At 38.5% G+C, this 144,179-nt stretch overlaps 2 protein-coding genes and 1 pseudogene across 4 annotated transcripts; all 3 read left to right on the top strand.

Annotated features, from left to right (window-relative positions):
- Window positions 1–32,601: 32,601 nt before the first annotated feature.
- LOC133046499 (cytochrome c oxidase subunit 7C, mitochondrial-like) lies at window positions 32,602–32,792 on the top strand (annotated as a pseudogene).
- Window positions 32,793–72,971: 40,179 nt separating this feature from the next.
- KIF2A (kinesin family member 2A) lies at window positions 72,972–143,623 on the top strand. Of its 3 annotated transcripts, none has more exons than XM_061129715.1 (20): window positions 72,972–73,128; window positions 113,886–113,980; window positions 114,400–114,519; window positions 116,289–116,343; window positions 117,374–117,439; window positions 118,062–118,162; window positions 119,909–120,004; window positions 121,985–122,039; window positions 122,408–122,570; window positions 124,731–124,821; window positions 124,919–124,982; window positions 125,544–125,635; window positions 125,994–126,136; window positions 126,445–126,649; window positions 127,951–128,061; window positions 129,137–129,204; window positions 133,415–133,565; window positions 137,375–137,476; window positions 139,662–139,797; window positions 141,913–143,623. In XM_061129715.1, exons 1-20 carry the CDS (start codon window positions 73,065–73,067, stop codon window positions 141,996–141,998), a joined length of 2,064 nt encoding a protein of 687 aa, XP_060985698.1. In that variant the 5' UTR covers window positions 72,972–73,064; the 3' UTR covers window positions 141,999–143,623. The 3 variants fall into 3 exon arrangements, with proteins under 3 accessions (XP_060985698.1, XP_060985696.1, XP_060985695.1); XM_061129713.1 differs by having other exon boundaries at window positions 117,374–117,496; XM_061129712.1 differs by having other exon boundaries at window positions 117,374–117,496; window positions 118,044–118,162.
- LOC133046749 (small ribosomal subunit protein uS12-like) lies at window positions 135,878–136,384 on the top strand. The gene has a single exon (XM_061129719.1). The coding sequence runs from the start codon at window positions 135,893–135,895 to the stop codon at window positions 136,322–136,324; it is 432 nt and encodes a 143-aa protein (XP_060985702.1). The 5' UTR covers window positions 135,878–135,892; the 3' UTR covers window positions 136,325–136,384.
- Window positions 143,624–144,179: the final 556 nt, after the last annotated feature.

The raw sequence follows: 144,179 nt of genomic DNA, 5'->3' as shown, positions 1-144,179 counted from the left end.
GAACAGGTATAAGGCAATAAGACTAGGCAGTACAATGTTGTAATGGGGACATATGACCTCATATATCTGTCAAGAGCCCATAGAATTGTACAATGCAAAGAATGAACCTCACATAAACTATGGACTTGGTTTACTAATACTGCTCCGATATTGGCTCATCAATTATAAGAGATAGACCACACTAATGAGAGACATTAATAATGGAAGAAACCATGCAGGGGAGAGGGAATGGGTATATGGCAACCCTTTGCACTTTCTGGGAAATTTTCCTGTAAACTGAAAACTTCTCTAAAAAAATGAAGTCTTACCATCTGATCTCATGTATATGTGGAATCCAGAAAAAAAACTCAAACTCATAGAGAACAGATTGGCAGTTGCCAAAGGCAGGGAGTTGGGGGTGGGCCAAATGGATTAAGGTGGTCAAAAGGTACAAACTTCCAGTTACAACCAGTCTGGTGCTCTGTGATGACGTGGAAGCATGGGATGGGGGAGGGGAGGGAGGCTCTCAAAAGCAGGGGATATATGAATAATTATGGCTGATTCACCTTGTTGTATAGCAGAAACCAACACAACATGGTAAAAATTAAAAAACAGAAAAGAAAAATAAATGAGCCACAGAGATATAATATACAGCATGGTGACTATAGTTAATAATACTATATTGTATATTTGAATCTTAAATGTTCTCATCACAAGAAAACAAAGTGAAACTATGTATGGTGATGGATGTTAATTAGACTTATTGTGGCGCTCATGCTGCAAAATATACAAATATCAAGTCATTATGTTGTACATTTTTGAGAGTCTCTTGGACAGCAAAGAGATCAAACCAGTCAATCCTAAAGGAAATCAACTCTAAATATTCATTGGAAGGACTGACGCTGAAGCCGAAGCCCCAATACTTTGGCCACCTGATGCAAAGAGCCAACTCATTGGAAAAGAAACCCTAATGCTGGGAAAGACTGTGACAGAGGGAGTGGGTGACAGAGAATGAGATGGTCGGATGGCATCATCAACTCAATGGACAAGAGTTTGAGCAAACTTTGGGAGATAGTGAAGGACAGGGAAGCCCGCAATGCTACAGTCCACGGGGTCACAAACAGTCAGACATGACTGAGGGAGCAGCAACAACAACACCTGAAACTAACATAATGTTATATGTCAATAAAATAAGTAATTAAAATTTGTTAATGTTTGAATAAAATAGTCTTTTCTAATCAGTTGAGAAAAGACATTTAAAAGTAAGCCCTTTATAAATTCTAAAGAGCTGTATTAACTAATAAGGCATAACACTCAAGCGATCTTCAGGAATTTATTGATAATTTTCAAAGTGCGTTCAGGGGAGGCCTGCTGAGAGGCTGTTCAGCCTCACAGGGCAGAGCCCCAAATTGCTTCTTAATCACCTGTCTCCCTGCCTACGGAGCTGCTCAAGATGCAGTGGAGAGTGGAGCAACCACGAGCAGCTTGCCTTCACTGCCCACTGGAAAGATTTCTACAAAATCCAAGTCATGCTATATTGATTCTGCCTTCATGTGGCTACTCCTGTGAGAGTTCTCGGCATCAAACACCTCTTTTAAATTGACCAGGAAATTTTAACACGAAATACCCTTCAGCACTTTTCCTTTTAATTCTCTGCCAGCCCACTCTCACTCTGCCCAATATTTAGCAGTCATGTTTGATTAGGGCCACATTTTTCAGAGGTGAAAAGCTCTGAGAAGATGTAGGTAGGGATTAAGTTCAATTAGGTTAGGAAGGAAAATCTTTCCTCCTTTTAAGCCAAAGAATGCCTAAGCTATACAAAGCTTCTTAGAGTGTTTTGCTGTGGGGACTTGGAGGGTGGAGGGTAGTTGTTTCTGGGGTCTTACAAACATGTGGGTCTGATGCCTACCCAAACCTTGTAAAGTGAGGATTGTAAATCATAGAGGACTTCCCTGGTAGTGCAGAGGCTAAGAATCCACCTGCCAATGCAAGAGGGCGCAGGTTCAATTTCTGGTTTGGGAAGGTTCCGTATACAGTGGGGCAGCTAAGGCTATGTGTCACAACTACTGAAGCCCACACACCTAGAGCCTGTGTTCCACAACAAGGGAAGCCACCGCAATGAGAAGCCTGTGCATCACAACTAGAAAGTAGCCCCCACTCACCATAACTAAGAAAGCCCACGCAGCAACAAAGACCCAGGGCAGCAACAAATAAATAAATAAAAATTATTAAAAAATAATCATAGAGGAGGAAGGAGCATCAGCCCTCAGTCACCTAGCAGTGATGGAACCCGGGATTCAAAATCATGGCAAAGGAAGCCATGCCAAATTACTTGCTAGCTAATTTCAGCCAACTTATTCTTGGATAATAGTGGTCAACTCCATTACTTCTCCTGGATAATACATGCAGTTTTGACATAAACCTTCAAAGCTTTGGACAAAGACATTCAGTGTTCGCCAGGCTATGATTGTTGGAATTTTGTTCTAGGAGCTATTAATAGGTCTGCTATGAAAAAAAGAGGTTCCATGATTGAATAACTGAGAAAGACTACACATGACAAACCCCTTTGTGAACAGTGATAATGCATATTCACATGGTAAGGGCTCTGGCAGCCCGCAGCTAAGAAAAGTACTGAGCTTCTTTAACCCCGTTTCCCAAATGTATTCCCGCACTGAGCACTTATTAGTATTTCCTCAAACACCAGCTTGGGGGAAACTGGCTTTTTTTAAAAAGTAACTAATGATGGAAGTTACAGGCACCCTAATGTGATTGTGAAGGAGCCATTTTGGCAACAGCATCTCATGTCGGTGGCTTTCCCACTTATCCATAGGTGAGGGTGGCGTACCCTCCATGTAGTGACCATGGCCTGTGGCCACATTCCCCCTATAACTTGATATAAATCAAGTCCTGCTGTCATCACTAGGTATTGAAAGTGTTCTCAGCCACGGAGCTCTTACTTAGAGGTTTGCTCTAGATTCTGAAGTAATATTTACTATTGTCAACTGGAAAATAAGGAGAAAGAATGTGTCTGAAGAGAGAATAAATCAGAGTCTGATGAGAGCAACAGAGGAAAACAAGCTGTATATCTGACAACTCTTGTCTCCCCACCCACTCACTATCTGAATATGGAGACAGAGCACCTACATATTTAGGGAACAACATTCCTAATGAGTGATACTGGAAATCTGAGCCACATTGAATACAAATAGGATGCATCACGTTTGCACAAAAAGGAGGAAAAGTAGACAAAAGGAAAGACTTTGCTACGTGGGGGTGGAAGCTTGGATCTTTGGAATCTCATCGTTGAGGTCACTTTTCAAAACCACTCCCAATTTCTGGGCACAGAAGGTCTTAGTCATCCCAAAAGGTTTAGCTAAAGAATGTGACTAAAGCAAGAAAGCAGTCATTAGGTTTTCAAAGGATGAGAACATGTCCTGTCTGGGGACATGCATGCATGCCCCTACACAGCATGGGCCCCACAGCTGTCCACTCTGGGTGCAAGCTTGTGGGGAGTGGAGCCAGGAAGGAAGCCTGCTATGGGCAGAATGAGGCGGGGCTGCACAGGAATGAGCCTCTCCCTCCAAGAGTCTAAAAGAAGATGAAGAATTTCTAACCCAACGAGAGACCAAAATCCATCCAAGAATAGAAGTGGAGGGGACAAGAGCTGTTTGAGTTACTTCCATAGCAATCCAGGTTAGAACACTGTTTCTAAGGAGCCTTTGGTTTCCCTCGGGACAGCTCTAGTTTCAAAGTGGCCTGTTTTGCACAAAGAGGCGTGCGAAAAAATTGGTCGAATGACTGAGCGTTAAGTTTGAATGCAGTGAAGAATATTAGACAAGCTCCCGAGCATGAGTTGTCACAGGAAAGAGAGATATCTCAGAAGCCAGAGGTGCCTCCTGGTAAGATTAGAAGCTGAGATGAGGACGGTGGCCATGCAGGAAGTTCATGTTGCACAAGGCCTATGAGTGAGACAGACTTGGGTTAGAATCTCAGCCTCACCACTGACTAGCTGTGTGATCTTAAGCAAGGTAATGAACTTTGCTGAGCCTTAGTTTTCTTACTGTAAAGTGAAATGAAAAATCCCTAACTGACATGAGGATTAAATGGAATAATAAATATAATATACTTAGCATTGTGCCTGACACAGAGTAAGTGCTCAATATATTGTACCCATTTTAAAGGTCATGGTTCTCTCCAGGAATGGGCTAGGAGATTTGAGGAGAATAGATAAGAAGATAGGAGAAGAGATGAGGAGAGAGAAAAAATGAAATTCTCCTATGACTTGATTAAATGTTCTGGAAAAAAAGGAAAAAAAAAAGACAACCTCAGCAGGATTCCATCAGGCAAATTGAGTGGGACCCCTGCCCATATTTGTGTTTATGGCCTCAGCAAGCATTACATTGAACTGATATGACCAGAAGGCTCTAGGGGAAAGGGAAGGATGAGGTGTGTCTGAATGGGATGGGAGGTTTGCTTTGAGGGAACTGCTTAGATTTTGGATTTTAAAATCACAGTGCTAAGCTGTGATTTTTTATCATGATATCAGCATTTTAATTTCATTATTTAATTTCGATTAGAGTTTTAGATAAGCTCCAGAAGTCTTCACTTTTTACATGATCTTGTTCCTTGGAAACAAGGTCAGAAAATAGAAAGCATGAAGCCAAGCCTCTCCCTCCATATGTCTACCATACTACTAGAGCGCCAGACTAGCAGTCCTTCTCCAAGCTTGCATGTGCATGTGCTGTCGCTCGGTCACATCTGACTCTTTGTGACCCCATGGACTGGAGCCCCCCAGCTCCTCTGTCCATGGGGTTTTCTAGGCAAGAATACTGGAGTGGGTTGCCACGTCCTCCTCCAGGGGATTTCCCCGACCCAGGGATTGAACTCATGTCTCCCTACATTGGCAGGGGGATTCTTTACCACTGACCCACCAAAGAACTCCATAGGTTGGCTAATCCTAATTTCCCAGTTCCTTTAGTCCCTATCTGCCATTCAGACAGCCCACTCCAGTACTTTCAGGCTACAGGACAAAAAGGAAAGCTTGAGGATATTTTCACAAAAGACAGTTATAGGATCAATGGGATGGTTTTGAATATATTTGTTTGCTAATGTTAATTTTAATGAGCAAAAATAGAAGATAAATGAGTTCAAATTTCCCTACACAGATGTTTTAAAGAAATCTGAGCCTTCCAGAATGCTACCAAAAATCTTTTCTATTCTGAGAAAGAAGCAAATTTTTCCTTCTTTTTCTTTTTCACATTTTTTCTTAGTTAAATGTTTATTATCACCAGTATATTAGTTTTGAGTAAATTTACACCATATTGAAGTTGCATTTTCATGTATTATTAGTACATTTTATACATCATTAGGGTCCTTGGTGTGAACAAGGTGACAACACAATAGGCCCGTTTTATAGAAGGTAGAGAACAATCTTACTATTTTTCTTGGTTTAGAAATTTATGTTTATGTTCTCATGTATATTATTTTTAAAATATTTTGGAGTATTTAGCCAAATATCTGTATCCAAGGAATGCAATCTGTTATTCTGTTATTCACTTAAGGATAAATACTGTCACTGGGTATGTTATGATTTCACTTCCAAGAGTATGTGATGGCCAGAAGCCTGTTGGCCTCAGTGATGATGTTCCCACATGTTCAGAAGGGTCAAAAGTAACTGTGTTACATCAACTTTGTGTTGAAAACATCCCACCAAAATCTGATATATGAGCAGGTTCCTAAGGCCAAAGAAAGAGTGTTTGCTTATGTATCTGTAGAGAGTAGTGTCAGATTATAGATCAAGACAAACTAGGGGCTGCCGTATTGTTCAAAGAAAAATTGTGTGGGAAAAGAAACTATTCCTGATAAATTAGACCCCTAACATGATAACATGACACTAGTGGTAAAGAACCCGACTGCCAATCAGGAGATGTAAGAGATGCGGGTTCAATCCCTGGGTTGGGAAGATCCCCTGGAGGAGGGCCTGGCAACCCACTCCAGTACTCTTGCCTGGAGAATCCCAAGGACAGAGGAGCCTGGAGGGTTGCACCACAGAGTCGCAAAGAATCAGACTTGACTGAAGCGACTTAGCAGGGCACAGCATAGCAGCCCTATAAGAAACGGGGTGAGAAAGGCACAAAATAACAAGTAACCTCGTGTGGTGTCAGAAGATTTAAAGAGGACTACTGACTTCCCAGGTGGCGCAGTGGTAAAGAATCTACCTGCCAATGCAGGAGACGGTTCAATCCCTGGGCCGGGAAGATCCCCTGGAGTAGGAAATGGCAACCCACTCTGGTATTCTTGCCTAGGAAATTCCATGGACAGAGAAACCTGGTGGGCTACAGTCCATGGGGTGGCAAAGAGTCCAACCCAACTGAGCATACACATGTGGTTTGCTATCTTTGCTAGTTTAACCACACGATCTATTCTTCAATTCAGGATCACGGCATTTTTACATTTACTTTAGGGAGATCACAGATCAAGAAACATTTTCTTGTATATCTCAAAATATTCAGACTTAGTAGTAAAAATCAACATACATCACATACATTTAGATAATAGGTACCTGACTTCCTCTTTCAAAAGAGTAAAATGTCACAAAGGCTGAGCTCTCCATCAGAAGATAACGTGATTGTAAGCAGTTCTGTAATCCCCAAGGGAAAGGATTACTTCACTTTCTGAGGAGGAATTTATTTATTCAACATGAATAACTATCTGCTGAATTTTAATTCTGTCCTTTCTCAAAAATAAGTTTGGGCTTTGCTTTTAAAAACAAGCCCAGGAAATAGCAGTCTGGTGGGGCCTGAAATAAGAAACCTTCTTCTCAGGCAGCTAGCAGGGAAGTTCAATATTAATATTTGTTCTACAATTGATCTCATACCCTTTGAGCCCTTGATTAGGGGGGTCTCTCTAAGGTTCTCTCTCAACACAAAATTCAGGAGGCCCCTTAAGTCTCAGCACATGTTTGCCTCAAGCATGACATGAACTCTCATCTTTTGACCAAAACAAAAGCTGTAGGTAAATCCTGAGGGACGGCTCAGCATCGATTCTGAGTTCTGTGGAGAAGCCCAGATGAACACACAAAAAATGAATGGGTACGGTGGCAGGATGCTAACAAATTATTTTTCTTTCTCATTTGTAAATTTTCTGTCACTGTTGTAATACATGTTTCATTCACAGGGCGTGTGACAATACAAAAGGGAGGACAACCCCACCCTTCACGGGACCTGCGTCTTAATGCGGAGGTCCAGAGCCCAGGCTGTTTACTTGGAACAGCTAGCAAAAATGGTATTGTTTAAATGTTAGGTCTCCTGGAGATGCGTCTTCTCTTCCATGATTTTCTTACATAATACATTCTCCTTTGGTGATCCATCCCCCCTGTGTAATCTTATCCACAGTGTCAATTATTAAGCATATTCAGTCAACACTTAAATTGTCAGATCTCCCCACTGAGCGCCAATGCTATCTTTCCAACTCCCTAATGGACCTCTTCACTGCTTATGCTATAGGCCCCTCATGCTCAACAACAACCTCCTCATCTCCCAATGGACAGCACCTCCACCCAGCAAAGCATCTAAACCGGACACCTGAATATCATCTTGGACTTTCTCTCCCTCATGTCCAAGTCATGACCCAATCCCATCAATTCTATCTTCAGTTTCTCTTAGTCTAGTCCATTCCTCTCCATCTCTATTGCCACCAATTCTATCATGGAAGCCACCATCAGTTCAAATCTGCATTACATCACAAGCTACCTAATTGGACTTCTAAGCATTTTTAAAAACGCAAATCTATTTTTTTCTTACCATCTGCTCAAAATCTGCTCCCCATTGCCCTCGGTCTATAGCCAAATTCTTGTGTGGCTTAAAAGGCATTTCTTGATACAGCACAAGTTATCTCTTATACTGTATAATCTAGCCATTTTGAGTTACTTGAATTTCTAGGTTCTCTCTTGCCTCCACAGTTTTCTGACAGTTTTTTTTTTTTTTTTGTCTCAGTCTAGAATGCCTGCTCCCTCCACTCTATATCCATGTTCCTGAATTTAGCTAAATCTATGCATATTCAGGCCACAATATGGATAGCTCCTCTTCAGGGAAAACCTCTCTTCTCTCCACACTGATTAGGTGACCCACAGTTTTACATGGCACTCAAATCAAAGCACTTAAAACCACTGTGTTTCAATTGCCTGTTTCCTCCTCCACCCCCTCATTAGATTATAAACCCCTTGAACATAACAATTTAGCCTCATTCACAACTGTAACCTAGCACCTACCTCAATACATGACATACGATCATGGAATAAAATTTTATTTCTCCCATATTTTTGCTTAGGTTTTGGCAGCTATAATTGATAGTTTAAAGACAACATGAAGAGGAGTTCCCTGGTGGCCTAGTATTTAGGATTCGGCACTTTCACTGCCATGACCTGGGTTCAATCACTGGTCAGGGAACTGAGATCCTACAAGCCAAGTGACAAAGCAAAGACAAATGAACAAAAGACAACATGAAGGAACAAAAAGCAAATACAAAAAGCAGATGTATGAGACCTGCCTGCGTGCATGCTAAGTCTCTTCAGTCGTGTCCAACTCCGTGTAATCCTACGGACTCCTCTTTTAGACTCCTCCATCCATGGGGGTTCTCTAGGCAAGAACACTGGAGTGGGTTGCCATGCCTTCCTCCAGGGGATCTTCCAAATGCAGGGATTGAAGCCATATAATAAAGTCATATTTTCTGCAAGTAAATTTTTTCCTATCTTACGTGAGGGAATCAAATATATAAGTGTTTTACACTGTTAGAAAGGAACACTTGAAGAAGTTTCATATCATCCGTGTTAAAACACATCACATTCCTGGGCTCCTTGAATACTCAGGATTCTTCTTCATCAGTTACTCTCTCATTGCAAGTGCCAGAAACCCAACTCAATTAACATAAACCAAAGAGGGAGAGGGAGGAGATAACTAATTCATGGGATCCAAGGAAAGATTGAATGTGACTAACACATAGAAAGGTCAACCATGCAGTTAAGCCTTAGAAAGGACTCAAAACCAACAATCAAGACTCTGACTCTTGCAACTCTTTCTGCAAAATACAGCATGCTCTCTCACTTGGTCTCTCCACATGATGGAAAACACCACTGCATTATTTCCTAGAGCTTCCATAACAACATGTCCCAAACCAGACGACTGAAAACAGTAGAAAGGTATGGTCTCACAGTCCTGGAGGTTAGAAGCTCAAAATCAAGGTGCTGGCAGGGTCATGCTGTATCTGACAGCTCTAGGAGACAATCCTTCCTTGCCCCATCTAGCTTCTGGGGTTTGCTGGCAGTCCTTGGTGTTCCTTGACTTGTAGATGCATCTCTCTAGTCGTATGGCCATCTTCTCCTTGTGTGTCTTCACACCGTCTTTCTTCTGTTCATGTCTTTCTCTGTGTCCAAATTTCCCTGTTTTAGGGACACCAATCGTATTGATTAGGGTCCACCCTAAGGAGCTTATTTTAAGTTGATTACCTCTGTAAAGACCCTATTTCCAAATAAGGTCACGTTCTGAGGTACTGGGGGTAAGGACCTCACCATATCTTTTTGCACAACCACCACCAACAGTTTCCAGTAATTGCATCTGAAGTTTTCTCCATCAGGAAAAAGGTCAGAAGTTTTTGACTCAGCTCATGTGGAGATCCCACCCCTGGATCAATTAACTGAGATAAGGCAGCAGCTATATAAGATTATGGCCATTTCTGCAGTAGCCATATAGATGGGGAAAGTCACTTCCTGGAAAGAGGTGGAACAATTATACCCATGTCTACTCCTCTTCTAGTTATAAGGAGACAGATCAATATAAAAGAATAAAGAAATACTGTCATCTCAGCAGAATGACTGGAAAACATTAATTTTTGAGGAAGAGGTGTTAGGAAGGAGATCAAGAAAGACGTCTATGCCATTATACATCAAATATTGTCTTTAATATCCTAGCTGGGAAACAAACCAAAGCTTTTGTTCTATTTATTGCTGTTGCAAATGGGAAATGTGTTATTCCTCTTTTTCTAAGTGTATAATCAACTAGTTTTTCTCCTTACAAACAGCATTTTGCTCCTAACCTCTTTTACATTCTTGAGGTAAAAACATATAAGAACAAATTAGTAAAAGCTGTGGTAACTTTGCAGCATCAGAAATATCAATCTTCTTAACGTTACTGTTGTATTAAGTAGTTTCAGTCACATCTTCAGTCATATGATACGAAAGAATCATATCATATCTGATTCTTTGCAACCCAATGGACTGTAGCCCGCCAGGCTCCTCTGTCCATGGGATTTCCCAGGCAAGAATGCTGGAGTGGGTAGCCTTGCCCTCCCCTAGGGGATCTTCCTGACCCAGAGATTGAATCTGCCCCTCCTGTATTGGCGTCCCAGGTGGCGCTAGTGATAGAGAATCCCCCTGCCAGTGCAGAAGATGTAAAAGATGTGGGTTCAATCCCTGGGCTGGGAAGATCCTCTGGAGGAGCGCCTGGCAACCCACTCCAGCTTTCTTGCCTGGGAAGTCCCATGGACAGAGGAGCCTGGCGAGCTGCAGTCCATAGCGTCGCAAAGAGTCAGATACGACTAAGCAGCATGCACTCCAGGGTTGGCAGGCAGATTCTTTACCACTGAGCCACCTGGGAAGCCCCCAAACATATATCGGGATTGTTCTAATGGCGAAATTTATTTTCTCTCAAATAAAATTGGGCAGGTTCATCACACTTCTGTTCTAGAGCTGCTAATCCAAGTTCTCTCAGGCAGTTTAACTAGGAATTACTTATATCCCTAGAAAGACACAGCCCGGCTGCTGCTAGAATCACCGAGTGCCATTTGTGAAACCAGCACAGGATTTACACTCATTGCACCTGGGTGCAAATCTGGACACTGGCACTTCTGAGATCACATCTTTGGGCAGCTCCATGTTTGTAAGTAAATTCACTTATCTCTAAAATAGAGGGACTTCCCTGGTGGCCCAGTGGCTAAGACTCTACGTTCCCGATGTAAGGGGCCCAAATTCGAACCCTGGTCAGGGAGCTAGATCTCACATGCTGCAACTAAAGATCCTAAATGCCGGAACCAAATAAATAAATAAAGACCCAGTACAGCCAAATAAATAAATACTTTTTAAAAAGATAAAATAGAAAAGGGGACAAGCTAACATTTGTTAAGTCCAGATGCTTTACATAAGCTATCTCATTTAATTATCTCTAACTGTCACTGAAAAATTATTTACCCCTTTTAGATATGAGAAAACAGGCTCAGATTGGTTAATAGCTCTGCTGGTAAAGAAGCAAGGTAGGGTATGATTTCAAGTCTGTTTAACCCCAAAGCTCATACTTTACCTGCCTGTAACATGTGACTTCCTGGATTCACTTGAACTGAGGGGAAATTAGCAGGATTTGGATGTCTCCTCCAGCACAGAGAGCAGGATGATGGTTCCCACGGCAGATCTGTATTATCGTTACTTGGGACTGAGGGTTGGAACCAAGGCCAGTCCTAGGGTGTAGCAACAAAATGCTCACCTAAAGCACAGAATTTACGGGGAAACCAAAACTCAGTAATTAAGATAAATGCTATTTTAATGCAAATATTTTAAAGTATCTAACATAATGCCAAAAAAATACATGGTGAACAAAATAACAAGGTTTTAAATAAAAACAAAATCTGAGAAGGTTACGCCAAGCTACACTGGGACACTAAGACAAGAGGGAAAATTGTGTACCCCAATATACATGATTTTATAACTGTTTTTCTGTTCAGTTGCCATCAGGGTTACATAACAATACCTTCCATACATGTAATTTTTTCCAGAACATTAAAATAGCCCACCAGGCTCCTCTGTCCATGGAATTCTCCAGGCAAGAATACTGGAGTGGGTAGCCATTCCCTTCTCCATGGGATCTTCCCGACCCAGGAATGGAATCCAGTTCTCCTGCATTGTAGGCAGATTCTTTACCCTCTGAGCCACCAGCGAAGCCCTTAAAGTAGTTTAAAAATTTTTTAAAATTGAAAGTAGCTGTAACTACTTACAACACATTATTTCAAGTTTAAATATTTTATATATACTGAAGCTAGAATTCATTTTCATTTTACTTTGTGAGCTTTAATGGAAGTGAACTCATTGATAACATTTTCACTAAAGCCATTAACCAGTTTGAAAAACTACATACAACCATGTAAGTAGTTATAGACAGTATGTAGTACACATTCTTTCTTTTGCCTCAGGCTCTCATGTGGCTCAGCACAGCACCAGCCAGGTCTATGACTTAAACATCCAGCATCAAACGTTGCAAGGGCTTTGTAAATGAGAGTGGAACATTCCATGACATGTTACTCCTCAGCTCTCCTATCTCAGCTCCTTCAGGTGGTAGCCTCTTTTTTCATAGAAAAATATCCCAGTCAGGCCCACTTTTAGGATAATGCTCCTCAAGGCCAATAAAGACAAGCTGTGTTCTCACAACACCCAGCATAAGTCAACCTCACACATCTGTTCACGCTCCAGGACTCACTTCTCCGTGGACTTCCAACTTATTCTCATGCTAATTATCTGAGTCCCAGTCTCCTAAAAACCTTAAAATTGAGATTTCACATAACTTTTCTAGAGCACCTACATTCTTTTAACAAACACTCATTGAGCACCAGATCCATACTAAATAAAACAAACCATACCCCAGTTTGCAGGTTGCATTATCCAGCCTTATGTTTTTAGAACCTTAATTAGTAGTTTGTTTCATGGTATGTTGTCATTTAAAAAGCATGTTTAAGCATTTTTTATTATACTCTGGGCTGTCTTATGATACCTACATGTTTATGATTTTCATTTACATTTGACCCAACAGTCCTGTGAAGCAAGGAAAGCAGATATCATTTTCACAGAAATTAATTTAGACATTTTTGTACAGCAGAAACCAACACAGCATTGTAAAGCAATTACCCTCCAATTAAAAACAAAAAAAGAAATTAATTTAGAAACTTGTAATTTTGAAGTTGTAGAGTATCTGGTGACCAGCTCTATTGTTTTCAGATGAGGAAATAGTTTCAGAGCATTGAAGGCTCTTGCCCTCTCTGTCAGCTAGTACATGACAGAACTGGAGTTAACACTCACATCTTCTGACTCCACGGCTGGTGTTCTTCCCATCATGCCCAAGTTGCCATAATCTAACTACTATGCAGCCTGACAAGATGTGATTTAAGATATGCAGGTATAAACAACAAAACAGGGATGTAAGGTTGCCTATAAAGAGGTCTAAAATAATCAAACCAATTGAAATAAAAAATAGAGACATCACTTTGCTGATAAAAGTCTGTATAGTCAAAGCTATGGTTTTTTCAGTAGTCATGTATGGATGTGAGTCTTGGACAATGAAGAAGGCTCTGCACCAAAGAATTGATGCTTTCGAAGTGTGGCACTGGAGAAGACTCTTGAGAGTCCCTTGGACTACAAGAAGATCAAACCAGTCAGTCCTTAAGGAAATCAACCCTGAATATTCATTGTAAGGACTGATGCTGAAGCTGAAGCTCCAATACTTTGGCCACCTGATGCAAACAGCCAACTCATTGGAAAAGACCCTGATGTTGGGAAAGATTGAGGGCAGAAGATAAAGGAAGTGAGAGAGAATGAGATGGTTGGATGGAATCATCAACTCAATGGACATGGGTCTGAGCAAACTCCAGGAGACAGTGAAGGACAGGGAAGCCTGGTGTGTTGGGTCACAAAGAGTCAGACACAACTTAGTGACTGAGCAACAACAAGGGAGAAGTGAATTTTCTAGGGTGGAGATTAATGAAGAATAATAGAGTTACTCAGTCTTAGACACAGCAGCCAAGCTCTGGAGACCACAGCCTGTGGGAGTGGGGGAGATATGGTTACCACAGGGTGGGGGTAGGCGTGTGGTCAGCACAGGCAGAGGTCAACACACGGCCAACTTGACAAAAACCGGAGTCACAAATCTGGTCTGATCAGAACCAAGAAAGAGACCAATGCCCAAGGTAGGCACTATTAGGAAGACCTAAAAAAAAAAGAAAGAAAACACTACATGATTCCTTTCAAAAAAGCAGGAGGAAATGTGAAAAATTATAAAGATGGATGCTGGTGATGGCTGTACAACAATGTAAATGTATTCAATATGACGACAGAGGATGAGATGGCTGGATGGCATCACTGACTTGATGGACATGAGTTTGAGTAAACTCCAGTTAGTGATGGACAGGGAGGCCTGGCGTGCTGCGATGCATGAGGTTGCAGAGTCGGACACGACTGAGCGACTGAACTGAACTGATACACTAAAAAGAGTTAAAATTGCAAATTGTATTATATGTATTTTTATCACAGTTTTTGAAAAATCATGACATAACTCAGGTTAACCTATTTCTCTCTACCTCATAGGGAAATCCTTCTGGGTCAAAAAGAGAATCTGTTAAAGCAGTGGTTGGGATGAAATAGGGGAAATATACCCTCCTAAGGGGACACTTTGTAATTTTGTGGGTGTTTCTGATACGCACAATAAAATGGGTATAACTGGTCAGGGTCCTGGGATTAGGGAAATCCAACAATCTGTGTCAGTCATGCAGACAAAGAACTGTCCATGTCAGAGACAGCTTTGAATGTCATTTGTAGGTGAAAAACACTGTTTACAATGATCTGAGCCTAAAACCTAGCTTCATTTTACATGTAAAACAGATTATTTTTTAATTGCTTTAAATACACTGAATTTTCTAGGAATGCAGCTACCACATAAATGCAAGGAAGACTGGACATTTTCTCACTCGTAACTTCACTCAGAATTGTTTGTTATTTTGGAAAATCACTTTCTCACTGATGATGCCACATGTGGTATTTGAGCCATTAATACATTATCTCAGTGTCAGTCTGCATTTGTAGCTGTCACAATCACAGTGATTCTGTAAGTGTCACCAACTGACTATAATACATATTTATTATAAATTGCTTTCTTTTAATTTCTCCTTTATCGTATACTTAGGGCTTCCTTTGTTGCTCAGATGGTAAAGAATTCGCCTGCAATGCAGGAGACCTGGGTCCAACCCATGGGTTGGGAAGATTCCCTGGAGGAGGGCATGGCTACCCACTCCAGTATTCTTGCCTGGAGAATCCCCATGAACAGAGGAGCCTGATGGGCTACAGTCCCTGGGGTTACAAAGAGTCAGACATGACTGAACGACTAAAACTTTCACTTTTCTTTGTTATACTTAAAAGGCTATCTTGTAAAATTATATATGGGACTAGGCTATATTATCTATTCATTTCATTTTAGAATAAAAGATATTTGCAATGGAAAATGGGAGCTGAGACTGGTGAGATGTATCTACATCTGGCCCAGATGTCTTGGTGATCAGAGTTATGAGTAATTTTCTAAACACTTTGGAGGAATCTGCTGTCTGAACAAGACCACCCCTTTATCATTGGCCTCCTACATTCCTTTTGTGCTGGATCAAGACTCTACCCTTGTTCAGACAGACCAGAAATAGTTCTTTCAGTAGTCTGTGACATCTTCACTGGGGAAGAGGAATATCAAATATTTGCCCACTAGTCTGACAATGGCACCTAGCACAGAGTGTAGTTAGAATTCTGAGGAAAAGGGTAATGATCAGCCAGAAAAAGAGAGTCTACAACATGTTGTCTGGCCCCAAAGATTGCTTCTAAATTAAGCAAAAACTTTAATAGATATATGCAAAAAATTTACACAATCAAAAGCAAGTTGAACTTAACTATGATTGCAATTATTTACAAGATTGGTCAACTCCTAAATCATTTTGAGGAGTTGATCACATTTTTATGTGCCTTGGGGAAAACACTGAAAAAGTTATTAAAGCAAAGGAATCTCACTGGGAAACATAGTCTCTGTCCTCACTAAAAACAGTTTCCACACTTTCTTTTTGATGGCCAAACCAATTTCCTTTATAATTATTTTCCTCTGATAAATAAACATCAGTTTATTTTCCTTTGCTACATTTAATTCCCTTGAAAATTAAAAAGAACATTATACATTTCTTTCAGAGCACTTTAAAAACAACTCTTCTTTGTATAACTATTTTATAAAAGCAAAGCATGCCCAAACTTAATTTCATAATCTAAATTGTAATTTGAAAAAGCCAATGGTCAATTATGAAATTTAAATTCTAATTACTTTATAGCTCTGTTGTTTATAATAGCAAAAAGTTGGAAAAAACTTTAATGTCCACAACAGGAATCCAGTACATTCATAAATGGAATACCATGCAGCCTCTAAAATAATCTTATGGAATTATTAACATTATTGAAAGATGTGCATGATATATTTAAATCATGAAAACACTACTCAAGTTTTTAGAAAAAAAATAGATATGCATTTAGAAAAAACTGAAAGTATATGCATCAAAATGTTACAAGTCATTGTTAGACTGTATTTGGGTAACAGCAACAATTTTTTGTGTGTCCATCTGTATTTTCTACATTTTCTGCATATATATCACTCCTGAAATTAAAAAAAAGCCTTATCAAAATAAATACATTTAACTTTTATTATATTTCATATATAATGCACATAGATTATATATGTTATATCTGGGAGATAGTGAAGGACAGAGAAGCCTGGCATGCTGCAGTCCATAGGGTCACAAAGATTCCGACATGACTTAGCAACTGAATAACAACAACTTTTATTGACTACCAATATTTTTTCTGGGGGTCTCACATTTTTTATAAGGCAACAGGAAACTAAGCAATTAGACAGAATGGGAAGGTAAAAAAGTTAAGCTCATTTTCTTTAACAGTTACTCTTGGCCATCATTATCCAACTTCATCACCCCCAAATTCCAAACTCTTCTCCAGGATCCCTTTCTCATAAATGGTATCACCCAGCTAACTGATCAACGAGACTTTGTTTCCTTTACCCCCAATCCAGGTGCCCACTTCTCTCTAGTGGTCTCTCCGTATTAGCTCCCAATTCGAATCCCCTCCTGCCCCTATCACCCTGCCCTATGACTGCAGCAAGCCTCCTAATTCCTCTCCCTTCACAAGGCCTGTCCTGACCCAGACTAGCCCACATTGCTGTCCTAGTGAGGTTTTTAAAATTCTGGGCTGGTCATATTACTCCCTGCTTAAACTCCTTCCACAACTTCCACCACCTTCAGGAAAAGGGATAAACAAAACCCTTCAGATTTGGTGCTTACTTATCCCTCCAGTCCCATCTCACTGCTCTTCTATTAATACTCTTCCTACCATCATGAGCTATTACTGTCCTTCCAACAAGCGATGCTCTCTCACACCTCTCTTCCTTTGAACACGTGAAATCCTCTGCTTGGGCCACCCTTCCCAGTCCCTTCTCTGGCTTAATCTTCATCCTTCAAAATGCACATCTGTTCTTTACTGCCCTGTGAAGCACCTTCCAGCCACAGGCTCTATGCAGGGGAGCTAAGCCACAAGTTCATCTCTTGTACTGGAAATCACAGACTCTAGGGTGAAACTAGCCTGGGTCTGTTCTGCCACTGTCTGTCAAGACTGTGCTTTGGGCAAGGTATTTTAAATATCAAGGCTTAAATTCCTCATCAATAAATAAGGATAAAATTAGAAGCTTGTAAGGGCTTCCCTGGTGACTCGGCAATAAAGAATCCACCTGCAATGCAGGAGCTTCAGGAGACATGAGTTCGATCCCTGAGTCAGGAAGATCCCCTGGAGGAAGGCATGGCAACCCACTCCAGTATTCTTGCCTGGAGAATTCCATGGACAGAGGAGCCTGGTGGGCTACAGCCCATAGGATCACAAAGAGTCAGACAGGCCTGAAGTGACTCAGCAAGCAGGCACACAAGGCTGTTCTCAGATCCAATGTGACAGTGTATATAAAGGTGAAATTAACTCATCCTATGTCTTATCTAATTTTCTTTATATTCTGCTGTGTGTTTTTATTTTTGTTTGCCTGTTTTGCTGTGCTACTCCACATGCAAGATCTTCCCAACAGGAAGCTCAGAGTCTTAACCACTGGCTCGCCAGTGAAACCCCTGCTGTGTGCATTTCTTACTTATGAATCCTCTTACTTCCTTTTATTAGAAAGTGGCAGCGTGGGTATAAATAAATGAATACACAACTGGAAACTCCTGCTCACCTTTCAGAACTCAGAATTGTGTTACCTCCTCCAGGAAGTCTTCCTTAACCACCTCCACTCTCCATGCCTGAGTCTCATTTAGATGATCTCCTACTTGCTCACATATCATCTCTGCACAGCTCTATAATTACAGGGCACAACCATGATTTGCTCCCTCGGCTAAGTTTTCCATCCTCTTTCCTTAAGGAAAAAGACAACATCTTACTTTTCTTGGCACCAGAAGATCCAGAGTAGTGTCTGACACATTCCAAGCCCTCAACAACTGTTTGTTGAAGACGTGAAGAAATGGCCATTCCCAATTACCTCTTACAACCCAATTAATTCCCTTTAGACTCTTTCATAGGTAATTCCCGGGACAGTTTTGAAATTTTTGAAAATCTCTGAAGGGTCTCCAGCTCTCCTAGCAGGAGAAGAGGTATTTCAAGTTGACACCTCTGTTCTTTTCATGCCATTTGCCCAAAGAAGGCCTGCCTCTCCTTCTTGCCAATCTCAAGGTGGCTTTGATGTCGGTACCACTGAAAACATTTCTCACCCATAAATCCTTTTTCAAATTCTTCCAGTAATAAACAATGAGTGATCTTTCATCCTTTGAATTCCTTTAACATATAAGGTCTATAATTATTAACCCGACAATCACCATGTACTGCTAAGCACCTCTTTTATATTGTTATGCTCAACTGCTACTTTCCTTCAGTCTGTAGTTTAACTTCCTTAAGTTTATTTCTTTTTCCCCCAACAGAGAGAGTGTATTCCTTGTAGTAGCTGCCAAGTCTTGCTCATCGTGGCCTTTCCTGCAGTGTTTTGCATGTGTGTGCCCACAGATGTTTTTTAATCGACTTGAAGACAAAGAGACTCTGTTTAAGGAGCCATAGTCTCTGTTTACCAGTTCTCACTGATCCCCAGCCCCTTGACTCCCTCAATCCATCCTCCGCCTTTTTGCCTTTTTTTGTCCTTTCTCTGAGGGCAGATAACACTACCTTCCGTCTTTCTCACCAGGGCTCCTTTGCCTTTTGGCTTCCATTTAGTTTCAGCCAATTCAATGCTATAAAGAGCAATATTGCATAGGAACCTGGATGTTAGGTCCATGAATCAAGGCAAATTGGAAGTGGTCAAACAGGAGATGACAAGACTGAACATTGACATTCTAGGAATCAGTGAACTAAGATGGACTAGAATGGGTGAGTTTAACTCAGATGACCATTATATCTACTATTGTGGGCAAGAATCCCTTAGAAGAAATGGAGTAGCCATCACGGTCAACAAAAGAGTCCGAAATGCAGTACTTGGGTGCAATCTCAAAAACGACAGAATGATCTCTGTATGTTTCCAAGGCAAACCATTCAACATCATGGTAATCCAAGTCTATGCCCCAACCAGTAACGCTGAAGAAGCTGAAGTTGAACAGTTCTATGAAGACCTACAAGACCTTCTAGAACTAACACCTAAAAAAGATGTCCTTTTCATTATAGGGGACTGGAATGCAAAACTAGGAAGTCAAGAAACACCTGGAGTAACAGGCAAATTTGGCCTTGGAGTACAGAATGAAGCAGGGCAAAGGCTAATAGAGTTCTGCCAAGAGAACGCACTGGTCAGAGCAAACACCCTCTTCCAACAGCACAAGAGAAGACTCTACACATGGACATCACCAGATGGTCAACACCGAAATTAGATTGAGTATATTCTTTGCAGCCAAAGACGGAGAAGCTCTATACAGTCAGCAAAAATAAGACCAGCAGCTGTGACTCAGATCATGACTCCTTATTGCCAAATTCAGACTGAAATTGAAGAAAGTGGAGAAAACCACTAGACCATTCAGGTATGACCTAAATCAAATCCCTTATGACTATACAGTGGAAGTGAGAAATAGATTTAAGGAACTAGATCTGATAGACAGAGTGCCTGATGAACTATAGATGGAGGTTCGTGACACTGTACAGGAGATAGGAATCAAGACCATCCCCAAGAAAAAGAAATGCAAAAAAGCAAAATGGCTGTCTGAGGAGGCCTTACAAATAGCTGGGGAAAGAAGGGAAGCAAAAAGCAAAGGAGAAAAGGAAAGATATTCCCATTTGAATGCAGAGTTCCAAAGAACAGCAAGGAGAGATAAGAAAGCCTTCTTCAGTGATCAATGCCAAGAAATAGAGGTAAACAATAGAAAGACTAGAGATCTCTTCAAGAAAACTAGAGATACCAAGGGAACATTTCATGCAAAGATGGATTCGATAAAGGACAAAAATGGTAGGGACCTAGCAGAAGCAGAAGATATTAGGAAGAGGTGACAAGAATATACAGAAAAACTGTACTAAAAAGATCTTCACGACCCAGATAATCACAATGGTGTGATCACTCACCTAGAGCCAGACATCCTGGAATGTGAAGTCAAATGGGCCTTAGGAAGCATCACTACGAACAAAGCTAGTGGAGGTGATAGAATTCCAGTTGAGCTATTTCAAATCCTGAAAGATGATGCTGTGAAAGTGCTGCACTCAATATGCCAGCAAATTTGGAAAACTCAGCAGAGGCCACAGGACTGGAAAAGGTCAGTTTTCATTCCAGTCCCAAGGAAAGGCAATGCCAAAGAATGCTCAAACTACCGCACAATTGCACTCATCTCACATGCTAATAAAGTGATGCTTAAAATTCTCCAAGCCAGGCTTCAGCAATACGTGAACCGAGAACTTCCAGATGTTCAAGCTGGATTTAGAAAAGTCAGAGAAACCAGAGATCAAATTGCCAACATCCCCTGGATCATTGCAAAAGCAGGAGAGTTCCAGAAAAACATCTATTTCTGCTTTATTGACTATGCCAAAACCTTTGACTGTGTGGATCACAATAAACTGTGGAAAATTCTGAAAGAGATGGGAATACCAGACCACCTGACCTGCCTCTTGAGAAACCTATATGCAGGTCAGGAAGCAACAGTTAGAACTGGACATGGACCAACAGACTGGTTCCACATAGGAAAAGGAGAACGTCAAGGCTGTATATTGTCACCCTGCTTATTTAACTTATATGCAGAGTACATCATGAGAAATGCTGGGCTGGAGGAAGCACAAGCTGAATCAAGATTGCCGGGAGAAATATCAATAACCTCAGATATGCAGATGACACCACCCTTATGGCAGAAACTGAAGAAGAACTAAAGAGCCTGTTATCAAAGTGAGAAAGGAGAGTGAAAAAGTTGGCTTAAAGCTCAACATTCAGAAAACAAAGATCATGGCATCCGGTCCCATCACTTCATGGCAAATAGAGGGGGAAACAGTGGAAACAGTGTCAGACTTTATTCTTCTGGGCTCCAAAATCACTGCAGATGGTGATTGCAGCCGTGAAATTAAAAGACGCTTACTCCTTGGAAGGCAAGTTAGACCAACCTAGAAAGTATATTAAAAAGCAGAGACATTACTTTGTCAACAAGGGTCCATCTAGTCAAGGTTATGGTTTTTCCAGTGGTCATGTATGGATGTGAGAGTTGGTCTATAAAGAAAGCTGAGCGCTGAAGAATTGATGCTTTTGAACTCTGGTGTTGGAGAAGACTCTTGAGAGTCTCTTGGACTGCAAGGAGATCCAACCAATCCATCCTAAAGGAGATCAGTCCTGGGTGTTCACTGGAAGGACTGATGTTGAAGCTGAAGCTCCAGTACCCTGGCCACCTGATGCGAAGAGCTGACTTATTGGAAAAAGACCCTGATGCTGGAGAAGATTGAGGGCAGGAGGAGAAGGGGACGACAGAGGATGAGATGGTTGGATGGCATCACCGACTCAATGGACATGGGTTTGGGTGAACTCTGGGAGTTGGTGATGGACAGGGAGGCCTGGCATGCTGCATTTCATGGGGTTGCAAAGAGTCGGACACCACTGAGCAATTGAATTGAATTGATTGAATAGAACACACAGCCAGGACACCAATGATGGGAAGACAGCATGGTAGGGAATTGCTTTTCTTTCTTGACCAGTTCTGCAGTGTTTGAGTCCTTCCAAAACTTGAGCTTCTCTAGGGCTGCCCCTCTTCTAAGGCTCTACCTCTCACTTGGGCTCCCATAACATCATTTGCTCCCTTTGTTTTAGGCCTGATGTCTTAACATCCTTACTTGATTCCCTTAACCCTGGACACACTTCAGTGAAAAATCTCATCATTGAGATCTCTTCAGAATCCTAGTAGAGTGTGCTATTTCCTGCACAGGAGACTCTGGAATAGGTAGGATAAGACTACGGTAACTTTATAGGTTATCATCCAAACCAGGAATATTTTTGAGACTGAAAGGGGCACTATTAATAATTAATTACACCATGGCAACAGGTATAAATCACAGCTGTCTCAGGCAACCTGGAATGAATGGAGATGCTCGGTAAATCAGCCATGTAAAAAGAGAACTGTCATAATGAAGAGCTAAAAATTTTCTAAAAGAGATAATATTACAGGAGAGTATAAGTGCCAAAGGGTGGATTAGACTCTCAGTGCTACAGACGTTACAGGAAAAGAGAGATCATTTCTCCTAGGGGAAGACATCTGAGTTCAGCATGATGCTCAGCATTCCTTCTCCAACTAAATGATATCACACAATCCATGTGTGCTTGGCCCATTTTGTAGGTTTTCTCCAAGAAACTTCATTCCCAGTTTAGGCCCCACCTCCACCCCCCCCCCACCCCCCACACATACCCAGCATAACTCTCACCATTTCTTTTTGTTGCAGAGCTCTGGGTATTTAGAGAAAGCAGATAATTTAAATTTTAGTCAATTATTCCTTTCCAAAAAAAACATCAAACACATTCCTGGCTCAGCTATAAATCACTGTAGAAATATGCTATTTTGATTCTTTAAAAATCATCTTTTAGCTTCATTTTGAAAAGATATCTGAGGGGTGGCTTATAAGCTTTACTCTCAAAACCAAGCATTCTCTTTAAAAATAGCATAAAGCTTAATAAGTAACCAAGGAATATTTTTAATGTATGTGTGTACATTTTGCCTCTCTAAACAAAGGTTTGGACAATTAACAAATGCTTTAAAGTCTTGTCATCCTTAGCAAAGGGCATCATTCCCTACCTTCTAGCTGATTCAAAGCCACTTGGCAAGGAAGTGATTCTAATCCTCATGTTGCTAGTAGAAGCAAGTTGCTATGAGCCCCAGTGTGTGACTTCAGGCTTGCCAAATCACTGCTTTGTTAGGCATTTCATAATAATGAGAATATTTCATAAAAACACACCCCTACCCAGGCCATGTGGATTAGTAGCAAGAATTTCTTTTCCCCTACTTCTTAACCAGCATAGCCTGGTTGGAATTAGACCAGTAAAAATGGGGCTTGGAAAGATCCCTCTTGCGAGATTCATCAAGGGTTCTATCAGACCAAGACAAACAGGAGAGGAAAGCAGTCACTGAAGAAAAGAGCAGGCACAGAAGCTGAAAGGAAATGGTATAGATGGATGCAGACAGGTGGGAGTAAGAGGGAAAGTCAGTGAAAGTGATGTGAGAGCTAGAACAGCCACAGGGCAGCCTCTTATTCCACACTGGCAAGCCATTAAGATCTGAAGGGAGCAGAGCATATAGAGCAATTTTAGCAGGATGCGAGGTTCAGGCAGGAGGCAAGAAGACGCTACAGTGTGCCTTTGATAGCAGAAAAATTAGAACTGACCTAAGTGGTTTTACAGATTCGTTCCATTTCAGGCCCCATCAGATTCTTCTGAGGCACTTTCAACCTCCTGCTCCACTTATCATCAGGGAAGATCTCCAGCTGCTGGGCTGATGGATGGAGTGCTTCTCTCTCCCCTGGTAGCCAGTAGATGTCATATTCTGTAGGAGGAAAGGGAATACTGGAAACTCCCTGATGAGAATATTCTGGGTCCATATGGGATGGAACATTCTATCAGCCTGTGAATTTTAAAAACCACCCCAAGGCCCAAAACTAATCCTTCAATTATGGGCCATTGCCTGCCATGCTTTGCATGCATTATGTGAAATGGATTATAGCTAATTTTTCTAAGTCAGCAGATTGTTATTTACCCCTATGTTGACAATCAGTTTGAAGAGGTGGAAACTGTGTGTCAGCTACTCTACAAAACACACTACACCTACTCAAAAGTCCTCATTAGCAACATGTAGATTAGTAGCCAGTGTAGATCATTAGCCAGTGTAGATGCTAATGTAGATTCTTTTCAGAACTATACTAAAATAATTTTTATTACATATAAAATTACTTATAATAAATACTTTTAAAATTATCCATATAATTTTATAGCATATTATATAGCTATAGAAATTTATATTAAAATGTATAAAAAATAATAAGGTATATAAGGTATACTTTATTATATATACATATCATAATATCTAGAAATAATTTATATTATATAATATATGCATCTAATAAGCATATAATATAAAGTTATATGAAAATAATTTTACATTATATATTATTTTTATATATCAATAATTTTGTTATAGATAATTTTTCAAGTGAAAACCAATGTAAATGTTGCTAATCAGTGTGTGTGTGTGTGTGTGTGATACATAATATTGATAAAAATTTTCTAAAATATGCTATGGCAAAATGTCCAAATAAGTGTATGCATTTTACAAATTTACCATTACAATGGTTCATTGAAAAGTAACTACATTTTTATATAATTCATTTCCATGCATCTCACAAACACACTATGAAGCTTACTACGTGACAGGCACTATGCTAAATATCCTGATATAAAGACAGCTGGTAAAGAATCTGCCTGCCATGTGGGAGACCTGGGTTCGATCCCTGGGTTGGGAAGATCCCCTGGAGAAGGGAATGGCTACCCACTCCATTATTCTGACCTGGAGAATTCCCATGGATTGTAGAGTCCATGGGGTCGCAAAGAATTGGACATGACTGAGAGACTTGGACTTTCACTTTTCATTAAGAACCATGTATATTAAGCTGGCCACCTGAGAAGAGTTTCCGCAGTGACATAGCTTGATCAGATGGTAGAGAAAGAAAGGATGAGTTTAAGGAACAAGGGTTAGAGGACAGTCTTGGAGACTTTAAGCCACCCATGGAAGAGGGGATGAAAGACAGTGGAAAGAAAGAGGTGAAATGACTCAAGCTGATTAGAAAGGAGAATCTAACATCTCAGGACTGCTTGGATTGAGAGCGTTTGTGGGAGGAAGTCTAGGCTGTTTCCCATATTCAAGCTAACATCACAGGGTGAGTGAGTAGTGGTACTATTCCTGGATACTGGACTTTTGGAGGATGAATATGTAATCATTGTTGGTTATTTACGTTTTGGGGTGTTTGGGAAGGAAGGATGTGGAGATAAAACATTCCATTTGGGGGTATTTTTGTTTGGGGAAGCTATATGGCTCTGGAGCTCAGCAACAAGGCCTGAATCATAAACTTGAAAATGGATACAACCATTGTCTAAGCAGATGCTGAAGTCATGTGTTCTGGGAGAAGTGAGCGAAGGGAGAAGAGCAAAGGTCAAGAACAGAAACTTGGGAGACAGCATTGTAAGGCAGGCAGCAAGCACAGATTATAGTGGGGCAGTCAGAATTATGTTTCTTCTTTTAAATGAAAGGGAAAAGTTTTAAGGAGAGAGAGGCTTAGAGTGTCAGATGCTCCACAGAAGTCAAGAAAGGTTTTTAAAAAAGAAAAAGGAATACTGTCTTGGCAATGCATTTCAGTGTATTCAGAAAAATTGAATTCTGATATATAATTGGTTGATAAATTTTAATGTGGCAATTTAATAATGAAAGTCATCGATGGACTTCAACGCAGCATGTAGCTACTCTCTAACAGTGGCTGAAAGATCATCCCCCCAGCCAGACATAGAACTGTTTTAAGGTGCTTCACTTTATACCATGTCACAGGCTGGGTTATCAAAAAACAGATGCTGAGAAATGTGGAGATGGAATCTAGGATGAGAGATGTTTATGAGAGATCAACACTGAAACGAAAGGGAAGGAGGAAGGTTGAGAGAGAGACTTGCCCCGAGTTCCCGTACCAGGCTGAGTGCCCGGCCCCTGAACCGCTGTTTCACTCAGACCATGAAACGGCACAGCATCAACCTTAGGTCTCTACTGCTGAGGTGGACCCTGAAGGAGCAAATGGGTCAAGTACTCTCCCACAGCAGGGCCGCAAGCCCCTCCGTGAAGGAAATTTGGGCACATTTGTTCCAGCCTCACATAGCTTGCAGCATCTTTGGCCAAACATGTAAAGCACGTTTGTAAGCCTCTTCCAGCTATGATTATGGGTATCTGTTAGCCAACTATTAGCTCTTTGTCCCTTACTGGTATTATAAAGCTGTTTCTCTGTCATTACAAAATACGAAAAAAATTTTGATAGCAAAAGACATTAAATTATGGTCCTATTACTATTACTTTGGTGACTTGGGTGTAAAAATCTGGACTAGACAAGAATGTCATAATTACATTTGCTTTTGAAATTAAGTGCTAGATGTGTTTTATATTTGAAGAAAATAAATTGAAGTATAAGACAATAAGGCAGTTGAGCTGTTACGATAATATTTAACACAAAGTTGGGTTATGCAAGTTGAGAGGAACATCATTTAATAAACACTTTCCCAAAAAGTGCTCTGTAATTGGACAGCCCTGAGAAAATAGAATGAGGCAATCATATTTGGTTATATATTGCATTTATACCATTTGACATCTCCCCGTTTGCAAAATAAATTTCCTCTGTGCCAGCTGTAATTAGGCGCTGAGATAAAGCTGCCTTAATATTCTGCATATTTGATCAGAGCTGCCAGCAGCTGTCGGATCACTGCTCTGTTCTCCTGTACAATGAAAACATCAAAGACATCTGTGGTTTGCCCTAAAATTAGTGCCAGAATTGGCTCTCTCCTTTATTGTGTAACCAGATTGACTGTTTGCATAACTAACAAGGGAACCTCCAGACATTGCTTCTGGGTCTGTGAGGGAAAACAGCCAAAGGAAGATTCTGGAAAGTGGCCAATATGTCCTTGTGCCCCATGTAAGACTTCAGTGTCTGGGGTTTGGAGTCACAGAGACCCCAGATTCAGACCTCAGTTTTTACTACTTACTTGTGAATTTAGGCAACTTACATACAGTCTCTCAGCCATAATGCCTTTCCTGGAAAAAATGAGAATGATAACAGAACCTACTTCATAGGTTTGTTTTGAAGAACAATGAAGGTAACTTACGTAAAGTATTTAGCATATGCCCAGGGCTTAGTGAGCACTCACTGACATTAGCTATCTTCATTCTTTCATCTAGTGCCCTTTCAAGAAATAATAACTTCAGTGGCTTTGAAACATTCACTTATACTGATAAAACAAAAGTAGGAAGAGAGCTCTCATTAGATTTAAAATCGTGAATACATAACACGCACATACAGTTGTCTTAAGAATTCTAAAATTTATGGAAACCTCTTGAAGCTTTCCCTAGCAAATAATCAAAGTCCTTTTCACTCATGTTTACAATTTTGTAGCAGGGCCCAAAGAAGACCTTTCATTTCTTTCATTTCACTTCCTATCAAGACACTGCCATCAAGTGATTTGTAAGGACTCTTCAGGAAAGTATATCAGATAGTTGGCCTTTAACTGCAGGTAACAGAAAGCTTGATTTGACTGCCTTAAATGATGAACATTTATTATCTCACATAATAAGAAATCAACAGACAGCTCCAGGGCTACTCCATTCAGTTGCTCAGTGTCCCATCAGGGATGTAGATATTTCCTAGCTCTGCAGTCTGCCGTTCCCTCATGTTGACTTTGTCTTCAGGTGAGCTGCCACGTGGTTGCAAGATGGCTGCCATATACGAACAATTATATCTGCTCTTCCTGTGTCTCTTTTTAAGAAGAAAGAAACCTGACTCAGAAACGTCCCAGCCAGTGTCTCCTCAGATCTCACGGCTCAGAACCAAATCACATAGATATTCCTAAACCAATCAGTAGCAACAGAAACAGAATTACCATGATTGGCTTCATGAAGCACAAGGTAGAGTGGAAAAAGATGAATTATCTACAGAAATTGGGGTTTTTATAATAAAAGAGGAAAGTGGTGGAATATGTGTTTATCTTCTATAGTATCTGTATGGTATATAACTGTGTATAGTTATTTCAAGGCTGAAAATCAAAATCCTGCTTTTCTCACAGTCTTCCAGAAAGTACTTCCAGCTCGCCATAAAATAAAATAAGCCACTAAGCATATTCCAGCAAGGCTCCTATACCTGAAGTCCTCCAACATTTAAAATTAGAGCTATTTAATGTCCTCCTTCCTCAACCTCTGGGTCCAATACTGTTATTAACCTGGGCAAGTAAGGTACCCCAAGTAGGTACATTAAAGTCAAATCAGCCTTTCCAATTATTCTTCCACCGTCTCAATGCACTAGCATTTTCCCCTGCACCATAGCCCTCTCTGGGCATCCCAGAATCCTCCCACTAACAAATTGATTTTATGTCTTTGAATTCCAGTCTGCCTCTGACTGGGCATTAACACTGCCACCAGGCCTTTTCAAAGCTGACAACCTATGGAAGAGGCCTGCCATTGACAGAAAGAAACATGTCTTATAAAGACACCACTTCCAAAGGCATGTGGTTGACCTCAAATGCCCAGACCTCCACTTGTCAGTTAGGATTGCTTGTGTTCCCACTCTCATAAGATTATCTGTGAGAATTAACTTGGGATTGTATAAAAGATAATATAGGATTAATTGAGAATCCAGAAAATAAGACCCATATCAGTTCAGTTCAGTTCAGTCGCTCAGTCGTGTCCGACTCTTTGTGGCCCCATGAATCGCAGCACGCCAGGGCTCCCTGTCCATCACCAATTCCTAGAGTTTACCCAAACCCATGTGCATTGAGTCAGTGATGCCATCCAGCCATCTCATCCTCTGTCATCCCCTTCTCCTCCTGCCCCCAATCTTTCCCAGCACTAGGGTCTTTTCCAATGAGTCAACTCTTCCAATGAGGTGGCCAAAGTATTGGAGTTTCAGCTTCAGCATTAGTCCTTCCAATGAACACCCAGGACTGATCTCCTTTAGGATGGACTGCTTGGATCTCCTTGCAGTCCAAGGGACTCTCAAGAGTCTTCTCCAACACCACAGTTCAAAAGCATCAATTCTTCGGTGCTCAGCTTTCTTCACAGTCCAACTCTCACATCCATACATGACCACTGGAAAAACCATAGCCTTGACTAGACGGACCTTTGTTGGCAGTGTAATGTCTCTGCTTTTAAATATGCTGTCCTGTTCATATATTTGCAATATAGTCAGTTTTAGGGGGAAAATATATGTGTGTGTGTGTGTATGTGTGTATATTTAGGATTCCAATTTAACTTCCATTTTTTTCTCACTAGGATTTAGTAAATCCTTTCAGCAGATGTTGAGTGGGGAATGGAATCTGCTCTGGTCTAGTTCTCTTTTCCTTTCTGCATTAGATGAGTCTCTGCTGATTATTTCTTCTTTGAAATGACTAGCTTCTTGAATTGTACTGGCAACGCCAACTGTAGAAAATAATTAATCAATCCCTGCTTTGGGTAGTCTATTTTTTCATCTGAATTTTGAACAAATTCAGACAAAGTCTTCATTAATGGATTTCTAAAATAACTTTGCTTTTCACCAAGACATTTCCTCAAAATGTCTGCTACTAGTGAGCTGTGATGTTGCAATTGTTTCTCTATTTGCTCAGTCCTACAATTCTTAGTGCTGTGAGGGCTCTTTGCTCCTGATTTACTCTTCTGTCTGTACGAAGATGATAGAGGGGAACCTGTGAAGTGCAGGCTGGCTGTGTTCTCTAGGGAAAAAGATATATGATGTGGTGAACACTGCCCCAGGAAATTAGAGGGAGATGTCCATCACACCATTGCTTATGAAAGCAAAAGACTGGAGAAAACTGAGTGCTCCTAAACAAAGGTATGGTTGGGTGAATTATGGCACATCCATATTATAAAATGTGAAAGCTGTGATTAAATAGAAAGTGGTAGTTCTGTGTGCACTAATATAGGTAAATGCCTACAATATATTGGTGGGTGAAAAAAAAAGTTGTATAATAGTAAGCCTGATATGGTATAATTTTTATTGCACATAATGTTAACTGGAATGCAAATAGTCTAGCCTCAAGATAAGGTCTTGTTCAAAAAAGCTTAAGCCTATTCACATAATGGAATGCTGCCTGCTTGCTAAGTAGCTTCAGTCATGTCCAACCCTATGGACTGTAGCCTGCCAGACTCCTCCATCCATGGGATTCTCCAGGCAAGAATACTGGGGTGGGTTGCCATGCCCTTCTCCAGGGGATCTTCCTGAGTCAGGGATCAAACCCACGTCTCTCAGGCCTCTTGCGTTGGCAAGTGGGCTCTTTACTGCTGGCACCACCTGGGAAGCCCATGGTGCTATGAAGGTATTAAAAAGAATGAACAGCTCTATCTATACTGGTAAAGAAATATCTCCAAGAGGGGTTATTAAGAGAAAATGTGAGATGTTGAGCAGTGGATAAAAAATGCTAACTATTATATAAAATTTTTAAATGTTTGTTCACATATATTTGTATGCATAGAGAAGATGAAAACCTCAATGTTTTAAGGGTGGAACACTGGATAGATAAGGAACAGAGAAAGAAAACCTGGGCTAAGACAGGCACAACTTTCATAACAATTAACCTTTTGTACCTTTTACATTTTGTACCATGTGGATTGACTATGTAAAATATAATTTTTAAACCTCTGGGCCTGAGGAAGTAGAGGTCAGGCAATTAGAGGGAGAAGGGGTAAGTCAAGTCCTCTGTTGCAGACAGGTTGACTTTGAGATTGTCTATTAGACAACCCAGGGGTGATGTCAGGGAGCAGCTGGCATATAAGTCTGCATCTCAGGAGAGAAACCAGGGCTAGAAATTTAAATAAGGGAGTTTTCAGCATATAGATGATATTTAGGCCCATGAGAATGGATAAGATCACCTAGGGCAAGTACAGATAAAGAAAACGAAAAGGACCTAGGCCCAAGTCTGAGCTACTGCAAAATAATGCATGTTCATGGCCAAAAGTTTGGAAAATGCTAGAACTCACAGAATAAGAAATAAAAATCAGCTATAACCCCACTCTCTAGAAATTAAATCAGTGAACATTTTTGTATAACGTCTCTTTCTAGTCTTTTCTCTCTGCACCTAAGAATATGCCATTATGAACCTCCTTGTAAAAAAAAATCTGTACATTTCTAAACAAGGAGAAAGGGAAAATGGAGAAAAATAAACCAGTATTCCAACAAATCCAGAAGATTTGAAAAAGAAACACACTCTTTAGGGAAGTGTCGTGTAACCATTTAAGAGCATTCAATTTCTTATCTACAGCAAGTTTCTTTAAAAATCTCTTTTACATCTCTTGGGCTTCCCTGATGGGTCAGCTGGTAAAGAATCTTCTAGCAATGTGGGAGACCTGGGTTCAATCCCTGGGTTGGGAAGATCCCCTGGAGAAGGGAAAGGCTACCCACTCCAATATTCTGGCCTGGAGAATTCCATGGACTGTATAGTCCATGGGATCCCAAAGAGTCCGACATGACTGAGCGATTCTCACTCTCACTCTCTCTCTCACACACACACACACACACACACACACACACACACACACACACACACACACACACACACACACAGCAGCAGCAACAGCATAGTCATCTGTCACTCAAGGATCTTCTGCTTTCTCTAAATACCCCAACCCCTCTTTTCCTTTGTCTGCAGGGCTCTGGCAGTATTTCCCACTCCTCTTCCTGCCTGCTAAGATATATATTTTCAGAAACATGTTGTGCTGGACAGCCCCCAATCGCCTCTCCTGCCTCCCCCGCTATCCGGCTTTGTGGCCTGCTCTGAGGCTGACCTAAACGGATGAGATCACCAGGCCCCTTTGTCTTCTGGCTTCCAACTGAGCGGGGCCAGTGGGGAGTCTTGGCAGGAAGTAGAAGGAAGGGAGGAGAGTGAGGTCAAGTTCTTTTCCCCGGGGGGCCCTTCCTGCTGAGATGTCAGCCCGGGTTCCAGCAGCAGCACCCCCCCACTCCTTGCCGCCGGAGGCTGGAGGAGGCAGCAGCTCACAGGTGTTATGAGCCCTGGGGTACTTCCGCACCTCTGGGTAGCTCCTTTAAACCCCGCCCGCCCCTCTGTAAACGATCCTCCAATTAAGCTTTTTTCAATGCCCCAGCCTGAGTGTGCCATCTGTTTCCCACCAGGATTCTGACTGATAGAATCATCTCAGGCTCCTTCCAGTTCTATTTCTTTTAGCTCATTTTCTTCACCTCCACAACCAAAAACCTGAGTTTCAAGTAGGCAAAGCTTCTCCTCTTCATGATGAGAGGAGTGGGAAATTCATAGAGAAACTTGGTGAATGAGGGCTAAGTCACTTCAGTCGTGTCCCACTCTGTGCGACCCTATGGACTGCAGCCTGCCAGGCTTCTCTGTCCATGGGGATTCTCCAGGCAAGAATACTGGAGTGGGAGTTGGGGGAACAAGGTCGTGAGGAAGCAGCTCGCGGCTCGCGGCCGCCATTACTTCCGCCTTCAGTCTCTGGATCTTTGGTAGAGCTTCCAACAGCGCTATGTTGGGACAGAGCATCCGGAGGTTCACAACCTCTGGTTCGTCGGAGCAACTACGAGGAGGGTCCTGGGAAGACTATACCATTTTCAGTGGAAAACAAGTGGAGGTTACTAGCAATGATGACTTTGTTCTTTTGAGTATGGATTTGCTGCACCTTTCTTTATAGTAAGACACCAACTGCTTAAAAAGTAATCCATGAGACAGATAGGAAGAGGAACATATTAAGAGGTGCAATCTCTTAATAGGATCAAACCCTTGAACTCAGCATCCTAAATATGTTTGTAAATAAACTTATGGCATAAATCCTTAAAAGAAAAAAGAATACTGGAGTGGTTTGCCATGCCTTCCTCCAACTTTGTGAATACTATTTAACAATTTTTTAAATCCCATATGAGACATTAACATAGATAACATGAATACATTTCTATATGCAGAAACAAAATCTATAAGGAGTGGCTAATCCTAGGGAGCTGGGAGTGGGGTAAAAGGGGAAGAAAGGAGAAGGTAAGCTTTCAGTTTTGTCTTCATGCATACTTTTATTTCATTTTGACTTCAATAGGCAGGTACTACTTTTGAAAAAAAAATACACTTTTTTTACATATATACACACATATATAATATATATGTATATATTAATATACAAATTTATATACAATTATATACATAATATAGATACATATATACACACATATATATATGTATATATTATACAAATTTATATACAATTATATACATAATTTATATATACATATATATATATATATACACACACACACACACATAATGCTTTTTTTACTTTAAGAAATAAAATACAGGTTCTAGGACCCTACCCCAGAAACTGAATCAGTGAGTATGCAATAGGGGCCCAGAATGAAAACCGGTGATGCAGTGGTACACTGATGTGATTGCTTTCAGAGAGCCACTGTGCACATTTGTGTAGCAGATCCCACATGTGGGCCCTGGTTGTTGGGAGCTGACATCAGCCTACAATTCACTCGCACCAGCCCTTGAGACTTAACATTGAGCAACACCTCCTGGGAGAAGGAGTGACTTTCACTAATTTGCACCAAAGCACCTTAAGACCAGAGGAGCCTGGAGGCCCGCAGTCCATAGGGTCACAAAGAGTTGGACACAACTGAAGTGACTCAGCACTCACACACCGAGGTGGCTCTCTCCTGCTTGTCTGCTTCTGTGCTGATTCTCTGCCACTTAGAACTTTGGGCTGTTGTCCTCACTGTCTTTAGTAGGACTGAAACCTGGACTTGGGGCTTGAATTGGAGTTATGCTTTTTATATGGTGAGCTCAGTCATGTCCGACTCTTTGCAACCCCATGAAGTGTAGGCTTCTCTGTCCATGGAATTTTCTAGGCAAGAATACTGGAGTGGGTTACCATTTCCTACTCCAGGGAGTCTTCCCGACATGGGGATAGAACACGTGTCTCTTGTGCCTCCTGCCTTGGCAAGCAAATTCTTTACCACTGCACCACCTAGGAATATATATATATAAACTACCGTGTGTAAAACAGCTAGTGGGAACCTGCTGTATAATAGAGGGAGCTCAGTGTTCTGTGATGATCTAGAGGGATGGGTGACCCTGCTTATTTAACTTATATGCATAGTACATTATGCGAAATGCCAGGCTGAATGAAGCGCAAGTTGGAATCAAGATTGCTGGGAGATATATCAATAAACTTAGATACGCAGATGACACCACCCTTATGGCAGAAAGCGAAGAAGAACTAAAGAGCCTCTTGATGAAAGTGAAAGAGGAGAGTCAAAAAGTTGGCCTAAAACTCAACATTCAGAAAACTAAGATGATAGCATCTGGTCCTATTACTTCACGGCAAGTAGATGGGGAAACAATGGAAACAGTGACAGACTTTATTTTCTTGGGCTCCAAAGTCACTGCAGATGGTGACTACAGCCATGAAATTAAGAGACGCTTGCTCCTTGGAAGAAAAGCTATGACCAAGCTAGACAGCATATTAAAAAGTACAGACATTACTTTGCCAACAATGGTCCATCTAGTCAAAGTTGTGGTTTTTCCAGTAGTCATGTATGGATGTGAGAGTTGGACTATAAAGAAAGCTGAGTGCCAAAGAATTGATGCTTTTGAACTGTGGGGATGGACAAGACTCCTGAGAATTGCTTGGACTGCAAGGAGATCCAACCAGTCCATCCTAAAGGAAATCAGTCCTGAATATTCATTGGGAGGACTGTTGCTGAAGCTGAAACTGCAACACTTTGGCCACCTGATGTGAAGAGCTGACTTATTGGAAAAGACCCTGATGCTGCAAGATTGAAGGCAGGAGGAGAAAGGGATGACAGAGGATGAGATGCTTGGATGGCATCACCAACTCGATGGACTTGAGTTTGAGCAAGCTCTGTGAGTTGGTGATGGACAGGGAAGCTTGGCATGCTGCAGTCCATGGGGTCACAACGAGTTGGACACAATTGAGCGACTGAACTGAACTGAACTGAGAGGGATGGAATGGGGAAGTAGGAGGGAGACTCAAGAGAGAGGGATGTGTGTATACTTACAGCTGATTCATGATGTACTGCAGAAACTAACACAGCATTGTAAAGCAATTATAGTCCAATTAAAAAATAATTTTAAAAAAGAATTCGTTGTCTCTCTTTTTTTTTTTTTTTGGCTGAACCCACTCTTAGTTGCAGCTCATGGGATCCAGTTTCCTTACCAGGGATCAAACCTGGGCCCCTAGCTGCTGCTCCTGGGAACATGGAGTCTTAACCACTGGACCACCAGGGAAATCCCTAGAGCTAAGCTCTTGATACTTAGATCTTGCCTGTCTTTTTTCCCCACTCCACCCAAAACCCTGCTTGGACTGCTGCTGCTAAGTCACATCAGTCATGTCCAACTCTGTGCGACCCCATAGACAGCAGCCCACCAGGCTCCTGTCCCTGGGATTCTCCAGGCAAGAACACTGGAGTGGGTTGCCATTGCCTTCTCCACTGCTTGGACTAAGGCTGCTTAAATCCCCTGTCCCTTGGCCTTATTATAGAGTTCTTTACTAGACTAAACTTCTGCCCTCTAATTTTTCTGACCTAGCCCAATCCATTATTCCTCGAGCCCCAGGTTAGAAACTGCAATGATTCTCTTGGAAATTTTCTCGAGTGTTTAAATAGCTGTTTACCACTTCTCCGCCACTAACCAAGTCACCAAGAGTTACATAATCTGAATCTGTGCTCAGTCACTCAGTTGTGTCTGACTCTTTGCAGCCCCATGGACTGTAGCCTGCCAGGCTCCTCTGCCCGTGGAATTTTCCAGGCAAGCAAACTGGAGTGATTTAACTTGATTTTCGATCTCTATTCATATCTGGTCTTTTTCTCCCCCATGAGTAACTTCCATTTGAAGATACATTGGAGTATTTCCTTATTTTCCTTACCTTAATGGCCATGACTTACAATGTCAGCACCGCAGCCATTTCTAAAACAGTCCCATCTGCCCCAACCCTGACTCAACAACCTTTTTAATAAGCCATTCTATTCTGAACTATATGTTATAATTTCAAAGTAGTCATTAAAATATACATTTAAAAATGAGGGAGTACTCTTTAAGATCTCTCTACAATGACATTTTTTAATGATGAATACAATATCCATGGCTGTCTCCAATTTTCTAAAGGGTTCCAGAGTGAGCTGAGGTTCTGTTTACATTAATACTCCCTGGCACAGTTCCATTTGACTCTCCCTGAAACAAAGGGGGTGGTTTAGGGCCAACCACATCTCCTCCTAGTCTTTGAATCACCTACAGAAGTTGCTTCACTACTTCCGGAAGCTCAGACATCAAATAACAAACTGAGGCTCCATTCACTTTTGGTTCAGCAGACTCCTATACCATTATCTTTCCCTCCCACTCAGGAGCAAGATTTAGTTACTCATTAATTTTCAGGGGATTTCCTAAGAGACACCAGGAAAGATTTATTGGTGATGTGGGCTGACAGCTATGAAAGCACTAACAAGGGAAGTCATAAAATCTCTTCCCTGGGAGTCTTATGAAAAGCAAAATCAAATGAGTCTTGTTGAGAAGCTGTATTAGAAGGATGTGGGTAACTTGAAACAGGTGAAATGTCAGCTGATTCTATGATTTGGTAGTAACAAATGGACTACTAATTCAAAATAAGCAACCATCAAGTGACAGAGTTCATGATTCCCATATTCCATGAGTCTCTTAACCACAGATTTATGCTAACTACATTCTCTACCTTCTTCAGACTTAATAAAATGTCTACCTGAGTTACAGTGCAGTATTAACCATTACACAAATAGCAGGTTTAATTTGTTCTTTGATATCTGATAGCAACCTATCTCCCTCCTCCCATGTCGTTTCAATTTCTAGTAGAACAAAGATTTTCTGATGTGGGTAGAATGTAGGATGTGGCTATTTATTATTCAAGTTCCCTGTTAATTCTCTTTACCCTTCTTGTATAGGAAAGGATGAACCAAGAATACAGCTTGTCTGTTGTTGTTTAGTTGCTAAGTCGTGTCTGACTCCTTGTGGCCCTATGGGCTAGAGCCCTCCAGGCTCCTCTGTCCATGAAATTATCCAAGGAAAAATACTGGGGTGGGTAGCCATTCCTTTCTCCAGGGATCTTGCCTACCCAGGGATTGAACACATGTGTCCTCCATTGCAGACTTCCCTAGCGGCTCAGACAGTAAAGAATCTGCCTCCAGTGCAGGAGACCCAAGTACAATCACTGGGTCAGGAAGATTCCCTGGAGAAGGGAATGGCTACCCACTTCAGTATTCTTGCCTGGAGAATTCCATGGACAGAGGAGCCTGGTGGGCTCCAGGTCCATAGGATAGCAAAGAGTCGGACATGACTGAGTGACTAACTCTTTCACCCCTCCATTGCAGTCAGATTCTTTACCACTGAGCCACCAGGGAAGCCCTTATAGTAGCTTTAATCATTATCAAAACTGGAAGCAACCAAGATTTCCTTAGGTGAATGGATAAACTGCAATACATCCACAGGAAAAAAAAAAAAGATATTACTCAGCAAAGAAAAGAAATGAGCTGTCACGCTATGAAAAGACATGGATGAATCTTAAAAGCTCACTGATAAACCAAGGAAGCCAGTCTGGAGAAAAGGCTACACACGACATGATTCTAAATACACAATATTCAGGAAAAGCAAAACTATAGCGATGGTGTGATTGCCTCTTGCTAAATCAAAACGGAATTCAGCTTTGACATAAGTTCCCACACCTGATTTCGCCACACAATTTACAATAGTAATCACATGCTTTAACCAAACTGTTGGCATCCAGTGAACATAGCAGCAATCCTTAACTTTACCTATGATATCAAATATTTATATCATTCGTACAGCAGAGGTCTCCAACCCCTGTTAGGAGCTGGGCCACACCGCAGGAGATGAGGCCTGGGTGCTTGAGCTAAGCTCCATCGGCCACTCCCCATTGCTTGCATTACTGCCTGAACAACTACCGCCATCCGTGGAGAAGTAGTCTCCCACTAAACTGGTCCCTGGCACCAAAATGTTAGGGACTGCTATTTTACAAGTTTGCTATGGTGACCCTATCACCATCAAGTACAAATCCCCTACAGAGACATGTATCTGTGTTTTTCTTTTAAGGACTTTGTTACTACAATACAAATGCTTTTGAACTATTCAAGTAAAAGAATGTTATAATAGTTGAGTCTCAAAAGCCAAGCACCTGAGGAGAAGAATCAGAACAGAGATGTGGAGCTATATTTATTTATTGTACACTGAGATTTTTTAATTCTAACATTCACAGTAATAGAATAATATTCAATTATTGAGCCCACAGTATACACCAAACATTGTTCTAAGGTCTTTCTTATATACCTCATTTGAGTCTCTTAATGACCCTGCGAAATACTCCTACTATTATCTCTGTATTAAAGACAGGAAAAAGGAGAAGGTAATGGCAACCCACTCCAGTATTCTTGCCTGGAGAATCCCATGGACTGAGGAGCCTGGCAGACTACAGTCTATGGGATCCCAAAGAGTCGGACGTGACTAAGCGACTAAGAATGTATGCATGCATATATGTATATGTATACATATAAAATATATTACGAAGGAAAAAAAAAATATTTAAAGACAGGAAAAAGAAACAATGAGGTTGAGTAACTTGCTCAAAGTCACAAGCAAGGGAGTAGTAGAGCCATGATGAGCCACTTGAGGTTCAAATAAGCTTTTATTATCCAAAAGGGCTTTTGCATCCAGAAAAGCATATTTACAATGCTTATATTTTGAGTAATATTCAGTTTAATAAAATACATATTTTAAAATCAATTTTTGTTATGAATTTTTATACCAAAATAAGAACAATCATTTATACTTCTTCTTTGATTGATCCTCATTTATTGTGTTTGACAGCTCTCATAAATATTCAGCTACTTACACATTTAATTAATCAGATTCTCTCAAACATTCTAAATTAGAATGACAAAAATTCACCTGACAAGTCAGTATTAAAACCTAGAAAAATCTTTCTCATAGGCAATTTTATGTACCTAATAAACACAGATCTTTACATTTAGGAGCTCAAATCCTCTTAAGCCTAAGACACAAACAGAATATACAAAAGTGGCTTGATTACAAACCTAGTTATTAAATATGTTCTTAGATTTAATATAAAAATATTAAACTACAAGCTTCTGATTTAGCAATTCATTATTTCTTCCTGAAGTTACAAATTTATTTACCCAAACAAAGAGAACGGTTACCCCTCCAAAACTAGTTGTTGTAGGGGCAACGAGTATGGGCACCTCTTTCAAGACTAAGCCAGTAAATATCGGAAAGTGCCTCAGTTTGTGGTTGGATTTTATCTCCATATCTTCTGGCATTCCTAAACCTGTCCTTCCAGCTTGAAAACTATATTTACAATCCCCCATCCCTTAAAATACTGGGGGCTTTCCAGGCCCTCGGTCTTTAATTTCCTCTTGATTAACTATAGACTGTTTCATTAAGGCCTGGTTAATAATAAATGTTTGAAAAAATAATAATAATAATAATAAATGTTTGAACCTGCTACTCAGACTTCAATTCCCCACCTTTCACTTTCATCTTTCTTATCAACCACTATTTTATGGCAATATTTCCCCTGTTCTACATACCCTAAAAAACCTTCCTGTGCTTTCTGTAGCATCTCTACCTCTGGGAATGAGTTTCTAACCACTACTATCTTCAACAGCAAAGCACGCTGTTGGAACACTTCTTTTTCACTGTGGAAGTCTTACTGCAGTGTCAGGCTGTGCCTCCAGGAAGTGCAGAACTGAATTGTCCTGTTCAGAGTTCCACATGAAACCAGCATAAAGTATTTTTCCCATAGGAGTATGTCAGAACATAAGAATACCAAGAAACATTCAAGTGAGTGAAAGTCGCTCAGTCATGGCCATTTTTTTTTTTTGACCATGGCACACGGCATGTGGGATTTTAGTTTCCCAACCAGGGATCAAACCCACAGCCCCTGTACTGGAAGCATGGAGTCTTAACCAGTGGACCACCACGGAATTCCCCAACAGCGCTTCTTTAAGCTCTGTCCATGTACCCTCAGGCCTAAAAGCCTTCTCAAGAAGTCATACACAGTAAAGCAGCCCAGGAAACAGGGTCAGGTATGTCTGAGCAGGAAATTAAGGGGCTCCTTGATACCCAGAATGTGGTCAAACATGGGTAAACAGCTTCCAAGTGGGCATGTCCCACTGGCCCTGTGGACTCCTCACCCTATGCAGAGTGATAGGCCCAAAGGTGGTCAGCATGGAGGCCTACAGCCCATTTCTAAGGAAAATATCGGTGGTAGAGACATGGGTTTCCTGAAAAGTATACCCAGTTTATTTTACTAAACACAGCTGCTCTGTTGGATGCATCTGTTCCTGAATAACTCCTTTGCATTAAAAATTTTCCCCAAGAACAATGGGAAAGAACTTACTTTACTTTTCAGTACAGCTTTCCCCAAAATAAAGAAACTGTCTGTTCCACAGGCAAGTTTAAGTATCAAGCTTAGAAAGTAAAAAATGCTTACAACTATGAAATGGCAAGTTTTGAAAAAAGCTGCCACACCCATGAAGTTTTCCCCCAGAATTAATGTTTTGAGTACCCTAGCACACCACAGCACCCTATTCCCTGAACTTCTAACTTCCTGGAGTCAATCTAGATTTAAGAGGGGACAATGTAGAATGTGATGCTGAAGCTGAAACTCCAGTACTTTGGCCACTTCATGCGAAGAGTTGACTCATTGGAAAAGACCCTGATGCTGGGAGGGATTGGGGGGCAGGAGGAGAAGGGGACGACAGAGGATGAGATGGCTGGATGGCATCACTGACTCGATGGGCATGGGTTTGGGTAGACTCCAGGAGTTGGTGATGGACAGGGAGGCCTGGCGTGCTGGGATTCATGGGGTCGCAAAGAGTCGGACACGGCTGAGCGACTGAACTAAACTGAACTGAACTGAATGTAGAATGGATATTATCTTATCTTTGATGATATACAGAGTTGATACATTTGATACCCAGGAACAGATATTGGGCTCTGTACCAAATGATGTCTCTAAGACAGAAAGTCTTAAAACATAAAGCTATTTCCAGCTAACCATTAATGCAAACTTTTCACCATCCTTAAGGTAAACGTTCCTGGAATAAAGACAACAGCTCACTGCCTCCTTGATATCACCACTGCCTAGGACCCTGGACATTCCTCTTCATGAATGCCACTTTGGTGGCCGCACATGAAGCTGTCACCTAGACCTCTTCTCTGGGGACTGCTCCTAGGCCTGGATTGTTTCCCAGAGGTCAAGTCTGTGTTATAAAACTCTGCAGCCTTGGCAACAGTTTCTTGGTCTGGGGGCACCTGACTCCAACTGGGTCAGCTTGATTCCCTTTGAATTAGGAGAGAAAAAGAGAATGTTTCTCTATATAGCTGAACCCGAAGTAGGCAAATTTGGGCGCTGAGGACCAGTGATGAATTGTCCCATGCAGGTAGGGCACCAAGGAAGCCTATCTGCAGAGACATAAGTGAACCAGATGTTCAGAGAAGAGAAAGGAATACTCCCCGTGTTCCTACAAGCAGCTGCATTCCTGGCTTTGTGGTCTGTGGGTCATCACTGGAACCTGATGGCAAATTCTTTGGAGGAGCTTAAGTTAACTCGTAAGGGTTTCTGTTACTTGCAACTGTTCTACCCAGAAAGGTACCACAAGTGGTGCACTGATTTGACTCCACTCCCTCCTTGAGGCCACCATGCAAACCTTCAGGAATTCCAATTCATTTCAGCTCTTAATACCCTATGTTCACTGCCACACCTTCATTTAGGCACACAACTTGAAGTGATAGAGACCTAAATTCAAGTCCCAGTCTTGGCACTTACTAATTGTGTGACCTTGAGCAAGTTACTGAACCTTCCTCAAATAGGGATGATAGTAGTATTTGCCTCATGAGATTGTTATAATAATTGAACAATACTTCATGTAGCAAAACACAGACCCATAATGCCCAATAAATATCTATTATTACGGCTATACCTCTACTGGTTTTACTTATATTATACTATTATTAGGGCTTCCCTGGTGGCTCAGATGATAAAGACTCTGCCTGCAATGCAGGAGACCAGGGTTCGATCCCTGGGTCAGGAAGATCCCCTGGAAGAGGAAATGGCAACCCACTCTATTATTCTTGCCTGGAGAATCCTCTGGACAGAGGAGCCTGGCAGACTATGGTCCATAGGGTCATATAGGGTTGTGACTTACTGACTGAACACACATACTATTATTAAAGGAGAGAGTTTAAGTTACTGAGAGTTCCCAACTCAATTGCTAATAGACTCAATCATAATTTTTTTAGGAATCTATTTTAATGATTGTAATAATGTATATAAAGGACTTTGCTTTATTACAGTATACTAAAGTTATTTTAATTTAATTCAGCTTTCTAAAAGGTAGGATATATTGATATTTATAGAAGATTTGATATATCAGATACTCTAATAAGCATTTTACATACATTTTCTAGTTTAATTTATAAAGATGATACTATCTCTATTTTAAAGATGGCAGAACAGAGGCTTACAAACATTAACTTACCAAGGGACAGATCTGGGGTCCAAATCCATGTCTGTCTGACTCCGAAGTCCATACTCTTTGCACAGTACTATTTAATCTCCTGATTCCTGGGTATATTTTTTAAATATTCATTTCGCTGTGTCAAGTCTTAATTGAGGCACGCGGGATCTTCCCATCGCAGCACACGTACTGCGGCTGCGGTGCTCGGGCTCAGTAGTCACTGCGCGCAGGCTTCGGCAGTTGTGGCACCTGGGCTTAGTAGCTTCGCAGCATCTGGGATCTTAGTTCCCTGACCAGGAATCGAACCCAAGTCCCCTGCATTGCAAGGTGGAGTCTTAAACACTGGGCCATCCTGGATATATTTTTACACTGGACAGAGATTTAGGAAGATTCATGGCAACAATTTTGGTATATGCTCTTGTAACCATATCATTTCAACCTCGTGTGATAGCTGCCAAGAATCTATTTTTAAGGAAATAATCATCTGAGCATGCTGAGTACCCTGAAACTCTGCTATCCCTAAGTCGAACCCCTTCATTCCACCTTGCACAGCAAACTGAAATGACAGTACTAGCCGCTTAGATGGCATTCTGGGCAGCTTTAAAATAGCAGAAATTTGAATTGCTGATGTAACAGATATAAAGAGTCTGTCAATATACCAAATGCTATAGAGGTATAGATATAGGTATAGACGGAAATACATACTGAATTCACAAGATATTTGGCATCTAAGGCTTTAATAATAGGTAATTAACATGAATTTGGAATACATACAATTTTTCTTCCTGGTAAGAAAATTCAGAACACTGCAACTTTTCCAGAACTTTCTCTTTTTTGATGGGAACCATTAATGCAGACATGTTTATAACTCTTCTTGTCTGAGGGTACGTATTACTTTCAGATAAATTTAAGAAAAAGGAAACAAATTCAAAGGACTTTTGATGCATCAAAAATTAAAAATAAAAACTAAAAAAGGTATTTGCTTTTATCATTTCAAAGACTTTTGATGTTCTGAAGGTTATAAAAACAAGTTACACTGTAAGAAAATATGCTTTCCTTAAATACAAATTCAGATGAAATAAAAATACTTTAAAAATGTGTGCTCGATGTTTAAAAACATCGTCCTGTTTAAGAACAAAGTTTAATTTGCTTCAATACAAAAAGCAAAACATATAGTTCATCTCATTCTTTAAAAATCTGACTGGTAGGTAAGTCACTTGGCCTAATGCGAAGTGAATATAATTTCTCCTACACAGTGTTTTATGTTGAGTCCTCAGAATGTGAGAATACCTTGCAACACAGACCACTGTTTGTATCTTCCTGAAACCAAAATATGTTTGAGAGTGCACTTTTACTGTGGTGTTTAAAAAAAAAACACTCAGGGATATTTTAAAATAGGAAAATATCTTTAGTCGAGAATGTTGATTATATTGCCACTACTACAATGGTATTTTCCTAATCCTATTTTCCCCTCCATAAGCTTCTTCAGTGTGTATTCTCTGCTAAAATTGAGGGTCAGAAGAGAATCACATTTCTGGTTCCTGCTGATAGTGTGAACCCAGAATAGCAGCCAATGAAAGCAATCATCTGTCAAAGTTTAGTCAGAGCAGTTACTCACTAGTAACATCTCTTGAAGTGCCCCTGCTTTTACTCTCAGAAAAAAAGTCTGATGTGCTTGTTCAGTGTTTAGACCAGCACCCTCTAATCACCAAAGCTATCGTCTAGGGAAACGATGTGTACAGAAAAATAGCTTTCCCACCAAAATTGAAGTGGGAGATAATGCACACCACCAAAAGTACTGAGAACTCAGTAGTACAGACATCAATCAATACAAATGGGATATAGACATCAGATTTTCCAAATTCAAAATATTTTATGGCAAAGCCATACCCGTCATTGAATAAGATCATACATATTGATACAATTGGTGCTTTTCACTAAGTAAATATCATTAGTTAAGGGTGACATGTTAGTATTCAAATTCATCAACAATCCACTGAACAAAAAATTTATTTCTCAGTTTTAAGGATACTGATGGAAGGCTTGGATGCAAATGGAATGACACTGATTCTCCCTTGTAGATGACTCATCCAGGGAAAAATACCTCGGAAAAGCAAAGCTATCTACACATGGTGTATATATTTATGATCTATGTAGCTTTCCTAACATAGATTCCTAACGGTATGGCAAAATTCCTTCTTAAAACATTTTTGCTGACCATCCTTAACAGCAAGGAAAAGCACAGAATGCCCCACCACAGACTCGAGCAATATCACGATGCCCAGGAAATCCATTCATTCATCCAGCAGTTCTTTATTGAATGAATTATTGGGACTTCCCTAGTGGTTCCATGGTTAAGACTCCAAGCTATCATCGCGAGGGACACAGGTTTGATCCCTGGTCGGGGAACAGATCCTGCATGCCTTATGGTGTGACCCAAAAAAGTATTAAAAAAAAAAACACTTCACTGATTATTAAGATATGATTAAGCAAAATGTTATAGAAAGTCTCTTTGCCAATTATTCATACATCACAACTGGATCTGACTGATTTCTTGCACTTCTAGCCAATGTATTAGTAGTGTTGAAGTGAAGTGAAGTGAAAGTCGCTCAGTTGTGTCCAACTCTTTGTGATCCCATGGACTATACAGTCCATGGAATTCTCCAGGCCAGAAAACTGCAGTGGGTAGCCTTTCTCCTCTGAGATCTTCCCAACCCAGGGATCGAACCCAAGTCTCCCGCGTTGCAGGCAGAATCTTTACCAGCTGAGCCACAAACATCCATTTTACTAGAACAACTATCTTATCCTGAATCTGAAATTATACATTTGGATTTCATTATTTTATGAGTAATTAGGGTCACCAGAAGTCAAACGATGGACACTCTTTGTCCCTGGCCTTATTTTGATGCATTTTGCATGGCCAGCCCTATCAAGGTCAGTTTCTTAGACTGCCTCATATCATTGACTCTACAGAGAAATCTGCTAAAAATGTGGATATGACATTCTTGATTTGCTCTCCCATCCCTATTCTGTAGACTCTAATTTGCACATTATGTTGACCCATTTCAAAGTGGCACTAGTGGTAAAGAACCTGCCTGACAGTGCAGGAGACATAAGAGACCTGGGTTTGATCCCTGGGTCAGGAAGATCCCCTTGGAAAAGGACATGGCAACCCACTCTAGTATTCATGCCTAGTATTCAGGCTCCCATGAACAGAGGAGCCTGGTGGGCTATGATCCGTAGGGTCACAAAGAGTCAGATATGACTGATCAATTAACACTTTCACGTGCATGGTTTGAAATTGAGAGAAGTCAAAGAGGAATCTGGCTGTTGCAAAAGGATACTGTGGTAGGTTAAAAAGATGGCTCCCTGAAGATCTGTCCACATGCTAATCTCCAGAACCTGTGAATGTCATCTTTAGGTGAGATTGCCCTAGATTCTCTGGGTGGCCTTAATGCCAACATAAGTGTCCTTATAAGAAAAAAACAGAGGACAGTTTAACATAGATACATAGAGGAGAAGATGATATGAAAATGGAGGCAAAGACTGGAGTGATGGGACCACAGACCAAGGAAACTGAGGAATGCTGACAGCCACCAGAACTTGGAAGAAGCAAAGAAGAAATTGTCCTTAAAGTCTCTAGAGAGAAGTCCTTTATTTTTGAGCTTCTGGCTTCTAGAATTGGAGGAGAATAAATTTCTTTTGTTTTAAGCCACAAAATCTGAGGCAATTTGTTACAGAAAACCTAGGAAGCTAACACAAGTACCTTTACTCAATTCATCAACTTGACTTTTCTGGTCCTGAAAATTCAGTTTCATTAGTTCAATCATACATGCTCTGATGCTACATGCCTACATCCCACTAATCAAATTCACAAAAAATGAAATAAAAACCAGATTATGAATCTATTCATTTACCAAGGAAAACATCCATGCTTTAGTAACTGAAGCTAATGATATACTTAGAACTTGTTCTATGTTTAGAAAGAACAAGATTCCTCAGACTCAGGCACTAGTTTCTGGGACCTCATTAGCTTAGTCTGGGGAGAAGAGAGACAAGACCTAGGGACAGTGGGAGAGGTTAGGAGAAAAGTGATCCTGCTGTAGAACCGGTGTTGGCAGAAGTGAAAGTGTTAGTTGCTCAGTCGTGTCTGACTCTTGGCAACCCCATGGACTGTAGCCCGCCAGGCTCCTCTGTCTGTGGAATTCTCCAGGCAAGACTACTGGACTGGGTAGCCATTCCCTTCTCCAGGGGATCTTCCCAACCCTGGGATCAAATCCAGTTCTCCTGCATTGCAGGCAGACTCTTTACTGTTTGAGCCAGCAGGGAAGCCTGCTAAAGACCACTGGAAAATAAAATGTCCAGTACTCTAAGAAATGGAAAAAATCATGTTTGGGACAGGCAGGTAATAGCATTGGTGAGAACAGATACAAATAAAGTGACAATGGGAGAAGAACCAGCAAAGAACAAAGAACAAATCTCAAAGTCAAGGGGTAAAGTCATCAAGGTTCAGAACAATGAATCATTATCATTAGTAGGCTCTCCAGAGAAACAGAACCATTAGGATGGAAAAAGAAAGAGATTTTAAGGAAGATGCTCACTTAACTGTGAGGGCTGGCAAGTATGGGATGGGCAGGGGGGCCAGCAGCCTAAAGACCCAAAGGCAGACTAGGGCCAGAACTCCATCTTCCTCAGTCTTTTCTCTTAAGGACTTCAATCAGTTGGATGAGGCCCACCCACACATAATTTAAGGTAATCTACTCAAACTGTGCTGATGTAAATGTTAATCACACCTTAAAAATACCTTCACAACAACATCTGGCCTGATATTTGACCAAACAACTGGGTGACATAGCCTAGCCAAGTCAACACATAAAGTTGACCATCACTCTGCCTATTCATGACAGGACTCCAACCAAGAGACAGAGAGCAGAAAATGCAGGCTCTCGCTCTCCAGAGAAGAAGCTAAGGGAGTGGAGTGAAGGACCCAGAGAAACCAAGCCTGGGAATTATTGAAGATTATGAAGAGGAGTAAAGAGCGCTAAGGATTGAAGCCTTATCTATGGCAACGTTAGTACAAGATACTATCACCAATAGAAAGGGAACATCTATCATATTTAAAGTGGGGTCAGGTCTTAGATAAAAGGGTTCGCTTTGCGTTTTACCTTAAAATATAGTTGCAACCTACTGACCTCTCTACATTTTGTATTAAGATGTAGGTGGCTGCCCAGTAAGTCTAGAAGCAACTGGAATCATCATTCCAGCCAGCTGGGTGACCACACAACTTCTGGGCTGTGATGTCAGTAGGCACAGGGAGACACAATCAAAATCAATTCCAAAATCTACAACCAGAATGACTGGAAACCAATCCAAAACAAACAAGGTGATGCTGCCATCCAAAGAATTAAAGCCACACAGGGTGAAAAACAAAATCAGAACCATGTCTTTAAGATTTTGTTGATTAGAGGGCAGCGAGGGTGTGGTAAATAAATACCTGTCTGAAGTATCATTTATCCCTCTGGAAAGAGTGGGAATAGGGGAACTTCTGAGGGTTGCCTGCAGGAGATGAAAGGCAAAGAGCGAAAGTCTGAAGGTCAACTTTCGTGAGAGACTTTCGGAAACTCTGGGCACAGTAGGGTTACTTTGGATCCTGAGATGAAAAGAACTCCATGACCCAGAGTCATGGAGCAGATGCCAACATCAGAAGATGGCAGCCTTAGGACAAGACACTGTCATCAATAGAAATTTCAGATATTTTTATACCTCATTATAGTTGTTGCAGATGTCTCAAAAAATCATTATAATCAGGACTGTAGCCCATAGGGCTCCTCTGTCCATGGAATTCTCCAGGCAAGAAAATTGGAGCTGGTAGGCATTTCCTTCTCCAGGGGATCTTCCCAACCCAGGGATCAGACCCAGGTCTCCTGCATTGCTGGCAGATTCTTTACCATTTGAGCCACCAGGGAAGCCTGTATTCATCACCATGTACTTCAAAATTATGGTAGTTATTGGACACAATCACTTGATTTAATGGATTGATAAAGAAATCCATGCATTATTTTAATCTCAATTTTCAGAAATACTTTATTTCTTCAATATATTTGATTTCCTTTGTAATTTTGCATGTTTTATTTTGTGTATTAAAAGCTTTATTCTGAAGTGGCTTCATTAGACTGCCAAAGAAATCCAGACACAGAAAGTTAAGAAGCCAGAATAAAATAATCTATTATTATGTCCCTATTTATATTTATTCATTTAACAAATATTTATTGGAACTTACTTTGTTTCATGCATGAATTCCTAAGTCAAAAGTGTTTGGGAGGAATTTGGGAGAAGGTTTTTAAAAAGAAAATATAGAAGATAGTAAAGTATTAATTTAAACCACAGCATAAATGCTACAAAAATAATGACACAACAAAAGCCATGAATTTAGAGACAAATCCATTTGAAGGATTTCTTAGCACTGTGTAATTTGTTACTGCTAAGCTTCTGATTACTATATAATCAGGCTGACAGATGACTAATACTGGGCAGGTCCAAACAAGTGAATTCTAGCTTTGTTTGGGACTCTGTCTCCCCATCTCTGTGCAGAGTCTTACAGAATGTAATGGCCCTACCTCCCTTTGAGCTGTCTATCTCTCTGTAGGACTGACAAAAGTTTTATAATTTTTCTTATCTAGACCACAGACAGATTGATTACCCAGAAGCCTAGAACACATTAACTGTACTTATTATTCATTTTTAAAAATTATATTCAGAAGTGGAGAGAATATACAGATTTTTCCAAAATGTGAAACATTTTGGTAATAAAATACTTGAAAAGAAATAGAAGACAGAAAAAAGTGTAAATCTGCCAAAATGCATAGAATTCACTTTTAGGAGTTGACCATTGATTATTTAAAGGAAACAGAATTATAATAATAATGAGCAGTAGATGCTGGCCTTGATGAGTCTGAGAAGAACATTGCATCGAAATTTGAACCTCAAAGTAGGTAAAAAAATCAATGAATGAGAAGACTCTAGATGAAGGCTAAAGTTTAATGGAAAAGCTAGTGGCATTAAACATAGTCCCAGAAATGTGAAAAAGCCCAAAGTCAGGAAACATGGAAGGCCAGGGAAAAATGAGCACGGTAACTTAACAGGCAGTGGGGGAGGCTGGCATATGCTTCCTCCTCTTTCAGCCCACACATAGGCAGAAATGAGTGGGGAACACTGGTGTTGTGGCAATCATGCTTCCCTGGTTCTAATGCTGACTTCAGTGGTACCACTAAAAACATGGTGAGCGTAGTCTATGATAAACAATAAAATGGATAGTTTTGGTTGGGGGGCATTGAAGAAAGGATCTAATAGGCTTCATTCTTCCTAATCCCTCCCCTCATAACACACACACACACACACACACACACACACACACACACACACACACACTATCTTATCCTTGCTGACTTGAAGCCATTTACTTGATAGTAAACTACTGGGGCTTAAATACTTTTGTGCCCCCCAAATTCATATGTTGGAATCCTAACCTCCAAGGTATTCGGAGGTAGAGTCTTCAGAAAGTAATTATGTCTTGCAAGCAAAGCCCATGGAATTCCATCCATGGAATTAGTGCCTTTTTAAAAGAGACCCTGGGACTTGCCTGGTGCTTTAGTGGTAAAGAGTCTCCTGCCAGTGCAGGAAACAAGGTTCGATACTTGATCCTGAAGATTCCACATGCTGCAGAGCAACTAAGCCTGCGTGTCCCGGCTATTGAGCCTGTGCTTGAGAGCTGGGGAACCACGACTACTAAGCCCACGGGCCACAGCTACTGAAGCTTGTGCGCCCTAGAACCTGCACTCCACCAGAAAAGAAGCCACGGCAAAGCCTGTGCACCGCAACTAGAGAGTGGCCCCCACTCACCTCAACTAGAGAAAAGCCGGTGAAGCAACAAAGAGCCCGCACAGATAAAATAAATTAATTAATAAAATTATTTTAAGAGACCCTGAAAGTTTCCTTGCCTGTTCTGCCATGTGAAGTTATGACAAAAAGAGAGCCATCAAAGAGGCCAGCTCTCACCAGATACTGAATCTGCTAGTGCCTTGATCTTGGACTTCCCAGCCTTCAGAACTGTGAGAAATGAATATCTGTTGATTATAAGCTACCAGTATTTTGTTATAGCAGTCCAAAACAGACTAAGAAAGGAATGTTGTAAAGAAATAACTTTACCGTGATCATAATTTCTCTCCCTTTAAAAACTAGATCAAGAACATATTCTTCTATACATTCACATTCAGTAGTCTTATATTTTCTATTTTTACTGTAATAACATTTGTAATGGAGGTCTTAAAACCTTTTAGAGACACTTTCTTTTTTGCCAAAGTACATGAAACAAAAAAGAGTAGGTAGCATCAAAAAACATTTGTGTTTAAACATAGGCATTAAACTCCCAGATGCTGAAGTCAGTTATTAGCAAATCTACCGCTGTTGTCACCAAAATTTTAGAAGGAGGTAGGTGTTATAAAAGTCATCTGGATCCTCCTTTACAGCTAAATAATGTAGTTAATGCTGTAATCTACAGTTAATCTCTTCTGACACCTCAACACATCAGGAAAGGAAATTAAAATCTTAATTAAACCCTTTTCATTACATGGAGCAATACAGACAGTGATTTCACCCCAGCCAGGATAATGTTGTAATTATGACAAGAACATGAGAAATGTTACCCTGCCTCAGACCAAGACTCCAGCCAATCATTTCTCACAGTGACATAGAGACTATCTTGGGACTTCACATCAAGCTCCAGAGACTGTGTTGGACCTTGGACAAACTTCATGTTTTATAATGAATATGTCATCCTTTAACTTATCTAAATCTTCATGGAAGAGATGCCTATTATTTTGTCTACCCAGCAGCTCTTTTCCAGGAATTGCCTCCACCCCATGGTCCAATCTCTAGGGTTGCAGCAGCTTTTGCAATATTTTTTACAATGTGACACTGCCCCCCAAACATGATCAGTTTGTTTTGGGAAGGGAGACTTGACCTTAAAGGAGTCTATCAGTCATTTCCTAAGAATTTTACAACTGGAACTGAGAGGAACAGATCATCTCTCTCTAATCTACTCTACTATAAATACTAACTTGAGAACCGTTCCTACTGACATGTGGTTTGAAAACAAGAAAGCTGGTCAACACTGAAAAAGTGAAAGCAGATGTGAGAAGAGAGTAGAGATAAGGGTCACGAAGAGAAGAATTTCTGGGTTTCCTTTTGTGCTACAGTTAGTGGTTCTAGTCTTGAGGACCTGGAGCCTCTTGGATTCCATTAATTACCCCAGTTTACCCTCTTATTATTGTTAAGCTAATTTGAGCTGGGCTTCTGTTCCTGGCACCAACAAATAAGTCTTATCAAATTTTCATTTATTCAATAAATGTTATTTATTTAATGTTGAACATAAATTATTCATACTTTAGCCTATTCTAACTTTTGCAGATACAAATTCCATAAACTTCTAACTCATTTCATCTATAGAGCATGTCTTTCAAGTGTCAAGAAATTTAATCTGAGATCTGATGTTGATTCTATATACTAACCATACCTTGAATTAGTTAAGAACTCTGCTCATGTCCTCCTCTGTTTGGTTTCATTCAATTCATGTATATTTGGCTGTCTACTTTGTGCCAGATAACGTACTTGGTGATATAGACTCAAAGATGAAAAAAGAGATCTCATAATCTAGTAGAAAAGAGATAATTGTAAATTGATGACTGGGATATAGAATGCCAAGAGGTAACAGAGATTCACTCAAAGCATGAATAATAGTGTTTTTAACACTGTGACTAGTATCAACATTTATCTTTCCCCCATCATTCTTCCCCTGATTTTTCCAGATATTTCTTTTTCATCTACTCTGTCCATATAGTGCCTCTTCCCTTCACTCAAGGGAGTGGAATGTTTTCCTGTGATATCATATTTTATCCTCACTCTGCCTACATAGACCAAGAACCTAATGCAAGCTGTGCAAATTACAAACACCTTGGCATCCATTGCCTCAAATTACCCCAGTGAATCTCACCTCCTGTCATTCACACATGCGTGTAGTCTCCTCCCACACTGAATGAGGCTGACCTATGAGGACATGGAAGGAACCTAGATGCCCATGTATTGTAGATGCCTTAGTATTAGGATACTAAGGAAAAACAGAGTATGACTTCTATGTCTAGGTCACAGAAAATATTATAGCTTCATAATATATTATTATATGTGTTATACCTCAATAAAAAAATAAAAATAAATTTTAATAAAAAGTAAATTAAAAATGATATTACAGCATCTTTCTTGCTCCTTTAGATCACTCACTTTGGGGGGGAGCCAGATGTCATGTCATGAGAACATTCAAACCATTCAAGCAGCTATGAATATTTCCACATGGCATGGAACTGAGGCCTCCAGCATTAACTTAGCAGGTGTGTTTATTTTTGCTTTTATTTCCAATATTCTGGGAGGTGGGTCATAGAGGATCTTGCTGTGATTTATGTCGGAGAGTGTTTTGCCTATGTTCTCCTCTAGGAGTTTTATAGTTTCTGGATCTTTAATCCATTTTGAGTTTATTTTTGTGTATAGTGTTAGAAAGTGTTCTAATTAAACTTAAAAGCTTTTGCACAACGAAAGAAACTATAAGCAAGGTGAAAAGACAGCCTTCAGAATGGGAGAAAATAATAGCAAATGAAGAAACAGACAAAGGGTTAATCTCAAAAATATACAAGCAACTCCTGCAGCTCAATTCCAGAAAAATAAATGACCCAATCAAAAAATGGGCCAAAGATCTAAACAGACGTTTCTCCAAAGAAGACATACAGATGGCTAACAAACACATGGAAAGATGCTCAACATCACTCATTATCAGAGAAATGCAAATCAAAACCTCAATGAGGTACCATTACACGCCAGTCAGAATGGCTGCTATCCAAAAGTCTATAAGCAATAAATGCTGGAGAGGGTGTGGAGAAAAGGGAACCCTCTTACACTGCTGGTGGGAATGCAAACTAGTACAGCCACTATGGAGAACAGTGTGGAGATTCCTTACAAAACTGGAAATAGAGCTGCCATATGACCCAGCAATCCCACTCCTGGGCATACACACCGAGGAAACCAGATCTGAAAGAGACACGTGCACCCTAATGTTCATCAAAGCACTGTTTATAATAGCCAGGACATGGAAGCAACCTAGATGCCCATCAGCAGACGAATGGATAAGAAAGCTGTGGTACATATACACAATGGAATATTACTCAGCCATTAAAAAGAATACATTTGAATCAGTACTAATGAGATGGATAAAACTGGAGCGCATTATACAGAATGAAGTAAGCCAGAAAGATAAAGCCCAATACAGTATACTAACGCATACATATGGAATTTAGAAAGATGGTAACGATAACCCTATATGCAAGACAGAAAAAGAGACACAGGTATATAGAACAGATTTTGGGACTCTGTGGGAGAAGGGGAGAGTGGGATGATCTGAGAGAACAGCATTGAAACATATATATTATCAAGTGTGAAACAGACCGTCAGCCCAGGTTGGATGCATGAGACAAGTGCTCAGGGCTGGTGCACTGGGATGACCCAGAGGGATGGGATGGGGAGGGAGGCGGGAGGGGGGATCAGGATGGGGAACACATGTAAATCCATGGCTGATTCATGTCAATGTATGGCAGAAACCACTACAATATTGTAAAGTAATTAGCCTCCAACTAATAAAAATAAATGGAAAAAAAACAAAAAAAAAAACTTAGCAGGTGTGTAAATGAGTCCCCTTGGAAGTGAATCCTTCAGCCTGGTCAAGCCTTCAGGTCATTGCAGCTCCAACTGACATCTTGACTGCAACTTCATCAGAGATGCCTTCTACTTCTGCCCAAGACAGAAACCTAGCAAAGCTGCTCCTAAATTCCTGGTGAACAGAAACTGTGAGATAACAGATAGCCATTGCTTTCTAAAGCTTCTAAATGTGGGAGTAGTTTATTATACAAGAATAGATCATTAATATCTTACTCCATCCTTTGATACTACATAATTTATCCAAGGATGGAAAACTAACCCAAGTAAAACCGTTGAGTAATTTCCCCCAGATTTTTTTTGATGGACTATCACAGAAAGTACAAAGACAGTTTAATGATTCAAGTGACCACATTTCTACCAGGTGAAGGAAAGCGGTTTTAAGTGAAAAAGGATGAAGTTGACACAGACAAACAGAATAGCAGGAAGAAAGCCATGGTGGTTTAAGATGTTAGTTCCAACTATTCCTGACACTCAGCTGAAACTTGCCTTTCCTTTGGCTTAGGTATTTGACTCTTCTCCAGAGTTCCCCATCCTGATATTATTGCTTTAAGACCTTTGCATATCTTGGTCATCTTATTCTGTTGGCCCAATCTGTCACTTTAGTAGCTGTGGAAATGTCATCTCACCAATGAGACCACCCTGCCCAAACTAGATTATTCAATGTGTGCCGTGTTTCTTAATTTATCAACTGGGCTGAGTGGAACATTTCCTAGAATTCACTTTCTTTTATGTGTCCAGTTACAGTGAATCACAAGGAAGATTCTTGAAAGATTTAGAGGATATTAGGGAAACAGCAACTGCTCTATCTTCCCCTGGATCATCCTTCAGCTCCTCCAACTCCTGGTCCAAGTGTGTATTTTTTGTCTCCATGCTGAAGAGCCCTAGCTTCTGCAATATACACTTATCATCATCAGGTATCATCATCAGAGGCAACAGAACACAAATACAGGTTACTGTTTGTCCTTGTGGGATTGCACCTCAGGGTTATTGGATCCCTGCCTGTCCTTAGTCATCTTTCCCACTTTACATCCTTCTTCCTTCCCAGTATCAGCAGAGATAGAGATAATAGTTCTACACGGAGAGCACTCAACTAGCTCCAACAGTTGTATAAGGCCAAATATAGATGATAGATAAGATGTGTGTGTATGTGTGTGTATCTACATTAGAGAGAGAGAGAGAAAGTAATAAGATTTTGAAGGCTAAAATGGTTTTCATGAGCTTAAAGAGAGTTGAGGGAGAAAAATGCTCCAAACCAAGGAACTAGCATATTCAAAGACAAAGAAATATGAGATGGCTTATTAGGAAACATGTTTCCCAAAACAAAGATGGCAGTGATAGTGGTAGCACAACAAAATTAAGAGGTGATAGAAGTCAAATGCTATAGAGCCTTATACACTCTGAAAAGTTCAGATTTATCTTACAGATTAGCATTCACACCTAAATTTGTGTATAAAAACCACTTTCTAAATATACAAGTCAAAAATGCAAACTTCAGGGTTATGTCCCCAGAGATCCTAAGTCTTCTGTAGGGCCTAGGAATTTGTATTTGTAATATCCCATCCAAGTGATTCTAGCCAAAGGTGTTCTAAGGACCGCAGTTTGATAAACAACATAGTAGAGGCTTCCCTAGTGGCTCAGACTGTAAAGAGTCTGCCTGCAATGCAGGATCGGGAAGATCCCCTGGAGAAGGGAATGGCTAGCCACTCCAGTATTCTTGCCTGAGAAATCACATGGACAGAGGAGCATGGCAGGCTACCGTCCATGGGGTGGCATAGAGGCAGGCACGATTGAGCAACTAACAAACAAACATAGTACAGTAGTGACCTGCTGGAGGGTTTTATTTTTTTATTTTTTATTTTTTGCTGGAGGGTTTTAGACAGGAGCATCACTTCATGAGATCTGAATTTTAGAAAGACTGCACTAGAGCAGTATGGGAAAATTTGAAGGTAAATCTGGATGTAGAGACATTGATTAGAAGGTTGTTGCAATAATTCAAATGGGAAGTAGTCATAGCCTCAACTAAAGCAAGAGAAACAGTGATGAGATTCTAGAGAGATGTAAAATATAAAATCTGTTGATTGACTGGGATGATGGGGAAGCTAAGGAGAATCCAGGATGATTTTCTATATTTTTTTCCATGAATAAGTAGGTGGGCAATTAGATAAAAATACAGTTGAAAATACAGATTACAAGATTGGAATGTATTTGAAAATAATGAGTTCAGTATGAAAGACTTTATGTTCAATATACCTATGTGACATATCTTAGTGTAGTTGTATATTAGATAGTTACATGTGAACTATTAATCAGGAATATTTCTCCCCCCACCTGATGTTACCACGTCATGGTACTTCCGTTAGAATAACACTTCAGTCCTCCTTTTTCCTCATCACCCACTGACCTCCACAGAGCAGAGAGGCATCTGATTGATGAATTTGGAGGAAGAAATTAAGGCAAATTCAATTCAGCCCCTTCTTTCCTCTTCCTCTGAGATTTGCCTGCCTGTAGAATGCAAATATTGTATGTATGTACAATTACATATAGAAAATGTATTAATTAAGGGGACTTGAGGACAGACATTGTAAGGCTGTCTGGGAAACCACCAGCTGAAAGAGGTGATGTTCTTTCAGAGAAGGTCTTTGGAGTTGTCCTAGTCTACTCAAGAGTGCTGCAATAGAATACTATGGACTGGGTGGCTTATTTCTTAAACTTTATTTCCCACAGTTCTTTAGGCTGGGAGATTTTAGGAAGTCCAAGATCAAGGCACTGGCAGATTCTTTGTCTGGTGAGGACTTGCTTCCTGGTCCATAGCTGGCACCTTCATGTTACATCCTCACATGGTGGAAGGGGTGAGGGACCTCTCTGGATTGTCGTTTATAAGGGCATCAATTCCACTCATGAGGGCCCCTTCAAGAGCTAATCACTTCTCAAAACCCCAAGCTCCTAAAGCCATCACACTGGAGGTTAGGATTTCAACATATAAATTGGGGGGGGGGGGGGGGGGGGGGCGGGGCGGGCTGGAGAACATAAACTTATTTAGCCCATAACAGGAGTAAAGGATGAAAGAGATCCTTAGCATGAGAGACAGCCAAGATGACTCTGAGAAGTACCCAGAGAAAGTCTCACTTGCCATCTACAAGGTAACCAGAGAAAGTCTCACTCGCCATCTACAAGGTAGAAGCCATCACCTGGCAGAGTCCAGCTACTGAGAACAGGTCTGGACAGAGTCAGAGGAAGACCAGTTATACAAGGCAATCCTACCTCTCCTCCTAGAGAATTCTTACCCAGTGAATGAGAAGAGAGGGGTCGGGGGAAGAGCCAAAGAGCTGACTTTGAAGGTCCTTAGACCACCGATCAAGTCTCAGTTGGTGGAAAAGTGGAAATGTGGTTAGAGTTTAAAGTGGAGTCCACCGCTGTTTTTAGTCTAGAAAGCTGTGGGCTCTTCCTAACCTATCATGAAGGACCTATTTTAAGGAAGAGTTGATATAATATTGTTAGAGATGGGAGAAAAGTAAAATCTTTAATGTTGGTATTCTATTAAGTTATTCTACTAAATAAATTGGTGATGTTTATATGGACAGTTTTCTGGGGTTGAAGGTCATCATATTCTCAAAGAGTTGTAAGAACCAATAAAGGAAAGGAATGCACAATGATTCACTGTGAGGAGAGGAGACGACTAAGGGCAGAACCTAGGAAGCATCCCAGCTTTAAAGAGTCAAGAATGGGAAGAAGAGACAATAAAGAAGACTGGGAAGTCAGACGAGGCAAGCCAAGTGCGGAGGTCAAGAAGGAAGTTGTTCTGTAGTCATTTATGTTGCATTAATGCCACCTGACTGGCCCCAAGTGCCACCAGTCTATGAATACAAATCTCCTTGCATTCATTCCCAGACTTCACAGGCCTGACCCCTTATCTGTATAAGTGGTAATAGCCTTCCCCCATAAAGTCTTCTCTTCTGTGAGTTCTTCAAGGTAATATTGTCTCTTTGCTGCCTTTCAATTCTGCAATATCTGAAATCATGAAATCCTGAATAAGCTAAAAGGACTGCCTTTCATTTATTCCTCTGTGCAGCAAAACCACATTCTCTTCCCTACAAAAATGGGGAGCATGATAGTAGCAGCTATTGTATTCGATGTCCTTTCTGTCTGTTTGCTGTCCTAGGCCACCAAAAATAAAGGCTACGTAATCCAGATTTCCTTGAAGCTAAGTATGGCAATGTGATTAGATTCTAGCAACAGACTGAGCAGAAGTAGCACATGCAACTTACGGGATATTTGCTTTTCCTTCTCTCCCTCCTTCTAGCTGGGTGAATACTGGAGTTACAGCAGCCATCATGAACCACAGGTGACCTTGGGAATGAAGAAGCCACAGGAACTGATACTGAGATGTACCTCCCAGCATTTCTTCAATGATGCTGCTAGGAGTGATGGCAGTAGATAGCCCAGAGCTCTTAGTCCCCTCAGCTGCAGAGAGCCACCTTGCTCAAGGTCACAGCCATTCCAGGGTGGCCCACATCCAATAACAGATCACTGTGGGAGTATAAAGGCCTGACTATTTAGACCTGACTCAAGACAACTCCGAGGGATTGGCCGTGGCTGCATCACAGCTTGCATCATCACCTCTGTTCACTCCTGCTCTTCCTCAGACCAACCAGATAGGACTTTCTGTGACTGCTTCCTCAGGCTGTGGTGCTCTTTGCCCATGTAATCATGTAGTCAGCGAGTTAAATTCCTTCAGATCCCTCTGATCTGTGTTCACAACCCACTATCTCAATGAATCTTGCCCAGATTCTCTTCCTTCATCCTGCAGACTATTCGCCCCACCTACACTTCTCGTCCTTTTTATCCTGCTCTACTTTTTTTCCCCATATACCTATCACCCTCTAATATATCACTTAGTCACTTATTTATTATGTTTTTATTTACTTTCTTTACAATAGGATGTCAGGTTCCAAGAACATGTGGACAAGGATCTTGGTTTTGTACACTGATGTGTCCCATGCACCTACAATAATGCCTGGCACATAGCAGGTATTCAGTAGATATTTGTTGAATGAGTGAACAAGTGAATTATTTTCAAGGAGAATTTGGCAAAATTCACTCTTCAGGATCTCCATCTCAGAAACAGTTCAGGAAGGATTCTTTGGCAGCAGATTCACAAATATAATATATTCTACACAATCTAATAAGACAAAATTGGTCATGTATTTTTATGGAGTATCCTAAATCATTCCTTTTATAGTTTACATTCATTAGTATTTCATACACTGACTCACACATACACACACACGTAAGTATTATGAGGCTTTATTTCCTAGGTAAGGCCTATGACTTTTGTTCCAATGAGATAACCATCAAAAAGATTGATTGTCTCTAGAATAGGAAACTTAGAAAAAGCAAACCTGAATTTCTCAAATGTGGTAATCCAGGGCAGTTTGCTGGGCTACATGATAGGGTACAGTTACATTTAACAGGAACTGTCTGTTCCCAAGTACAATTCATTGCAACTGAGTTTGGAAACTTTGTTTTGCTTCATATTACCAGCTTCTGAAAGAGGTCAGTATTTGTAAGGTAACAGGAAGTTTCCTTTGAAGTCAGCACTCCAGTAGAAACATGAACTAGATCAACTGAGCACCCTTGGAATTGGCCTGAGGATTTATTTCTGTAGCTCTGAACTCTTAGGGGGATTTCCTCTCCTGGGCAAGTTCCCACTTTTTCCATTTGTCTTAAGAGTTAGTAAAGGTTATCTAAATGTCACTGTGTGAATTAGAAAGTCATGGGGTTATGAATGAATATAATTCAAACCAGTCATTTTTATAAAAAATAAAGAATATAATTTTAAAATATTTACAAGCATAAAACATCTTTAACTATGAATAAAATAATTATTATTTAGTAACAAATTATTAGCTATTAAAAGTACTGGTGCCAAGATATGGAATTGACCCAAGAGTCCATCAAAAGATTAATGGATAAAAAATGTTGCATACATATATGCAAACTTATATAAGCAATAGAACAGTACTCAGTCACAAAAAAAGATGAACCTTGCCATTCACAACAACATGAATGGACCTAGAGAATATTACGCTAAGTGAAATATCATAGGAAGACAAACACTATATAATTTCACTTATTTGTGAAATCTAGAAAAAAACAAATAAACAAACATAAGAAAACAGAAATAGACTCATAGGTACAGAGAACAAGTTGGGGGTTGCCAGAGGAGAGGGATGAATGCAATAGATGAGAGAGATTAAGAAATATAAACTTCCAGTTATAAAATAATAAGTCATGATACATAATGTACAGCATAAGGAATGTAGGCATTAATATTGTAATACTTTTGTATGGTGACAGTTGGTAACTAGATTTATAGTGGTGATCATTTTGCAATGTATAAACACATCAAATTATTATGTCCTACATTTGAAACTAACATAATATTGTAAATCAATTATACTTCAATAAAAAATAAAGAGAAAGATTATATAACAATAAAAAAGTACTGGTGAGTATACAAATGTTAATTATATTCTTTTTTGGGGGGACGGTAATAATATCTTTGAGGAAAAAAGGTAGATACTCCATCATTGCAGTTCTTTTGTTACCCCCTGGAATATTATTGCCCTCAATCTACAAGCTCGGTCATTCAGAGTCTATGAAGCAATCAGAGTTTGGGATGTAATTTTAAAACATTAGACTATGCTCCAAATGTGGTTTATCTTTGGGCAACTTTTCTACCCGTTCAAGACATTATTCTGAAGCAAATACTGAAGATTCATTAAGAGAAAGATTGCCTTCTTTAAAAATGTATTAAGAATCAAGTTTTAAAGACCTACTGAACATTTGTTTTGATCATTTTAATAGTCTCCAACTGGTTTTCAATGAAATATTATCAACAAATGGGTAATCAGAAAGTCAGTGAAGGGTAACAATTAGAAGCTGTGCTTTATTTCAAGCAGTTATCTTTAACCGGGTCTTTTGGTTAAAACCTCCAGGAAGATTCCCCTACTTCCCCCATCTACCCATCTTCTGCTGTCTTAATATTATTTTCTCAAACTCCTTGGCATTCAATACAGACTTTACTAATCCCTTGGCCTTAGTAGGCAGTCTCCTTCGTAAACAATAAATAGCTCCTTGGCTTAGTCATTAAAAGTATATTGTCACTCACAACCCAGCTTCTGGAATATTTCTGAAGTGGATATGTATTGCACTGCCCAGACCCATCTTTAAGGCATTAATTTCCCATTACAGGAGTGTTGGCTACTGAGGACTCCCAGCCAAATTCCCCTTCAGGGGCTGCCCACTGCCAAAGGAAACTGCCTCATCCAACATCTTCTCCCCTCCTCCAGGAAAACCCATATGCAGAAACTGGCCCATATGCAGAAACTGGCCCACATTCAGGGATACAACTGCTCCCTCATTTCAACTTGAGAATCTTTGAAAGAATATCCTAGCTCTAAAGCTCTCCATGCAATTGCAGCGCCCTTTGTTGCCACGGCATCGCAATACAACTTCTCCTTCCGCCCAGTCCTACTTCTTATGTTCTCCCAAAGGTGTTGATCCTTAAGCCACTTCCTAGTAAATTTCCTACATATGTGTAATCTCTATTTCAGAGTCGGTTTCCTAGGAAACCTGTGCCCTGTGAGAATTCTCTGGTCATAATCAAACCACCACTTTTAGTTATCATTTAATAATCTAAGATGCTGATGGTGACTTGTGTATTAATCGTAACAGACTAACTTCTGTAATAAACAATATCAAACTATTAGTGACTTAATCCGATAAAAATTTGCTTCTTATCCAACACGTGGTGCACTGTAGTTCAGTGGGGAGAGGGACAGTCATTCAGGATTCAAACTCCTTCCAGTTTTGGGCTTCACCCATTTCTGGGAGTTCTGTCCTCCAACTGAAAGGTGAGGGAAAAAAATGAGAACAACGTAGGAAGTTTTGATGGCTTGAAAGAGTGCATATCAATTCTATTAACCTTCCATTAGCCAGAACTCTATCATATGGCCGCTCTAAGACAAGGGAGACTGAGGATCACCAGCAGTTTCTGCTATTCCTTTATAGAACTCTTGTGATTTTCATATCTTCCATTTTCCATGACATGTGACATTCTTTTATCAATCTTCAACTTGTAAGGACTGAAAATTTCATCTTTATCAAAGAGTTTAAAAGATTCATGGTGTCTCCCCTTTGATAAAAGTCTCTGTATGGTGTGGGTGTGCATGTGCACACGTGCATGCATGTATGTGTTTATCTTTAACAAATAAGGGATATTTTTAAATACAATTTTTTTAAAAGAGAGAACAATGATATCACTTTCACACCCAATAAAATTAAAGATGATTCTTTAATATTTACAACATTCAGTATGTGTACACATTCTGATTGTTCCTCAAAAGTCTCCTTCTGAAGTTCTTTTAATTCCTGGACAGGTACTGATGGTTCTGTCAGAGTTGAGCAAAATCTTCCCAAAACTTCTGCAGGATCCACTTATTCCTTCTCTTTGAACTGCTCTGAAGGCTTTGTCACAATCAGAGCCATGCCTATTTAAAAACCATAAACTAAACCAGCCTGGATTCTCTAACATCAACTGATATTTTACTTATATTTTCTTTTCCTTCTTCAGATAGTCTTCATCCATTTCCTTAGTTATCACTCTTTTAAACATGGCTCCGGCTAGCCCTTCAACAGCAACTCTTAAAATGCAAGTCTTGGGACCACTCCTGCTACATTCTTTCCAGGTCTAACATGATTTATAGGGAACTGCTTCTACATTCTGAGAAAAATCACTTTTAAAAAAAGGATTAAATCTTTAAGTTCAATAATAAGGGCATATGTTTACTCAATGACTTGTTTCAAATAGCACCTTAAATCTTCAGATTGTATTTGGGATCTTACATAAAGCCAAGTTTGAACTGATTTCAAAATGAAATCTTAAATTTCTCATTTTTTTAAACAGCTGTTAATGTAGTACAAAGACTTCTCATCAAGAGGTTAGAAAATAAACTAAAATGACTCACCCAAGCTACTTTACATCTTTAGCCCCATTTCTTCCAGTACTTGGCTAAAGGTAAAATGAAGCTTGATAGGAGATTGCTAAAAATAATTTCTAGAAGCCAATTGATAATAAATCTACTAGTGAGACTATTTTAAATTCTGTATCCCTGTGGGAATTTGAACCTTAGGGACTTCAGCTTCTGCTATAAACTCTGTCAAAACACAAATTCAAACCCTAACCTTTGATCCATTTTCTGCACATGAAAACGTCCTACAGAGTTCAAGACAGTACTAAGTGTCTGACACACAAGTGCCATGTCACCTGTATTTACTGGGATTTTTGGCTGCAGAAAGGAGAAAATTCAGCTTCAACTAGCTGAAACATTGAAGTGAATTTATGGATTATGTTGTAGGAAAACTCGGAAATAGATAGGACTTCAGGTAAGCTTTCACTCAGCCCAGCAGGTTAAGAATCAGGACAAGCACCCAGTTTCTCTCCCTCAAAATTTTGGCTCTGCTTTGTCAATGTTGAGTCCATTTTTTTCACCAGGCTCTCACTTTGTGGTCACAAAGATGGTTGCTAACAACTCTGGAGCTACTTTCTTCAGGTTCATTTTCTAGCAGAAAAGTGGGAGTTTGTTTACCTAATTACTCAAACCAGTTCTGAGAACAGAGACTATTTGCACCTATTGGAATATTTTCATCTATACAACAATCATTGGGTCAGGGGGATGAAATCTACTGACTGGCTTATACTAATCAGGGCCTACCCTTGGAGCTGTTGGAGGAGGGGTCAGTCCCACTCAAACTGTATAATTGAGAAATTCAAGTTATTACTAGGAAAAAAGAAGAAATTAATGAGAAGGAAGCAACACATGTTCACTACAATACCAAATCTAAATTGACTGACTTGGGCATTCTATCAAAATAAAATACAAAGTAAATTATAGCTTTTTAAATAAATTGGGTTTTTGCTTTGTCATACCTGTCCTCAAAGGAATTCCCCACTGATGTCTCTACCAAGGGTGAACATCTCTGCACAATGTTCAAAGCCCATCACAATAATATCCATCTTCAAGGTGTCTCTTATCAGCTGTGTCTCTTCAATCTCCCTCCTGTAAACACTGGTGATTATATACTTTTGTGAAAAAAAATCTGATTATAAGAAAAATACATGCTAACTTAAAGGTCAAGCAATACAAAAGTGACTAAAGTAGAACGCAGAAGTCCACCATATTTAGCATGAGCGTTAGAGACAATACGGATGTCTGGTTGTACACACCCACATTGATGTAAGGCAGAAATCATGACTCTTACATTTTAACTGGGCTGTCCTACCTATCATCAAAATGGCTTCATTAAGTGGTTGCATGAAAAATATCCTACTTCTGTTTATGGGTTTGTTTTTTTTTTTTTTGCGTCTTTTGCTTTCTTCTCTGCTATTTAGATCTCTGTCTGTATGGATCTCAGTCATCTTTCCGGGCCTAGCTGAAATCGTACCTCTTGATCCCTACCCTTTTTAAAACTGAACTTCTTCAATGGTCATAAACAAAAATAAAAACATGAAGAGTATTTTAAAAATTCTTTCCTGACTTCTCTAGGTCAGATGGACTTTCTTCTCTACTTAGAGCCTACACTACACAATCAGCATGTGACTACAAATTATTTACATAGTTTGTTATTGTTCCATGTGTGTAGGAGTAGGTGAGAAGGATGTGGGCGGAACTGTTTTATGGAGTCCTGGGCTGGGGTGTGGACTGACAGAATCATGACATAGCAATGAGTACAAGGGAGGTGTGGAAACAGCTAGCCCTGGGAAATTACAGAAAATTGGGCCATAAATTTAGAGCAGGGGTCTGAATCAACTCCTGAGGCAGGCTTTGTACACAAGCTAGAAGTCAGAACAAGGCAGTATGTCAAGGCCAAGAATTTGGTTAGATATCTGGAAATCTATAGGAATGGAAGAGGGTATATCAGGGCATAGATTAACATGATGATATATTATGCTTAGTTCAAATAATGTGTGAAACATAATTGATGTATAACATCAAAAATATCAAAACAACATAAAAATTGCTCAATTTTACCCAAAATTGTAAACGTGACTATCCTTTGGCTCAGCAATTCTACTTCTAGGACATTATCCTACAGAATGATTCACACAACTGGACAAAGTGAATGTATTCAACACTGTTGATAAGAGCAAGAGATAAAATGGAAACAATCCAAATAATTATCTAAATGCTTATTTGCCTATACTCTACTATTCAAACATACAGTGGAATAATAACCAGCTATTAAAACAGAGATAGATCTGTGAACATTGTCATGGAAAGGGGTCCAAAATATATTTTAAAAGAAACTTTCAGAACAATATATAAAGCATGATTTCTTTAAAATATAAATTATAGGCATTACTACATATGTTAAATGATTTTTAAAAAAATTTTTGAAAGCATCATCATATATTTGTATGAAAATCACCTAAAGTACCTAGAGTACATGTTAAAAATACATATTCTTGGACTTCATACAAGATCTTCTGATCTATTAGATCATACAAGATCTTCTACTGAACTAGCATACTAGACCTACTGAATCAAAGTCTCTGGTGACTGAACCCTAGACTCTGCATAACAATCAACCCACATGAATCTTATGCCCAATACAGTTTGAGGATTACTGGGTTGATATAGTATTAACAGGGGTTCCACCCAGTCCAAGGAACTTGGAGGGCAAACGAGGGTGAGGGAGTATGTGAGAGGTCAAGGGGGGTGGGGTGGAGGGCTAAGAGTTTTCCCTTTTGTTTTACTTTATACTCTTTCACATTTAAAAATTCTTTATGAGAATTCATTACTTAGTAATTATCTGTATCTACTAGAGGTTTTTGAGGTTTAGAAGACAAAAACATTAAATATGGATTTTCCAGGTCTTGTAAATAACAAAATACATTACCAGTTTAGCCAATTCAAGAAAAGACTATCACTTCAAGAGTTAAACTTTCATTTATTCAACAAATATTTGCTGAGCATCTGTGTTTCAGGTACTATTGCATGAGTCGAATATGTAAGAAAGAACATTAGACAAAGTTCTTACCCATGGGTAAGGTTACTTTAGAGTCGAGTAGTTGGGGGAGGCAGATAAATCAAAAAGTAAATAATGGAGCAAGATAATTGCAGGTCATTTCACATAACAGAATGATGTGATAGAGAGTGAAGTGGGGTTAAGTTCAGGGGTAAGGGAAGACTTTTTTTTTTTTGTAAGGGAAGACTTTTATCAGCAGGTATTTTTTTTACTCAGATCTGAAAGGTAACAGAAAAAGTCGTATGAAAAGTTGAGCAAAAGCCACTATCTTGATCTGGGGAAGAGCTTGAAATATTTAAGGGAAAGTAAATAACTCAGTGAAGCTAGAGCAGAATGAGCAGGAGTGTGTGGTACCAGACTAGGGTGGAGAGATCACCAAAGCTAGATCATGTGTTGTTTTGTAAAGAATTTAGATTTTATTCTAGGAAGCTGGTGATTGGTTCTAAGAAGGAAGTGATGTTATCTCCTTTGCAATTTAAGTGATAACTTTCATATCCTTTGATGCGATATTTTCATTTAGAGGAATTTTCCCACAAAAATTTTTTTTTCAAAGATGTTCCTAATTAGAATTTTATATTGAAGATAACCCAACAATACAGTGAATGTGTAAGCAAAAAATGATTTAAAAATACATGGAATAGCAAGGGAATTCCCTGGCAGTCCAGTGGTTAGGACTCTGCTTTTCTACAGTAGGGGTCATGGGTTGGATCCCTGATTGAGAACTAAGATCCCATATGCCCCAAGGTGTGACCAAAAAAAGAAAAAGAAGAAGAAATATATGGAATAGATATGGCTGTTAAAAATTATAAATATATGGGACTTCCCTGGTGGCACAGTAGATAAGAATCCACCTGCCAATGCAGAGGACAGGTGTTCAATCCCTAGTCCAGAAGATTCCACATGCCACAGAGCAAGTAAGCCCATGTACAACTACTGAGACCAGGCTTAAAGCCTGCATGCCTCAACAAGAGAAGTCACCACAATAAGTCCGTGCAACTAGCCCCACTCTCTGCAACTAGAGAAAGCCCGTGCGTGGCAACGAAGACCCAGCACAGTAAAAAAAAAAAAAAAGAAAATTATAAGTATAGGGACTATAAAAAAACACTGAAATAGTCATAAGAAGTGAAGTCAAGCAAAACAAATATTTTAAGAGATTAAATCTACAATGAAAAAAATGTCTTTGTTTCCACTGTTATGTGCTTACTTTGTCTTAGCTAGGTTCCGATCATGGTACATAACATGTATGTTTGATTTAAAGAATGAATTCAAACAGCCACAAAAGTAAGTATGTATATTAACAAAGATTAGGGAAATAAGGTATGTTTGGGGTCTTAATATTTATTGGAAACTTTGCTTTCTGTAAAGTTTTTTATGATTACATCATAACAGCAACCAAAAAATCAGATGGTATCCTTTAACGACGAGAAATATTTCAGGGAACCCTATTATCTCTAGCTAAACTTGACTTACACTGAATATATTGAACAAACTAACACCGGTCATAGTTTCTTAAAATAATAAGTATGGGTAGCACAACATCAATCATTCTATTTTACTTCATTGATGCTCCACAACAACTCTATACAAGAGTTTACTAAGCTCTCGAATTAATAACTATTGTCAGTTCAGTTCAGTTCAGTACAGTCACTCAGTTGTGTCCGACTCTTTGTGACCCCATGGACTGCAGCACACCAGGCCTCCCTGTCCATCACCAACTCCCGGAGTTCACTCAAACTCATGTCCATTGAGCTAGTGATGCCATCCAACCATCTCATCCTCTGTCGTCCCCTTCTCCTCCCGCCTTCAATCTTTCCCATTATCAGGGTCTTTTCAAATGAGTCAGTTTTTCGCATCAGGTGGCCAAAGTATTGGAGTTTCAGCTTCAATAACTATTGTAATAATATACAAAATAACTATTGTAAGGATATATAAATGATTTTCACTTTGAATATATTACTCCAAATGGTGAAAAGACCATTTCTTGTTATTTATGAGTTATACTCATCAAATACTGAAAATCTGGTGTAAGGGAAAACCTCTACACTTCCTATATTTGAGAGGAATCAGTAGTGTAAATGAAAAGGCAAACACTTCATGACAAATATAAGGATTAGGAATACTTCAATGCAGACAATAATTGAATATGATATCACACTATTGATATTTCTGTACAGATCTAAGTCCGATATGGACCTTAAAAGGCCTTAAAATTAGCTCTCTACCAAAAGTTTACTGTTAACATAATCCAATACACTATCAAAAGGTATAGATGAAAGTATACTATCAAAACAAGTTTGATAAGTAGACTATCAAAAAGTATACATGAAAGAATTATAACAAAGAAGGTGGACTAGATAAATAACCAATCAATGTCTATTCAGTACCTAGTCTCTAAGTGGCCAGTGTATAGAAAATACCAAATTATGGAAATTCAGGGATAGTCAATAGTTCTCAACCAGCTATACATACATTTCAGAATCTTCCTGATGAGTTTTTTAAAAACAGACCACATTAAGTTCCCCTCTGGAAATTTTAAACTGTTAGGCCTGGAGTAAAGTTTGTGCTTATGTATTTTTATTAAAATATTTCTTTAGTGTGTCTGATGATCATGGCTGGGGGAGAATCACTCAGACAGAGCAGTCATTATAGATTAGATTGAGTGGACAAAACATCATAAAGAAAGCCCGCGTGCCTACAGCTGTGCTTTGCACATGGAAAAGGTTTAAACAGAGAATACGGGAATTCCCTGGCAGTCCAGTGGTTAGGACTCTGTGCTTTCACTGCGGGGGTCATAGGTTCGATCCATGGTCGGGGAAATAAGATCCCACAAGCCATGCAGCATAGACTAAAAAAGAGGAGAGTAAACCATTTACTCTGTGAGCATAAACTGAGGTGGGAATGGGCAAGGTATCGTTTGTGAGAGAGCAGGTCGGCCATTCTCCAGAGAATTCAAGGTAAATAAAGATGGTAGTGTATACTGAATGAGGTAATTACAAGGTAATTGCTGACTTAAAAAAAAATAATACAGTAGAGGACTGAATCCAGGTTTAGGGGTTAGAAAATGAATGAGTGATGCGGAATCAAGGTAGTGAGTATTTAAAGCAGTCATTTGAGAATTTGGCAGGGGAGGGCAAGAAAAAAAGAGAATGGAATTTGAATAGGAAGAGAAGGATCAAGAAAATTTTTTTCTGAGACAAAGGAGTCTGAAAATGTTTGCAGGCAGGAAGAGAAATCCAACAGAGAAAAAGTGCAGATATTATAGAGTGGGTACAATTGGGATTCATATCTCCCAAGTGTTTTTAATGTATTCATTTAAGGACTAAAATATATTACAGTAAAATTACAACAGTTTAATTAGAATTAAAATCTGAGTAAATTTAATGGGAATGGGAATCACTGACAAACAGAATCTCCCAAACAGCCTAGGACAGAAAGTAGACAATAAAGTCAAAGAAACTTTCTATCAACTCTATTATCCTTCCATTCGATCCTAGATTCACAAACTTTGTGGAAGTAACTGAGAGCAGATGCAAACATTGAATGGAAAATTTCAAATAAGATGTAGACAAGTACATCTAATTTGAGCTAGAACTGAAGCCAGACCCTTCCTCTGCTCTTTGCCAGAGGAGCAGTAACTGGTTCCGGTGAGTGCTGGCCTCTGCTTCAAATCTTGCTCACTGACTTAATAGCCTCTTTCTTGGAATAATCTCTTAATGTTTATGTACTCATGACTCCAAAGCAGAGAAAAAAAAATTTTAATCTAGGCTTTATAAGGAGATTGGCTTGACTTTATTACAGAAACGATGATTTTTTTGAAATGGTTTATCAATTTAGGATAGGGAAGAACAACAGCAGCCACTATTAATAGGATATGACTTGATGGAAATTATCCTTGAGCAAAATTATTCTTTAAGTTAAGGTAGGAAGGACTCAAGTGGGTAGAAGAATACAGACAGGTCTGTTAAGCTCTTTCTATCCTCTCAGATATGAGGTGTCGAGGGTCAGAGCCAAACTGCAAAGTGTGTTTAATTTTATATCTCTGGATATAAAATTTGAACTAATGATTTGAAGATTACAGTAAAGTATTAGGCTCTGTTTTATAGGGTGGTTTACTCTCTTTTTAACTTGATTATACTTATAAATACAAAATACTATCACATTTTATTATTTCATTTGATCCGCATGAAAATTTTCTGCATTTGAGAGAATAGAAGTTATTTTTCCAGGCTGTTCAAGAAAGTAACAGAGATTTGGAGCAATTTAACAAGTTAATTCATTGAACAAATGTCTGAGTGCCTACTATATGCCAGTCACTGTTCTAGTCAGGGTTACGTAGTTTGCTAACGCTGGAGCCAGAGTCAGAATTCTTGATACAGGATGTTGATGGAAACGCAGCCGCACTGCATTTATTTACCGGTGCTCTTCAGAAGGCCATTGGCACAAAGCCCAAGATGTGAGTCTAGGGAAATATAAATGCTGGGTGGGGTATAGGGAAAAACATACGCCTTTTGGGTATGACCTATAAAGGAAAGGTTTTTATGTTTGACAAGTAGCACATCTCATACATTTTTTATAGAGCAGGATAATGTAAATATTTTTTAAATACCTTTGACTATGGATTAAAGGTTTAGGCTTCTTAATTATATAGCCCACGGAGGACAAGGTGTGTGTCAGCAACCATGATAAAACACATTTTATGAAGCAATTTTAAATTTAATAGATGTATAGCTTGATTTCTTTGTATTCTTTAAAGAATTTGCAAGCAAATACATAGATACTTTATACGTCAGTCATAGAGACATCAGAGGCATTCTACTAAACAGAAGCTCAGAGTTCAGATAAAACGCTCAAGATAATAAAAAAATTAAAACTGAATCCTGATTTGGTCGAATCTTACTTTGAAAGAGGTCCTAAATTGAGATTTACAGTAATGTCATTTCTGATATGTAAAAGCTGGTTATTTTCAAAGTTGTCTACCTAGTGTTTTTCTCACAGACGTTATTTTTACTTTAGACTGGATCTAAGAAACTTTGTTCTTAGATTGAAGACAAAGTATGCCTTCAATACATTTAAGTTACAAACAGAGTCCAAATCTTTCTCAACAAAATGTTCAGGGTCTACTTGACTTGATTACATTAGGATAAAAACTCTAGCCATTTGTATATACTCCTACACACACTTAACACACATATGTCCAGTGTCCAATTTTTAAATTTTAAAACCGTATGTTTTATTTTTATTTTATTTTTTTAAACAGTATGTTTTAAATTATCATTACAGGGAGATTAACAATGATTAGAGAAAGTAGGGCACGATAAGTGTGTTTCCTCCATATCAAGTCCTAAAACTAGAAGCAAATGTCACACGTTTGGAGGTTTGTACACAGTGCTGTAAACAGTTTCCACGGTCCCTGTCCACAAGGCCTTCCTGTTCTGCTAGGATGAAGAATCCTGCTCTCCACACGCTGGTGTGGTCAGACTCATCAACTGACTACCGAAAAGGCACATTCCTTAGTCAACTTTATTCGGCCCTCCGTTCTTGAATCATAGTTACTGGTTTTATGGTCCAGGACAAATAGTCTTGAACTCCACAGCAGAGCCAAGACATCTGCATCGGATGCCTCATAAATCCAGCAGTCAAATCCCCCAGTCCCCGCCCACGCCGTTTCTTTTTGAATGGCGATGAGCTGTAAGTCAAGGCCATGAAAAGCGGATCTTCATTCCGACTAAGCGTGGGTGACACCTCAAAGGTGTTTCTTCTTCTACCACTGGATGGGAAGCCTTGGGACGTCTCCTCGCACAGGCCACCTCTAAGAAGCAATGGAGGTGGCAGTGTCAGATGAGACCCTGAACCCATGCTGTCAATGGCCGCCCCTAAATGCACATCCCCCAGCCTCGCGCTCCGGCCGGAAAGCCCAGAAACCGCAGGGCGCTTAATCTATTCCAGCAACAGTGCAAATTCTTGGAAGCGCGGATTCCCGCCTCTTCCAGGCCGCGCGCAGAAATCAAACTAGACGCAGGCTCCCTGGGGGCCGTGCCGCGCGCGCTCTGCTCCCTCCGCCGGCCTAGCCTCGGCCGCCGCCCGCCCAGCCGCGGAGCTGGGCGGGGCCGCCTCCAGGCAGCGGGGCAAGGCGGGCTGACCAGGAAAAGACGCGGGAGGCACGCTCTGCGCAGGCGCGCGGCGCCCCGCCCCCCCAGCGTCGGCTCTTGGGCGGGCGGCGCGGGCCCTCCCACTCTCCCCCGCGCCGCCGCACCGCCCCGGCCCTCGCTTCACCCCGACGCCCCGGCGTGCGCGTCCTCCCGCCGGCCTGCAGGCCCGGGGCCTCTGCCTGCCAGCCCGCCGCTGCTCCTCGCGGCCCCGGCTCGCGTCCACGCTGTCGCCCGGGCCGGCGCGGCCGCGGGCAACCGCTCCCCCTCCCACACCTACCCCGCCCCCTCCCCGCCTTTTCCGCCCTCCGGTCCCCCTCCCTCGGCCCGCCGCCGCTGCTCCAGATGAGGTGATGGCAACGGCCAACTTCGGCAAGATCCAGATCGGGATTTACGTGGAGATCAAGCGGAGCGATGGTGAGCCTCGCCGCCGGCCCTGCCGTCCGGCCCCGCTGTCGGCTGTGCGCGGCGGAGACGCGGGCGCCGGCCGCCTCATTGATTGCTCCGCCGGGCTGTGGGGGCGGGAAGGCGGCGGCCGCGGCGCTTTTGTGTGTGGCGTGTGTGCGAGTGAGGCCAGCTTGGGGTCCGCCCCGGGTGCCGCTGCAGTGCCGGGCCGGGGAGGGGCCCTGCGGGGGACTGGGCCGGGGAGGAGGCCGACGGGGAAGGACCCGGGGGTCTTCGGATGGGTGCGCCGGGGGGTCCCGGGTCGGGGGGCCCCCCGCTCCTCCCCCGCGCTCTCCATTCTCCCCGGGGACCCCCGCCGCGGGGACAGCAGGCTCCGATAGGATTGACCCAGCCTCGCGGCTCACCCCGGCCTGTTCATTTTCCGGCCTCATCTCTGAGGGGATGGGGGGTGGGGAGAGCGTGAAGAACAGAGATTTCAGCCTTTAGGGAACCGACTACTGGTCCGAGGCCAAGGTGGGAGAGAAAGGCCAGCCCCACTCGTGTAAACTGTTCGGTTGTCAGGTTTCTTCGTCTTTCATTTCTCGAGCACGCCTCTTTCTTTTTTGCCAGTCCCTTCCTTGGAAGAAGGATGGGGAGCCTGTGGTGCTCAGCCATGAATAAGGGTGGGGGAGCGAAGGGAAGAAGTATTCGATAAGCTTCTCAAAGGTGATGAGACAGGAAGGGAAGGAGCAGGATGATCCTTTGCTGTGCGAGGCACTCCTGAGAGGGTGGGGGCGGACGACCGGATGTTGATATTCTCACACCCTCCTGAGAGGTAACAGAAGTGTAAGTCGAGGTGGAGGCACATGCCTAATTAAAATTATAAAGAGGGAAAAAGCCCTAGGCTTGTGTCTCTTTCTGTAGGTTTCTCTTGGGGAAAATGTTTTACGCCCCTAGCCAGCCAGGTTTCGAAATAATTTATATTAAAGGGAAAACGCATGGAGGCGGGTAAAATCATGTTTCAGTCCAAACATTGAGCGAAGTAGAGGTTGTAATACCGAGAGGCGTGCGGTCTTACCATAACCTTTAGGTTATGACTTATTAGCGTTTAGCCTAGTCAGTGGTAACTGTCGCTGTCTCATCGGTTTCTACCAGGTTTGATCAAGTTACGTGAAGCTTAGATTGACTGTCAGGTTTATCTGTGATAACATACATTGGAAGACCCTGTGCAGCTAATGATTTTTTTCACTTTCCCTATATCTGGCATAATTTGTGTCAACAGCTGGAAGCATTATTATCCTATATGTGAAAAGAATAATTATACCACATAGAGCTTTAGAAGTTACCCATAACACCAGCGGGAAAGAGATGTCTCTTTTACTTTGGTTGGGGTTTCTTCGTATTTTCTCTTCAAATTGCTTTCCTTAAGCTGTGCTGTTACTGTAATTTCAATTTTACTTAAATGCAGGTTCACTGTGTACTAGGAAAAGTAGGGTTTATATATATTATTTAAAATTTGGGGGAGAGGCAATAAAATGTGTGAGGTTTTTACATTCTAAGACTTTTAACTGTGATTGTAGGTTTAACTATAGAATTTATCAGAAAAAGTATCATGATACTTGAAAGGTTTGGTTAATTTTATGTTTTCTGGGCTGACATCTTTTTAAATGTGTCAGACTGGAGACAATTTTGGTTTGGGGAGGATTCTAGGATATTCTTTATTTAGTACTTTATTTAGTACTCTTTCTGCCTTCATCTTCTGCCTATGTCAGAAACCCAGACATCTAAGAACTCTGTGTTTTTACATAAGTGCTAGTAACCTAAAATCGCATTTCAAAACAGTTTGCCCTTGAGAAATAATGGAAATCATTACAGTGTATCCCATCTCCACTTACAGTCATGTATGTATTTATGCTCCTCAGGTGCATAGTAGAGTTGAAGGTAACGGATAGTAGAGAACTTAAGGGAATGATCATTTGCATTGGGTAGTGGTGTTTCACAGTGGAAATTGACATCTGGGAGACTCACCTAAAGCTTTCCCTTTTTCACTTTAAAGAAGCTGTTTCCTCCCATTTCTATGGTGTATCTCTTTCGATAAAACAATAGTGATCATTGTAACAGAAATAAACTTGGTAGTTGGATGAGCACTAATGTAATGCCTGAGACAATGGAGACCAAATGAATGAAGAAGGTCTGTTCTAGACTGCTGTTCACTGGTGATTTGATGTTTCTCTGCATGCTTGATAAGTGGTGATCCTTGTCCTTGTTTCTGAGCATCCCATCCGTGATGCTCATGTATTAAAAAAAAAATATTTCCAGGCAATTAATGTGAACTTGTTAGTATCTTTCAACACCCTGCTGGAAACTAATTCCCAATGTGTTTTCATTGATTACTAAAACTGGATGGCCAGTCAGTCACTGAATTCCTAAGTCACTAGGAGACTCATGAGACAGCATATTTCCTTAAGTATTAATGTTTGGGTACATTTTTCTTAATATTATGTTTTCAGACTGCACTAGAGAAGGGGTGGTGTGGAGAATGCTGTTGATGGATGGCAGACTGCCCACTCCCACTTCAGCCACAGCCGGGCATTACAGGATTTTAAATTTCCAGAATTCATCTGCTCCTCGATGAGTTCCTTGCATATAGTTTTTGAGTGAATCATTATTGGACTTAGTTTTCTAACATTATTTTGATTAATCATTATGACAAAATCTTACCTGGAAGGAAAAACAGTTCCATCTATGCACGTCCTGTGCTGCCACTTCCTTATTCTGCTCCCCCACCCCCACCCCAATGCCTCATACAGGCCTCTTAGTTCTAGATGCCCAGTGTTGATTGAAATTGAGTGATCTAGCAAGGCTAATTGGACTGGTTTCTGGAAATGAACACTCAATGTTTGTTTTCTTGCATGTGTCTTTCGATTATCTTTCTGATTCAGTTTCTTTTTGAAATCTAATGACTCTAAAAACTGCAATCTTAACTGTTGTGTGGCTAGGTAGTCTTCATTAGGAGACCTCACACAAACCTCACACACACACGCGCATGCAAAACTTACACTGTTAAATTATTTCTTGTTTGTTCTACAGTAGCTTTGACTATCCTTTGGAGGCTGGGGGAGTGATGAGAAATGTTTTGCATATTTGGAAGCTGCAGCCACGATGGAATTCGAGGTGTCTTAGTCACAGAATTGATAGATGTGATCTGAAGAGAATCATACACTATTTCAACCAGACAGATCCTTGGAGATAATCAAGTTCTCATTTTTAAAGATGTGGAAACTGAGTCCCAAGTCACTGTAAGTGACTTGTCTAGATTCATACAGTGGAAGCCAAGAACCTGACTTATGTAGCATAGAAACCAGACTATCAACAACTGTGACAGAAAAGGAAGAATTCTGTTAATTTGGTAACCATATACAGCTTTCTCTAGCCCAGTTAAGAAGTAGGAAATTGTTTCTCACTCATGGGAAAGTCACTGGAGAGCAATGTTATAGAGCCCAGTTGGACTGATCCCGGTAAAAAGTGTTGTGGTATGTTTACTAGGTTACAAAACTCAAAAATTGTGAGAGGAAAAAATACATCTGTTTCTTAATTAAACGTGAAAAGAGTGCTTTAATTAAGCATCTGAAATCCAGAGGAAAGAAGATTTCAAAGGACCCATCAGGAATCTTGGAGTTTAGGGGAGGCCATCTTTAGAAAAGATTTTAGTGACCTAATTCTCTACCTATTTTGCCACATTTATTCTTCTGCTTTTTCATTTTTCCATGTCATTAGACAGGGTTTTAGAGAATGGACTGTGAATTTAGTTAATAAAAATGAACCACATAGCAGTATAGTTCCTTTTGGTACAATTATGTGATTCTGATTATGGAGTGGGTAGAATGGAGGGAATTGTGGATTCGGTTCAGGTCAGTTCAGTTGCTCAGTTGTGTCTCTTTGCGACCCCATGGACTGCAGCATGCCAGGCTTCCCTGTCCATCACCAACTCCTGGAGCTTATCCAACTCAATGTCCATCGAGTCGGTGATGCCATCCAACCATCTCATCCTCTGTCATCCCCTTCTCCTGCCTTCAATCTTTCCCAGCATCAGGGTCTTTTAGTGAGTCAGTTCTTTACATCAGGTAGCCAGAGTATTGGAGTTTCAGCTTCAGCACCAGTCCTTCCAGTGAATATTCAGGACTGATTTCCTTTAGGATGGCCTGGGGGCTCTTGCAGTCCAAGGGGCTCTCAAGAGTCTTCTCCAACATCACAGTTCAAAAGCATCAATTCTTTGGCGCTCAGCTTTCCTTATAGTCCATCTCTCATATCCATACATGACCACTGAAAAAACCATAGCTTTGACTAGACACATCTTTGTTGGCAAAGTAATGTCTCTGCTTTTTAATATGCTGTCTAGATTGATCATAACTTTCCTTCGAAGGAGCAAGCATCTTTTAATTTCATGGGTGCAGTCGCCATCTGCAGTGATTTTGGAGCCCCCAGAATTAAAGTCTCTCACTGTTTCCATTGTTTCCCCATCTATTTGCCATGAAGTAATGGGACCAGATGCCATGATCTTGGTTTTCTGAATGTTGAGTTTTAAGCCAACTTTCTCATTCTCCTCTTTCACTTTCATCAAGAGGCTCTTTCGTTCTTCTTCGCTTTCTGCCATAAGGGTGGTGTCATCTGCATATCTGAGGTTATTATTATTTCTCCTGGCAATCTTGATTGCAGCTTGTGCTTCATCCAGACCGACATTTCACATGATGTACTGCATAGAAGTTAAATAAGCAGGGTGACAATATACAGCCTTGACATACTCCTTTCCCTGTTTGGAACCAGTCTGTTGTTCCATGTCCAGTTCTAACTGTTGCTTCTTGACCTGCGTACAGATTTCTCGGGAGGCAGGTCAGGTGGTCTGGTATTCCCATCTCTTTAAGAATTTTCCATAATTTATTGTGATCCACACAAAGGCGTTGACATAGTCAATAAAGCAGAATTGTGGATTAATGATTTCTTTTTACATGGTGATTAGCATGATGTTGGTTATATATTTTAGGTCTTCATAATTTTTCAAATAGGTTATGTACTTGGATCCTCCTAGAAACCCTGTGAGGTAAGTAGGGTAATTGGGTGGCAGATTCGTTGCTTTATAGGTGAAGAATCTGAGGTTGGAGAACTTGCCAAGATCATATGGTTAATAAAGAGGCATGACTTGGACCAAAACCTGAGTCCTTTTGCTCCCAGCTCTCTTCAGATGCTGGCAGATGTTTGCTGATGGTAGAATGAAGTTTATCACTTTGTGTACTTTGATTTTTTTTTTTTTTCTTTTTTGAGATATAAAAGCCTCTTTAGCTTTAGATAACCTACAATTAGTAATGTTGCTTAAATTTGCCTAACCGGTGAGATCAAATTGATTTCTCATATTGTATTAACTGTAAGTGTTAAGATTCATGAATCTAAGGCTCTAAAGCCCCTTTCAATAGTCTGTCACATGTTGCCTCCAGAACTACCACAGAAAGAAATCTATATTCTTTGCCTAGTCACTTGAATTTTGTGACATAAATTTTGGAACTGTGGGAAAAGGCTATTTGTTGTTTTGTGTGTAATAATTTTTTAAATATCTAGAGAAAAGAGCAAAGAGCCAATTAAGCTTGTGTCCCTTCAAATAGGAAGAAGGTACAAATATGGAAAATCCAGACCAAGATTCTTTGGAAGATCATCCAGACCCATTCTTTCTAGTCACAAGTATACTTGTCATTAATATTGCACTTACCTTTGGCAAAGCTTAATTCTTAGAATTAACCACCCACTTTGCTTTTAACACCTCTATCCTGTAACTTGAAGTAATCTTTTAAGGTGTTTGTTTGTTTTAAGATTGTAGTTTTGAGCTTGAGAATAGATACAGCTTTTAAATCCTGGGTAAAACTAGTTTTTCACTCTTATGGTCCAATTGTGGAGCAAATATAGGAGGGTTGCCCTTCTGTCACATACTAACTCTTATAATTAAAATAGTACTAATGTTATTATAGTGTCTAAGTGAAAATAGATGTTAGAACCTCACCATATTAAGCATTTAAGTCCCTGATTACACATAGTGGATGCTGTGCCATATACTATGTGTATGAGAACTAAATACAAGTTACTGATCATGGGATATGTCTAGTGAAAGCTTACACAAACTGAAATGGAGTATCACTTCATTGTAGGTTAACCTTTCATTTAACTTTTTGCTACTATATCCCAAGGGTAAAGGCTTCCCAAATGGTACTAGTGGTAAAGAATCCGCCTGCCAATGCAGGAGATGAAAGAGATGTGGGTTTGATCCCTGTGTTGGGAAGATCCTGTGGAGGAGGAAATGGCAACCCACTCCAGTATTCTTGTCTGAAAAATTCCATGGACAGAGGAGCCTGGCTCGCTACAGTCCATGGGGCAGCAGAGTCAGACACAACTGAGCAACTGAGCACACACAGTCTAGAGTGAAATAAGGGGGGGAGTGTCCCTTCTGAAAGTGGTGCTTCTAAATCTAGTCCTGGGCTTTCCCGTTTGGGCCATTGCTGATTTTTCTCTGTACCTACTGCAATCAGTTCAAATGGGCATTTACTAGAGTGTGAGAGTATTTTTGTGTGTAGACCTTAAGTGATTATGCCCATATCACAAAATAATGTGATCTCATAATTCTTTGTTTCCTTATTACAGAGTTAATAAATACACCTTAAAAAAACTTTATTTTTGGCTGCGCTGGGTCTCCGTTGCTACTCGGGCTTTTCTCTAGTTGTGGCGAATGGGAGTTACTCTAGTTGTGGTGCCTTCTCTTGTTGCGGAGCACAGGCTCTAGGGCACACGGACTTCAGTAGTTGTAGCAGGTGGGCTGAGTTAATTGGCAACTCGTGGACTCTAGAGCGCAGACTCAGTAGTTGTGGCACTTAGTTGTTCTGTGGCGTGCGGGATCTTCCTGAATCAGGGATCAAACCTGTGTTTCCTGCATTGGCAGGCAGTTTCTTTACCACTGACCCGTCAGGGAAGCCCGAAGTATGCTTTTATTAATAGTTACATATGAGGCATTCTGATAGGTGTTGAAGTTCCTGCCCTCAGAAACAAATAAATGATTTTTATGTAGTATGATTAGTACTGCTAGGACTATGCCATTCTGTGTGTACATCATTACCACTTACCTTTTTTGATGTAGATTCTTAGATTACACTCTCTAAGGTATGAGTCTTCTGGATGGAAAATATATGTCTGGATGGAAAATATACATGCTGCCCCCTTCATGTCCTCTGCCCATGACAGTATCCATTATCTCTCATGGCATGCTTTCCTGATGAACTGATAAATTCAGTCTCAGAATTCTTAAAATACAGCGCCACCAGTCCTGGTAGCTCTTGTCAGTCAGTTGAAATTGGCATTATTTGTCATTCCTAGCCTATTTTCTATTCTCTAATAATCATTTGAAATTTTTACTTTATACCTTTTAATCTTTGTTTTGATACCTAAAGGAGCAAGGTTTACTCCATTTTAAATTTCTGGCAGACCAGACCCTGGCAGCAGGTTCCTCTCTTGATATCCTATGTTGGGATGCTTGTAAACACAGGGACCAAGGAAGCAGATAGAGCCAGCTGCTGGCGCTTCTGTGTAATTTGAGAACAGCCTCCTCACACGGTGTGGCCAGGGGACTGTAAGAATCAGGCATGTCCCTGGGCTGTGTTTTACTTACTTTCAAAGACTTTTTCTCTAGGTTTTTTTTGTTTGGTTTGGTTTGGTTTTTGGCATTAATTTTAACCAGATTTCACCTAAATAGGATTTTTTAAAGGAAAGTTTGCATCAGGATGAGACATTCTTGTGGTAAAAATTTGTCAAGTGTTTATACTGTGAATGAATCCTTTGATGAGAGGTCTTGGCCAGGAGCTATCTACTCAGCCTCATCCAGATAGCTGTGTCTTCCATACTGCCACTTAAGTTTTGTTTCTTAAAAAGTGAGTCCACGTGTTATTCTTGATACCTGAAGGGGTTTAACGTTTGTGCCTTTTATAATTCAGTTGTTTTGCTAAATGTATGATAATCTTATTTGACTTTTGTGACATCCCTATAAACTACTGTAAAGTGTTTAAGCCTAATGATGGACTATTTTAGATATTCACATTATGTGTGTTGGTCAAGGCTATGTAGTAAGTGTATTTTAGGGATGTGGATATGTCTAGGGAACATAAATGTTATGGGAGTTCTGTTTCTAGCCTGGGTAGAGTTAATGTAGTGGTTCATGGCCCTGATTGATTAAAATCACATGTAGGGCTTTGGAAAAAACAACCAAATATGAACAGCTCCCCACCTGTCACCACCAATATCTGGGTACTTTGCCCAGAGATTCTGTTTTAATTGATCTGATATAAAGCCAGGGCCTCAGTATTTATGACAACTCCACTGGGGAAACAACTTCATACACACTGATGATTCTAGTATATACCCAGAGTTATGATCCATTATGTTAGAAAAAGTAGCATTTTCTAACAGTGATCTGACAAGACCTCATGGCAAGTGAAGTTAAAATGATGGAAGATGACCAGTAGATGGTCTTGGGGGAAATGAGGGATTCCAGGCACATGGCACCACATGTGAGCTGGAAATAGAGGACTGTCAGCTAAAGGGCGTTTAAACCTGGCCTAGCAGGGCTTCCCCGGTGGCTCAGTGGTAAAGAATCTGCCTGCCAGTGCAGGAGACATGGGTTCGATCCCTGGTCCGGGAAGATACCCTGGAGAAGAAAATGGCAGCCCACTCCAGTATACTTGCCTGGAAATCACCACGGACAGAGGAGCCTGGCAAGCTACCGTCCATGGGGGTCACAAAGAGTTGGACGTGACTTAGCAACTGAACTGCTGAACAACAAGAAGGTGATAGATGAGGAAGGGAAGAAAGGAGTAATCTGGGGCACCTTATTAAAAAGACTTGGCAACAAAGGTAAGGTAATGCATCTTGGAATTAATTTCTAGGACACTTGGAAACTGCTGTAGGACTTAATCTCCTAAGAGCAGTAATAGGAGTTAGCTAGTGATTAGTGATAGATTAGAGGGAGAGAAGTACTGAAAATGAGAACTAGCAAGGATCAGATTGCATCAGTTGAGGAGGGTAAGCAATGATTAAGAAACAGATGAGATACAGAATACTGAAAAAAGAATTGATGCTATATGCATATATCACTTGTGCTGAATAAAGGGCAGATGTGTTGAAAAGAATGGACTTAGCATTTGAAAAGTCTGAGTGTGGGTTATAAAATCTCTTCAGTCTGTTTAATCAAGCTAATCCTATTCATGAGTACAGCATAGAGAACTGTAGAGCCAGTGTACAGTGAGCTGTCAAAAAGCATCCAGCTCAAGAGTGTTCGTAGTTTTGCCACTAGTATCTTAAAAGTGAGTCTAAGATATGAGTCACTTCCAGTAAATGTTTATATGGAGATCAGGAATTTACTTAAGCTATAACTGCTTTGCCTACTTAAGAAGACTCAGTTATAGTGTATTAGCCAAGACCCTCTTAAAATTCCTAGAAGGGAAAGGAAAAACCGTACTTAAAGGATCTGGCTTTGGCTCTTTAAGGGGTGGAGTGTTTTGATTCTTAAAATGCAGCTGCTCTCCTTTACTTTTCCTCTGCTCTTATTTTTGGCCTACTTTTTTCTGCCCTGACTTTTGCCTTCCCTTTTCATCCTCAAAATTCTGAATGTCATTTCAGCATTTAGAATCTCTTAGCTACTATTTGCAGTTTAGGAGTTAAAAATCGTTTTTTTCAATAGTCATGTACGGATGTCAAAGTTGGACCGTAAAGAAGGATGAGTGCCGAAGAATTGATGCTTTTGAGCTGTGGTGCTGGAGAAGACTCTTGAGAGTCCCTTGGACAGCAATATCAAACCAGTCAATCCTAAAGGAAATCACCCCTGAATATTCGTTAGAAGGACTGATGCTGAAGCTGAAACTCCAATAGTTAGACCCCCTGATGCGAAGAGCTGACTCATTGGAAAAGACCCTGATGCTGGGAAAGTTTGAGGGCATGAGGAGAGGGGGGCAACAGAGGATGAGATGGCTGGATGGCATCACTGACTTAATGGAGACAGTGATGGACAGGGAATCCTGGCGTGCTGCAGTCCATGGGGTGGCAGAGAGTTGGACACAACTCAGCAACTGAACAACAACAAAGTAAAGGATGAGTAGACAGAACCCAGTGGGTTTTTAGGGCAGTGAAATTATTCCTTGTGATACTGAAGTGGTGGTTTACATGTTGTAAATTTGTCAAAACTCAAAGAAGATACAAGACCAAGAGTGAACTCTAATGTAAAATATGTACTTTGAATAACAGTGATGTGCCAGTCTAGGTTCATTGGTTGTAACAAGTGTTCCCAGTGTGGGATGTTGACATTATGGGAGGCTATGGGTATGTGGGGACAAGGGATATATGGAAGATTTCTGTACCTTCTGCCCAGTTTTGAAAACTACTGCTCTTAAAACTACTTTTAAGGGAGGGAGGTGGATGCAAGCTTTAGGGGTTAAGTCAGAGCTATTCCTGAAATAATTGACCCATTAATGACAAGAATTTATACATTTTAAGAATAAGAACCCAATAGTGTTGCAGTTACGGTAAATTTTTGCTCTTCATTTTTGTTATGTTTAGTCTGTTGGCCAATATGAGAGACTTGGGGTTTGCTGACAGAATTTTTAAGTGAGCTGTAGTGAGAGGATTCAGATAATGCTTACCAGCTTTGGCTCCATCTCTTTACTTTGGCCCACAGACATTTTGAGTTATAATTCAAATACTATAACAAATGTCCAAGTAGTGTACTAGAAGCTTCATCCTTGAAATTGGCCAAGGTTTAATTTAAATAAGAGTTTACCTGTTCTAGTTAAACTTTAGGTAATTCGTGCTCTTAAGATACGCGTATGAAATCAAATTACGTGTCATCCTATGAAAAGTTAGTTAGGAGTGCAAACAGCATTAAGTTTTGGAAGGTGAGGAACGCGGTATTTTTAAGCCTGAAGTTTACTGTGGACAGCCTAAAGAGAAATGGATATAGTGATTTACCTAAATGGTTCTTAGGAAATTGGAACAAATTTGAAGCCATGATTAATGAGGTAAGTCTTAAAATTTAAGCACAGACAGTTCTCTAATGAAATACTGCTACTGGTCAAAACTTGGTTATTTTTCTACAGTGAAGAAATTGACTTGTCCACAGTCATACATAAAGTAGCAGAAATGGCAACCCACTCCAGTATTCTTGCCTGGAATATCACATGGACGGAGCCTGGTAGGCAACACCCCATGGGGTCGCAAAGAGTCGGACACGACTGAGCGACTAACACACATGAGATTGGAACATAGATGATCTGCCTATAGTTCCTCTACACTCGTAATTCCTTCAGAGTTCTTTGTGTACTATGAATGTACCAGGCAGTGGAAGTCAGATCATTAATTGAATAATGCTTTTACTTTTCTTTCTATAGTTGAGATTGCCTTCAGGTGTTTTCATTAATCCAGCTAGCATTTGCAGCATGACTTATGATGAGTCCCTTCGTCTGATTCCTTTGGGGAAATAAAAGACTTCCCCCTAGAAAAGACTACTTACTTTGTTAGTTACAACAGAATATTAAATAGCTATTGTACTCAATGAAAGTACTCTGGCTATATAATTTCTTCTGAAAAAAGTTCTAGGGGCTTCCCTGGTGGTCCAGTGGTTAGGATGTCCTTTCAGTGCAGAGGATGTAGGTTCTGTCCCTGGTCAGGGAGCCAAGATCCCACATTCCATGACAAAAAAAAAATAGACTGTCTGCATTGCCTAAGTTTAGGCTCTCGTTCACAAACTTCCAAAAGTTGGACAAGTACATATGCTGGCCTGTGGAAGAATGCTTCTTACTAGATGAGCAACTATATTGTCAGGGAAATATAACTACTTGCTAGGAGTCCACTGGTAAACTTGATTAATTTGGGGGCCTATCTAAGATTCAGTGATCTGTATTTTTATGAAACTGTTATTTGAAATTATTTGGGGATAATATGTGTTGCATTTTTACAAATTGTTTTCCGCCAGTTATAACTGATGTTGAGAGTTGACTAAAACATGGTCCTAGAAGTTGGGATGCAGTTTTATTAAGACTGATACTCATCAGAAAGTCTACAAATAATAAATACTGGAGAGAGTGTGGAGAAAAGGGAACCCTCCTACACTGTTGGTGGGAATGTACACTGGTGCAGCCACTATGGAAAACAGTATGGAAGTTCCTTAAAAAATGGAAATTAACACATTATGGCTTCCCAGGTGGTGCTAATATTAAGGAATCTGTCTGCCTCTGCAGGAGACATAAGAGACGCAGGTTTGATCCCTGGGTTGTGAAGATCCCATGGAGCAGGGCATGACAACACACTCCAGTACTCTTGCCTGGAAAATTCCATGGACAGAGGAGCCTGCCAGGCTACAGTCCACGGGGTCACAAAGAGTCGGACACAACTGAAACAACTTAGCACATATTTCATTTAAAAAAAAACTAACAATAGAGTTACTGTATGATCCAGCAGTCTCATTCCTGTGCATATATCCAGAAAAGATGAAAACTAATTCAAAAAGATAGATGCACCCCAATATTCATAGCACTGTTTATAATAGCCAAGATGTGGATAAGTGTCCATCAACAGGTGAATGGTTAAAGGTGTGTGTGTGTGTGTGTGCGTACCTGTACACACATAAAGAATATTACTCAGCCATTAAAAAAGAATGACATATTGCCACTTGTAGCAACTTGGATGAACCTAGAAATTACCGTAGTGGGGAATTCCTGGCGATCCAGTGGTTAGGACTTGGCGCTTTCACAGTGGTCCAGGTTCAATCCATGGTCAGGGAACTAAGATTACACAAGCCATGAGTTGAGGCCAAAAAGAAAGAAAGAAATTATCACACTAAGCAAAGTAAATCAGAGAAAGACATATTATATTACTATATGTGGACTTTAAAAAATAATACAAATGAACTTATTTACAGGACAGAAACAGACTCACAGACAAAGGAAAAACTTGTTACCCAAGAGGAAGTTAGGGGAGAGATAAATTAGGAGTATGGTATTAACAGATACACACCACTGCATATAAAATAGATAAACAAGGGTTTGCTGTATAGCACAGGAAACTATATTCAGTGTCTTGTAATAACCTAAAAATGGAGAAGAATCTGAAAAAGAAGATGTGTGTCTGTGTAACTGAATCACTGTGCTGTACCCCTGGAGCTAACGCAGTATTGTAAATCAGCTGTAGTGCAACCGAAGAACTCTTGGTGTAAAACTAAAAACCTTACCTGGTCTTTTGGATCTATGAAAATGCATCTTTCACTCTCCATTTTCTAAACGTTGGTGTTCTTCAGGGCTTGGTCCTGACCCTGCAGTACTTGCACAGTATTCTCTCTGGGTGAACTTAATGCCTCTCTTCACCTCAGACTAGTTGAAGACCTGTACTATTTGTATGTCTAGTGAATTACTGATTATTTCCACTTGGATAGCTCATATATACCTCAAATTCAGCATGTCCAAAATTGAACCTAGTACCCATTCCCCAGATCTATTTTTTCAGTATCTCTCATCACTTTCATTCACCCTGTTGCCCCAGTAAGAGACCTAGATATCTTTCTTGACTCCTTGTTCTCTCTTAACCTCCTGTCCTAACATCAGGTTCTCTTAATTTAACTGCTTAAGTACTTCTTCAGTCCATGCACTTTTTCCCCCAACTCTCTACTATGCTTTGGTCAGGCTAGCATCATGTCTCATCTGCCACAAATTCATAACCCTAAGGTCTCTCTACCTATAGTTTGGTTACTCTTAAACCGGCTTAAAACTTTTTAATAATGTCCTCTGTCTCGATTATGCTTTGGATCAAGCCCAGGCCTGTAACACAGGTTACTGACCACGCAGAACCGCCTGCCTTTGTCTCCCCTGTCATCCCTCGCCGCTGACCTGCGGCTCTCCAGACGTGCTGAACTCAGGCTTGTACCTGACCTGTCTGACAGCTGCTGCTCCTTTTTGTCTCTGTTAATCGTCTCGTCCTTCTTTGATTCCTAGACCACGGTGTGTCCCCTGCTTTATGTTCTCTGAATCCATCTGTTTACTCTGTCAGAACAATCGGGATGGTGTTATGTGTTTTATTGTCTCTGGTCATACTCGTTTTGTCATATCCACAGTGCCTGGCACAGGACCTCTATATACTTAATAAATGATCTATTTGCTAATTAAAGGAATAAATATCTAGCTGTGCTATTCTGTCACTATTCAGATTTTGACATTCTGGTAAAAGCTGATTTGTGTTCATTCTCCAGGTATCAAGAATATGACTTAATTCAGTACATGTCATTGCTTTTCTTGTCTATTTACTTGGCTGCGCTAGGTCTTCATTGCAGCATGCAGCCTCTTTGTTGCTCGGAAGGCTTCTCTAGGTGGGGTGAGAGGGGTTCTCTAGACCAGTACAGTGACTTAGAACAACGCACAGGCTTAGTTGCAATATGTAGGATCTTAGTTCCCCGAACAGGGATCAAACCTCGGTCCCCTGCGTTGGGAGTTGTTAGTCTTAGCCATTGGACCGCTAGTGAAGACCCAAATGTCATTGCTTTTTTAAAAAATTGATTTACTTAATTTTGGTTGTGCTGGGGCTTGCTGCACGGGTTTTCTCTAGTTGGGACAAGTTGTAGTGCGTAGGCTTCTCATTGCAGTGGCTTCTCTTGTTAGAGAGCACAGGATCTAGGGAAAGTGGGCGTCAGTAGTTGGAGCGAGTGGATTTGATAGTTGAGGCTCTCACGTCCTCCAGAGTGCGGGCTCAGTAATTATGGCACGTGGGCTTAGTGGCCTCACAGCAGGTGGGATCTTCCTGGAGCAGGGATTGGACCTTTGTCCCCTGCATTGTCGAGTGGATCCTTAACCACTGGACCACCAGCGAAGCCCTGCTTTGTGATTTTATTTTCGTTTAATAATAACAATCTCTTGGAGAACCTTTGAGTATGTAAATAACAATTATTTTTCTTTCTTTAATTTTTATTTTATATTGGAGTATAATTGTGTTAGTTTCAGGTGTATTATTCTTTTTCAAATTCTTTCTGCATTTAGATTATCACAGAATATTAAGCAGAGTTCCCTGTGCTATGCAGTAGGTCCTTGTTGGTTATCTATTTTAAATATAGTATGTGTACATGTCAATCCCAAACCCCCATTCTGCACTGTCCCCCCTTTCCTCCTTGGTAACCGTAAGTTCCTTCTCTAAGTCTTTGTAAAGTTTCTTTTTTGTAAATAAGTTCATTTGTATCATTTTTTTTAGATTCCTATAAGCAGTAGCATATGATATTTGTCTTCCTCTGACTTACCTCACTTATTATCTTTCATAGCTGTATTTTATTAGTGATTTAATATACCACTAAAGGTTATGCCCATTCTGTAGCTATTGTAGAGCTAGTACTATACTGAATAACCTTGAACTTACGTCATTTTTTACATGCATGATTATGTCTGTAAGATAAAGTCCTAGAAGGATGATTGCTGGGTCAGAAAATTGTACGTTTTAAAAGTTGATAGGAAAAAAAAAAAAAGTTGATAGATCTTGCCAGTTTGCTTTCATAAAGAGTATGTGAATTTACCTTGTTTGCAGAAGTGCCTGTTTCCTCATACCTGTGTCCATACAGGATACAGAAACACATTTTTGAGGTTTGCTAGCTTGGATCATGGAATTCATACTGGACCTAGAGAATGTTTTTTTCTGAACTTACATGGCCCATAGAAGGTAACAGGTTTAATTTTTAAAGTGTTTATGATTTCTGGACATGTAATGAAAAACACTCAAGTTCTTGTGTTGTGAAAGCCAGTATGAAAAAATAAGATTTCGTGTATTGTGTCTGATTATGAGCAGAAAGTGATTTTTTTAATTAAAAATTTTGAAAAATGGACATTATTATTTTTAACCTAATAAACTTGAACAGCCTTACTAAATAATTGATTGGGATTTTTCAAACTCTGAACACAGTTATACTGATTATACTAATGAATTATTTGCCTATATTTCTATCAGTTTGTACTTGGTTAACTCACTTAATTGTCTGATTATTTTAGACCAGAATCAATTAACTTTATAGAGACAAAAAGATTAGTGATTGCTTATGATTATTAGTGATTATTGGAGGAATGGGGAGGTAATGGCTAAGGATAAAAGGGTACTGTTTTGAGGATAAAAGGGTATCCTTTTGAGGTAATTAAAATGTTATAAAATTGACTGTGGGAATTGGGTTTAAAGTCAAATCTCAGACCCACCAGAGACGCTTGGAGGGTGCAAACAAAACCTTGTGCACACCAGGACGCAGGGAAAGGAGCAGTGACCTCCACAGGATACTGAACCAGACATACCTTTGAGTGTTTAGTGTCTCCTGCGGAGGCACAGGTCAGCAGTGACCTCCCGCGGGGACAGGGGCTCTGGCTGCAGCAGCCCTGGGTGGCACGGCCTGTGGCGTGAAGTCCTCTTGGAGGAGGTCGCTGTTAGTGCCACTATAAAGCCGTCGAGCAGACGACCCACAAACTGGATAATAATTATACCAAAGAAGTTCTCACATTATTGTAAAAGTTCTAGGACCCACAACAGATTTCTCAACCTGGGGATCCTGCAGAGAGACTGAGGATCCCCAGGGAATTTGACTTGGAAGGCCAGTGGGATTTGATTACAAAACTTCCAGAGGACTGGGGAAATAGACTCTTGGAGGGCACAATAAAACCTTGTGCACACCGTGACCCAGGAGAAAGGAGCAGTGACTCCACAAGAGACTGAGCCAGACTTGCTATTTCAAATCCTAAAAGATGATGCTGTTAAAGTGCTGCATTCAATATGCCAGCAAATTGGGAAAACTCAGCAGTGGCCACAGGACTGGAAAAGGTCAGTTTTCATTCCAATCCCAAAGAAAGGAAGTGTCAAAGAATGTTCAAACTATTGCACAATTGCACTCATTTTGCATGCTAGCTAAGTAAGGCTCAAAAATCTCCAAGCTAGCCTTCAACAGTACGTGAACTGAGAACTCCCAGAAGTTCAAGCTGGATTTAGAAAAGTCAGAGGAACCAGCGATCGAATTGCCAACATCTTTTGGATCATAGAAAAAGCAAGAGAATACCAGAAAAACATCTCCTTCATTGACTACACTACAGCCTTTAACTGTGTGGAACACAACGAACTGGAAAATTCTTAAAGAAGTGGGTATACTAGACCACCTTACCTGCCTCCTGAGAAACCTGTATGCAGGTCCAGAAGCAGCAGTTAGAATAGGACATGGAACAATGGACTGGTTCCAAACTGGGAAAGGAGTACATCATGGCTGTATAGTGTCACCCTTCTTATTTAACTTACATGCAGAGTACATCATACAAAATGCTGAGCTGGATGAAACACGAGCTGGAATCAAGATTGCCAGGAGAAATATCAGTAACCTCAGATATGCAGATGACACTACTCTTAAAAGCAAAGAGGAACTAAAGAGCCTCTTAATGAAGGTGAAAGAGGAGAGTGAAAAGGATGGCTTAAAACTCAACATTCAAAAAACTTGATCATGGCATCTGGTCCCATCACTTCATGGTAAATAGATGGGGAAACAATGGAAACAGTGAGAGACGTTATTCTCTTGGGCTCCAAAATCACTGCAGGTGGTGACTGCAGCCATGAAATTAAGAGATGCTTGCTGCTTGGAAAAAAAGCTATGACAGATCTATAGACAGCATATTAAAAAGCAGAAACATCACTTTGCAGACAAAGGTCCATCTAGTCAAAGCTATGATTTTTCCAGTAGTCATGTATGGATGTGAGAGTTGAACCACAAAGAAGACTGAACACTGAAGAATTGTTGCTTTTGATCTGTGGTGTTGGAGAAGACTCTTGAGAGTCCCCTGGGCTGCAAGGAGAGCAAACCAGTCCTACAGAAAGTCAGTCCTGAATATTCATTGGAAGGACGGATGCTGAAGCTGAAGCTCCAATACGTTGGCCACCTGATGCAAAGAATTGACTCATTGGAAAGACCCTGATGCTGGGAAAGATTGAGGGCAGGAGGAGAAGGGGCTGACAGAGGACAAGAGGTTGGATGGCATCACTGACTTGATGGACATGAGTTTGAGCAAGCTCCAGGAGATGGTAAAGGACAGGGAAGTCTGAGGTGCTGCATTCCATGGGATCATAAAGAGTCAGACACAACTGAGCAAGTGAAGAACAACAAAATTGGTGTGGCCACTGTGACTACCATATAATCCAACAATTCTATTTCTGGGTGTTTTGTGGAAACAAAGGTCTGTCTCGGAAAAATATCTGCATTTCCATGTTCATTGCAACATTATTTATAATAGCCAAGGCATGAATTTGACTTACGTGTCCATCAGTGGATGGATGGATAAAGAAGATGCAAGGGTGTGTGTGTGTGTACGTGTGTGTGTGTGTGTCTTCATATATGCAGCAGAATATTTCGCTGTAAAAAAGAATGAAATCTTAACTTTTGCAACAGCATGGATAGTCTTTGAGGGGATTATGTGAAGTGAAGTAAGAAAGAAAGACAAACACCGTATGATCTCACCTATATGTGAAATCTCAAAACAAAAAATTCAACTCATGTGCCTGAAATAGATTGATAGTTGTTTGAAGTGGGAGGTGGAGGGGTTTGAGGGTTAGGAAAATGGGAGAAGGGGATCAAAAGGTACAAACTTCCAATTATTAAATAAGTAAATCATAGGATATAATATGCGGTATGGTGACTAGTTAAAACTTTATTGTGTATTTGAAAATTGCTTTCAGCAATATGTGAACCGTGAACTTCCAGATGGTTTTAGAAAAGGCAGAGGAACCAGAGATCAAATTGCCAACATCCACTGGATTATCGAGAAAGCAAGAGAGTTCCAGAAAAAATATCTATTTCTGCTTCATTGACTATGCCAAAGCCTTTGACTGTGTGGATCACAATAAACTGTGGAAAATTCTGGAAGAGATGGGAATACCAGGCCATCTGAGCTGCCTCTTGAGAAACCTATATGCAGGTCAGGAAGCAACAGTTAGAACTGGACATGGAACAACAGACTGGTTACAAATAGGAAAAGGAGTACGTCAAGGCTGTATATTGTCACCCTGCTTATTTAACTTATATGCAGAGTACATCATGAGAAACGCTGGTCTGGAAGAAGCACAAGCCGGAATCAAGATTGCTGGGAGATATGCAGATGACACCATCCTTATGGCAGAAAGTGAAGAAGAACGAAAGAGCCTCTTGATGAAAGTGAAAGAGGAGAGTGAAAAAGTTGGCTTAAAGCTCAGCATTCAGAAAACTAAGATCATGGCATCTGGTCCCATCACTTCATGGCAAATAGATGGGGAAACAGTGGCTGACTTTATTTTTTTGGGTTCCAAAATCACAGCAGATGGTGATTGTAGCCATTAAATTAAAAGATGGTTACTCCTTGGAAGGAAAGTTATGACCAACCTAGACAGCATATTAAAAAGCAGAGACATTACTTTGCCAACAAAGGTCCATCTGGTCAAGGCTATGGTTTTTCCAGTGGTCGTGTATGGATGTGAGAGTTGGACTGTGAAGAAAGCTGAGCGCCGAAAAATTGATGCTTTTGAACTGTGGTGTTGGAGAAGACTTGAGAGTCCCTTGGACTGCAAGGAGATCCAACCAGTCCATCCTGAAGGAGATCAGTCCTGGGTGTTCATTGGAAGGACTGATGCTGAAGCTGAAACTCCAATACTTTGGCCACCTCATGCGAAGAGTTGACTCATTGGAAAAGACCCTGATGCTGGGAGGGACTGAGGGCAGGAGGAGAAGGGGACAACAGAGGATGAGATGGCTGGATAGCATCACCGACTTGATGGACATGAGTTTGAGTAAACTCCAGGAGTTTGTGACGGACAGGGAGGCCTGGCGTGCTGCAATTCATGGGGTTGCAAAGAGTCTGACACGACTGAACAACTGAACTGAACTGAAGACTATTTGCATCACTAGAAAAAAAATTGTAGCCGTGTGTGGTGATGGATGTCAACTTATTGTGCTGATCATATCACAGTATATACAGATCATTATGTTGTACACCTGAAACTAATATAATGTTATATGTCAATTATATCTCTGTAAATAAAAGGAAAAATATAAAATTCCAGGTGAAGGGGAAAAATTTGCCATTTAAAAGTGTATAGTTCAGTGATTTTAAGTATATTCCAACGTTGCGTGATTGTTATCACTGTCTGATTTCAGAACATTTGCATCACCCCAGAAAAGAAACCTATACTCTGTAGTAGTCCATTAGTGGTCACTAGATTCTCCTTCACTTCAGCCCCCAACATCTATTAATCAGCTTTCTGTCTTTATGGATTTGCCTGTTCTGGACATTACATATAAATGTGTTAGTGTTAGTCACTTAGTCGTGTCTGATTCTTTGCAACCCCATGGACCGTAGCCCACCAGTATCCTCTGTCCCTGGAATTTTCCAGGCAAGAGTACTGGAGTAGGGAACCATTCTCCAAGGGATCGAACCTGGGTCTCCTGCATTACAGGCAAATTCTTTATCATCTCAGCCACCAAGGAGGCCCCAAAAAGTAAAACTGTTAGTCACGTCTGTCTCGGTGACCCTATGGACTGTAGCCTGCCAGACTTTTCTTGTTCATGGAATTCTCCAAGCACGAATATTGGAGTGGGTAGCCATTCCTTTCTCCATTGTATCTTCCTGACCCATGGATTGAACCTGGGTCTCCTGCATTGCAGGGAGATTCTTTACCATCTGAGCCACCAGGGAAGCCCCTACATATAGGTGGAACTGTTTAATATGTAACCTTTAATGTCTAACTTCTTTCACTTGGCATAATCCATGCTCAGAGTTTATCCATATTATAGCATGTTTCAGCACTTTATTCTTATCTGTGTCTGAATAATAATTCATTTTACTTATTCAATCATCAATTGATATTTGAATTGCTTGTTTGTGTTTTTTTTTTCTTTGCTATTGTGAGTAGCATTTACCTAGAAGTTATTGTGTGGACATAATATTTTTAGTTTTTTTGAGTATATACATTTATACCTATGAGTGGAATTGCTGAGTCACGGGGTAACTAATGTTTAACATTTAGAGGAACTGCCATGCTATTTTCCATTGCTACACCATGTTTCTCCACATCCTTGCCAAAAGTTGTACATCTTCTTTGGAGAAATCCCTTCAGATTCTTTGCCACTTAAAAAATTAGGTTATTTATCTTTTTATTGTTGAGTTGTAAAAGTTGTGTAAATATTCTAGATAATGTTTTCTTCCCACATATATGCTTTGCAGAAATTTTCACCCATTACATGGGTTGTCTTTTCTCTTTCTTGATTAGTATCCTTTGAAGCACCAACAGTTTTGAATTTTGATGAAGTCCAATCTGTCTTTCTTTCGTTGCTCTTTTTTTTTTCTAAGAAGCCATTGCCTAATTCAAAATCTGATCTGCTTTTGTGTACTTTTACTTCTGTAGTCCTTTTCTTGCCCTGTATCACCTAAAATATTTACATATGTTCTTCTTTGATCCTAATACTCATTCTTTATCTTGTAACAGAGAGCAGATTAATTTAGCATTGTCAGCAAGTACACTGCAGTTTTTTTGATATGGGATGAATAAGGTTTTGAGATATATTGGAATCCTAATTGTGAAGTCAGCTGTCTTTGTTACCAGAGTTGAAAGATTCCTATAATATGTGTAGATATGCATATGTGATATAGCATGTCTAAGGTTTAGAGGAACCTTAAGAAGCACAAAATCAAGCATAGAGAGATGTGGGAAGTAGAATTTAAACTTGAACTGTGGTAAAGGTGATTTATTTTGGTTTGGTTTCTTTCATGATCACATACTTAATATTATTTTTAAACAGATCAATGGCATGTAGTTCGATTTATTTAAAACCCTTCTAGCTGTACTAAATCATCTGGGAGGAGAGAGAAAAATAAACTCATAAGAAGGAATTTCCTTTTAAAAAGAGAATGTGAAAACCCCATAAACTATATCTCCATACGTAGTGAAGTAAATATGGATAAATTGATATGATATCTGGGATTTGCTTCAAAATTGGTGGTGGGAGGAATGGCAATAGAATTGGTCGTTTGGTAAGATTAATGGAACTGGATGAATGGTGTTTGTATGCTTGTAATTTTCATAATGGCTTCCCTGGTGACTCTGGTAGAGCCTCCACCTGGCAGTGCAGGAGAGATGGGTTCCTGACCCGCTCAGATCCGCTGGGTGAGGAAGTGGCGGCCTACTCCAGTACTCTTGTCTGGAAAATTCCATGGACAGAGGAGCCTGGCATGCTACAGTCCACAGGGTTGCAAAGAGTTAGACATGATTTAGCGACTGAACAATAACAAATTTTCATAATAGATTTAAAATTTTTAAATAAAAACTTTTTAAAAATGCCCCCTTAAACCTAATCTTTCTCTTTAGTTTCAGATCCAACTTCCAGATATTAACATATGGATTTCCTCTGATATTTCTAATTAAATTGATCAAAAATGGAATCCATTGCCTTTATCTCCAGATTTCTGTATTTTCTGTATTCCTCATTATTGATTCCTGGTAGCTTCCCTGGTGGTTCAGATGGTAAAGACTCTGCCTGCAGTGTGGGAGACCCAGGTTCAGTCCCTGGGTCAGGAACATCCCCTGGAGAAGGCAGCGGCTCACCCACTCCAGCATTCTCGCCTGGAGAATCCCGTGGACAGAGGAGCCTGGGGGGCTACAATCTGGGGTCGCAAGGAGTTGGACATGACTGAGTGACTGATACTTCACTGTGTTGGTTGATGGAAGCACCATATACCTGGTCTTCCGAGATAGAAACTTCAGACATCGCCAACTTCCCTAATTCCTTGAAGATTTTTGCTCCTGTTATTCTCTCCTGTGCTCTTCCTATCATAGTATTTGGTAATTGCATCATTCATACATAGATGATCTTTCTAGTACCCTCACCTCGCGGTTCTTTGCGCTTGTTTCCTCCTTCCCTCCCATCCCTTCGGTTCCCCTCCCTCCCTCTCCCCTTCCCTCCTAGTGATCTTGCCCTTCTCCTTAGCTCATCACATTCCTGACATCTCCATAATCTTAGTTTCAAGCATCCCAGTTTTCAGTCACCTTTCTGTCTTTCCAGCATATTCCCTCTCGTATCCTGACTCGACTAATCTTTTGACCCCACCAACATTTATAATCCTACTACTTTTTTATTGTTCTTATCTTTCCCTCATGTCCTCACTTAGCTTTCTTATGAACACCCCCTTATATGTGTAACTTAAACCCCCTTGTCCCCTGTTTTGACTAGTAGAACCTCAAATCATTCCCTTATATATGCTTTAAACCTCCTTCCCCTTCTAGATTGTTTGAAAATGACTGGAGGGGGGAAAATCATAATTATGCTAACTGGTCACAATTTAAATTCATGATTACTTCCCTTTGAATGAGCAATCATATCTCTAGCCCATTCATTCTTTCCTAGCTGATTTTTCATAAAATCCTTAGTGTTTATTTACTCACCCACACTCTGAGCAGATGACCTTGCTTACCATTTCACCACTGAGAAATACAAGCAATCAGGAAAGAACTTTTACAAACCTACCATCTACCCAAGTACCAGTACCTGCACCTGTAAATCTTCCTTCCCTCCTTTGCCATGGATAAGCTCTTTCTCTCACTTGTGCACCAGATCCTATCTCCGTTTACTTGCCCAAAATTACTACTTCATCAGTTCTTTGTGCAGTATCATCAATATTTTCTTTTGTACTGAGTTATTTCCATCAACATACTGGACTGTTATTTTTCTCATCTGAAAAAATGGTAACTCTTAATCCCACTTTCACATTCAGGCTTTGCTTTTATTTTACTTGATCTGTTAACAGCATTTGACACAGTTGACTCATTCTCTCATCCTTGAAATACCTTCTTAACTTGACTTTTAGGACTTTATTCTTTGAATTTTTCTTTTTTTCTCTGACAATTTTTTACCATTCTTATAACCTTATATCTGGTAATAATACCTCATTGATTTCAAAAAACAAATGCCTGTGCTTTTTTCACTTACATCTTTCTAAAAACTGAGCATAGTAAAGGACCTAAAAAAAATCATTGGACTCAGCTAGCTCTCTGGCTAAGTTAGGGAATGTAGAGATTTTTCATTGGCTACACTCAGAGGCAGCTTAGCTGGATGGACAGAACAAAGGCTTTGGAGAAAGTCTCTGGCACCTTCTTGATCTCCTTTGCTGGTATCTCATTATGTCCTTGACTCTATACGTTGAAGATCTGTAGACATCTACCTTTGTTCTCTTGGTGGTCATGTCTGCTTTCCTTGCCTTAAATACTGTCTATATGGGTGTTTTTCAGATACTATCTGTATCAGTGTTTTTTCTTTATTGTTCCTTTCCAAAGAGCCATTTTAGACTTTTTTTCCCACACCTAGTCATACTTTCCCATGAAATTTTAATACTACATATACTCTGTTTGTATGTAATGTTCTTCTATGACTCTACTTTTCTTTATATACCTTTTACTCTGGCCATGCTGAATTTGCTATTCCACATTTTACCTTAGCAGTAAAAGGGTTTAAAGGAGTGATTATCTGTTTTCTTAATCCGCATTAACCAGGCATTGAAAGTAGACATTTCCTTGGATCAGGGCCTCTACCATCACAGGCTTCCATAGGTAGAGTGGAGCAGAGATTGTGATGACAGGTTCTTGGAGGAAGTAGTGACATTGCAACTAGAGATTGAGTTTTGGCACAGAGCAGAGAATGCGCCTTATTTATCTGTATTCGTACTGCCTGATGATGTCTTTTACTGTTTGAAAGAGGGTATATTAGTCTGCATGGGCTGCTATAACAAAATTCCATAGAGTGGGTGGCCTAAACAACAGTTATTTATTTCTCACCCTCCTTGAGGCTGGAAAATCCAACCAAGATTAAGGTGCTGGCTGGTTGGATTCCTGGTAAGAGTCTTCTTCCTGTCTTACAGATGGCTGGCCATCTTTTCACTGTGTCCTCATATGGTGGAGAGGGAACATCTACCCTTTCCCCTTTACAAAACCACACATCCTCCTAACAGGAGGACCCTGCCCGCAGGACCTCAGTTCAGTTCAGTTCAGTTGCTCAGTCGTGTCTGACTCTTTGCGACCACATGAAGTGCAGCACACCGGGCCTCCCTGTCCATCACCAATTCCCGGAGTTTACCCAAACTCATGTCCATTGAGTCAGTGATGCCATCTAACTATCTCATCCTCTGTCATCCCCTTCTCCTCCTGCCTTCAATCTTTCCCAACATCAGGGCCTTTTCAAATGAGTCAGCTCTTCGCATCAGGTGGCCAAAATATTGGAATTTCAGCTTCAACATCAGTCCTTCTAATGAATACCCAGGACTGATGTCCTTTAGGATGGACTGGTTGGATCTCCTTGCAGTCCAAAGGACTCTCAAGAGTCTTCTCCAACACCACAGTTCAAAAGCATCAATTCTTCAGCGCTCAGCTTTCTTTATAGTCCAACTCTCACATCCATACATGACTACTGGAAAAACCGTATCCTTGGCTAGACGAACCTTTGTTGACAAAGTAATGTCTCTGCTTTTTAATATGCTGTCTAGGTTGGTCATGTCTTTTCATTTCATGGCTGCAATCACCATCTGCAGTGATTTTGGAGCCCCCAAAAATAAAGTCAGCCACTGTTTCCCTGTTTCCCCATCGATTTGCCATGAAGTGATGGGACTGGATGCCATGATCTTTGTTTTCTGAATGTTGAGCTTTAAGCCAACTTTTTCACTCTCCTTTCATCAAGAGGCTCTTCAGTTCCTCTTCACTTTCTGCCATAAGGATTGTGTCGTCTGCATATCTGTGGTTATTGATATTTCTTCTGGCAATCTTGATTCCAGCTTGTGCTTCCTCCAGCGTGGAGTTTCTCAATGATGTATTCTGCATATAAGTTAAATAAGCAGGGTGACAATATATAGCCTTGGCGTACTCCTTCCTGTTTGGAACCAGTCTATTGCAGGACCTCATCTAACCCTAATTACCTTTCAAAGTCGCCATCTCCAAATACCATCTCATTGGAATTTAGAACTTCAACATGTGAATTTGAGGGTGGGGCATGGGGAACACAATTCAGTCCGTAGCAGAGGATCTGTGGGTGAACATTCTGAGTCTGGACCACTGTTTAAAACCATAGCAAGACAGTGTTGCACCAAGGAACACCTTTTTGTATAGTGGTTAAGAATGTGACTGTTTAAAATTAAACTGGTTCATTTTCGGTGATTAGTAATTTAATAAAGACTTGACATTTTCAATTAAGCTTTCTATTATATCTGTAGCAGTTTTTAATGTTTAAGTTAGATATCATTATTTGTCTTGGGTAGGTATTTCCTACATTCTCTTCTAGTGTTGGCATGTATTGCTGTTTCTACTTCCATAGCAAGTTTCTCTTCTAAGTATTACAAAAATCAGGTAAGATTTGCCTCCTGGGGTAACATTTAAATTGTCTAGCCTCTTTTTATCAGTGCTTATTGGTGGTATTTTTGTTTTGGGGTTTTTGGCAGGGGGACAGGTGTTTTGTTTTTGTTTTTTTAAAGATTCTAAAGTTACCAGTCTGCTTGAGTCCGCTTGGTGTTCACGTTAGCACATCTGCAAAGCACTTATTGCACTTCATCACCTGAATTCAGACCTTAAATTCCCTAATGAAAGTTAGGAGTGTAGGTGAAAACTAGAGGGATGGTCAAACATTTTATAAAGTTTTCAGCAGCTTTCCTAGTTATGTTTAAATCTTGTTAATAAATACATGTACAAATCTACTTTGCCTGGGTTACTGCTGTTGAACACTGTTGAAATACATCCCAGAATATCCCTAGCTCTTGTTAGAATGTAGTTAAGCATGAGAGAAGATGATGTGTACATGTAGATAGAAAAAGTTCACAGACTAATGCAACTATATTGGCATGGAATTCCCTTTTGAGTAAATCAGAATTTAAGCCAGGGAGCAGTTAGATAGCATTGCTCAATATATGCAGCAGATATCTGTGAAAGTAGTTCAGAACTTTGGGTTAGTGCTTGCTTCGGGAGCACATATCCTAAAAAATTCTGAATTTTCAACAACATGTTATTTTAACACCACCACTTTTAAAACTTTGCAAATCTTTTATTGTTAATAAACAATGGAAGAACGATGTATTTTGGATATTTGTCACCCATGAGAATGACCTTCAATTAAAATGTGTTGAGATTTATTTAGTTATTCAACATTAGTTAATATACTCTATAACTTTATTTAATGCAGTTTTCCAAGGTTTGTTTGTTTAAATTTTCACTAGTTCAGTTAGCAGGTAACTTATCGTGATTTTAGAAATTCATTTTTTATGTTTTCTTTATTAATGGTTTTGGATACTTTTTTAACCCTCTCTTCCCCCAACCCGAAATATGCAGCATAATGTTAGAAAACTGCAGTGATTTAATACTCTTTAATGTGATCATGGCCCCTTTGTGACATTTTTATTATTATTCTTGTGGATAAAAAAGAATGGAAATTTCCTAAAAATCTGCACAGTGGGCTCTTGTAAATGATAATTTTACCCAAATTGTTAGTGTGCAGTGTGTTTCAAGCATTGCCATAAAAACCCAACAAGATTTGAAGTTCCCTATCAGCCCAGAGAAATTGAGCAGTGTTGAATTTTCACATGCCTTTTCAAAACAATGGACAGATGAGGTAAGAATTGCAAATTTTTTGGTTTGTTTACAATATAAATGGGGTTTGTCCCATTTTAAGTTGTATTTTCTTTATGAAAATTCTTAGCTGTACCATTCCCACTCTTGGAAGTTACAGCTTTGGGTTTAAAAATCCAATTTTATGTTTAAAATTGTGTCAGAATTCCAGCTTTGTGTTTAAAGTCTAAGAAAGGAAATGCTAGAACTTTTGAATTTAGTTATAAACAGTAACATCTTAAATGTGATAAACCACAACAAAAAGGTCTCTATGTTTGGCAGAATCACATTCCCCAGGGACTTAGGAAACAGCAACAGCACTGTCACAGTGTCAGCTGAGGCTTTATTTGTGCCCTTCTCTAATGGCTCCTTGTTGCTCCAGAGCTGTTGAAGAAGGTGTGATGCTTACACAGCCCTCATTAAGGATTCTTTTCATCACTGCTTAGATTAGCTAAGGAAACCTAGATATCAGAGTTTGGGAGTTTGATTTCTACTGGATCTGCTATAATGATCCCTGGAAAATCACCAGATTGTTTTTTTCTGTCCTCATTTATTGGTTGGTGGCATCTAGGAACAGATTGACGTCTACTGTTGGAGAGAATATAAATAATTTATCAATAGCTTTGCAGTAGCTGGCAAGATAAAAAATAATGTATGGATATTTGCATTTAACATTTTTCTAAATAGTGCTCATAGTAACATCCTTTGATTGTCAAATCTAAGCTTTGTATTTTAAAGCAGCACTTTGGAAATCTCCGTTTTTCCCAGTTTTTTCCTATTGAAATATCATCATGTTCCTGAAGGAGCATCCTTTTAATAAGTTGAGGAAAGGAATTGTATGTTTTAAAAGACAGCTTTAAAACAAACCTCCTTAGATAACAAAAGTTAATTAACATGTTTTGCTATGATCCTACTTGAAAAGATGCACTCAGATTTGCCTTCTTTAGTGGCACTGGTTCTTTTAGCTAAACATACAGGTGATTTATTTTACTGGAATCAATATTTTGTACAAAATTTAGAAATAATAAGAAACCTATTTAACATTTTAATCACATGATACGAGGCTTCAAATGTTTTGAATTCATTGTGTTTTAAGAAAATTTATCAGGATTCTCTTCTGGTAGGAACTGACTTGGAAGAAAGTGCTTCTTTCAAATATTTATTTACCAGCTACTTTGAATTGAGTAAGCATATGCATTTTACTCATCATCTGGAAACAATATTATACCCAGCACTTGTTATGAATGTGTGATTTTATGATTCAGAGCAATATTTAATTTTTTGTTTTTCCTGGTATGGATATTTATACTTTAGTCCCTGCTTGCAGAGAGTAGAAATAGTTTCTATTACCATTTTTTGAAAACTCAGTGTAAAAAAAAAAAAAAGAGCCTTTCAAACTATGCAGTGGTGTTCTATTGAAAACTGAGGAGGTTACTATATGTTTTACCAAGAATAGATATCCTGGAGAACTGTTTATTTAAAATTATTAGCATTTAAGCTAGATTTGTTTTCCTTTCATTTTCACATGAATGATCAGTGATGACTAGTTTATCCAAAGTTTGTGTAAAATTTTTAAAAAATATTTTTAACTAATGATATTTATAAAGCATTGATTTTTGTCATGTTTTTAAATTTATCAAACTTTAAGCAAAAATAGACATTAACTTTTAAGGGTTTGTCAATTGCCATTGTAAACCATCACTGTGCAAGTTTTATTTTTACTAATCATTTTAGTTGTGTTATTCTTTCATGTTTCAATTTTTATTTGCATCTTACTACTTTAGAAATATGAAAAGAAAATTTCACATAAACAGCTCAAGATGGACTGATAAAAATAATGTTTACTTGAAAGACTTGTTTTATGTATACTCATGTAATACCTCAAACTCTGTGATTAGGGTAATTAGAAATAGAAAAAAAAGCATGGAGTTTGTAATCCTAGGTATGTCAAAAACAGCTGCAACTTTTTTTTTTAAAGCATGGGTCTGAGTTGTCGCTTTTTCATAATTTTCCTTATGTTCTACCACTGTATCCTTTTAATAATATACATATATTTGTTAGCATTTTAAACATTCAGACATTTACATACTTGTAATGATATTTTATTAGTATTCTTGGATGTTTTATTTTAGCTCTTGCCTTCTACATTTGGAACCAAATTATACTTTATATGCTAGACAAAGTTTATGCCAGCCTAATTGGTTGCTGGCATTTCTTAGCCTCACAGCTGCTGTGAATTCAGCTGTGAACTACATATAATAGGATCCTGTTTTCAAAGACCAAAAGGCAATTGTCAACATGTAAAACTTGTTTTTGACAAATAAATATATGAGGTTTTATGGCAAATTAAATAACACCATTAGCAACCTTAAGTATCCATCTTAATTTTAGAGATTAGAAAATCCTGAAATGTAGAATTCATATGCTTGTTATTTTTTCATCACTGGGGCAAAGGTGGCTTGAATTCAGGTGTTTGTTCTTCTTTCATTTGCAGGGTTTTTTTCTTTTTAAAAAAAAATTTGTCTTCTTATTTACTAACAGATTTTTAAAAATTGAGAGCTGGTCTTTTTCCCTTTGATTTCTCCATGACAGAACGTTGAGGCTTAAAATGATGTAAAGATATTTCCTAAAATGAACTAAACATAAAACTTTGAAATAAAAAATAGGAATTCAAAATATTTTCTATATTTACATTACTTAGTAAATATTATTTTTATAAATTATTCTGACATCTAAATTTGGCATGAAATTTACATTTTTCTTAGGTTTAACCTTATGAAATTGTCATTTTTTAGGTTAAAAATAAAAATATGGACTATTTTTTTCTTCTTATAGTTATGATGGTTCTTACGTGATTTAATTATATTTAAAAATCTGTTAGTTCTCAATAGTAGAAACCAAGAAGATCCTGTTTTTAAACAATACATTCATCTCCCACTGAAGTCAGTAATCTGTTTCTAAAAGTCAGGTGTTTTGTGTAGAAAATGCTGCCTGGGAATCTATTTGCCTTTATCATAAATAGGAAAAATTGCGATGTGAATCATCGACTCAGACTGGGACTTCCTCGTGGTCCAGTGGTTAAGTCTCTGCACTTCCCATGCAGGGGACGCGGGTTCCATCCCTGACTGCAGAAACTAAGATTCTGTTTGCCATGCAGTGTCATTAAAAAAAAGTAACTGACGTTATAAATCCACCTGCATATAAGATACTGTTAGGTTTAACAATAAATAAAGATTCCAAATCCATTCAGTTCAGTTCAGTTGCTCAGTTGTGTCCGACTCTTTGCGACCCAAATCCGTTACATATACAATAAAATTTTTTCTTCCATTATAACTGCTGTTTCCCTGTCCTCACTATATCCTTTCAACATTTTCTTAAATGTTTGGGACCTCATTCAGCGCTGGGCCAAACAAGGACTAAATAAATATAAAAGGCTGTGGAAATACATTTAGGACAAGCGCACCATGTCAGAAAGTAGCTGACACTAAGTATCATGCCTATGTTTTGTATCACTTTGATGCTTGGTGTGCATTTTTATTATGATTCTGACCATGTATCAGTTATATTTGGAATGTAACTCAGAACATTTCTTTGCACATTCTTGTTTAAAATGCAAATTGAATTTTGGCATACAGATATAAATCTTTTCCTATTTAAACACTGGCCAAAATATCTTACATTGAGAAATAATTTTTTGAAGTTTGGATATTAAAAACCAAGAGGTGTTTTCATGGGAAAATGATTGGAAAGACATTTGCAGGATTTCCCTGGTTTGTCAGAACTTTGCAACTGTTTTTTTACTTCTCTCTCAACAGATGACATTTTCTACACTATAGTTTATCTTTATAAGTAGGTTGAAGTAAAGCTGAAAACTTTAAAATCTGTCCCTAGATTATTGTTTTAAAAAGTAGTGTTTTGAAACTGTAAGAGTTATTAATTTACATAATATTGATTTTAATATTATAGTGTGAACTTAATAGCTTTCAAATCTAACTTTCATTTTCTATGAATATGAAATATAACTTAAAGATGGATTGACACTTGTGGTCAAAATAGTAGAATAAAATTCATGTACTGGCATCCATCTACCCCAGATATGAGAAAACCTTTAAAAAGACATAGCTGAGCTCAAGAACAAGGCATCACCATGGATCAGAAGTGCTAAGGGGTGAGTGAGGCTGAGCAGGTGGTGGTGGTCTAGTCGCTAAGTTGTCTCCAACTCTTGTGACCCCATGGACTACATACAGCCTGCCAGGATCCTCGGTCCGTGGGATTTCAGGCGAGGGTAGGTAGCTGAAGTTTGATTCTGAAGGATGATGGGGGACCAAAAAAAAGAATCAGAGTCCGGTTCACTGTTTGAAGACAAAGACTTGTGACTCCTCTTTAAAGATGCTGATAAAAAAAAAATTCCTGGTGATTTGCTCCCCAGAGCTAGATTTAAAGGATATTTTCTTCCAAGGGAGGCAATCCAGTGTAATTAAGGTAGAAATACAAGGGTACTACTCGGCCACTGTGCACTGGGTAAGTCAGACCAATTATTTGTGGCTTTATCTGTTGTGATGTATCTCACAGTAGGATTACTGAGAGTCAAAGAATCATAAAGAAAATTAGAAAATAGTTTGAACTGAACAATAACAAAAATACTACCTATGAAAATTTTTAAGATGTGCTAAAAGCTGCTCTTGGAAAGAAATATGTAGCTTTATTTGCTTATAAAGAAAAAAAAAAGTTTAAGATGAAAGAACTAAGCATCCACCTTAAGAATTTAAGAAAAAATACCCAAAGTAAGTTGAAAGAAAGAAATAAGGACTAAAAGCAATAATTAAGTATTTAATAACATATAATAAAGGGGCTTAGCAAACAGAAGTGTTGTTCTTGGGAAAGACAAAATTGACAAATCTCAGATGACTTGTCAAGGAAAAAAGTTGAAAAAGGAATAAAAAGTGATTATCATTACAGATGCCACAGCCATTCAACATAATTATGAACAACTGTATGCCCCAAATATGAAACCTTAAAAATATAATTATCAAAACAATCAAGAATAGAAAACCACAGCAATCTTACATTAAGGAAATTGAATCTTCTCATAAATAAAACCCTAAACCAAAGTGACTTTAACCACTATCCACCAGACATTCAAGTTTCAAATAATTCTTGTTTTATACCAAGTATTTCAGAATAAAGTTGGTATGAGAAGGAAAAACTTATGGCCGGTATTAAGCTTGATAAATGATGTAAAAGTCTAAAACAAAATATTCAGTGCAATTCTAATCAGAATCTTAACAGGTGGGTTTTTTATTGCTAATTTATTTTATTTTTGAAACTTGACAAGCTGATTCTATATACAGATCTGCAAAAGTCTTAAGAAGACCCAAAGAAACTTAAACAATAAGAATGTCTGGTAAAATAAGCTCTTCACCAGATAGCAAGATTTATTGCAAAGCTATAAAAGTAATAAGACAATGTAGTTTTGATCCAGGAGTAAATAAATAGACTTGTGTGAATGCTTGGAATTTGATGGGTAGTTTTGCAGATAAGTAGATGGAAGGGCTTTTCAGGAAATAGCACTGGATAAATTTGTTTTTCATGGGGGAGAAATGGAACTTGTGTTATCATACACAAAGATCAAAATAACAGTGGATTACAGCCTTGAATATAAAAGGCTTTGTAAAACTTCATTTTAAAAAAAATGTTGCCTTTGTTTCTGCTCTATTGCAAAGTGTATCTGTTTTATTTTTATATATATATATATATTCTCTTTAGATTCTTTTCCCATATTGGTCATTACAGAGTATTTAAAAGAATTCCATGTGAGTCCTGTAAAACATTCGAAGAAAATATAAGAAACTTTCTTGATGACCTGAATCTCAGGACTAATTTTTTGACTTAAAAAGCCATAATTGAGAAATACATACATATGTATATATTTGACTACATTAAAATTAAAACTCATCTAGTTCATCATAAGACACATAAAAAAAGTGAAAAGATAAGCCATAACTTTGGAGGAAGTGTTTGTTACCCATGTAACAAGATTATTACCAAGAAAATATATAGTGAATTTCTGTAGAGAAGTAGTTAAAAAAAAATTTTAAAAACACATGAAAGGCCTCAATGCCCAGTGAACTCGAAATAGGCATAACTTCATTAAGTTAGAGAAATTAGAACCACAGTGTGATATATTAAATATAAATTAAATGTGACAAATATTTTAAGTATTATTTTGAATATGAAGTAATTGCTAGTGGGATTACAAATTTTTACAGGTACAGCCACTATAAGAAACATCATAACACTAAGTTGAAAAGCTATAGATGTTTTTTACTCTGTATTTCTTCTCATTGTATGTTCAGGATACTTGTATATTTGTATCAGTACACATATGTAGGAATCCCTGCAGCACCATTCCTAACAGTAGAACCATAAAAACAGATGTCCATCAACAGAATAAATTTTGGCATATTCATATATAGTGAAAATGGACATAAATGAGTGAACAGTGACATAAGTGAATCGTGGGGAAAAAGCTGTTAGGCAAAAGAAAGAAGTCTTAAAAGTAGTATCCATTTCTGTACAGTTTAAAAATAGGCAAACTGTAGGTTGTTGTGTGTGTTACATTTATAAGTGAAAAAACTGTAAAGAAAAGCCACAGTATGATTATCTCAGATATCAGAGTTTTGGTTACTTCAGTTGGGGTGAAAGGGGGAGGAAGAAGGAATTTCACTTAGGCGGGGGTGGGGGGTGGTGGTGGCGGGAGTGGTGGGGGGATGTGAGGTTTCAAAGGTACTGATTCTTAACCTGGCTCATACACGGGTGTTTGCTCTATTATGTTTTAAAGTGTAGATGTGAGTGTGATACAGCTTACAAATTACAAATCAATGGGGAATCAGACAATTAGGATAGAGGATGGGGAAATGACAATTTAGGATAGAGTATAGGAATATTTTCAAACCAGAGAAATGGGATGGTCACATGCAGGGCCACATGGGAAGATTGTCACAGATTCTAGAAAAGGTATTTCCAACCTTGATTTGTCTGTGAGCTTGTGATTCTGTATCTGTAGTTGTCTTATTAACACCAGTGCATGACTGTTAAGAACATAGACTTAGATAAACTACATCATTGTTCCACCATTTCGTAGCATCATTTTCCCAGTCATCCAGGCTCAAATTTTCCTATAATACTTACACATTATTATATCACTAGATCATGGTGATTTTTTTCCTTTGAAAAATCTCACGTATCTGTCCCTGTTTTTATTATATAACACCTCTGTTTACGGCTGATTACCATTTGACTTTTGAAGAAATCAAATTGTAAGTTTTTACTACAATAAAGTATAATATTTGTGTATCTCAACTGAGCCTTATATCAAACAGACAAAAAAAATCTTCAAAGGCATTTTGGGAATTCAGTCTTAGAATTTTTTTTCAAGGACATCATTTGGTAATCATAATAAAACCCTGCATGCTGCATAGATGCTCCAGATATTTCTAGTTATCTAAACCACTGGCAAAAAGCAAACACTCAAGACTTCATTGGTTCATTCAGATCCAGTCTTTTTATTTATTTCTTATTGCTGGAATTTCACATTCATTTCTTGTTGATGAATAAACTGAACTGTGGTAGAGATAAACCAACATTTTCTCAATTCTGCCCTACTAAATATCTAGAGTTTAGTCTTAACTGGTGGATCAGCTGCTTTTGACTCGAGAAGCTCTATACAGTCAGCAAAAACAAGATCAGGAGCTGACTGTGGCTCAGATCATGAGCTTCTCATTGCAAAATTCAGACTTAAATTGAAGAAAGTAGAGAAAACAACAAGACCATTACCTAAATCAAATCCCTAACGATTATACAGTGGAAGTAACAAATAGATTCAAAGATTAGATCTGATAGATAGATAGAGTGCCTGAAGAACTATGGATGGAGGTTCTAACATTGTATAGGAGGCCGTGATCAAAACCATCCTCCCAAAAAAGAAATGCAAAAAGGCAAAATGGTTGTCTGAGGAGGACTTACAAATAGCTGAGTAAAGAAGAGAAGCTAAAGGCAAAGGGAAAAGGAAAGATATACCCATCTGAATGTAGAGTTCCAAAGAATAGCAAGGAGAGATAAGAAAGCCTTCCTAAGTGATCAATGCAAAGAAATAGAGGAAAACAACAGAAAGGGAGACACTAGAGATCTCTTCAAGAAAATTAGATACCAAGGACATTTCACGCAGATGGGCACAATAAAGGACAGAAACGGTATGGACTTAACAGAAAAAGAAGATATTAAGAAGAGGTGGCAAGAATATACAGAAGAACTATACAAAAAAATCTTCATGACCCAGATAACCACAGTGGTGTGATCACTCACCGAGAGCCAGACATCCTGGAATATGAAGTCAAGTGGGCCTTAGGAAGTATCACTACAAGCAAAGCTAGTGGAGGTGATGGAATTCCAGCTGAGCTATTTCAAATCCTAAAAGAAGATGTTGTGAAAGTACTACACTCGATATGCCAGCAAATTTGGAAAACTCAGCAGTTGGCCACAGGACTGGAAAAGGTCAGTTTTCATTCCAATCCCAAAGAAAGGAAATGCCAAAGAATGCTCAAACTACCACACAATTGCACTCATCTCACATGCTGGCAAAGTAAGGCTCAAAATTCTCCAAGCTAGGCTTCAACACTACATGAACTAAGAACTTCCAGATTTTCAACCTGGATTTAGAAAAGGCAGAGGAACCAGAGATCAAATTGCCAACATCTGTTGAATCATCGAAAAAGCAAGAGAGTTCCAGAAAAACATCTGCTTTATTGACTGTGTCAAAGCCTTTGACTGTGTGGATCACAACAAACTGGAAAATTCTTCAAGAGATGGGAATATCAGACCACCTCACCTGCCTCCTGAGAAATCTGTATGCAGGTCAAGAAGCAATAGTTAGAAGTGGACATGGAACAACAGACTGGTTCCAAATAGGAAAAGGAGTACGTCAAGGCTGTATATTGTCACCCTGCTTGTTTAACTTATATGCAGAGTACATCATGAGAAATGCTGGACTGGATGAAGCACAAGCTGTAAAATATCAGTAACCTCAGATATGCAGATGACACCACCTTTATGGCAGAAAGCGAAGAAGAACTAAAGAGCCTGTTGATCAAAGTGAAAAGGGGAGTGAAAAAGTTGGCTTAAAGCTCAACATTCAGAAAACTAACATCATGGCGTCTGGTCCCATCACTTCATGGCAAATAAATGGGGAAATAGTGGGAACAGTGGTAGACTTTATTTTCTTGGGCTCCAAAATCACTGCAGATGGTGACTCCAGCCATGAAATTAAAAGACGCTTGCTACTTGGAAGAAAAGTTATTAGAAAGCAGAGACGTTACTCTGCTAACAATGTCTGTCTAGTCAGAGCTATGGTTTTTTTCAGTAGTCATGTATGGATGTGAGAGTTGGACTATAAAGTAAGCTGAGCGCTGAAGAATTGATGCTTTTGAACTGTGGTGTTGGAGAAGACTCTTGAGAGTCCCTTGGACAGCAAGGAGTTCCAACCAGTCCGTCCTAAAGGAGATCAGTCCTGGGTGTTCATTGGAAGGACTGATGCTGAAGCTGAAACTTCAGTACTTTGGCCACCTGATGTGAAGAACTGACTGATTTGAAAAGGCCTTGATGCTGGGAAAGATTGAAAGCGGGAGAAGGGGATGACAGAGGATGAGATGGTTGGATGGCATCACTGACTCAATGGACATGAATGAGTTTTTGATGGACAGGGAAACCTGGCATGCTGCAGTCCACTGGGTCGCAAAGAGTTGGACACAACTGAGCTGAACTGAACTGAACAGGAAGATTCCACATGCTAAGGGGCTACTAAGCCCAGGAGCTGCAACTATTGAGCTTGCGTGCCTAGAGCCCAAGCTCTTCAACAAGAGAAACCACCCCAAGAAGAAGCCATCACAACTAGTGAGTAGCTTCCTCTTACCACAGCTAGAGAAAAGCCCATGTAGCAGCCAAGATCCCGTGCCACACCCCTCAGAAAAAGAATGGTGGTGTTAGTCTTGCCTTTTGAAGCATTCACATGCTTTTCCCTAGTCTCATTAATGTGATAATTCTGTTGGGAATTGCATGGAGATCCCTATCTGTACTGCTCTTTAACAACTTCAAGCACAGCCTCTCTATTTCTTGCTGGAAGTTATTTATGGTAGTTCAGTGCTCAGATACATCTTCTTTGGGGTCATTTCCTATTGAAGAAATTGTTATCAATGTGATGTTAACCTTTATAGCAATAATCTTCTTGGCCCTACTAGTGGATATTATGGTTGGAGGCTGCTAAAGGTGTTGGGGTGGGGGACGAGTGGCTGCTGGGTCTCAGCCTCACTACTCATGCTATAGAGATGGTGATAAATTTGGAGGCTGATGCAAGCGTGGTAGCTCCTCTTAGGGGAACTTCTTCTGCTTCAGGGAGTACATTTAGCTGATAGCCTCAGCTGTTAATATCTTTAAGGCTCCGTAGCTCTTGAGCTGAGGCCTTGATGTTTCCTGGGAAACCTTCAGCTAGTGAGTGGCCATGAGTACTAGAGCATTTCCGTTTGGGCCCGCTGTGGGGCTCCTTTAATGGTCAGTCTTGGCTCTGGAGCTCCGTGAAGGGTTGACCAAGACTGTCAGATCTGCCTCATGATCTGAGGCTTCCTTTGCGTCCCCTTTCTTTTACAGGTTTCAGCTAATGCATCACAGTCTGAAAGTTTTCCATGACCAGTCCTGTTTCCTTCTCCTTTTCTCTTTTACAGTAAACCTTTTGTTCCCATAACTGTCTCAACATCTGCTTCCCAGAGGACCCAACTGACACATACTATTTGTACTGGTTGTTTACCTAATTTCTGTCCAAATCAAATTTCAGTGAATGTTACCTAATTTCCCTAAAAAGCCTCTCCCTTGAATCCTCTCAGTATTTTCCAGTTCATCATTTCCCTCCACTCCCAACACTTGCTTCCCTAATGTCCACTTAATCTGAATAAATGACCCCACTATTTACTCAGTTGCTTTTATATTTGTCTTCACGTTTTAGTCCTTGACCCATTTAGAATTTTTTGAGGGGAGCGAAAATACTGTGTGAGACAGCGATCAGTCGGTAAAACTGGAGAAATACGGTGGTCAGGGGTGACTGAGGTCACAGAGGTAGGGAGGGGTCAGATCGTGGAGGGCTTTGTTTCGGGACATTAACGGCCATTGGAAGCACTTTGGCTTTTACTCTGTGTGGGATGGGAGCCGCTGGAAGGTCTTGAGCAAAGGAATAATCTGACTTGGTTTTTACCAGGAATGTTTAGACTGTTCTATAAAGAATAGGCAGTAGAAGAGAGAGTAGTTGGGAGAGAATTGCCATAATCCAAGATTAAGGCCTTGGCAACTTATACCAAGGTGATTGCTGTGGAATTGGTAACAAATGATACTATTTGGGGTAAAGCTCAGGCCAACATCATTTTATTTTTAAAAAAAGAAACCTCTCTAGGAGTTTCTGGGTACACAGTGAGCGTTGAGGATCTGTGCTACAGCTTATAAATGTTTCCAGGGGTATTTGGAATTTAAGCCACACAGGCATCTTCCTCGTCAGCTTAATTTTAGGAGAGTAGAGAAACATAGTGATAATAGCAAGTGCTTTTGCATGTGACTGAGGTTCAGATATGTGCCAACTAATAGCTGTGTGACTGTGAGCCTCAGTATCTTCATTTTAAAGAAAGAGATCTCCACTTCGTAGGTATGTTTGTGATGTTAAATGAACCAGTGTAGATTTTAAATGAGCCGGTCTTTGATGTATGTGTGCTCACAAAGTAGTAGTTTAAAGGTCTAACCTATCATATTGGTAAAAAATATTTTAAATTGATAATGCTCAGTGTTGATGAGGATATAGAAGAATAGGCCCCATCGTTGGTGGGAATATAGAGACCAATTTTCAAGTAACTGTCAAAATTTCAGTTTCCTTAACCCAGGCTGCTTCTAGAAATTTTATTAATGAAAACATTCATATTATGTACTTATACTCAGTACAACATCTTTTAATGGCAAACAATTGGAAACAGTTTAAATTCTTCTTCTTAAAAGAATAAATTATGATGTATTCCTTTTATAGAATGCTTATGAAGTTGTTAAAATTAATGTTGATCCATAATGCTGTCGTGGGAAGATTCCAGTATATATTTTAGTTTTTAAAAAAGCACTAATAAAAAAAAAAGCACTAATATATTGCTGACAGTATATACTTAAATCTTCAAATGAACTTTTTTTTTTTATAAAGCTCTGGAGCTCTTTTCTAACAGATATGCATTGTTAAGTGTTAGTCGCTCAGTCGTGCCTGACTCTTTGCGACCCCATGGACTGCAGCCCACCAGGCTCCTCTGACCATGAGATTTTCCAGGCAAGGATACTGGAGTGGGTTGCCATTTCCTTCTCCAGGGGATCTTCCCAACCCAGGGATCGAACCCGGGTCTCCTGCACTGCAGGCAGATTCTTCACTGACTGAGCTACAAGCGAAGCCCCTTAAATCTTCAATATTTGAAATTTTAACAAGATTATATGTATTCATCACTTAATTTTTATATGAGCCCATATGGAAAAAATAACTGGACTTTTTGGACTCAGATTCCTTTTCCTAATAATTTCTAAACAATTTGATCAATTGTATAGGGAATGATAGTGAAATTTAAGTTAAAAGTATTTTATATCTATATAGTATTAAAAATTGCTTCATGAATTTTTGTTATGTGTTCTTCAGGATCATTGTTGGCTCATAGTAAAGACACTTTAATATTTGCGCTGATGTAACAGTATAAAATTTCAGGCATTCCATGTCACTGTGTAACCATTTATCACCTATGCTGAAAATAAAACTTTCAGTATAATCCAGTTTCTTGAGTTCTTGGTCTTAACAAGTGGCAAATTCATTTATGGTTCTATAGACAAACCTCATTCCCCAATCCCAAGAATCTGTGCAAATCCCTCATATCATAGTTTTTTAAACTTGTAAATTATAAAATTATTTTTGACAGTGTTTAGGGATACCATAATTTGTAACATTTTAAAAGTGTCTATTTTATTCCAATTAGGCCGAATACATCAAGCAATGGTAACATCTTTAAATGAAGATAACGAAAGTGTAACTGTTGAATGGATAGAAAATGGAGATACAAAAGGCAAAGAGGTATGATCACTAGGTTAAATTTTATTTCTGATCACTAGGTTAAAATTTATTTAAATTTTATTTAAATCAAGATTCCGAATATGCAACAAAACAGAAAACTGTGTAGTTTAATATAGTGTATGTATCTGCTATCATTCCTTGAAAAACTTTCAAAGTGATAAAAAATTTCACTCAAAGAAAGTTAGATACCTCCTGCCTATCTCATGTAATTAGACATATAATCAGACCACAAAATACTACCTTAAGAGAGATTCTTTTAAATAAATAGATGTTGGTTGTAATTCTAGGTAATCTAATTTTTAAGGTAATACTATTCATTAGGCTGAAATTGTTTAACATTTATCCTTTATGTATAAATTTATTTGAAAATGAAAGATTGTCTAAATTCACTCTGAAAATATATGCATTTTGAAAAACAGATTGACCTGGAGAGCATCTTTTCACTTAACCCTGACCTTGTACCAGATGAAGAAATTGAGCCCAGTCCAGAGACACCCCCACCTCCAACATCCTCAGCCAAAGTAAACAAAATTGTAAAGGTTAGTGATACAAATTCAGAGCAGGATATGTGTGTGTATTCTTGTTTGAAATGGGACTGTGAAGAGTATGTATTTGTTTGCTTTTAGAAAAACCTTAATTCTTTCTGCCATCTACATGTATATATACACACACATACTTTAAAGGATTGAAAAGTTATCTAATTCACAATTCTAGATCCTAGAAATTTCATGACTGGTTACAATTTTTCCTAAGACTAGTAGTTTATTAGAAGACATTGGTCAAAATCGTTTGCTTGTTAATATTTGTTGAGTGAATACATATGATTTTGATAAAGAAAAAATTAGTTTCTTTTTCATAATGAATTCCCATTTTAGTAGTCTTTTCAAATAGTGATTCCCCTGTTTAGATTTATTTTTTAAAATTAAATGACATTTTAGATTAACTATTTCTGTATTATCTGTGAAGATAAATTTTAAAGCCATGCTATGTCCCTCCTAACAGTTAAAAATGTATGTGATTTTTAAATTATTTTAAAGTAATTCCTCTTCTCTATTGAAATGTCTCAATGTTAAAACTTTGTATCAAAATACAACTTTTTAAAAATCAGAAAACTGTCAGATAGTCCCTGACAGTTGTTAAATCTGCAGCTCTTTGTATTCAAAATTTTTTACTACATTGTTGATTTTATATTCTACAGAGATTAATAAGATTTTAGCCCTGTAGGAGCTCACTGTCTTGCATGGAAGACATTCATAGGCATCCACATATAATATGATAGAAATTCAACAATATCAGCAAAACATTCTGCTTTTATGAACGTAAGACATTTTCAGCTCATATAATTTCAGCATATTGAGAATCTCTGCTTAGTGATCCCCCTTAGAATTTTGTAAATGGACTGTTGTTCATATTTGGCTTCACAGCTTTGAAGGATCTTCATAGTTTATCCTTATTGATATGTCCTTAGCAACCTTTGCTGTGTATTAGAATCACCTGGAAATTTTTCAGAATACACTTGATTCCTAACCCCACTCCTAGAGATTCAGTTTTATTTTATCTAAAGAGTGCCCCTAGCATCAATATTCTTTTAATAGTAGCCATCTGATTTGATGTGCAGTTAGCATTAAACCTCACAGCATTATTTGGTATCTTTTTTTAGGTGAATATTAAATAAAGTCTTGGTAAATAAATAATAGGACCAAAAACTTGCTGTCCTTATGTACTCAGTTTGAAGTCTTTAAAAGTCTAATGAAACCTTTTAGTAAAAACCAACAGTGTATTTCATAGTATTTTGATGTTTCAGTTTAACAATGAGCTGTACATTGCCTAAAAATTGTTTTGTTACTTACCCCTGACGTCCAAAGATGAAATGTATTACATGATTTTGGCAGGATAGCATGATGATTAAAAAACACCCACTTTAATGAAATTATTTAATCTGTTTTTGCTTCAGTTTCCTCATCTGTGAATCCAGAATAGCAATAATAATGACCTCATAGGGTTGTTGTGAAGATTAAATGAATTAATACATATGAAACCCTTAGAACAGTACCTGGCTCATTTTAATTCCTGCCTATTTTGGGACAGTGGCAGGATATTTAAATAAACTTGAATATTGATGGCATTACTGGTAATTTATTATAAGATAATTTTAGTTTTTCTCCATTTATTTTTTCCCTTTTTTCCATTTAGTTTTGTATTATTGTATGTCTTACCTATTTTTGTTTAATTAAAGGAAGCTGATTATGATAGATATACATATGAAGAATAAAGAGAGAAAGTAAAATGAATGTTTTCTTTATTATAGAATCGACGGACTGTGGCTTCTATTAAGAATGAACCTCCTCCAAGAGATAATAGAGGTAAAATTTTTATGTATTAATTTTGCCTATGGTCCTGCCAAGGTAAATCAAAAGTAAACATTACCCCTGGTGTTACTATTCATTTAAACTTTATATGGCTAATTTTTAAGATTGGTATCTTCTTGATTTCCCGAGACAATAATGTCAGTGATATCTAAAAAATGATTTGTAAAGGTATATGATAAATGTGAAATTCCATGTTATGTGCAGTTTTGATTCATCTTATTTACTCAATCCTTTTTCAGATTTGAAGAGAGTATTATGAGAAAGGAATGGGGAAGTAGTCAATTGATTTAACAAGGGCAAATTTATCATTGACATTTTTACATGATTTTTTGGCTAACAGACTTTTAAAAAGGATCATGGGTAACTGAAGACAAGTTGAATAGGTATAAATTGTAGTTAATTTCAGGACTCTCATATGTTTTCAGCTGAGTGATGTAAAGCATAGTTAATCCTTTTCTGCTGTTCAGAATGGTCCTTTCTAGTAGTGATGTTCCCTTGTATGTACAGATGATGAGGCAGGATAGCCGTGGGTATTAGAGGAGTCAAGGCAGACGGAAAGGCCTGCACTCTCAGCACTGTTCTTTGAGTCTTGTGAAAATTTACATTTCTTTGTAAAATGTGATGTTTGTATTTAACTCAGTATTGTTTTTTCCACTTCTGTAACATCCACAGTAGGAAATTCTCTGTTGAAGATTTGCCTGTTTGAGGAGCAGAGTGGGATCTAAAATACAAGGAGGGTTGAGATACTTTTACATTGTTACTTTCTATATGTCTGAATTGTTTGAGTTTTTCCAAATGAGAGTGCATATAAAATCTGTATTTTGCCCACTTTTTTTTTTTAATGATTATTTAAAATCAAGCTTGGCTTTGGTTTTTATATAAATTATTCAGATTGAGTTTTGTAGCTACAGTTACATTGGTAAAACCTAAGTCTGTACATGTTACTTTGAAAACCTTTCAGCTTATCAGTGTATTGACCAGAATTGATTATTACATATATTTGAAAATTGTGTTTCCCTTTCAGTGGTTGGTTCTGCACGTGCGCGGCCTAGTCAGCTTCCCGAACAGTCTTCCTCTGCACAACAGAATGGTAGTGTTTCAGATATATCTCCAGTTCAAGCTGCAAAAAAGGAATTTGGACCCCCTTGTATGTAAATCACGTATCAAGGATTCAGTCATTTTAGTCATACATGTAACTTCTCTTGGTCAATTTTATAAGTCCCCAAATTGCAAGCTTAATTGCAGGTTTTATTTTTACCATTGTAGAAAATTTTTGTTGTTGTTAGTTTAGTCTGTTAATTGGGTTTTTTAATGTATATTTTGGAAGAAAAAAAATTATAATATAAAACTATAACAATGTTTCAGTTGCTTTAAATTTAAAATACTGGCCAGATGATCTTGACAGATGTTACAGAGGAAATATGCTCCTTTATCCTTATCAGTTCAAAAGATCTTTGATTCTAAACCAAGAGATGACATGTATCAGTATGTTAGAGTCACTTTTCATGACTCTTACTCGTATTTTGTCCTGTTCCTAGTTTTGTTAAAGCAGCTCATAAGTAAGTTCACATATTTGTCATGGGCATGTTTTGTCACTGTGTACCTTTTTTTGGGTGTATGTGGTAAAATTACATTGATACATAAAATTTTGTGTATAAGTGCAATACTCTAAAAAGAAAACTATACTTCTACAGCTCATCTTTTTCTTCTAGCACGTAGAAAATCTAATTGTGTGAAAGAAGTAGAGAAATTGCAAGAAAAACGAGAAAAAAGGAGACTGCAACAGCAAGAACTTAGAGAAAAAAGAGCCCAGGTTTGTAACAGAAACATATTTTGTTTATGCACCAAAGATTTTACTGCGTCAGTGAATGGGATTGGCTTATGAAAAAAATAACTCCTTTAAAGATTTCAATATAGTTCCTTAGATTGACATTGAGGAATAATATAAACTCTTGAGAAAATAAGTTATTAACAGATTTTTTTTTACTACATAAATTTCTCAAATTTTAGTTGGTATGTCTTAGTCCTGAGGCTTTTTCCATTTTGAATAGTAAGCCATTGTGCTGCAAAATTCTAATAGATTTATAATATCAAGAATAATAGGATTTTAGGTTTTTTAAAAGGACTAAAAATGCATTCTGAAAGTACCAGTTAAAGTGTATGGTTATACTATAAATGTTACTGTTGTTTTTCCATGGTTAATAAATTGAACATATCATAATGAAAGAGTGGAAATTTGTTGTGTGTTGATTTATGCTAGATGTTGAGAGTGTAGCTCTGTCATGCCCCTCTTCTCACATTTCCTTTAGATGGTTAGCAAAATTTTTCCAGCAGTGGAAAATTGCATAGAAGACTGGTTTATTATCTCTCTACAAGTCTTCACATTTTTTACTGTTGTACAAATAATTCCTCCGTTGTGCTTATATTGTAACTATTATATTCTCAGAACTCGTTTCCTGTAATGAAATACCAGGATTGTTTCCTTATTTAAGAGTATGTTCAAATGCCCTTAATCATAAAGATGTTGTGTTGTGGAATCAATATAATACTCAACCTCAGTAAAGCAGCTTATATCTGAAAGTGACCTGAGAGTGACCAGTTGGGTTTTGAAATAAACAAGCTGTTGTCTACTGATGCTTAGCACAGATGCCACCTGGTGTCTCCTGTGGGTACTTCATAATATTTTTATCTGAACTGTTTACATTCTTCTTCTTAATTGATATAGTTGGTGTTATTTCCCAATAAGGTTAATTGAGAGTAGTGACATTAACAGTTTTGAAATTGAGTTGTACTCGAAGCAAATGTGCAATAAAATACATGGGGAAAAAAACTGACTTGAAATATTTAATAATTTATACTCATGGCCTGGCTAGGAGAGGCTGTTAGCTCTTGCTATTTGTGTCTTAATCTGAATTTTCTCAATTTTGAAGCAAAAAAGTAAATTGCTATTAGCATTCAATAATTTGAATTTTAAAGATTTAAAAAATTGTCTTGGCTTCCAGTTCCTTTAAATCCTATATCCTGTTGATTCGGAACTGTTTTATACCAGGCTTTAGTTTTTTTTTTTTACAGACTCAGTAAAAATAGGAAATGAATATAAGTGAATCCATAGTTCTATTTTCCTGAAACATTGAATTAGGAATTGGAAATAAAAATCTGATTAAATGCATTTTTCTAAGAATTTCAGCTTTTCTAGAGGTTTTTTTTTTTTTTGATGTTTAGGATGAGTACTTTCTCTTGCTTAATTTTCTAGGATAATTAAGGTATGTGTATAACATTTGAAATAATACAAGGGTGGGTTTAATAAGCAATATATGGCTTGGAGTTAACAGATTGCACGTAGACTAACAGAATTATGTTTTTAAAATAAAAGTGATTTCTGGGCAGTTACTGATCTTGAACTCTGAAACTATATCACATCTCTGCTTTGAATTTGGGCTTGGCTATTACTAGTGACATAATTTATTACTTTAATTTTAATTTTCAAACCATGTATAAATGCAACAAATGCTACTTTATTGTAATTATAATAAATGATGAATTCTCTGTCTTCTTACAGGATGTTGATGCTACAAACCCAAATTATGAAATTATGTGTATGATCAGAGACTTTAGAGGAAGTTTGGATTATAGACCGTTAACAACAGCAGATCCTGTAAGATTCTTTGTAAATGATTGCCCTGGAACTTTTTATGCTGTGAATAAATATATGTTTGATACCCCCTAAATTAATATTGTATTTAGCTCTGTAACTTTTTTCTCTTTTTATGGGTGTTCCTTCTCCATATTTTAAGAAGAAAATCAAGAAACCATTGAGAATTCCCTGGTGACTTAATGGTTAGGACTCCAAACTGAGGGCCTAGGTTCAATCTTTGGTCAGAAAACTAAGATCCCACAAGCCACTCAGTGCAGCCAAAAAAAGAGACAAACTACCCACATTTACTCTTAATTCCCATAATTGATATATTAGACATGCTTCTCACAGAGGTACCTGTTTCACAGCAAAGCCTTCAAGCCCTTGGTGGTGGTCATTCGGTCACTAAATCGTGTCTGACTCTTTGCGACCCCATGGACTGCAGCACACCTGGCATCCCTGTCCTCCACTATGTCCCAAAGTTTGCTCAAGTTTAAATAAAAAGTTAATTAGTAGTAAGTGGGAATGATGGTTGGATCGACAGCCCAAGACAAGAGGAAATAACTTGGAATTTACATAAATGATGGTCAGAAAGCAGCTTGGGTCTTCTGACATCATCCTTGACTGTTGCTCTGCCCTACCAAGGACTTTGCTAAGCAACCATCACTTATACTTGCATCTCAATTCCAAGTTTATTTCCTCTTGACTTGGGCTGTGGATCCCACCATCATTCCAGCTTACTGCTAATTAATTTTTTTTAAATGTTTATTTTGGCTTTTAACAGTGAGTAATGATTGTTGAGGACTGCTGTAAAACAAAACTCTAGTGCTTAAAAAATGTCTTATTATGCATTCCTTTCCTATTAAAGAATGAGAATTTAGGGACATCCCTGGCAGTCCAGTGGTTAAGACTTTGTTCCCCAGTGCAGGGGGCGCAGGTTCAATCCCTGGTTGGGGAGCCAAGAACCCACAAGCCTGGCGGCCAAAATCCAAAACATGAAACGGAAACAGTATTGTAACAAATTCAATAAAGACTTTAAAGTGGTCCACATCAAAAAAAAAAAAAAAAAAATGAGAGTTTACTAGACAGGGAATACTTTTGTAGTTTGTATTTGTGAAAAATAATACATCTGACCTAGCATACATGGAATGTATTGGGTACACAAAATATGTTTATTTTAGGCAGATGTATTATATGTGATTTAACAGTGGTTCATAACATCTGATCTCATGTATTTTAGTTCTTGTTGCCCCTCCATTTGTTTCACTTACATCTGAGCTCAGACTTTACAGCAGTGTTTGCAGAACTTTTTCTGAAAAGGGCCTGATATTTTTGGCTTTGTGAACCATATTTTCTGTGTTACAACTTCTCAATTCTGACTTTGTAGTATGAAAAGCAGCCATAGACAATACATAAATGAATGGGTATGGCTGTTTCAGAAAAACTTCAGTAGTGACTTGGGTTGGGTTTTTAGGCCATACTTTGCAAATTTCTACTTTATATTAAATATCATTACAAGACAAACATTGGGAACATAAGTTTTATGAAAAAATATTTATGTCTAATTAATTGGCACATTATGAAATTGTTCAAATTATTTTGCCTAATAATCTTCTGATAATGCTGTTTCTTGTCTACAGCTAGTTATCTTTGCCAACAGCTTTCCCTCCAGTTCAGTCTGATAGGAAATTTGACTTTTGTTGTATACAGCCCATCTTGACTTGAATAAGGTGGCTTCTTAATGTGAACCTGTTGCTATCAAGAGTAGTAGTGTCATCTGCAAAGTTATTTCCTAGAGGTTTACCAAATGACACAATCAGCAAGTTTCCATTATACTTTGAATTTTTAAAATAATTGTGTCTGATGATTCTTAAAATTTGTGTATTACATATCCTATTTTTGCTGTGCATAAATTTCTAAAACCTTAGAAATATCACATAATTAATTTTTCAGTGTTTTATAATTCACTGATAATAACTGGAAAAATTATTTTATTTCTAGATTGATGAACACAGGATATGTGTTTGTGTAAGAAAACGACCACTCAATAAAAAAGGTATGTTTGTTGAGCTCTAATCAAAGGTCGATTTTTGTCCTGTTTGCAGTTTATTTTGATAATACCAGAAATCAAATTGATTTGGAAGAGTTAAGTGTAAATCATTTCATTTGTATATAAGCATTAGGCAGATTTCTGTGGTTAGGGCTGTTGTGTTATTGCTGTAAGGCTGCCTTTCCTGGCTTTACGGAAATCTTGATTTTTTTAACTTTGTTGAAATATTCTATTTGAATGGCATGTTTATGGGATGTTTATTTTTACAGGGTTACTACTTTTATCTAAATTCTTACTACTTAAAATAATTTTTGTTCATTAACTCAAATGATGTGAAAATTACTGGCCATTGACTTTTTTATTTATTCTTTTAGAAACTCAAATGAAAGATCTTGATGTAATCACAATCCCTAGTAAAGATGTTGTGATGGTACATGAACCAAAACAAAAAGTAGATTTAACAAGGTACCTAGAAAACCAAACATTTCGTTTTGATTATGCCTTTGATGACTCAGCTCCTAATGAAATGGTTTACAGGTAGGTAAATTTGTTGTAAATCATAATTTGTTCTTATTCTATGTTCAGGGTGTTCACCATCACCCTGAAACTTATATTGATCTTGGCATCTCTCTCCAGAGGTGCAATATTCTTTTTTTTACCCCCTTAGTTTAAACAAATAAGAATATTTAATAAACACAATAATAAATAGTAATACTTGTTTTCTTTAATGCTCCCCAAATCAGTTTTCATTACCAATTAACTTATACACTATGTAACACACCATATGTATGGATAAGAAGTTTCTAGACAACATTTTCTATGCCTCTAGAGATGGGATGTGGTTATTTTTCCTTTTTAATATCTGCAGTATTTCAAAGAAATTTAAAATAACTGTTATACATCAGACACTTATTTGTCTAAATCTTTATTGACCACTTAAGGAAAAAAAGTTCTGAAATCTACGTGCATTTGCCTAGTTTATCATATTTAAGCTTTGAAATAGTTTTAGCATGAAATTCTTACGTGTTTGCATATTTAACCTACAAATAATTCAAACTTGTGTATTATGCATTGATGTCCTACATTTTTATCCAAATTTAGATTTTCATACATAGTTTATAAACATTTACTTCTCATTATTTAACAGGTCAATTTTAGCAGCATTGTTATTTCAGTCTATATTAAATGGTCTTGGCAGTCACTTGAATGCTATGCTTCATTGCCCTTTTATCTTATAAATTTGACTGGAAAACAAAATTAATTAGTGAGAATGCTAGCAAGTTATGATAAATGAGATCCTGTTAAGATCAACTCCTCTGGTCTTAAGCCAGTAAACTGCGAGTTCAGCTCTAAAGAAACAGGACAAAATTAAAGAGTATGTGAATGCTAGATAGAGGTATTGTGAAGAATTTGTTTTAAAAGGGAATTGTAAATTGTATATTTTTTACCTTTCTGAGAGCTGAGTCCTCTCCTTCTCACTCACTCCCTTGTGTCCTTCCACTACTGTCTCATAAATATATCTGTCTGACTTTTATAATCATTTTCAAGAGATCATTATAAACGTGTGTTTCTGTGTATGTGCTAGATTTAGTAAACATTTTTGTTTCACCTTGTATTTATGCTTCTTAATTTTACCAATATTAGTTCTGTCCCCTCTTATCCTTAACTTCTGTGGATTGAGGAATTAGGCTTTTTTTTTTTGTCCTATCACTCTTCAGACTCATTTCTAATTCTGTTTGATTAGAACTTTTTTCTCCTTCTTTTGTTCTATACTTTCTCCAGTTGTGCCTTTGAAAAAATCGATAGAGCTATATAAAGTGTTCACATATGTTCTTTTGAAGCCTGTGTAAAAAACCCATTTGTTTTGTATCATGCATTTTAGAGCACTGCTCAATGAAGTATTTTTTTGTCCTTCCTTACCTTTTTAATCTTGACCCCAGCAGTGATTATACCAATACATAATACTGGGCATCCTTTTCCTGAATCAGGACTGTCAATTCAGAATTCATTGTCTTATATAAAGATCATTTATAGTTACTTATTTATAATATTTGGGGATCCTTTTCCTGAATCAAGACTATCAGTTCAGAATTCATTGTCTTACAAGCATTGTTTATATTTGCTTATTCACATCCAGGAAAATTTTTACCAGTTTTATACTTGTTAAGATAATGTTTTTGTACTTTTTTCTCCCTCTAGCTTTTCTTTTTTGAGATTACCAGTCTTGATTCTGTTTCTGTTGAAACCTTTGATACATTTTTGAGTTTGGGTTGGGGTTTTTTGTTTTGGTTTTCATGTATGTCCCACTTGTCTGGCTGATATTACCATATTTTGTTGTTATTTTTTAAAACTTTCCTATTGTCTTCTATTAATATATATGTCTTTAGCTCAGCTACTATCATGTTTTTTTCCCCTGGCAGTTATTAATTATTGTGGCCATTTTTTTTTTTTTTGTGGCCATTTTTTGTCATGGAAGTATTGCTTGAAGATATGCGTTAAAGAGCTTTAAGCAATTTTAGGACATGGACATTTAAATTTTAAATCAGTGAGTTCAGTTGTGGTCTTAGAGTTGAACCTACTGGTTTGTTAAAAATTTTGGTGTAAGATTTGTTTATTAATAACACTAGATACTAGTTTTATTACTTATTTAATTAAAATATCAACTGTACATTTTGACCGCTGCATTTTATTTTTAAGGTTTACAGCTAGACCACTAGTGGAAACTATATTTGAGAGGGGAATGGCTACATGCTTTGCTTATGGGCAGACTGGAAGTGGAAAGACTCATGTAAGTAATTCGTTAGTTACATCCTGATAGGAAGCTGGTTTATTTTTCTTATACCTTAATTGTAAGACCTAAATTCTTTTTTCTTTTTAACATATAGACAATGGGAGGTGACTTTTCAGGAAAGAACCAAGATTGTTCTAAAGGAATTTATGCATTAGCAGGTAACTCCTTTTTGGGTATCATTTATAACATTCTTCCTGAATATTATTCAGGTGGTTTGGAAAAAGATTTGGAGGTACTGTACAGAATTTTAAGGGTAATTAATGCTGCACTTACTACGTATTTTGTCAGTTTTAGATTATCGGACTGCTTTGGAAAGAGCTTTGCTTTGGGGTCAGAAATCTTGATTGTGTGTGTGTTGTAATCTGACACATTGTTGGAGCTTAGTATTGTTGAATAGCGGCTTTGTGAAAAGTTCCCATTTGTTATAATTATGAAAGTACTCTTATTATGACCACCTATAATTTTATGCTATTTATAAAGAGAAGTAGTAGCATTCTTTTCTTGAATATGAAGGAGAGTGACTTCTAAACTGACAGTGTAGACAAACTGTTGCTATTTTTTGTAAAGTTAGTATCCACTTGAGTCTTCATTTTTATTATTGATACTATCATTCTAGGTAAGCATAAACTGATTCCTCTGAAAATAGAAAATTTTAATTTCTTTTAAAAAACAATTTTTTTGCATCTTGACAAATTTTCTCCATATGAAATTATTGGCAGCTCGGGATGTATTTTTAATGCTAAAGAAGCCAAACTATAAGAAGTTGGAACTTCAAGTGTATGCAACCTTTTTTGAAATTTATAGTGGTAAGGTAAGTTGAAATTTTAAACTAATTTTTGTAAGCTTTTTAAATTGTTGTTTAAAAATACATAACATAAAATTTACCATTTTAACTTTTTTAGTGTAGAAGTTCACCAGAATTGAGTACATTCACATTGTTGGACAGTTGGTGCCACCACATAATTGCTATATTAATTTAGAATATTATTTTGAAGTTTTGTGTATGAGAGTTTTTCTAAATTCCCTTTGAAATTCTTTAACTTCAATATCAATCATTATTATTCTAATAACAATTATTACGATTCTCTGAAATAATTTTTTAGAATCTGAATGACTCATTTTTATAGAACTGTTCTTATTTTCAAACTTTTTTTTTTTTTTTTTTTTAGGTGTTTGACTTGCTAAATAGAAAAACAAAATTAAGAGTGCTTGAAGATGGAAAACAGCAGGTTCAAGTGGTGGGATTACAGGAACGGGAGGTCAAATGTGTTGAAGATGTACTAAAACTCATTGACATAGGCAACAGTTGCAGGTAACTCATTTTAATAAAGAGAAACAATCTGATGATCAATTTTAGATACTTTGATTATAACTTGAGAGCAAAGCAAGATTGTTATTCAGTGTATCTTGAAAGTAAAAATCATTGTTCATCAAGACTTTATGAAGTGTGCCAGGTTAAATTCATTAATCTCATTATGTTTGTGTTGTTAGTTCACAATAGCTCTTTTGTATTTAAATAATAAAAACGGGATAGTTTTTTGTTTCTATTTTTAATGAAAATATTGTGACTTGCACAAATTAAACTTTTTACATATCAAAATGTTCTTAATTACATTGTAGAACATCCGGTCAAACATCTGCAAATGCACATTCATCTCGGAGCCATGCAGTGTTTCAGATTATCCTTAGGAGGAAAGGAAAACTACATGGCAAGTTTTCTCTCATTGATTTGGCTGGAAATGAAAGAGGAGCTGATACTTCCAGTGCAGACAGGCAAACTAGGCTTGAAGGTGCTGAAATTAATAAAAGCCTTTTAGCACTCAAGGTAAATAAAGTCCTTTTAATTGTGACAAGTCTCTTACTTTGGACTTTAACTTTGTTTACTCAGTTACAAAATGATAGTGTTTGTTTTTTCTAGTAAGTACGAGAGATTATCAAAATTTAGTTGTTTATGTTTGCAGTTACAGATTTTTATTGTTTCCAGAAATTTTCTTTATACATATTATTTATTCTTTTTAGGGTAGTTAAAAGATCTGTTAGTTGGCAGGCCACTTCCAAATAGTTGACAGGTTATTTAGGGAGATTCTAGGGAGCCTTAACCATTAATCAGTCTTTTTTCTTGATGGAGAGCAAGGAACCACAAGACTGAGCTAAGAAAGTTTCTCTGAAAAATGTGGAATGGCTTTCAGAAAGTTAGGCCAATATTATATATCTCCCTTGGCTTACAAAGAAAAGAAAATATTCTGTTTTTTCTTTTATGGAAAAAGTTTAAAAAAAAAAAAAAAAGTTTAACAAAGCTATGACAAATCTAGATAGCGTATTAAAAAGCAGAGACATCATTTCGCTGACAAAGGTCCATAAAGCCAAAGCTATGGTTTGACTATAGTCAAACCAGTAGTCATGTGTGGATGTGAGAGTTGAACCATAAAGAAGGCTGAGCACTGAAGAATTGATGCTTTTGAACTGTGGTGCTAGAGAAGACTCTTGAGAACCATGGACAGCAAGGAGATCAGACCAGTCAATCCTAAAGGAAATCAACCCTGAATATTCATTGCAAGGACTGATCCTGAAGCTGAAGCTCCAATACTTTGGCTACCTGATGCAAAGAGCCGACTCATTGGAAAAGACTGATGCTGGGAAAGATTGAAGGCAAAAGGAGAATAGGGTGGCAGAGGATGAGATGATTTGATAGCAACAGCGACTCAATGTACATGAAGCTAAGCAACCTCTGGGAGATAGTGAGGGATAGGGAATTCTGGTGTGCTGCAGCCCATGGGATCACAAGTCAGACATGACTTAGCAACTGAACAACAGTTATATCCTACTGCCTGTCACTTCTAAACACCAATCATAGTCTCCAGCAGAATCTTTTGGAGTTAACAAAGTAGTCTTTTGGTTAGATTGTTTTTTGGGGTTTGTTTCTGGTATTTTTATTTCCCAAATTTCATTTTCTTGAATAATGATTTATGAGAACATTTTTACTATGCTGTAGACCTCTTGATAGAATTTTCAGAGCTGATCAGATTTTAAATGTTAGGGTTATTGTAAGAGATCTTTTAAATACGTTCGATAAGGTTAATCTTTATAAGAAGCATAATCTGTGAAATTTGCTTTCTTAATTTTCAGGAGTGCATCAGAGCCTTAGGTAGAAATAAACCTCATACTCCTTTCCGAGCAAGTAAACTCACTCAGGTGTTAAGAGATTCATTCATAGGTGAAAACTCTCGTACCTGCATGGTAAGTTTATGTTTGTTTTGTCTTAATCCTAAATGAATAATTATACAACATCTGTGGGAAATTTATGAAATACATTAGTAGCATTTAAAGTCTTCTACTGTGATACAGTGAAACTTAAAATTGTGGTCCCTGCCAGTCTGATAGGATTGTATTGCTGTTATAATACATTCATGCATTCTACTAATTACAACATCTGAGTCCTCTTGAGATTGGTTTCCATTGCTTTCTGTTTTTCTTACATATTGGTCACACTTCTGTCTTTCTTCATATATCTAGAATTTTGGATTATATAATTTTCATTATGATTGAATATCTTATAGACACTCTGGATTCTGTTATGTTCTTCTGAAGATTATTGGTTTGTTGTTGTTACTGTTATTTTAGTTAACTTAGAAAGTTAACTTAGCTGAACTCCAAACTCTTGTCTCCCCTGCTGTGAGCAGCAACTGACCTTGAAATCTCTGTTTAGTTCTTTTAGACTTCGCTATGTTTCTTATAGTCAGCCTGTGTACTCCAGTTTGGGGGTCAGGCAGAGATTCGGGTAATGTGTGTATTTGGGTAGAGTACTCATGTGTGTATATATATATGAATATACATACACACATACACACACACACATACACATGAGTTTCTCCCTCTGTGGTTACTTCTCTTCTGGGACAAACTTCACTTCCCAGCTACTATGGTGCCCACGTCCAAACTGTCCTTCTTAACTAGTGAAACTCCAGGTTTTTTTTGAAGTTTTAGTTGTCCTATGTGACAGCAGCACAGTTTGCCCTTAAGCAAAAAAGAATTTATCAAAAAGAGGGGCAGTCAGACACTCAGTGTTACTCCCTTCTTTGAGGTGTTGACCTCCATTTTCTGCCTGATGTTTGATCATTTTGTGGTGCTGTTAGAGCTGTTTATATTTTAACTGGAGTTTATAATTACTATATGATTATGGGTGTGAGATACTGAATTATCTCAGAGTTTCTTTTCTTTGGATGACCATATTAAGATTAGACCTTAAGGAGCCATGTGTCAATATTACTGTCATCTATAACATTTTCTTTATCTTTGCACTTTTCCCCCATAGATTGCTACAATATCTCCAGGAATGGCATCCTGTGAAAATACCCTCAATACATTAAGATATGCAAATAGGTATGAGATATGGTTATTTTTAAATTTGAAAGGAATAGAACAGTATATGATTTGATTTAATATCTTACAGGGTAAATCTTATTACATTATTCTTTCCATTTTCAAAAAATTTTTTGCATATTTGTTGAAATGATATTTAAAATCATTTTATCACATCCTAAAAATAAAAATAATTAGAAATGTGTTGAGTAACTTGAGAAGACAGTTATATTTTTAGTAGAATTGGTCTTACTCAAGAACATGATACATTTTTCCATTTAAGCAAGTTATATATTGTAGTGTTAGTTCTCATTATGTTAAGACTCAAAAGGGAGTGAGTATCAGGCACCAGTTTGTATTTATTAAGTTATTTTGCTATATGCTAAAAAATTATTTCTGATAATGTTAAATGTTATACGTGGGGAATCTAGGGATTTAGTAGTGATGGCACCGTTCTTTGTGGTGTTCTATATGGGTTGCTGCTGCTGCTGCTAAGTCGCTTCAGTCGTGTCTGACTCTGTGCGACCCCATAGACGGCAGCCCACCAGGCTTCCCCATCCCTGGGATTCTCCAGGCAAGAACACTGGAGTGGGTTGCCATTTCCTTCTCCATCTATATGGGTTACATTTTATTATTTATGAAAATACTGTTACAAACTTTTCATAGACAGTTGGATTATTACAAATGAGAGGACAGAAAGCGTTATACACCGTTAAAGCAATTTGTTCCCATTGCTCTTGTTTTAAATGACTATTTATATAGTTTTAAATTTCTGTTATCACATACTGCATTTGTGATTTTAACCTAAAGATAAAATTCCTCTTTGTGTTACATTTCTGGTGTGGCGAGTCTTTTGATTTTGCTAAACATAAGTATTTGTACTGTTTTTTTGTTTTAGTCACTACTGAGATTTTTTCTTTAATCTTTCATTAAGATGTTAAATATATATGCATATAGGAAAGTACCCAAACATAATGTAGTAAATGAATACTTCACACATTACATAGTGTAAAGTAATGAATACTTACAAAGTGTAAATTCTGGTCATTACACCAGGAAATAGAACATTTCCAGTCCCCCCAGAAAATTCCCCATGTGTCCCTTTCTGATCACAAATCCTGAATAACATGCCTAAATCCATTAATCTCAATCCATTATCCTGATTTTGGAATAAATTGCTCAGTTTTCTTTCTTTCTCCCTTTTTAAAAATAGTTTTACTACCTATGAATGTGTCTTTGAACAATATAGGTAGCTGTATTTGAACTTCACATAAATGAGAACACCCTTTGTTCTTTTGTATTTTGCTTTCAGTTTAAGAGATTTTAAAAAATCATCAGTAGAAACTGTTAGAAAGTATAAACTTACCTTTTGCCAAAAGATGAAAAATAATTTCTTTAAAAATATAATAGAATTTTATTTTTAAACTTAATCCCTTTTAAACTTTGAATTATAAAATCCTAGCTATGAACCTTTAATAATTCTTTATAGTGAACATTTTTGGTATTGTAGGGTTTTTATCACTAATTTAAAATGTTCCTTATTTCAGAATTGTTCATGGGAGAGATGAGGAACAGCTTAGTGTTATAGTCCTGTTGTAGAATTAAAACCCTCATATCTTCAGACTTCTGTATTTGATCATTCCTCTGGTTCATTTAGACCCAAGTAAAATATTTTAATTTATTATCATGTAATGTGATTCATTTGCAACATTACTAACCATCTGGGACAAACAATTCTGTCTTTTATTTCCATATCTTTAGGAATAAAGATTTTCAATCTCCTTTGATAGCTCATTTGAGGAGTATAGTTCCTGCATATAGTATAGTTCAGGTTGGGTAAGAGAGCTTTGAATAGAGGGAAAATGTGTGGTTAGGGGCTAAAAGGGTACCTAAATGAGGATATTCTGAAAGAATAAGATAAGTAATGGGGTTGGGAGTAAAAAAGTGATTAAGTCAGTATTAGAAATTTGGGTTTGTCAGCATGTATGTAAATAAGCTTTCCAAAGTAACTATAAAGGAAAAAGGGCAGTGCATGTGATATTGAACCTTTGAGAGCAGACGTTACCAAAAGGTCAAAGAAAGATTCTAAGTATAAGACTTTACTAGTTTTATCTATGTGACTATTTTTGATGTGTATAAACAGTAATTTCATTTAGTTAAACTTGAGAAGTAATGAGAAAAACAGAATATGGTTGGTATATATTGAAATGTTCAAACGTAAAATTTGTACTCAGCCAGGTTTGAACCTCAGTTATGCTACATTCTCACTGAATGAACCTGGGTAAGGTACTTTATTGCTCTGAACCAATTTCTTATCAGTAAAATGGTGGTAATATCACAACTTTGTTGTAATGGTTAAATAATGTCTAAGAAATACTAATTATGCTATCTGCTGATAGAAAGTAATTAATAAATATTGCCTACGATTATGAAGTGAGATTGGCCCATAGAGGATATAGGAACTCAAAAAAGTTGGTTCAGAAAACCCATGCTTTGGTTAATATACCTGTTAGAGACATTGGCAAAAACAATTAAAATTCCATTGCTAAAGGATTTTCTTTGCCATGGTTCATCATCTGAATCACCAAACACAGAAAATTATTTGAGTGACTGTTTTTTCAGTTTGTTCCAAAGTTGCTTCATAACAGATACATTCTAGGTGCATAGGAAAGAAGTTAATTCATTATTAAGATTGTATGCCATTAGGACTTTAATTCCCTTCCGTCCTGTTTGAAAAGACTGCAAGACTGTTGAGGATTCATTAATGCTAATAAAATACTCATGGTATTGACTACAGAAGAAAATTAGACACGAGTGGTCATGTAGCTTAATACAAGGCATTTCAAATTTAGTTGATGGTCTAGTTACACTTCTATAAAAGATCATAGGAAAAGGAAGAATTATGGAGTAGGGAATCAATAGAACAGAGGGGTTCAAAAACCTGTTAACTTTAATTATTTTTAAGACCCTTTTCTAGCAAATTGGTAATAAATGAAAACTTGAAATGTGCATTCCTGCCTTTACAAGAGCGTTTTCTTTTAATCTGTCGCTGTTGTGGTGCTGCAGAGTGAAGGAGTTTGGAATTAGCCCGTCAGACATCCCCTTCTCACAGGGCAGCGGCAGCCGCCCTGACCTCTCTCCTTCTTACGAGTATGACGACTTTTCTCCTTCGGTTGCCAGGTCTACTTTATTCTATGCATACAGTGTTTGTTTCAGTAGTTTCTTTTGGAAGGTGCTATATATAAATGTTTCATAGCATTTACTTTCATGGCATATACTTCTTTTGTCCCGAGCCATTTTATTTTTCATTTTCATTTTGTTTGACAGGTGGTGGTTATACTGCATGATCTTAATTTTTACATACTTTATTCGTTTATTTGCTTTAAAATGTTGATTTAGAATTCAGGCTTCCTTTTCCCCTCTCATATTTTTAAGGATGATGTCATCTTTGCATATTTCTTATTGAAGGATAGACTGTCTTATTTAAAAGGAAAAGTTTACATTCTTTCTGCAAGGAAATCACAGGGATCCTCTTGACTTAAAAAATGGACATTTGGGGGCTTCCTTAGTGGCCCAGTGGTAAAGTGTACCCTCTTCCAAATGTGTAAATTTAAGTGTAAGGGGGTAAACTTTTTTTAATGATAAAACTTTACAGCTTCTGATCTTTATGGATTAGAAATATTTCATGTGTAGGTATTTTAATTGAGCCTTATAACTACCAAAAATCTGCAAAGTATATTAAACTGTTTGATTTTTGGAGGACTTCCCTGGTGGTCCAGGAGTTAAGACTGTGCTCCACTCCAGAGTGCATGGTTTCGATCTCTGGTTGGAGAGCTGAGATCCCACCTGCCAGGCAGTGCAGCCAAAAAAAATGACTGATTTTTGACAATGATGCATTTATTAATCTAAGTACTGTTGTTAACATTTTTAACTGTAACAGATGTCTCTTATTTATTTTGAAATTCTGAATCAGCATACTTTGATTCTCAATTTGTTATGCACAGTAATTATATTTGAAGTAATTATAAAGCTGTACCTAAGTAAGTTCCTGAAGTTTAATATCTCTGCATACCTTTAATAATATTTCCACAGATTTCAGTTAGATTTGATCTGGAAAGCTGACATCATCAATATTAATATGTTAATTGAATTGCTTTTATATTAAATAGGTTGATATTTCTTGTCCCTCATGAGTCTTTGTTAATTAAAGATACCTCTTATGTCTTTATAGGGTTAAAGAACTGACTGTGGATCCAACTGCTGCTGGCGACGTCCGTCCAATAATGCACCATCCCCCAAATCAGATTGATGACTTAGAGGCACAGTGGGGTGTGGGCAGTTCCCCTCAGAGGGATGATCTAAAACTTCTTTGTGAACAGAATGTAAGTGATGTAATATCGTTGTAATTATCTAATCTTAGTTGTGTCATACATACCAGAATAAGTGAAAACTGTCCTCTAAATCAGGAATCAATCAACTAAAGCCTATGGGCCTGCCATCTATTTTTACAAATCAAGTTTGTTGAAGTATGACCGTGCTCACTAAGAACAGAGGCGACAATGACCATATGGCTCACAAGCCCAAAATATGTACTAAAGTTCACTGACCCCTGATCTAACTATTCTTTTTTCCAGATTTTATACTGACTAAAATTTGGGGACTTATTTTTAGCTATGCTGGGTCTTCGTTGCTGTACGGGCTTTTCTCCAGTTTCGGTGAGCGGGAGCTACTCACTAGTTGAGTTGCACAGGCTTCTCATTGCAGTGTACAGGCTTTAGGGCATGTGGGCTCAGAAGTTCTGGCTTCTGGGCTGTAGAGCACAGACTTGATAGTTGTGGCTCACTGGCTTTGTTGCTCTGTGGGATGTGGGATCTTCCTGCATCAGGGATTGAACCCGTGTCTCCTGCATTGGCAGGCGGATTCATTACCAGTGAGCCACCAGGGAAGCACCTAAAATCAGGGAATTTTTAAAGTAATACAGGAAACAGACAAGTTTGAGAATTGTACATGCAACATATCCTATACATAAAGCTTAGAAACAAGATTAACTTTAGACACATGGATATATACTAAAAGGACTCAGGAACAATATCAAAAATGAAAAATATCTGACATTTGTTACACCTAACTATTTTCTGTATTTTTGAATGTTTGGTCACATTTCATTATTTAAAATTTTTGATTCCCCTGTTGCTTAAAAATAATAATGCATAAGAGCAAAGATGTATTAAAAAATAACAAAAAAGCACAGATATTTTCACGTAGTTATTTAACTTCATTTTTTAAATGTATTATCTGTATAGTTTTGTATCACTTTTCCCACTGATAATCCTATAGTGGCATTTTCTTATAATGATAAAAGATAGCATTTATTAGTTTCTTATTACCTCATGACACATATTTGCTAAGCATTTTATTAACTGACATAATCCTCACATTTTCTAAAAGATTAAGTAATAAGTGTTGAAGCCAGGCAGGATTGAAGTCTGGGTCTTTCTCATTCCAGAGTGAATCTTATGTCAGCTAAATTTATTGCCTGCTGCAATAAGATATTCTTTGAAAACAGTATAAGTTTAATGTGTTAATACTTTCCAGCAGATATTTTAAAGTCCAAATATTCTAGAGTAAAAAATGGACATACTAATTTTGTTATCATGTTCCAAAATACTTCCTATTAATAAAGCAGGACTTAATGCAGCAGCAGTTCTCAACCAGGAATGACTTGGCCCCTCTCCAGGGAAAAATGTATGGAGACATCTTTGGTCATCCCAAGTGGGATGGTGTTGCTAAGATCTTGTGGGTTCAGGCAGGGGATGATGCTCAATATCATACAATGCACAGGGACATTCTCCCCCCACAAACCCCCACAAAATGTCTGTGATGCAGAAGTTAAGAAACCTGGTTTAAATAAGAGTTCTCAACTTTGAACCATAGATAATAAATAACTAAAAATGAAATCCTGGTGTTAGTCTATCCTCTGTGCCCCAAAAGCTTTGAAAGAGAATGTATTTGCTTTTGAAATCCTTAGAGCAAACCCTGCCTTGCTCCTACATATGGTGCCTCCAAAGATACGAAAAACCAAAATGAGATAGGCACTCCCTACAGCATCTCTCTCTCTCATTTTATTCTTGTATCTGTTGGGTCTCTGTGGAACCTTAATTTGGAGAGCTTGGCTAGGTCACTAGAACTGATCTAGACACTTTTTAAGCATGACATTATGGGTTCTTGCAACTTTCTCCACGTATGAGAGAGTGTGAATTTCTTTCAACTTTGCTTTCCCCAAGGAACTATCTCGAGATAGTTCAGCATTAGCCTTCAGTTAAGTATTGATGCATGTGTTACATATTCTTACTGCTATATTAAATTTTAACAAGGTAGGTAAAATGGAATCGTGTCTAGGACATACTCTGGAGATAAAAGTAATACAGTAGACAGACAAGAGGATAATCAAGTGCATTAGAATTCTGAAAGTAGTTGTACAGATAAAAAAGTACTCTGCGTGGACTGCATGGAAGTGATAGGAATTTGCATAGTATCTTGAAGCAAAGGAAAGACAGGATGTTCTGGGCTTGGCAGGGAGGTGGGCAGATAAAATAAGTAAAGGTTTTTGATTGTGGATTTACCAGAAAGAATATGAGAGAATCATGCCTGCATGTCTTGATTAAAAACAGATAGATGGTCTTTCGCTCAGGCCCGTGGTGCCGGCAGGATGGGCAAGTGTCGCGGTCTTCGTACTGCCAGGAAGCTCCGTAGCCACCGACAAGACCAGAAGTGGCATGATAAACAGTACAAGAAGGCCCATTTGGGCACAGCCCTGAAGGCCAACCCTTTTGGTGGCGCTTCTCACGCCAAGGGAATTGTGCTGGAAAAAGTAGGAGTTGAAGCCAAACAGCCAAATTCTGCCATCAGGAAGTGTGTCAGGGTTCAGCTAATCAAGAATGGCAAAAAAATCACTGCTTTTGTACCCAATGATGGTTGCTTGAATTTTATTGAGGAAAATGATGAAGTTCTGGTTGCTGGATTTGGTCGCAAAGGTCATGCTGTTGGTGACATTCCTGGAGTCCGCTTTAAGGTTGTCAAAGTAGCCAATGTCTCTCTTTTGGCTTTATACAAAGGCAAGAAGGAAAGACCAAGATCATAAATTTTGATGATGAAAGCACGATAGTAATAAATTTTCATATACCAAAAAAAAAAAAAAAAACAGATAGATGGCTCTTTTTGTAAAGAGAAAATAAAAAATTCTTTAGCTAACGTGATTATATAAACTTATAGGGATGGTAGCGTATTGATGAAAGAGTCAAATGTCTACTTACAATATTTAATTTAACCAAGATACACCCATATATTTAGAATTGCGTATTTTGTTTGAAAAATGTTGCTTTCGCACTGACATTTTACAAAACAATTTTAAGTGAACTTCTCTATCATTGTGGCTGCGTTTTGAGGAAATAAATCATTAGATACTAGAGTTGGAAAGGAAGCTCAAAAAAGAAAACAAAGCTGGAGAAGTTTGACTTGGTATAGGACCAAAATATATGATATATACATTTGTAGGCATTTGTGGATGAAGTAGAGTTGTGAATTGTCCATTAAAACTGCTGTTAAAAAAAAAAAAAAAAAACAGTAAATTATGTAGTGCAATTCAGGGTTTAAATTTAGTAAGAGTTAAGACCTTCAGAATACCAGTTTGATAGTCACAGTCATGAAGGATGTAATATTTACGTCTCTGTTATACTGACATGTTACTTTAAATGAACATTGAATGAACTTAAAACTCAACATTTTGCTTCTTGTACTGAAAAGAAATTTAAGACATATATATGAGTTGTTAGTGAAAGTAAACAATGCTGAAGAAATATTTCAGTATATTTATAACCTGTTATAAATGTACTTTTGAAAAGTTGCACTCCTGAAAGAGACTGCTTTTTTAGAGTTATTCTGTAGTAAAACTTGGGCTAAGTGAAAACTGTCTCTAACTGATACGTTTGAGTTGTCTTACTGAATGTTAAATAATTTTGACCCGTGAAAAGAAATTCTGGTTTTGCCTTTTGTTTTTTATTGTTTGTCTTTAACATTCAGGCTTCTTCAGTTTCTCAGTTGCATTTTTGTAAATGACATAGAAAAATCACTTTTTTATTATAAAATTTAAAATATAAACTTATGTCATAGTTTTTAAACTTTTTGTTTTAAGGAAGAAGAGGTATCCCCACAATTGTTTACTTTCCATGAAGCTGTCTCACAAATGGTAGAAATGGAAGAACAAGTTGTAGAAGATCACAGGGCAGTATTCCAGGTGAAGTATGGCAGAATCCTTAATCACATGTTTTTCTAGAAAAATTAACTACTAAATGACTTTTGAATGTCACACTAATCTAAAAAAGTGCTTGTTTATATTTATGCATATGTGTGTTTGTAGGGCATATGACAGTAAATTTTGAATAGAATGAATGATGACTACAAACAAACTTTCTTTGCAACTGTGGTAAAAAGATGTGGTTGATTTTTACTATTCTCCCACTTTATTTGCTTTTGTTAGTTGTCTATTTTTAGAGGAGTTGATCTTCTGCCCTCCTTTACCTGTTTCTTCATGGTAGACAGTTGGAAAACTCTTCTAAAGGGTGTCAGAGCAGTTGAGAAAGAGTTAGTGTTTGCAGAAAAGGAAGGTTATTTCAGGAGAGTTACTGCGCTGACTGAGCTGTCAGTCCCAGATGAATGAGGGGGAATATATCCCTTCATATAGCTATAACTCCTTAGGTATTTATCCTATTGTGTGTTCAGCCTATTTATAAAACCTTTTACTATATGAACCTCCCCTCTTTCTTAAACAAGAAAATATTCTGGAGGGTGATACCTATTTGAACATCTTTATGGAGACTTCACGGTCGACTTGCTCCTGAACCCCACTCCCTTCCCACAGTACTATAAATCCTTTGTCCTATTAACCTGTATATCTTTCTCTGATATTGAAGAAATCTTTATCTGTAAACAAATATTAACATTCCTCAACTCTAGGCAAATCACACCCTTGGATGAAGGGCTCAAAAATAGAAGAACTATTTATAATTGTAGAGTTGGATACACAATGATTAAAACTGTTAAAGTCAAACCCTTATTATGAGGCTCTCTTAAGAGCCCTAAGTTTTTAGATTAAATCAAAAAGGACACTTGTAATTTTAAGAAAATAACAGGATCCCCTGGTGGCTCAGTGGTAAAGAGCCCCCTTGCCAAACGAGGAGATGCTGGGTCAGGAAGATACCTGGAAGGAAATGGTAATGCACTCCAGTATTCTTGCCTGAGAAATTCCATAGACAGAGGAGGCTGGCAGGCTACAGTTCATGGGGTTGCAGAAGAGTCAGACATGACTAAACAACAAAACTCAGTTAAGTGAGGCTTTCAAGACCCTAATGCTGGGAAGGATTAGGGGCAGGAGAAGGGGACGACAGAGGATGAGATGGCTGGATGGCATCACCTACTCGAAGGACATGGTTTTGGTAGATTCTGGAAGCTGGTGATGGACAGGGAGGCCTGGCGTGCTGCAATTCACGGGGTCGCAAAGAGTCGGACAGGACTGAGTGACTGAACTGAACTGGTCATTAAATTGCATTGATGTTCGGAAAAGTGAAACTGTGTGTGCTGTAAAAAGCTAGAAAATGTTCATATTTATATCCCCTAACTCTAATTTAAAATGATCTGACCTTGTTAATAATCTATGGTTCGTGGCATTGTGAGAAAATGAAATTTATCAGTTTCATATATCTAAACTGAGTTAATGGTGGTTTCGTTAAAGCACTTACAAATAGTAGTAATTAGTTTTTACTTAGTGGTTCATTTGACTCTTCTAAAATGGGCTTTCTTGGGAATTCGTTGGTGGTCCAGTGGTTAGGTTCTGCACTTTCACTGCTGAGGGCCCAGGTTCAGTCCCTTGTCAGGGAACTCTTAAGATTCTACAGGCTACACAGTGCCGCCAAAAAAATGGGAGATATCCAGTGTTTCCTTACAGTCAATAATTTTGAAGAGCTAGTGTTTCGAATTTATGATTACCTCTTTGCCCAACCTCTGTGAGGCCCAACTGGATGTTAATTTCAGTTATAGTCTCCCATAGGCCTCCTGAGATTGCCCAGAAGTTTTATCACACCCATTGTTTTAGGGACAGCTGAGGCTTTGAGAGTTACTTTGCTCATGGATGGGCGTGCGTGTGTGTGATTCATTCCCACTTGTTCATGTGTTTGCTTCATTCCCTTCCCCAAACCCCGCTCAAAGTAAACATAGGACTATTTTTATGCCTATCATGTTTATATTTGAATTTAAAGAAATATTTCTTGATTTTATTCTGTAAATAAAGATGTTTTATGGTTATAAATATTTCAGAGAATACTGTCTTGAGTATGTTTGATTATATTTAAGATAAATCTATAAATTGGTTTCTGTCTTATAAAGAGGCTTACTGGATTTTTTTTTGTGGGGGTGGGTCATTTTAGGAATCTATCCGATGGTTAGAAGATGAAAAGGCTCTCCTAGAGATGACTGAAGAAGTAGACTATGATGTGGATTCATACGCCACGCAACTTGAAGCTATTCTTGAGCAAAAAATAGACATTTTAACTGAATTGCGGGGTAATTCTGTTTTCATTTTATCATTTGAAATCTGCCTAATATTTGTATGTAATTAGTGGGAGGATTTCATATTGTAAGAAGACATCTGAAGTGAAAATTCTGGGCATGTTTAGCATCTTTCTAGAGTTGTAAAGACCAACCCACCATTCCGGGTTTTTTTTTTTCCTGAAAATGAAGCATGAAGTATTTTAAGTGCTCTCTAGTCATCTTTTTTGTTTTAGTCTTTGGAGAAGATAAAGACATCTTATGATTAAAGAGGGAAAATATATTTTAACAAGTTTTTAAGTTTTATATACCCATGCAGAGCTTTGGTTTGGTAGGCCAATTCTTTTCAGTATTATTTTCCTTGGTTTAGATCTATTCCAGGTCATTTTTCTATCACCTCCTACCTGCATCTCCTTTCTGTGCATATCTTGTCATGATTTTCCTTTGAACTCTTGTTTTAAAAAATGAAGGGGAAGCTTCCAAACAGCTACTCTTTCTGCTTTGTTTATAAGGAAAGCATGTGGCTTACCCACATGCCATATCTTCTTTCTTGACTTACAGTTACTAAGCTCATCTGTGCGACTTCAGATAAGCACGTGTTGTGTGTGCTGATTTCTTAGGCTTTGGCAAATTAGCTATCTTCATTTATATGCAAGTAGGCTTCTTTGTGTGTACATGCAGTGCAACATGAAACTAGACTGAAGTTGCTGGATTTTTTAGCACTAAACAAGCTGCTTAATTTTTTAAACTAGGTTCTTTGTAAAGTTAGTTATTTGAAATCATATCCTGTAGAGTCAGCAGTGACCATTTTGCCAATTTAGAATTGTTTGTGCAGATGTAGGATTTCTAAAGTTTGCTGTTTTTCATGTTCTTCATATTCAAGCCTTGATTTAACGTGTTTTGATCATTTTTCATATGGCAGATTACCATAATGTACAAGCAGCTTTCTGTATGCATTTTATTCAGGAGACAGATCACAATGCATCCTAATTTCTTTTTCACTGCAAGACGTAGATTTCAGCTTAGTTCCTGTCCTTTTCTCAGGATTCATGTAAATATTAAGTATATCCAAACTTTGAAGAAATTACTACCTAAATATTGTATAATTCAGTACTTACTTAGAAAAAAAATTTACCAAATATAATTTTGATATTAATATAAATTTGAGAGCTATTATGTTAGCAGGCATCAGATTCAGAAGTCCTTATATTCCTTTCTAAATTTCAGAAAAAAATCAACTTTTTCAACATCACTGTACTTAGGAAGAGGGGAAAGAAATCAAGATTCCAACATTGTATCTTTCTCTTTTGAAAGCCGTAATCTGCACTGTTAACAAGTTGGGGAACTATTGGAAGGTGCCCTCTCCTGTGCATCGTGCAGGGCTTACAGCTGTCCTGGGTCTGCACTGAGTAGGTGACGGTAGCACCACCCCAGCCTGACCATCAAAACTGTCTGTAGATGCTACCAGCTGTCGCTGGGAGGGGAGCAGAAATCACCCCAACTGAGAACCACTGTTGGAGAAAGCTTTCTCATCTTCACACAGCAGTTACTTGCCTCTTCCAATTTTTACTTACCTGTTTCTTACTCTGTGTGAATCTGAATTAGTACATGATAGACAGTAAGACAGAATTGTAAGACCAAGAAATGTATATTTTGTAATCTCCCTTCTTCATCGTACCCTTTGTAATCCCCAATAAGGAAAAAGTGACATGTCTTAAAAATTCAAGTGAACTTAAAAAACTTCATAGATTAAAAGGTAAAATAGGAATTGAAAGTAGACATTTTCTAATACTCTTGAGAAGAAATAACTATTTTACGTACATATATAGCCTCTTTACACTGTAAAAAGGAATTCAAAGAAATTAAAATTGAACACTGTAAAATATGCTAAATAGAACAGAAATCTGTTGTGAGGATAACAACAAATAAAACCCACAAGCATTTCTCAGAATCTATGAATTTGTTGCTATACCTGAGCACTATGTTTAGTTCCGAGTTTCTGGACCACAAAGAACAAAAGAAAAAACCCTGAGTTGATACTGTAAGAGATGATTTGATAGGATGCATAAAGTTGTATACTGCATCGCATGTAATGCGAAACTTATTCCTTTCTTCTTTTCTTTTTCCAAGATAAAGTGAAATCTTTTCGTGCAGCTCTGCAAGAAGAAGAACAAGCCAGCAAGCAAATCAACCCGAAGAGACCCCGTGCCCTTTAAATCAGCATTTGCTGCTAAAGGATCCCCAGAACCCTCGCTATTGTAACATAGCAATGGTTCAGCTGTAAGGGCCATTTGAAAGTTTGAAATCTTAAGTGTCTGTGGAATATGTCTTGTCCCTTCACCTGAATGACATTTCAATTTTGTGAAACACTCCTTTGTCTACAAGATGCTTCTAGTCAGGAGGCACAACCAAGATTTGGGAATAGTGAAGCATTTTGTTTCATTTACCCAGATAGTGAGTTACTTTTGCAGATCCTTGCCAATTTTATTTTCTATATGATGAAGTAAGATTGTGGACTTGATCCAGAGGTGAATAGTAAGGGGAAGCCACAGCATTTCCATTTAACTCAGTTCAGTTTTCTTAGCAAGACTGAGCAGTTTTAAATCCTTTGCGTGCATGCATACCTCATCAGTGATTGTACATACCTTGCCCACTTCTAGAAACAGCTGTGCTCACCTCTTCCTGCTTTGTGCCTTGACTAAGGCTATTGACCCTAAATTTCTGAAGCACAGCCAAGATAAATTACATTCCTTATTTGTCATTGTAAATTACCTTTATTGTGTGTACATTTTTACTGTAATTGAGACTTTTTTTGTGTGTGACTAGTTAATTTTGCAGGATGTGCCATATCATTGAATGGAACTAAAGTCTGTGACAGTGGACATAGCTGCTGGACCATTCCATCTTATATGTAAAAAAATCTGGAATTATGATTTTAAAACCATATAACATGTGGTTATAATTTTCTTAGCATTTTCTTTGTAAAGAACTAAAATATAAACTAGTTGGTGTATAATAAAAAGTAATGAAATTCTGAAAAGAGTTTTATCTTAGGATAATACATATATACGCAGTGTGTGTTCCAGTGTGGTATTACCAAGACTAATAGTGCAATTTGATCTTTACCAATACCATTACTTAAGTTGAAGTGTCCATTAGCACCCCAAAATGTACCTTTTAAATGGTACAGTTAAAGAAAATTGGCTTCTGATGCATGAATATGTACATGTACATTGAAAGTAGTCCATAATAGAACTGTTAGTTTAAGCCAAGTGTAGACAGTACATAACTATGTTGAAAAAGAATTTAAGCTAAAGAGTTGACTTCGCCGTAAAAGGCAGATCTAACCCAAGCTCCACCCATTACCTAAGGTTTGATGTTTCACCACTATTTGGTGAGAACCACCAAATTCTCACCAATCAGTTCATCTAGGGCATGCTACTTTTTAAATGGTGGCACTTATTTTTACAGATTGCTATTCCAAGGAAGAAAACTGGCCACTTTTCATGTAAATATTTTGTTAGAAGATTTCTATCTCTCTAGGAGTTTTCTCTCAGTTCCCAGGATAGTGTCCAGGAGTACATTAACAAAAAAGTCTCCCAGGGATATCTTGTTTTGATTTACTTTAGGGAACTACCAGCTCATTCCTGTGGGCCAAAGGGAAGCTATGAATAGAGAGTCATATGAGCCAGACTCCCTACTTCACTGTTCATAGAATTCAAAGGGTAGTCATGGGAAATCCTAACACCATGGTGAAAAGCTCCTCTGTAAACTTGAAATCTAGTACAAATGTAGATTTTCACAGTGTGCTTATTATTAATAAATTAAATCTGTGTAATGAGTTTTAGAGACAATTTACTTCAATACAATCACCTTTGTTTTGGAAGGAACTCAGGTTTTCTTGCAGCTGTGAGATATGTTCTACTTGTGTTTATTTCAAGGAGAAGAGGAAGAATGGAGAACTGTTAGTAATGACCTTACAGAGGCTGTTTAAAAAGGTAGTTTCTGAGCCTAACCAACCTTCAAAGGGCATAAAGAGATACGTGAATTTACTCATTTTAAGCACAACAGATTAGTCTTAATTATTTAAATTAAAAGGGTACTATCTGTGGAAGGCCTCCTGAAGTTGAAATACACTGCCTTATACTATATAAAGGCTTCATTCTGAATAGCATTCAAGGTATATTAAACATCAGTATCAGAAAGGATCTTAGTAGTATAATCCATTCCTTCTGTTTTACAGATAGGGAAATGTGAAGGTTATAAAAGGGACTAAAACTCAGCACGCAGTTCATAGGAGGACAGGGAAATAAGAGGGAAAGCTGAATTAAATCTTTAAAGATAGAGATGGTACAAGTAAACTTTGCTAAGTAGTTTTGTGAGATTAAAAAAAACCT

This window comes from Dama dama, chromosome 25 (genome assembly GCF_033118175.1).
Source record: "Dama dama isolate Ldn47 chromosome 25, ASM3311817v1, whole genome shotgun sequence".
In the NCBI taxonomy this organism is placed as follows: domain Eukaryota; kingdom Metazoa; phylum Chordata; class Mammalia; order Artiodactyla; family Cervidae; genus Dama; species Dama dama.
This window is presented reverse-complemented; position numbering and strand designations above follow the sequence as displayed.

What these genes read in the sequence shown, in the direction of transcription:
- KIF2A (XM_061129712.1), top strand. Translation starts at nt 73,065, where the DNA reads ATGGCAACGGCCAACTTCGGCAAGATCCAGATCGGGATTTACGTGGAG. An exon ending in GAGATACAAAAGGCAAAGAG is followed by an intron (nt 113,981 to 114,399) that starts GTATGATCACTA and finishes TTTGAAAAACAG; the next exon opens with ATTGACCTGGAGAGCATCTT. An exon ending in AAAGCCTTTTAGCACTCAAG is followed by an intron (nt 126,650 to 127,950) that starts GTAAATAAAGTC and finishes CTTAATTTTCAG; the next exon opens with GAGTGCATCAGAGCCTTAGG.
- LOC133046749 (XM_061129719.1), top strand. Translation starts at nt 135,893, where the DNA reads ATGGGCAAGTGTCGCGGTCTTCGTACTGCCAGGAAGCTCCGTAGCCAC.